General features: G+C 34.7%; 2 protein-coding genes across 12 annotated transcripts; one reads left to right on the top strand and one right to left on the bottom strand.

Moving 5' to 3' along the window:
* The first annotated feature begins 504 nt into the window (after positions 1-504).
* On the top strand, positions 505-60,174 carry LOC143239762 (uncharacterized). Of its 9 annotated transcripts, none has more exons than XM_076481232.1 (6): positions 678-723; positions 22,893-22,991; positions 27,018-27,090; positions 35,500-35,766; positions 42,193-42,327; positions 46,997-60,174. In XM_076481232.1, exons 3-6 carry the CDS (start codon positions 27,060-27,062, stop codon positions 49,375-49,377), a joined length of 2,814 nt encoding a protein of 937 aa, XP_076337347.1. In that variant the 5' UTR covers positions 678-723; positions 22,893-22,991; positions 27,018-27,059; the 3' UTR covers positions 49,378-60,174. The 9 variants fall into 9 exon arrangements, with proteins under 9 accessions (XP_076337350.1, XP_076337347.1, XP_076337352.1 ...); XM_076481233.1 differs by lacking the exon at positions 678-723 and adding an exon at positions 22,099-22,127; XM_076481238.1 differs by lacking the exon at positions 678-723 and adding an exon at positions 22,100-22,212 and having other exon boundaries at positions 35,500-35,736.
* A 14,392-nt stretch (positions 60,175-74,566) lies between these two features.
* Positions 74,567-143,830, bottom strand: LOC143239761 (calpain-A-like). Of its 3 annotated transcripts, none has more exons than XM_076481228.1 (13): positions 143,628-143,830; positions 132,851-133,157; positions 131,235-131,378; positions 117,425-117,556; positions 107,677-107,870; positions 101,867-102,035; positions 101,422-101,502; positions 94,263-94,354; positions 91,887-92,064; positions 91,585-91,702; positions 87,677-87,801; positions 83,732-83,940; positions 74,567-77,580 (listed from the first exon to the last, which is right to left on the bottom strand). In XM_076481228.1, exons 2-13 carry the CDS (start codon positions 133,121-133,123, stop codon positions 77,568-77,570), a joined length of 1,728 nt encoding a protein of 575 aa, XP_076337343.1. In that variant the 5' UTR covers positions 133,124-133,157; positions 143,628-143,830; the 3' UTR covers positions 74,567-77,567. The 3 variants fall into 3 exon arrangements, with proteins under 3 accessions (XP_076337343.1, XP_076337344.1, XP_076337345.1); XM_076481229.1 differs by lacking the exon at positions 143,628-143,830 and adding an exon at positions 141,189-141,394; XM_076481230.1 differs by lacking the exon at positions 74,567-77,580 and having other exon boundaries at positions 83,728-83,940.
* Between the last annotated feature and the right edge of the window lie 349 nt (positions 143,831-144,179).

The following is a 144,179-nucleotide window of genomic DNA, read 5'->3' as shown; positions in this document are numbered from 1 at the left end:
CGGTAACATAAAGACCTGGCGTCAATAACTTCTCATTTAGTTTTTCTTACCACGAATGCTTGAGCGTTTCTGGTTTTTGAGAGGTAGTTAATATAACAGAGAAAGTGTACTGCATGTGTCACTTCATTATTAAATGTCTACTGTGTCTGTTTCATTACATACCTCGCCATCTATTGGTAGCCATCTGCATTTTACAAAACATAAATATGATATTTTGTCCACTTGAATAAACCCTTCAGTGCCACAACGGAACGTCTTCGTAACTACAATGCGAATAATTTGGTTACCATAGCCGTGTTGAATATCAGAACAAGGGCTAGTCACTTGTAAAGTTTATAGTTTTTGAGAGATATTTAATATAACAGAGAAAGCAGATAATAACTGAGTTTTTAAAAGTTTCACGTGCTTATAAATTGTACTCTCTCCGCATGCATATTTTTGTTTTAATATATTAAGGCCGAATTATTTTCAGTTGTAAGGGATTATTAAATTTGTCTTTGTAAGAAATTATTATTTACAAAATTGAAAAACATAATTTTGCGTAAAGCTATACGAGCACTGAAAGACTAGAGAGGGGGCAGCTAGTCAACATCACCCAGCGCCAACTATTTGACTAATCCTTTACTAACGGATACCGGCATTGACTAAGACATTATAACACCTCCATCGCTGAAAGGTCGAGAATGTTCGGTGACGGAGATTCGAGCCTGTGACTCTCAGCATGTAAGTTAAGCGCCTTACTTACAAACAAAAGATAAGGTTTACTTGAATCGGTTATTGATGTATATCGCTGATACTGCGTGTTTCCTTTTGTTTTACATGACTCGCCATCTATTGGTAGGCCTCTATAAATTAGAACATATCAATACGATACCTTATTAACTCAGATAAACGAATCAGTGGCACAGTGGTATGGCTGCGAGAACTATAATGCGAGAAGCCTAATTACGATAGCCGTGGTGAACAGAACACAAATAGCTTATTGAGTAACTTTGTGCTTAATTACAAACACACACTTGAATAACATTGCTATATGCACTGGTAATCAAACACACTTGTACACTCTTGAAAAATGTTATGTTAAATAGGCACTTTTTTTTTTTAGAAAGAATTTATTGCGCGATATTGTGTTTCAGTTTTCATAGGATGTTAGTGATACGAACCACCGCTTACAAGTTGTAGAAATGTTCGTACGAGTGCAAATCGTCTGGTCACAGATCGCAGGTCAGTAAGATAAGATATAAGTTGAGTAGTTAAAGCGTTTACTACGCTTTTAAATATTGTGCGCTCCTTGCAGAAAGCATCCAGATAATAAAGTGTTAAGAGGATATATTTCTGCTTATTATGAATATTAGTAAATATTAGTAAAATTAGTAAAAATGTAAAATATAAAACTGTCGCCATTTACTGATTATAGTGACACCATATTGTTTTTCTTATTGTATCAATTAACGTTTTTGTTTCTTTTTCACTATTATTACAAACATGTTTTTCAATATAAAACAACATTAAGTTGAAATTTCAAAACAATGCATAGCTTATATAAGAATTAATGTTATTTCAAATCATGTTAGGTAACCGTCACCTATATAATATACATAAGTATATCAGTACTTATGATAGGGGGCCTGGCATGACCAAGCGCGTAAGGCGTGCGACTCGTAATCCGAGGGTCGCGGGTTCGCGCCGGCGTCGCGCTAAACATGCTCGTCCTCCCAGCTGTGGGGGCGTATAATGTGACGGTCAATCCCCACTTTTCGTTGGTAAAAGAGTAGCCCAAGAGTTGGCGGTGGGTGGTGATGACTAGCTGCCTTCCCTCTAGTCTTAAACTAGTAAATTAGGGACGGCTAGCACAGATAGCCCTCGAGTAGCTTTGTGCGAAATTTCAAAACAAACAAACAAACTTATGATAGGTTAGGTTATTTTGAATTTCGCGTAAAGCTACACGAGGGCTATCTGCGCTAGCCGTCCCTAATTTAGCAGTGTAATAATAGAGGGAAGGCAGCTAGTTCTCACCACCTACCGCCAATTCTTGGGCTACTCTTTTACCAACGAACAGTGGGATTGACCGTCACTTTATAACGTCCCCACAGCTGAAAGGGCGAGCGTGTTTAGCGCGACGGGAATTCGAGCCCGCGATCCTTGGATTGCGAGTTGAGTGCCTTAACCACCCGGCCATGCCGGGTCACACTTAAGAGAGAAGTGGGCGGGATGTTGAATATAATTAATACAAATCAAAATCTCAAACTACCGTAAACAGCATGTAAACGAAACTTTATTACAAGTACTTAACACACACAGCTGAGCAGCAAACAAACCAAATCCAGAGTTACAAGCCACCAAAGCAATTGAGAAAGTCGGTAGAGTAAAAAGAAATTTGTCAATCTGACTATGTGACTGATTGACTAACGTTATTGGAAATGCATAGCTCTCTCCTGCCTTTACCATGTGCAAATCTAAATGCTCCTTATTAAATTACAAGTAGTAACAATAAGCATTTTACAACTCTATTAACAAATCAAAAGTGCACTAGCAGCCAAATTTTATGATTATCAGTACATTCGGTGAGTTGCTAAGTAACAACCTACACTCGTATCACGTACGAGAGCATAACTGCTTATGCGCACGCGCTATATGAATAGTTTACAGCTGTGTCAGTTACCTAAAAAAACGGGAACTATATAGATTTTTTAGATCTAGGTTTTAACTATGACCTAACCTTTGAAAGTAAAGTTTTCAGTTCTATACATCTTACTCGAGGGTCCTGTATTGAAAAAAACAACAAACAACCAAAAGCAATTCTATCATAGCAGTCGGTGTTTAAGACATTAGTTTCCTAAGTGAAGGTGAACGCTACCACTGCCGAAGTCCGACACACGTTGCTCGAGCGATCTGGACTGAACACAAGAATGATAAATTGTATAAGTGATTTTTGCCTTGTTTTCAAGCTAAATGTGATCTTTTGGCATGCATCTAAGGTTATATTTGAAACAATGCAATTTTTAAAATATGCCATTCAAGGTGAACAAAGAAATGGAGAGAGTGTATTTTTGTTTTGAATTTCGCGCAAGCTACACAAGGGCTATTTACGTTAGCCGTCTCTAATTTAGCAGTGTAAGATTAGAGGGAAGGCAGTTAGTCATCACCACCCACTGCAAGCTCTTTGGCTACTCTTTTACCAACGAATAGTGGGATTGATAGTACCTTTTTAACGCCCCCATGGCTGAAAAGGCGAGAATGTTTGGTGCGACGGGTAGTCGAAAACCTTAACCCATCTGGCCATGCCGGGCCAATATGGACAGAGAAAACGAGATGTGTTTATATTGATAACCTATGTACCAGCGAAGAGAGTATCACTGTAAGAATAGAAATTATTTAGAAATAATGCTGAATATGCGAACAAGCCTTAGCTGTTAATTCATTCAGAGAAAATTCTGCCATCCTGACTAGATGGAAGAAAAACTGTCGTAGAAATACCAGCGACACCTCTAAGAAAAACTCTCGAGACTTAGTAACAAAAATACAACAATAAAAAACGATGGGACGATTGTAAAATTTTCACCACCCCCCAGTGACACAGTGGTATCTCTGCTGACTTACACTGTTATAAATCGGGTTTCGATACTTGTGGTGGGCAGAGCACAGATGGCCTTTTGTGTAGCTTTGTGCATAATAACAAACAAACAAGTGTATTTTGTAACTAAATAATAAGGTAATAAGGCACTAACGGGCAGAATAACATTACAACACTTTGTGGTTTTTGATGCAATCTCAAAGTGGGTGTGGCTTTCATTCCTCCCATACGAGTTTTATTTTGAAATTTGATCCAATTACAGATATGTCAGTCATTACGATTTTGGTGTATACATTACGACTATACGCTCATACAGACAAATATTACGACTTGTTGCAACTCCCAAATTATTATATATTATATAGGCCTATACAATAAAGTGATAAATTGTTCCTCCAGGGCTTGAAAGGGGTTAAAGAAAATTTCTAGTGAGATAGAAATACATTTTGTAATAAATAAAAGACATAGTCCAAATGGCTACTTGCGATAATCATGTTTGTGCTTGAAATAATAAAATATTTGTATCTCTAACGTCTACCAATATTTTGAGTGTGGTGCTTCTCCATACTTGGGACGTGGGGAAATCCATAGTTACGTCATCAGTGCTTGTCAGCCAATCAGTGCTCACGTAGATGGGTATTTCTCGTTTTCTAAGCGGCATAGAAACACCAAGGCGATCGTTCACAAGTTGGAAAAAAAGAGACCTCGTTCACCAGATTGTTTTGTTTCTGGCAAATCTAAAACGATTAAAACTGTGAAAGGGCTCTGTCTACAATCATTATGCTCAGTAATTTGAAATAGTTGGCATCTCTGCAATTATAGACTTGAATTGAGTTTGGTCAGTAGCTAATTATTTCTAAATATTCAACAAATTTCACAAAGAGGTTTTTTTGTTAAACAATTCTTTCAGTCCATCCCTCATCAGTCAGATGGCTACAATGTCTTCCATAAGCAAAGTGTGATTATTGCAGCTTCCATTTTCAACTTCCAGCATTGTGTTATCATGCATTTCGTTAGGGCCGCATAATTTGATTACACAGATATATCGGTACTTGGTTGTTGAAACAAAGTTTATAACAGAACAATTTAGCTGTACTACTTTAATTTAGTTTAAACAATCACTAAGTTACAAAAATCACACAAGTTAGGAAATGGATAGAACGATGACCACAACCGCTTTGAGATTACATCGTGTCTAAAACCACCAAGTCTTGTAATGTTAACCCATCCATTTCTACCCCGCTTCACTTTAAACCACCAAGTGTTGTAATGTTAACCCATTCATTTCTACCCTGCTTCACTTTAAACCACCAAGCGTTGTAATGTTAACCCATCCATTTCTACCCTGCTTCCCTTTAAACCACCAAGTGTTGTAATGTTAACCCATCCATTTCTACCCTGCTTTACTTTAAACCACCAAGTGTTGTAATATTAACCCATCCATTTCTACCCTGCTTCACTTTAAACCACCAAGTGTTGTAATGTTAACCCATCCATTTCTACCCTGCTTTACTTTAAACCACCAAGTGTTGTAATGTTAACCCATCCATTTCTACCCTGCTTTACTTTAAACCACCAAGTATTGTAATGTTAACCCATCCATTTCTACCCTGCTTTACTTTAAACCACCAAGTATTGTAATGTTAACCAATCCATTTCTACCCTGCTTTACTTTAAACCACCAAGTGTTGTAATGTTAACTAATCCATTTCTACCCTGTTTTACTTTAAACCACCAAGGTGTTGTAATGTTAACCCATCCATTTCTACCCTGCTTTACTTTAAACCACCAAGTATTGTAATGTTAACCCATCCATTTCTACCCTGCTTTACTTTAAACCACCAAGTATTGTAATGTTAACCAATCCATTTCTACCCTGCTTTACTTTAAACCACCAAGTGTTGTAATGTTAACCCATCCATTTCTACCCTGCTTTACTTTAAACCACCAAGTGTTGTAATGTTAACCCATCCATTTCTACCCTGCTTTACTTTAAACCACCAAGTGTTGTAATGTTAACCCATCCATTTCTACCCTGCTTCACTTTAAACCACCAAGTATTGTAATGTTGACCCATTCATTTCTACCCTGCTTCACTTTAAACCACCAAGCGTTGTAATGTTAACCCATCCATTTCTACCCTGCTTCACTTTAAACCACCAAGTGTTGTAATGTTAACCCATCCATTTCTACCCTGCTTTACTTTAAACCACCAAGTGTTGTAATATTAACCCATCCATTTCTACCCTGCTTTACTTTAAACCACCAAGTGTTGTAATGTTGACCCATCCATTTCTACCCTGCTTTACTTTAAACCACCAAGTGTTGTAATGTTGACCCATCCATTTCTACCCTGCTTTACTTTCTGGTGGTACCACTCTTTTTTTTCCCAATTTTTCTATTTAAACATTATTTTACACTTGTACATACATATATATTTAGAGAAAGACAGCATAGGACTGAAATATGTAGACCTATTCAAAGCTATTATTAAAGTACATGCTCTGTAAATGCGAAGTTTTCTATGCATATACAAATGTCCATAATATGGAACATTGATCGATACACAGTACACAGTCTAACAGAGAAACCCGATTTTAAAAGATATTTCTCGTACTTTTATTAACCAAAAATGTGCGTCATCAAAAAGGACAAAGAATCTCTGACCGGGCTAAAGTATCAAAGAAACTAAACGTTAGCTAAACAGCAAAATCTAGATAAACCCATCTTTTTAAACTGATATTATTCTATTAACATCAGCAGTTTTTCTTCAACAACGTTTTTCTCCAAGACAGGTGAAATTAAAGACAGTTTTTTAATCTTAGTATTTGAGAAGAAATATATATAACTCAACATTATACCAATCTCCTACATTACGATACATATACCTCTTGAAAAGACTCAACATTATACCAATCTCCTACATTACGATACATATACCTCTTGAAAAGACTCAACATTATACCAATCTCCTACATTACGATACATATACCTCTTGAAAAGACTCAACATTATACCAATCTCCTACATTACGATACATATACCTCTTGAAAAGACTCAACATTATACCAATCTCCTACATTACGATACATATACCTCTTGAAAAGCAAATACCTTCACAAATAAAAGAGTTGGAGTTCATACGAGTCCTGAGGAAGGCACAGCAAAAATAGCAAATTGTGTTATTTTCTATTTAGCAAGAAAACAAGTAAGACAGGACCGTCAGAACAGTAGATGGACACGATCAAAACACTTTACTATAGTTTCTTCACTTCTTGTCACTGGAATTACCTTTTAAGCACACATAACTCAGCCAAACAAAATGCAGGGTAGCTACATATTAACGAAACATGTTATATTATTGACTATAGTAATATAAAACGATTTTGATTGAATACACAAGCCAGCAAACCACATGGTGACATAACAGTAACAACTAATATAAAGTTGTGATGGAACGGAATGTATCAGAACTATTTTTTACACTGCTTGGAGTTTTGCAAGCAACGTGATTCCACCGAGAATTGATCGATTCTAAGAAGGGTTTGCAACAGTCCTTTCCGTCATAAAATATTCTTACTCTCAGATTATAAAGATATGTTATTATAAGCAAAATGTGGTGTCTTGTAACAGATGAATATCAGTTAACACAGCGGTGAGTGTCATAACCTTCCACAACATTTGGGTACGTGACATAATCAAGAATATTGTCTGGATATGACGCTAACACAGGTATAGTTTCACTAAGATGAAGTTTCCAGTCATATCTCTGGATCAGTCATCGCGTACTTCAAGCAATTGATAAATGAAATGGGTATTTAAGCTATTCTAGACGAAGAAATCTCGGATAAGTCACGAGACACAGCACCTGTGGACGTTTGTGCGATCCAGATGTTCAAACGGAAGCTTGGAAACTGTCGCCCTCGTACAATAATATGGAAAGCCGCAAGGAGGAGAGGTGGGCTTTAGACATGAAATCTTTATCACAACATTTTTTTTTCTCGCAGAAAAAATATGCACGATTATTGTCAAGCTGCATTGTTATCAGATACAGCATGACCAGACGTGGTGACATGGACTGTAACAACGTAACTGTAACAGCCATAAAATCGTTTTAATATATCTTACTCAATCTTCTGTACATGCTTTATATATATTGAAAACTACGAGCGAATCCCAAAGTTTTTAATTATATATATATAATAAAATATTACGGTTCTCAAACTGAATAATGCTAGATGTCCATCTTGAATTACTGTAACTTTATTGCACATTACTTAGAGTTTAAGGTGCTTCATGGCGTCAAAGAGCCGATCACAAAGCTAATTATTTGGACAAATCTTTTCAGGATAAGGTCTCTCGTTGTGTATGACGATGAAACAGCTAGGTAGTACTACAGAAAGTGATGGCAAGATTACATGTGTTAGTAAAAATACGGGTCTTGTATTCCAGATCCTACAGAAAGTGATGCCAAGATTACATGTGTTAGTAAAAATACGGGTCTTGTATTCTAGATCCTACAGAAAGGGATGCCAAGATTACATGTGTTAGTAAAAATACGAGTCTTGTATTCCAGATCCTACAGAAAGGGATGCCAAGATTACATGTGTTAGTAAAAATACGGGTCTTGTATTCCAGATCCTACAGAAAGGGATGCCAAGATTAGATGTGTTAGTAAAAATACGGGTCTTGTATTCCAGATCCTACAGAAAGTGATGCCAAGATTAGATGTGTTAGTAAAAATACGGGTCTTGTATTCCGGATCCTACAGAAAGTGATGCCAAGATTAGATGTGTTAGTAAAAATACGGGTCTTGTATTCCGGATCCTACAGAAAGTGATGCCAAGATTAGATGTGTTAGTAAAAATACGGGTCTTGTATTCCAGATCCTACAGAAAGTGATGCCAAGATTACATGTGTTAGTAAAAATACGGGTCTTGTATTCTAGATCCTACAGAAAGGGATGCCAAGATTACATGTGTTAGTAAAAATACGGGTCTTGTATTCCAGATCCTACAGAAAGGGATGCCAAGATTACATGTGTTAGTAAAAATACGGGTCTTGTATTCCAGATCCTACAGAAAGGGATGCCAAGATTACATGTGTTAGTAAAAATACGGGTCTTGTATTCCAGATCCTACAGAAAGTGATGCCAAGATTACATGTGTTAGTAAAAAAACGGGTCTTGTATTCCAGATCCTACAGAAAGTGATGCCAAGATTACATGTGTTAGTAAAGAATACGGGTCTTGTATTCCAGATCCTACAGAAAGGGATGCCAAGATTACATGTGTTAGTAAAAATACGGGTCTTGTATTCCAGATCCTACAGAAAGTGATGCCAAGATTACATGTGTTAGTAAAAATACGGGTCTTGTATTCTAGATCCTACAGAAAGTGATGCCAAGATTACATGTGTTAGTAAAATACGGGTCTTGTATTCTAGATCCTACAGAAAGGAATGCCAAGATTACATGTGTTAGTAAAATTGGTCTTGTATTCTAGATCCTACAGAAAGTGATGCCAAGATTACATGTGTTAGTAAAAATACGGGTCTTGTATTCCAGATCCTACAGAAAGTGATGCCAAGATTACATGTGTTAGTAAAAATACGGGTCTTGTATTCTAGATCCTACAGAAAGTGATGCCAAGATTACATGTGTTAGTAAAATACGGGTCTTGTATTCTAGATCCTACAGAAAGGGATGCCAAGATTACATGTGTTAGTAAAATACGGGTCTTGTATTCCAGATCCTACAGAAAGTGATGCCAAGATTACATGTGTTAGTAAAAATACGGGTCTTGTATTCTAGATCCTACAGAAAGTGATCCCAAGATTACATGTGTTAGTAAAAATACGGGTCTTGTATTCTAGATCCTACAGAAAGGAATGCCAAGATTACATGTGTTAGTAAAATTCGGGTCTTGTATTCTAGATCCTACAGAAAGTGATGCCAAGATTACATGTGTTAGTAAAATACGGGTCTTGTATTCCAGATCCTACAGAAAGTGATGCCAAGATTACATGTGTTAGTAAAAATACGGGTCTTGTATTCTAGATCCTACAGAAAGTGATGCCAAGATTACATGTGTTAGTAAAAATACGAGTCTTGTATTCCAGATCCTACAGAAAGGGATGCCAAGATTACATGTGTTAGTAAAAATACGGGTCTTGTATTCCAGATCCTACAGAAAGGGATGCCAAGATTACATGTGTTAGTAAAAATACGGGTCTTGTATTCCAGATCCTACAGAAAGGGATGCCAAGATTACATGTGTTAGTAAAATACGGGTCTTGTATTCCAGATCCTACAGAAAGTGATGCCAAGATTACATGTGTTAGTAAAAAACGGGTCTTGTATTCCAGATCCTACAGAAAGTGATGCCAAGATTACATGTGTTAGTAAAAATACGGGTCTTGTATTCCAGATCCTACAGAAAGTGATGCCAAGATTACATGTGTTAGTAAAAATACGGGTCTTGTATTCTAGATCCTACAGAAAGTGATGCCAAGATTACATGTGTTAGTAAAAATACGGGTCTTGTATTCTAGATCCTACAGAAAGGAATGCCAAGATTACATGTGTTAGTAAAATTCGGGTCTTGTATTCTAGATCCTACAGAAAGTGATGCCAAGATTACATGTGTTAGTAAAATACGGGTCTTGTATTCCAGATCCTACAGAAAGTGATGCCAAGATTAGATGTGTTAGTAAAATACGGGTCTTGTATTCCGGATCCTACAGAAAGTGATGCCAAGATTAGATGTGTTAGTAAAAATACGGGTCTTGTATTCCAGATCCTACAGAAAGTGATGCCAAGATTACATGTGTTAGTAAAATACGGGTCTTGTATTCTAGATCCTACAGAAAGGGATGCCAAGATTACATGTGTTAGTAAAAATACGGGTCTTGTATTCCAGATCCTACAGAAAGGGATGCCAAGATTACATGTGTTAGTAAAAATACGGGTCTTGTATTCCAGATCCTACAGAAAGGGATGCCAAGATTACATGTGTTAGTAAAATACGGGTCTTGTATTCCAGATCCTACAGAAAGTGATGCCAAGATTACATGTGTTAGTAAAAAAACGGGTCTTGTATTCCAGATCCTACAGAAAGTGATGCCAAGATTACATGTGTTAGTAAAAAATACGGGTCTTGTATTCCAGATCCTACAGAAAGGGATGCCAAGATTACATGTGTTAGTAAAAATACGGGTCTTGTATTCCAGATCCTACAGAAAGGGATGCCAAGATTACATGTGTTAGTAAAAATACGGGTCTTGTATTCCAGATCCTACAGAAAGGGATGCCAAGATTACATGTGTTAGTAAAAATACGGGTCTTGTATTCCAGATCCTACAGAAAGTGATGCCAAGATTACATGTGTTAGTAAAAATACGGGTCTTGTATTCTAGATCCTACAGAAAGTGATGCCAAGATTACATGTGTTAGTAAAAATACGGGTCTTGTATTCTAGATCCTACAGAAAGGAATGCCAAGATTACATGTGTTAGTAAAAATTCGGGTCTTGTATTCTAGATCCTACAGAAAGTGATGCCAAGATTACATGTGTTAGTAAAAATACGGGTCTTGTATTCCAGATCCTACAGAAAGTGATGCCAAGATTACATGTGTTAGTAAAATACGGGTCTTGTATTCTAGATCCTACAGAAAGTGATGCCAAGATTACATGTGTTAGTAAAATACGGGTCTTGTATTCTAGATCCTACAGAAAGGGATGCCAAGATTACATGTGTTAGTAAAAAATACGGGTCTTGTATTCCAGATCCTACAGAAAGTGATGCCAAGATTACATGTGTTAGTAAAAATACGGGTCTTGTATTCTAGATCCTACAGAAAGTGATGCCAAGATTACATGTGTTAGTAAAAAATACGGGTCTTGTATTCTAGATCCTACAGAAAGGAATGCCAAGATTACATGTGTTAGTAAAATTCGGGTCTTGTATTCTAGATCCTACAGAAAGTGATGCCAAGATTACATGTGTTAGTAAAAATACGGGTCTTGTATTCCAGATCCTACAGAAAGTGATGCCAAGATTACATGTGTTAGTAAAATACGGGTCTTGTATTCTAGATCCTACAGAAAGTGATGCCAAGATTACATGTGTTAGTAAAAATACGAGTCTTGTATTCCAGATCCTACAGAAAGGGATGCCAAGATTACATGTGTTAGTAAAATACGGGTCTTGTATTCCAGATCCTACAGAAAGGGATGCCAAGATTACATGTGTTAGTAAAAAATACGGGTCTTGTATTCCAGATCCTACAGAAAGGGATGCCAAGATTACATGTGTTAGTAAAAATACGGGTCTTGTATTCCAGATCCTACAGAAAGTGATGCCAAGATTACATGTGTTAGTAAAAAAACGGGTCTTGTATTCCAGATCCTACAGAAAGTGATGCCAAGATTACATGTGTTAGTAAAAAAATACGGGTCTTGTATTCCAGATCCTACAGAAAGTGATGCCAAGATTACATGTGTTAGTAAAATACGGGTCTTGTATTCTAGATCCTACAGAAAGTGATGCCAAGATTACATGTGTTAGTAAAAATACGGGTCTTGTATTCTAGATCCTACAGAAAGGAATGCCAAGATTACATGTGTTAGTAAAAATTCGGGTCTTGTATTCTAGATCCTACAGAAAGTGATGCCAAGATTACATGTGTTAGTAAAAATACGGGTCTTGTATTCCAGATCCTACAGAAAGTGATGCCAAGATTACATGTGTTAGTAAAAATACGGGTCTTGTATTCTAGATCCTACAGAAAGTGATGCCAAGATTACATGTGTTAGTAAAAATACGGGTCTTGTATTCTAGATCCTACAGAAAGGGATGCCAAGATTACATGTGTTAGTAAAAATACGGGTCTTGTATTCCAGATCCTACAGAAAGTGATGCCAAGATTACATGTGTTAGTAAAAATACGAGTCTTGTATTCTAGATCCTACAGAAAGTGATGCCAAGATTACATGTGTTAGTAAAAATACGGGTCTTGTATTCTAGATCCTACAGAAAGGAATGCCAAGATTACATGTGTTAGTAAAAATTCGGGTCTTGTATTCTAGATCCTACAGAAAGTGATGCCAAGATTACATGTGTTAGTAAAAATACGGGTCTTGTATTCCAGATCCTACAGAAAGTGATGCCAAGATTACATGTGTTAGTAAAAATACGGGTCTTGTATTCTAGATCCTACAGAAAGTGATGCCAAGATTACATGTGTTAGTAAAAATACGGGTCTTGTATTCTAGATCCTACAGAAAGGGATGCCAAGATTACATGTGTTAGTAAAAATACGGGTCTTGTATTCCAGATCCTACAGAAAGGGATGCCAAGATTAGATGTGTTAGTAAAAATACGGGTCTTGTATTCCAGATCCTACAGAAAGTGATGCCAAGATTACATGTGTTAGTAAAAATACGGGTCTTGTATTCCAGATCCTGCTGGTGTTGTCCGTATTTTTAGTGACTTTTTTTCTAAGTAGAGTATTACACCCACTAACATTAAATGGCAGGATACACCTATAGATCAGTCTGTGCATCTCAAAACAGCTGGTATGGGTATTAACACTTTTATTGATAAGGAGAAAACAACATTTTAATCTTCTTAGGTCATCTTCAGATTAACAGAGTGAGAATTTGCAACTGACCGTTGCCGGGTACATTTCTTAGAGACGAGAGCATAAACGGGTACGGGATTGTAGGGGGCGTTGTAGTTGGATGTTAGGTTATTAATTGGTATAGATATAAAGGTGTTCCTTTACATTGGTTTAATTTTGGTTTTAGTTGTTGTATAAGCAGGGCTTCTTTGATTTTGCGTTTCCTTATATTTGTTTCCCGATTTAGTATCTGGATGTTTTCTATGGTTATGTTGTGTTTATTTCATTTGCAGTGTTCAAAAATGTCTGAAGGTCTTTTTCTGTGTTCTTTGAATCTAGTTTCCATTTTTCTCTTTGTTTCTCCAATATAGAAGTTGTGGCAGTTGTTGCATTGTATTTTATAAATAATGTTGGTGTTGTGTTTGTCAGTGTAGTTTTTACGTAGTATGAATTTTGTTTTGTACCTTGGTTTTGAATAAATTTGGTGTTTACTGGAATGTTGTGTTTTGTTATAAGTTTTTTTTCCAAGATGTTGGATATTTTTCACTGATGTCGGGAACATACGGTATGCAGCAGTGTAAGATTTTGTTGTTTCTTAGGATTTATTATTGCTTGTTTGTGGTTCATTGTATTGTTAGTCTAGGTGTGTGTGTATTTTGTTTCAATAGTTTTTGGAGAAATCTTATTGATGTTTATGAAGTGTTGTTCTATTTTGTTGATTTCATCGTTAATTTTATCAGGTGAACATAGTTTTCTGGCTGTGTTTATTTGGTTTCTTAATGTGTTGAGTTTTTGTTTTGTTTCATGTGCTGAGTCCCAGGGAATGTGTAGTCCAGTATGGGTTATTTTTTCTGTGGATTTCTCTTTTGAATTGTGTATCGGTTCTTGTGATCTTGAGGTTAAGAAATGCTATTTGGTTATTTTTCCTGTTCACAGGTGAACTTAATGTTGGGATGTATCGAGTGTACGTGGTTGAAAAAAACTAAGTGTGTGTTCTGTAGATGTGAATCCAGCAATTGTATCATCAACATACCTGTATCAGTGTAGTGGTGGGTGTGAGGCTGAATTTATAACTTGAGATTCAATCTGTGTCATAAAAGTATTGGTTAGAACTGGTGACACGGGATTCCCCATACTTAGGCCATTTATTTGTAGGTAGTTTTGGTTATTGAACATATAGTTAATTTTGGTGGTACTGAATTCTATAAGGGTTGCTAATTGGTTGCTGGGATGTGTATCAATGGGTTGGGGTCTTGAATGTAAAGTTCTGAAGCTATTTTGCAGGCTTCAGTTGTTGGAACTTCTGTGAAGAGGGAGATTACATCAAAACTGGCCATTAAAGCTTTATGATTTGGTTGATTAAGAATATATTTAAAATTAAAAGAGTCTTTGAAAAAGGACCCGGCTGATGTTACATATTTAGAAAATGCTCACGCTATATATTTACTGAGGTTGTAGGTAAATGATTCATAGGTCGACATTATGGATCGTAGTGGACAATCGGGTTTGTGAGGTTTGGACGTTCCTTATAGTTGTGGTGTGCATGTGTCAGTCTTTCGTAGGTAAGAATAAAAATTTTCTGAGATTGTGTTGGCTTTTTTCTCATTTGTAGTTGTGTTTTGTTCAATTGGTTTCATGTGTTTTTGTTGGATTTGTGTTTATTAGTTTAAATTTGTTTGTATCTGATAAGATGTTGTTCATTTTTTGAATATATTCATTTGTGTTCATTATAACTATAGCATTGCTTTTATTTGCTTTTAGAATTTTGATGTAGTTGTCTTGTTTTAAGTTGTTTATAGAATTAATATCTTTTTATGTGAGGTTGTTTTTTACTTTTCTTTTCTGTGAAATTATGTTGATGGTTTTGTGTGAAAATTCTTTAAGATACCGTTTTGAGGTGTTTTAGGGAAATAGATGTTTTCAGTTTTACCTGGAAAGATAGACTGGTGGTTGTCGGTGGAATTGTTGTCGAAGTTGTTTTGTTTCTGGTGATTGTTTTCCGTTGTTTTGTTGGTGCTTTTAGTTTGTGTGGAGTGGATCACCAGGCTTCTAGCTAGGTTTTCCAAGTAGGCTTTCATTTCGATGGATGGAATATTTCTAGGTGTTACTACTATAGCTCAGTCTATTTATATTGCACGTGTAACTATGTAATATATCACGCAGATATTAAGAAATTCTCAAGTGCTTCATCTGCTGGTTGGAATAATGTTTTATCCACATTAGTTAAATCTTTGTGAGCCAATTATTGGACCCTTATTAATAAATGTCTTAAGGTTCTTCAAATTACTATGACTGTACCTATATAGAAGGGGTCGTGGTCCTGATTTTGTGTAAAAGTTTGGGAATATATTCATCTTGTCTACATGTGCTGTTATTGTTGAGCGTATTCTATACAACAGAATTATTGTGCTTCTCCAGAACAATAATGTCTTACGTTATTCACAATTTGGTTTTAGTAATCATAAATCTACTGATAAGCATTTATTGCAAAGCTTATTAAGGGTTATACCCCAAAATCTGTTTTGTTTTAAGTCATAGACATTGCCAAGGCATTTGACGACGTAAATCATACAGTTTTACTTTATAAATGTGCTCATTAGAGTTCACGAGGTAATATTTATAATATTAAAAAAACGTACCTAGTAAAAAGAATATGTTACACCACAGTTTAAAGGAATAAACTCCATTTTCTGTAGTCTTCATTGTGAGATTCCCCCTTGCTCAGTACTTGGTCCCCTCTTATCTATTATTTGTGTAAACTATTTCATTTTGGTATGTCCAAATGATGCTCACCATGTGTGTGTATGTCAACGAAATGACTCTTACTCTAAAGATGGATACTCTCGCTGACTGTTTGAAAATAGCGAATAATGAGTTGCTTTTTATTAGTTTGTTTGTTCTGAATTTCACACAAAGCTACTTGAGGGCTATCTGTGCTAGCCGTCCCTAATTTAGCAGTGTAAGACTAGAGGGAAGGCAGCTGGTCGTCACCACCTATCGCCAACTCTTGGGCTACTCTTTTACGAACGATTAGTGGGATTGACCGTCACATTGTAACGCCCCATGGCTGAAAGGGCGGAAATATTTGGCGCAATGCGAATGCGAACCCGCGATTTTTCATAGGTATAATGCTTTTTTTTTCACAGAGGTTCTTTAACCCAAACTTGCTTGAATTAGCTAATCTATTTGATTTATCAGAATCATCGCGAATTAGAGACTGTACACAATATTGCAAGAACTAGTTTTTTAGTCCCATGAAGATCTTCTGTGTATGTTGTGCAGTTACTGTTCATGAAACAAGGTGTGAAAACATACATAACACTTCTATAACAACATCTCAAAAAATAAAAAAGTATAAAGCGTAATATATCTATCTGGCTGGCTGTTCATATACCTTCTAACTCTATGTTAATCTATCTATCCGTGATAGACCATCTATCCATTTGTTTATCTATCTACTTCTATTTATATACTATTTAAATTTTGTTGGCAGATTTGAACGCAGATTTTACTTGTCAGATGTTATTAAACAAACAAAAAACGAGTGATGCTACTCACCTCTTCAAGAATAAATCCAAATTTGTTAGTTCGATGATGGAAAGAAGTTTGAAGAATCGAGATCCAGCATATCGTGTTTAGAGAAAAAGAGAAAATTAGAACTTAATCAGTAAACAAGTTATACGTTTTTACAATACACATAATTTAACGGCAACTTGAATTTTCTGTATTTACGTGCACTATTTTCGGTTCATAAGAAATAATATATCAGGCGACTCGTTGAAACCGAAGAAATAAAAACAGTACATAAACAATATAAGGAGAAAGATCTGTTCCTTTGTTGCTGAGCAGAAAGCTACAGAATGGGCTACTTGCGCTCTGCCCACCATAGGTATCAAACATGATTTTTAGGATTAAAAGCCGTCAGGCTTATCACTGAGCTACTGAAAGTCTCAAAAAGAAAGAAACAATAAGTCCTTAGCTTTTAGAATAAGATAACTTATCTGTAAATGCATACACGAGGGCTGTTCAAAAATACGCGGACTGACGTCATAAAACAAAATGTACTTTATTTAGAAGTTACAGGTCTGGGACTCCTTCAAAGTGCTCTCCTCCCCAACGCACACACTTATCGCAACGGTGTTTCCACTTGTTGAAACAGTCCTGGTACGCTTCTTTTGTAATGTCCTCCAGCTCCTTCGTCGCATTTGCCTTAATCTCGGGAATCGTCTCAAATCTTCTTCCTTTCAAGGGTCTTTTGAGTTTGGGGAACAAGAAAAAATCGTAAGGAGCAAGGTCAGGTGAGTAGGGGTGGGGAAGAACAGTGATCGAGTGTTTGGCCAAAACTCACGAGTTCTGAGGGCTGAATTTCGCAGCAACGCGGTGCATCTTCAATTTTCGGTCAAAATCTCGTAACAAGATCCAACTGATATCCCACACTCTTCAGCAAGCTCCTGACAGTCAGACGTCGATTTGCCCGCACCAGGGTGTTGATTTTGTCGACGTGTGGGTCGTCAGTTGACGTGGAAGGACGTCCAGGACGCTCATCATCTTCAATGGACTGTCGACCATCCTTAAAACGTTCATGTTACTTGAAACATGCCGTACGCTTCATAGCAACATCACCGTAAGCCGTGTTAAGCATAGCAAAAGTTTCAGTCGCAGATTTTCCAAGTTTAACACAAAATTTCACAGCAAGTCGTTGCTCCTTCAGGTCATTCATTCTGAAATCCGCCAAACGAAAAAATCGCACTTCACTTAAAACCGCGTAGCTAATACACAAATGAAGATATCTGCAATCGGGAAATGGCGTCGTAATCAGCTGATCTGTGCGAACCTAGCGACACCAAGCGGATTCCCCTGGAACCAACTAGAGCCGCGCAATTCAAACAGTCCGCGTATTTTTTGAACAGCCCTCGTATAGACAACACAAAATACATGTAAATTTTAATATCTAAACAAAACTCAACACAACAGCATCTTATTATCTTAGGTGATTTTCTTAGTAAGGAAATTAAACTAGCGCTGACGTTTATTGTGTCCATTGTAAAGTTAAGCAGTCTATAAAAGCACTCTAAAAACACAATTATTGTTATCCGTTTTGTAAGAAATATTTCAGATCTCATGCTACCTTTCGAACTTTCTATTACATTTACAACTGGCATGATTTTTCTCCCTTCCTAACACCAAGTTCGAACTATGATTATATGTATTGAAAACATGTATTTTGCTCTATGTGGCTTTAAACAGCACGTTTAAGGAAATCAAAAGCTCTTTTTGAGCCTCCTGGGGAGACTTGATGAATATATGGTCGAATGATATTTGCTACAATTCTAGTTTCTTTATGTGTCTTTCCCATGATAACAGCCATTAATTTCCAGCTACAGTTAGAGGTTAGTGAACTCTTTTCAGCTCTAAACCTAATCATTTGTAAAACTTTGTTTTATATTATGAGGTTTACCTAGCTTCAACACAATGACCTTTTTTTAGCTGAGAAATTATCTTTCGTAACAAAACCATTCACGTTATTGATAAGAACTTTGTTCCTGGTTGGCCTTCCCTGTGGAATTTCAATTTTTTTTTCAGTTTTAAACGCTCGTCTGAGCATTTTTTCCAAAGTTTCAAGTATAGTAACCTTTGGGTGAATATCGTTTAAAAATGTCGTTGTGTGAGAAGCAGAGTTTTTGCATGAATTATTATGATAAATAACACCGTACGCATGCCGTCGGCGCGTGATCTATTGATCAGTAGTTCCTGTGACGTTACATCACTATAAGTACATTCCTCTAGAAATATGACTATTCGCGAAAGTATTCTACTGTCGAATATATGGGTAATATTAGGCATAAACTAAATACGTACAAACGCTAAATGCGTCGTCCCTAGCACCATGGCTGACACCCACAATGACAAGCTACTGTATTAAAATATGCACATCATTCTCAGTGGTTTAGGAATTGTCTGCAAATTAGAGGTGCGTGGCTAGATATGCTGATATTATCATAATTCAACTTACAATTAGTATGTAAGTCAAATGTGTAAAAGTGAGGGTGCTATAGCGCCTTCAAGCACCCTCGATTTTGATGAGTCTGATCTCATAAACAAGACGAGCTTTTTGTATTTTTAGATAAGCGCAGATAGTCTATTGTACATCTTTGTTCTTACCAACAAAGTAAAATATTTGTTAAATTATAAATTAACTTATTGAGACCATATGCGACGTTTCTGTTGCCATATATTAAATAAGCTTTATGGACAACATTTACTTAAACGTTTATACGACTTTATACGTAAACGAGGTTTTGTTGAAGTACAATTAAGTAATTACATTTTTTTACATGTACATTTTTGTTGTTAGTTGCAGAAATTACTATTTACGGCAAATTTTACTTATCTCACATTTGACGGATAAACAAATTTTCAAAACATAATTGTGGTATACATTAAAGAAAGTTGAGATAACTAAACAACTTTAGTTAGGCTTCCGTACGGAACATTTATGGTGTACGGTGAAAAATACATCTCAATCGGCCGTTCTTCCCTTAGTGACGTTCATCTAAGTTACCATAGTAACCAAAGACAAAACATCGCATGCGTGTGGAGCCACTGAGTCGAATACACTCGACATTTACGTTACATTTAATAAAATAGCGAAAATTATTAAACAAGAACCTACCTGACCGATGCATTACGTCAAAATATATTATTTAAAACCAGAAGTCTGAAACCTTTTCTAGTTTTAAGTAAAGAAATTACAAGTTCGTATACCAAAGTAATTTCAGGGTGTGGTATGATTCATACAACCATATCATGATCGATATCCACGCGCTCTTCATTCTATGCGCACATGAGTGACGCGCATGCACAATGGCTCAATAAAACCAAGCAAAACTATTTTCTTTTTATTATTGTTTTTCATGTAATTCTGTCAACTAAAGAAAATTATAGATTCACGCGGTTGCATATATTAGAAAATACTTTAATCCTTGATCAAATGAAAAGCCCAAGAAATCCTGTTGTAGTTTGATTAGGTAATTAAGTATTGATTTTGCAATGGGTGCGACCTGATAGTTGAATCTGTGGTTAAGTTCACTGGATAAAAAAAAGCTACATTTAACTGTATGACAAATGTAAGAGTTTTTAATTAAATAAACTTGTTTGAACTTGTATAAGCGTTTGAATGCTTATAGATATAAATGTAGGGAGCATTGTTCTATATTGCCTATTAATATTGAACGAATGGGTTTGGAAAACACTGTTCATTAGTAAAGTTAAAAATGACTTTGTGTGTGTATGAAAATAAACACAAGAAACTCTACAACACTGATTGAATTTATGTACGAGTAAATGCTTAAAAACTCGGTATCTAATATTTTGGCACGTTTATAGCGCACCGTAAATAAAATTTCTTGGGTGGGCGTGAGGATGATGACAAATATTGTTCATCTTAGACATTAGGGAAATTGTCTTTTTTTTTTCTAAAATAATCACTTACAGTTTCATGTGTCTGTTTGGGGTCATTGATCGTTTTAAAGAAAATTTTGAAAAACTTGTACATTGTTATTATCAATTACTTCTGAAGACTATAAGCCATTCCTTTTTGAACCATGCCATATAATTTCTGCACTAAATCATAAAATCAGTTAATTGTTTCATCATATAGCTGACATACCACTCATACTATCTTGCCTCCTGAATGAGTGCCTGTTGAAGTCATGATTCAAGATAGATAATTCTTCGGACATGCTGTAAGAGGAAGATGCAGATTGATAAAGACAGACAGATTTAACTATTCAATTCAGAATAGAAATTTCTGAAAGTTATAGTTTCATATAGATAATTTTCTACTCTCGAAGCAAAATTTCCAGCGATTGATTTTACGTAAAAGGGTAAATGGAATGACTTTCCCATGAACTTGCACTCTAAACTTCATGCTAAAGAAATGACTGTCACACATTTTGTGATATCGCAGATTCGAACCTGGGGTATTTAACTCCAAATCCCAATGCTCTATTGTGGGGAAAGCCTCTCTCCATTATTTAAGTGTTTGGATATTTGTTTCGAAAATAAATTTTGCAGAGACCCTTCCTAAGAGTGATCAGTTTTTAATGGTATCATATCATCTACAAATTTTTAAACAATGCTAAAGTGTAGTTGTGATATATTATAATCCATCGCGGCTTTACATCGGTTGTGATCGTTTCATGTCTTACTGATTTGAATATTTAAAATCGTTGTAATATATCGCACTAAGCTTTCTTAAAGTGTCTTGTTTTCTTTCGTAAACAAATAAGATATTTTAAATTAAAATCATGTCATATACGATTTTTTATGTTCAAATAACAAATAATTTAAATTACTTCATTCTGAAACAAATACTTGGGATAAGTTATAATTCATTTTAGTTAATTAATAATCTCGTCTGGGTTTAAACAACTTACTTGAACTCGATATTTTGGCGTCTCTTTCTAATTCAATACGTTTTCAGTTTGCATCACTAAAGAAGTAGTGCCTTTATATAATTTGCTAATGGCTCTTTGGACAAAAATCTATTAAGAAGGCCAAAAGAAATATTTGGATAATTAAATGCAATATCAGTTTACAATGCAGAGGAAATAATTACTTTACAAAGTTTACTGATGGTTCCTTAGACAGATTTATTAAGAAAGCCAGACGGAATACTTGGATATGTGGTTTATCAAACTTTTTGTGAAGTATATTATATACTATGGAAGGTTGTGTTAATAATATCTAATAGGAATAAATTGGTCTTTTGAAATTTTTGATTTAGAGGTACGATAGAATCAATTAATATTAATGGTAATCAATAATAATACAAATGGATTGAAATGCTTGTGGTGGTGGTAGTACTAGTAGTAGGTTTGCGACGTAACGCCAGGAGTGGAGAGAAAAGTAGATCTTTGTCAATGCTTCTGTCAGTACTTATTCAGCATTTTGTAATTAATTCTTAAGATAACTATAAATATAATGTATTTCACGTGTAAGCTGACGGGGTATCCGTAAGTCAATTACTTTATATTGGCTTATAATTTTATGAGGGTCATTGTATTTGTAGAATTTTGAATATTGGCTCATCTTAAGTTACAATGTTTAACTTGTATATATATATATATATATTGTATATGTGACCACTGCCCTGGAAGTTCGGTATACTAAAACTACTGCTTAATAATCTTACAAAAAGAAATAATAAAATAAGAAAGACAACTATTTAAATTTCTTGCTTGCTCGTAAACGAGGTACTTAACATTTTAAGTAGGAAAACGTCATTATATTCGTGCATTATGCATAATATTTTAATTAAAGTACCAACATTTTCAGAAATATGAAAATTAATTTTCATGAGAGTTGTTTTCTGTGATGTGTATGAATTGAGGAAAGTAAAACAAATATTTAAGAGAGGGAGTTAAAGTGTTAAAATGTTCAAAGGACAGGTTTGACAATTGTTTCACATTTGGCAAATTGTCACTTGAAAATTAGATTGAAATATCTTTAGATGTTTTCACAACAGAAGAAATGACTTGGGAGGACATGAAAATATTAATTGTGGAATCAATAGAATAAAGGTTACTGATTTTTTGTTCTGTATACTGAAGAAAATAGGATGAGAGGACACAAGTTTTAAGGTTTTGAAAAGACTTTCCAAATTCCAGTTAAGAAAGTTTTATTTCTCTAACAGTGTGATTGTCTGATGGAGGAAGTTGCTGTTGGCAGTAATGGAAGCCAGCAGTTTAAACAAATTTAAGAAGAGATTCAATGGTTTTCTGGAAAGTAAGAGGTGGGTATAAATTTTTAAAGGTGTGTATGAAAGGACATCCATGGACAATTAGATGGTTCTTTGTTCATATTTTATTGAGGTTAGTTATGATGTCAGTAGATTAGAAGCAAATTGTTCTTGTGTATTCTAGAATCTTTCACAGAGATACCATTTTATCTGTATCTCTTATACAAGTTTGTTTTGAGATATTTTAAAATCATTTTGTATTGCTAGTAATTTTTCATATGGCTGATCAAGTGGTAAGTTACAGAAAAGCCCTTCTACTGACTGATATTAGATCATTAGATCAACTGGAGCTCACAAGGATCCAGAGTTTACATTACCTTAGTTCTCAGTGTATATGTCATTAGGAGGGTTAAATGCTTGCTATTATCATATTGGTGCACAAGTAATATTGACATTATTTTACCATGTATTGTTATATTAAGTAGTGAAGGATTGAATTAATAAACATGACCAATTTCTGTTAAGTTCAGTGTCTACTTTTACCTTTCTGGAAACTGTTACACTGCAACTACGACATTGTGATATTTTTCTAATTAATATCCTCTGTGTTCACAGTATCCATGTGGAATTATTATTGTTTATCAAAATGTTGCTGTTGCATCTTGATCAGTATATAATTTGTCTTTTACAGACTTTTATATTTAGTTTTAGAGCTGAGCACTTAGTGAAATTTGACAAATGGTTAATCATCAGGCGTAATTATTGATTACATGCAACTAATCAGTTATACTCACGTGATACTTGGATAGTTTAAATAATCGAAAATAGTAGTAATCATAAACACTAATTTTGATTAATTGTGACATTAACAGATTTAATGTAATATCAGTTAATTTAGTTTATATAATACTAATCAATATAATCAATGTTCATAGGTATTCACTTATATCACCTTAGTCACCCTGCTCTATTTATAAATACATCAATTGTATATTGGCAAAATATTCTGTAATTTGGTCAAAAACATTGGCTATATATTCTGTAACTGATTAAAATATTATCCATTACATTTCTACTTTATGTAAGATAACTTGTCTTTCATTAATGTTTAAATTATTGTTAATATACTTTATGCAGGTTACATAAATATCAAAATAAAATGTTTCTTTTTATGTTCATTACCAATGTTCTCTTTTGACTGCATCATGACTCATTTGAAGTATTCAGAACATAATCATAATTTTCTTTGCTTTTGTTTGTGTAGAAAACTATCACAGTGCCATTTTTGTGGCATAATATTTATGTAGAATCATTGCAGAGTGTAGTGTGAAAATCTTAGTGGTAAAGAAAACACTTCATATAACTTATACATTCATATATCTAAAAAATAATTGGTTACTTCTTAATATTTCTCACATAGCAAGTTGAAGTTAATATAATGTAATATAGTTTGAATATTATTGATACATTCATAACATTTATCTAGTCTTACACCATAAACACAAAAGTTTTCCTGTAAATTCTTAAAAAAAGGGATTTTTCTACCTTCTTTCAGTGTGTGAGTTTTGACTTGAGGATTCATCTCTTTGATCTATTATTTTAATACCTTCCATCTTATAATCACATTTTTATTGTCAGCATAAGTAAATACAAGAGAAGTGTACAGTTTAGTTCCACATTATAGTGTGTCAATCAGAAAAAAAGATGTGGAAAATTACAGACACATAAAAAAAGTAAAAACAAATGAAACTCCCATACAGTTTAATTATTAACTCATTTGGTTTCCATGGTTTCAATAACTGATTTAGGCTTGGCTTAGCTGTTATTGCTACTACTTTCCAAAGTACCGTTTTGACTTTTTACCTGTTTGTGTTATTATCTTTGTCTTTTATTTACCTTGTATTCATTACCTAGATTCAGTATGGCCAAACATGGCCTAATAGTTAAGTGTTCAAGACTGAATTCAAGAGTTTGACTTGCATCCCATTACTGTTGGACTTCTTACGTTTGGGTTATGGGCACATTACAACTTGTAAGAGTCACATCCCACTATCAGAGTTGCCCAAGAGTTTGGCAATGGGTCCTTTTGACTAGCTAATTTCCCTTTAATCTGTCTATTTAAAATAGGAACAGGTAGGTAGTGCAGATATAATTTATATTTCTATAGGTGAATATCCAAAACAAAGAAAGAGTCTACACAAATTAATACAAACCAGAGCTTGATAGAAAAAATGTCTTAAGTAGCCTAGACAATAGTTGTTCCTCTCTGGTTTTTTTCATGAGAAAGTACTTCAGAAAATGTGCATAACAGGCATTAATGTTTGCATACAATGCTGAGAATATTAAAAATAATAATGGTAAATAGGTAATATTGAGGAAACACTGTTATAACCCTCATGTTATTTAATTTATGAAACCTTACATTTACAGTAAATAAACAGTAAAAGAATTAATTAACATTTAATCAAAATGAATACATTATGTGTTATCAAACAAACTTCCTCATAAAATGACTTAGAGGATATCAAGCTGAAAGAGTATATTAAAAATGGCAAAGTTTTACATTTTTTGCGTAACTCACAGGAAAAAAGTGCTAAAGATATAAAATACAGGAAAGTTGATTACAATATATGTGAGTAGATACCTTTAATAACAGAGGAATGCTAGTATACAAAAGACTGGGGTTTAAAAATAAGCTGTATTCCAAAGTGAAATGTTAACACACATGCATTCATATATATATATAACCATAGAATATTAGTTTGTTGTAACTTAAAAACAAGACAAAAGAAAAATAAATTAAATAAAAAACCTCATTTAGTATAGCACTTTATGTTTAATTTTGTTTCAGTTTGTTTTTTAAGTCATAATAGACTAATATAATTAGTCACAGGTTTGGATTTGCTGTTTTTAACGCAGTCCTTACTTGTGGTTTTGCTTATTTAAATTCATTGAAGTGTATTCATTTTTACTAAAATAACCATAAAATATTATACTCTTCTGTTTTTTTTCTCCCTCATTAATTTTGTGAACAGGTTTCATGAGTTTAAAGGTCACTCTTCAGAATGTAATTTAACAGAGAACTTATAACAAAAACACTCAAATATCATTGTTCAACTAAATATAAGTAAACTGAATTAAGTACATATAATTTCTAAATATACAATCATATAATACACTCCTTCTATAAATTAAGTACATATGTTTTAAAAAGTACTCATAAATAAATAAATTTGGAAAGTTTGTCCAATATATTTTCCTTCCTTAATTAAAATCTTTTCTAATTATATTTTTTCTTTTTATTATAGAAATGTAAGTTATTTTGTAATCTTTCATAACACTTCTTACTCAAAATATATTCCTTTATGTAATTCTCAGTAACAGTTTTTGTGGTTTCACAATTCCAACTGACTTTACACAACTAGAATAACTTCTGCTCTCATATATCTATCTATTTAAAGTGGCACCAAAAAGTTATCAAATATTTTCCCAAAATATTTTTTTTATGTTTTATACATCCAAAAAGAGAATATTATAATGATTTGGTAATGATTCATTATGCAAAAATAAATTTGAAAAAAAAAAGATGATGGAAGTGTCAAAAAATACAGTAAAAAATTTATTTGTATTATTTATCAAATTAATATTTATATATATTTGGAAAGTAAGTCATTACTAAAAAAGGTGCAATTTCCAGTTTTGGACTTCTGAAAGAAAGTACTCTTTTAAAAAAAAATATTTTTTAACATTTTTTTATTATTGTTGCTTCTTTAAGTAGATGGATGTAAGAATTATGAATGGTTGTGTAAAATCAGTTGAAATGATCAAATCACATATGTTGTTACTAAGAATTACAAAAAGTTCAATAATCAGGGTAAGAGGTATTAAAATGTGAAATTATGGAGTAAATTACATTTCTATCATACTGAAGGAAAATATATCAGATAAACTTTAATTTTATTAATATACGTAATTTATACAAAGAGTGTATTATATGATTGTGCATTTGGAAAATACATGTACGTAATTCAGTTTATTTATGTTTAGTTTAATAACATTATTTGAATGTTTTCATTACAGATTCTCTGTAGAAATGTATTCTGATGAGTGACCTCTGAAGTCATGAAATTGGTTGAAGAAATTAATAAAGGAGGTAAAAGACAGAAGAGTTCAATATTCTAGTGTTTTGTTATTTGTATCCACAGGTAGAACTTGTTAGTGTTTTCATTGTTTATGTGTGTGTGTATTAAATGTGTATGTGTGACAAATCCGTTTTGTTCCATGGCATCTTAATGATCCACAATAGCCTTGACTAGCTGTATAAAGATGCATAGCTTTTTCTTAAGAACTATTTATTAACCCATAAAGACAAGTTACAAAGGAAGTTCATGAAAACTGAAAATGTGACACTGAGATATTGACTAGTAAGGACAATGATATTACTGGTCACATATTTTCAATGTTAAATTTGGGCACCATTAGATTGTAACATACATGTAAAACCTTTATTCCATTACAAACTTCTTAACTGATTCAGCAAATATTCATATAATGCAGCTTAGCATACACAGATGTCATATGTTTACAATAATTTATGTAACTACTCACTATAAACCAATCAACAATAAACACCTCGTACATCTAATATCACATGAGATTTAGAAAAGATGATCTCACAAAAATGTAAGTAGTGAACATGCAAGTTATTATTAATATAAGATATCTGTGTATAATGATATTTTATTTCATTTAATAATTGTGTGAACAAACACCCACATGTGAAGGAAGAAATAATGATAACTTAATTCCTCATAAGCATATAATTATATATGTATAATTTTTTGTTTGTTTGTACTTGAATTTTGCACAAAGGCATACAAGAGCTTTTTGCACTAGCTGTCCCTAATTTAGCAGTGTAAGACTAGAGGGAAGGCAACTAGTCATCACCACCCACCATCAACTTTTGGGCTACTCTTTTACCAACTAATAGTGGGATTGACCATCACATTATAAAGCCTCCACTGCTGAAAGGGCAAGCACCAGGGGTGTAGATTTTTTATACCCAATGGGGGGGGGAATGATTTTTGCAACCACTTATGTGGACTGTTCAATTTGCAAATTGGTAATCTCTGATTACATGAACCTGAAAGCTGTAAACATGTAGTCACAAAGTAATCTTGTTGCCATGATACTTGCATGTATGCTTAGGCCTACTGACTGATACTTACGAACTATCTCTTAGATCGAAAAGCTTAGAAGCTTAGAAGCATGCCTATATCAAAGATGTACGTTTTGGCTTCTGAAAAAGCCTACATCTAGGCCTAATTATGTAATTCGATTGGTAAGAACACAAGAATCACAAGAACAAACACACAATTTGTAAGCCTGTGATGCAATAAAACAATTCAACAGACCAAACTATAGGAGGGGATGATTGTATGCACCATACCCCTCACCTAAAATAAAGGGGGTGCATCCCCCCCAGGATCTACGCCCCTGGCAAGTACGTTTGGTGTAATGGGGATTATGAGGGCACTCAACTTTGGATTTTGAAATAATTTTGGGTGCAGTGTAGTATTTTCCGCATGATCTTTTATGAGCATGAGCCATGTGGGTGTTTTTGTTTCTTAATTATGAGGTACATTACAGTTACATCCATCTCAAATTTTGTTGAACTACAATTTTAGTTGGAATTTTTCTTTTACCAACTATTGAAGCTTTGTTTTATTAATCAGTCATAAAAATATTTATTTTTATTTATTAGTCTACTTTAGGCAATCATCAAAGAATTTTCTGTAAGTTACTGTTGCTTTCTAAAACTTAAAGGATGTTTTATAAGATTGTGGCACATAAAAATAAACAATTTTGATATTTAGGATGAGTTATGTAAACTGTATTCCAAAACACACTCACCACCTACTGACATTATAACTATTTTTTGATCTCCAGGGTTTCTACTCGCTCTTTACCCATCTAAGCATTGAAAAATTGCTCTAGTGTTTTATACCCCACTTGAATGCCTTAGACAAATACCAATATGCAAAAGTCTTTGCCAACTTCAATGTTCCCTCTATCTAAGTAGTATATACAAGCACTTAATTCAGGTAATGTAATCATTTTTTGTCAAAAAGCATTCAGCATGAAATTATGTCAACAGGATCATTGTGATTTTGAACACAGTTAGCATTTCTATGGTTATATTTTCATTTATATTTATAAATTACTCAGCAGAATAATAATAATAATAAAAACTTACTGATGGATAAGAATTCCAGAATTGTTTCTACTACAGAGATCAACTAGATGTCTTCTACCTCTGCTATTTAGTGTCTGCCAACAGACAGATGAGGGGTTACTCTCAGTAGAAGCTGTCCACTATAAGACCAACTGTGACATTGAAACAGAACCCCCTAGACAAAGGATGTCTCTTTAAGGGGTACTAAGGCAGATTTTCCAAGTGATCCAGGAATGAATGACAAGAATTTAGACTCCCTTTTTCCATCTACTTTTCATGAGTTGGCAGAAACAGAGGATCATTTTGATCAACCATCTTCAATTCCTTTTCTTCAGTTAGTTACATGGGTTTGTGAGATTTTAGGGATCTCCACTATTGCATTTGACTCTACTCCTTCCTTGTTACTGGAAAGGAGCTAATTTGGGAGTACTAGCCCATTGTGTTTTTCAATTCCTTCCTTCAGTTCCCAGGTCTGTTGGTTCCCATAATAGATTCTGTACATACTCTTGAAGATCTTTGGCTAGGGAGTATTGATGACAGTGGTGTCTGTGACTATCAAGTGGGTGGGGGAACTTTGGGAATATGTTAACATCACTTCCTGGGCATCTGGAGTTCTTTCACCAGGAATTAATGGATACTCCAGGTTCTGGCTTCATAGTTGGTCACTCAGATTACATCACTTCCACCATTGTCTGCTCAATTTGTTGCCTTTTCATCTCCAACAGATCCACAGCAAGTGGAGCTTCGTTCCAAGACCATATGAGTTATTAGTCAAAAGAGCAGTAGAGAGGATTGATCCCATTCTTCCAAGATTTTATTCTTGTTTATTCATTGTATCCACTAAAACAAGAGAATGGCATCCAATCATTGATCTATCTTGATTCAATCAGCATTTAGATCCTCCTTGCTTTACAGTGGAATCCCTTCTTGATGTACAATAGCACTTTGCACTAGGTATTTGGATGACAAAGTTCAATGTTAACAATGCTTATCTTCATATTCACATAACAGAATCTTCCTGAAGGGCTGGCTCCTAGATCTTAAAATATTTGTCAATGGTTGCTTTAAGATTAAATACAAGTAGAACACCTGGAAAATTCTAGAGGATTTGACATCAAAGTTTCTTATAAATCTAATGTTTAGAATACATTTATATGGGGCTCAGAACCATCAAAAAAGATAGTTGAAAAGACAGAAGTTAATTACAAAAAGTAAAAGTGATTAATCAGTGTTTTTGTAATGTATTTGAATCTGTGTTAGTTATTGTGCATACTTAGTTACCAGATACAAGAAACTTGATTCTTTATGTTAGTGTAGTGTAACTAGTGACATGTATATACAGTCTATGAGTACTACAGTGTTTAAGCTTTTAGGAATATTAACAGAGGAAGCAGAACATTTATTGTCATTGTGTGGACTGGATGTTATCTTATTTTCACCAGATAATTTTAAAGACTCAATCAACAAAAAAACCAGGTGTATTAAAGCATCTCATGTATGATTTTCTCTATATATAAGTGCAATATAATATGTATGTATGTATATATACACATATATGTACATATAAAACTTAACTAAAAAAAAAGATTTATTATTTATTTTGTATGTCAATTCTAAAAACTTTGAAAATTCTCAAATGATTAGTACACACTGTCATCATGTATAGATCTTTTATAATAACATTTTTAAGACAGATATAATCTTGCCTAAAAACTGAATTTTATATTTTTGACATGTAAAATTAATTTCACCCTATCAGTCTACAAATAAAGCAGAAGCTGTGCACACATGGGTTATCTAAGACATTAACAGTTTTGAACACCTTAAGTAAATAGCATTAGTATTTTCTTCAAGTAATTCAATAGCAAGTATTGGAGAGAATTTATGTCAAGTTTTGGAAGCAAGATGTTCTATGGGAAGCATATAGCATTTGGTTTATTCTTTAAATCTCTGTAAAACAAAGTTTTGTTGCTACAAGTTGACTGTTCAACTCGGGAATATGTATAGCATAATTGAGGAATTATGTGAAAGGTAATAAAACCAAACAGGAGTAGTAAAAAATGTTGAAACAGGCAGTTTGGACTGAAGAAATGTGATACATAAAATGAAGCCTAATAATTTTCTTTTTTATCCTTTTAAAATTAATTAATTAAAACATATATTAACATTTTAATGTAAAATTCTATTTTAATGCCAAGTTTATTGATACTCATGGATAACAATTTAAATTTTGAATGTAACTCTGTAAAAGGTCATGTTATGCACTTTGACATACCTGGAGTGTTAGGATTACAAAAGTATAATATATATGCTCTGATCATTTTGTTCATGAACATTATTTAGACCTTCTGCTACATGATGAGAACAATAATTTTATTAATTAATATGCACAAACCTCACATATAGTATTAGCTAAGCTCATCAAATAGTCAAAATGCCTGAAAAAAGTCAGCATCTTTAGTCAGTTTTAAATACCCGTTAATGTAAAGTCATTTGTTTATTTAAACAATTTACTGGTTATTTGTTTATTGGTACTATTAAAGAAAATGAAATAACAGTAAAAGGATCTACACATAACTCAAAACCCTGAATTACCCCATTTAGAATATCAATCCACTTGGATTCTGTAATGTCATAACAACCTTCTTCCTTCTACTACACAACCATCTTTAAGTCTGTTCAACTAGCCTATCCTCTACTCAAACAGATACACTCTTCTTAAGTAGTCTGTTATGTGGCACCTTATCAGAAGTTTTCTGGAAGTCCAAGTGAATGTATGTGAAACCTACTGCCACCTCTCTTGTCCAAATTAAATATGAAACATTAAGAGAAAATTAATAATTTTGTAAGACACAACATTCTCTTTATAAATCCATGCTAACTATATGATAATATAAAATTATCTAAATGATAAAGTGTGTAAACACATTTTATGTTATTGTCATTTAGAATATTGCATCTATTTAGATTATACTATGTAGCACAAATTTTGTTCCTGGATAGTATGTGTTATTTCTTAATGGTTTATGTTGAAAAAGTACAGAAAATGGCCATTATTCCCTTTAAACTTTGCTTTTGTGATCCAGATAATGAAATTCAGAAATTAACCTATTTTCTATGTAAAAATGGGCAAATTTGCACATTTTCATATACACAAGTTGAATAAAACAACATATGAATCAAGATTTACATGTATTTATACAAAAGTTATACAAAAATGAACAAAAATGTTTAGAAGTGAGTAGTTTTTTGATATTTGCGACTGTAATGTAAATCACTTTCATATATCAGCCCCCAAATATAGTCTCCCATCATGTTTTTATTATGCGATCCTTGGTAGCAACATTCAAAGTCCAGTATATCTTGGTAGAAGCGCTTATCTTGCTCCTCTGAGTATACTTTAATGTTCTCGCTGAATTTATCAAGATGAGCATCAGGGATATGGACTTTCAGGGACATCCTGCAGTCCATTTTGCCATAGTTCTTCACCAGAGCCTCAACCAGTTTCACATAATTTTCAGCTTTGAAATTGCCCAAGAAGCCCCAAATCACTGCAACAAAGCTGTCCCAAGCTTTTTTTTCTTTCCTACTGAGCTTCTTGGGGAATTCTGTGCACTCCAAGATCTTCTTTATTTGTGGTCCAGTGAAGACACCAGCTTTGACCTTTGCCTCAGACTGTATAAGGAAGAAGTCTTGAAGATATTTGAAGGCTGCAGACTTCTTATCAAGAGCTGTGATAAATTGTTTCATATGACCCAATTTTATGTGCAATGGTTGGAACAACACCTTCTGGAGGTCCACTAGTGGCTCACACATGACACTGTGCCTCCCCACAGAAAACTCAGTCTGTTGTGGCCAGTGCTTCCTGTTGTAGTGTGCTGTGGTGTCCCTGCTGTTTCAAAGGCAAAGATAACAGGAAAACTTGGTAAAGCCTCCTTGGAGACCCATCAGGAATGCCACCATTTTGAAGTCTCCGATAACCACCCAGTTTTACTCATGATTCTTCAAGGCTTCTAGCAAGGTCTTGGCGATATTGTGTTCCTCTTTGAGGTGCACCAGATGAGCCAGGGGAAGAGATGGATACTTATTCCCGTTATGGAGCAGCACAGCTTTGAGGCTTCTAGATGAGCTATCAATGAAGAGGCACCACTCGTTTGGGTTACAGGCAATTCTAGTTGCCTTGCATAGACCGGATACATTGTAGCAGAAGCAGATCCCATCTTGATGAGTAAATAAGCTTATAAAATGTTGGTGATGCTTCCTCTGACTTACAACTTGCACACTTTCATCTAATAAATCCCATTCCTTGAGCCTAGATGTCAAAAGCTCTGTATTCGACTTTTTTAGACCAAGATCTCTGGAATGTCCTTGAAAATGGGTAAATTTGAAAATTTCATTACACAGGTCACAAAAGCAAAGTTTGAAGAGAAAAATAAGTCTTTTTTCCATTTACTTTAGGCATAAACAATTGGGAAATAACACTTTCTGTTCAGGAATAAAAAAAATAAAAATTACATAGTGTTATATAGCAAAAGACTGTGTGCATGCATATGTGTGCTTATAATTGGCAAATTCTTAGAATGATAATCACATACCTTGCATGAACCCTTAGGGTTTCTTAGGGAGCGCCATGTTCTGATCAAGCCCCCAGTATCACTCCCCAGAGGCCTGCTATGTGTCTTCTCTGTCTATTAATCAGATACACCAGCTATCTAAAATTAAAAAGATTTCTGCCAGGTATTACTAAACTTAAACAAAAGATTTGATAGGCCATCTGTTCTAGAACTTTTTAATCAGAAACATATGAAGCATTTTTCAACCTCCTTAGTCTGATTAGGTGGCCTATAACAATATCCTAACACTAACTTCATGGCCTTATATATTCAGATCATTTACAGCTACTGTTTATGTCCAACCTCATTTGTTGTGATTCTTCCTTTGAATAATCGTACACTAAGTTGTACCCAAGAATTTCCAAATGATTCTTTATGACACTGATTTTCAAGTCAAGTTTCAGTAATCCTTATAGTATCCAAAATTCTTCATTCCAACTGAAGTCCTCTTCATCCATTTATTTCTTAGATTAGTAATATTTGAATAATAGCATTTAACCCTGTGCCTATAAGATGAAGATTCGAATTAAGCCTTTTTGTAACTCCTTATGATTTCTGAACTATTTTTTTATTCTAATCAGTCAATCTGACCATACCAACATAATTGTAATCGACTATATTAGAAACTGTATTTTTTTCATATACTTCTAAATTAACATTCATTCTGTCATAAACCTTTGTAAGAAAAAAACAAACTCCTCTCTCAATCAGATGCAGACCATCTATTCCATGGAGTTTGCTCCCCTAAAAAACTGTATCCTACAGATTCATTTATCCTAATTCCATCAAAGGGCATAGAGGTTTCAACCTATAATATAACATTTACATAAAACAGAAGTGATTTTAAAGTAATGAGAATAATGAAATTGTAATCTTTCATTTATAGGTATAGTGGTACTGAATTATCAAGTGTACGTGTTGCATATATGATGATACAGTGCCCTCTAACCCAAGTGCTTTCAAAATGTGAACCTTTCTTCTTCAAGTGCAAACTGAATGAAGGAAAATGATTTACCTTTCAAAAGCACTCAGGTTACAGGGTATTATATCTTTGTGTTTAGTTGATTTCTTATACCCATGTCTTCTCTGACATCATTTTGTATTTGCATGTTCATTGAAGTAAGCAAGAATGTAATCAAACAATCATCTTAAGTTGCTTATTACTCTTAATATGTTGGAGTGCAGCTTTTGTCAGAATTTATATATAGTTGTATAGTATAGTTACATAGATTAATGGATAAATTTATAGTAATTAGTTGTATAGTATATAGTTAAAGTGCAGAGAGATCACAAATAAAAATTAAATCAGTAAGCCAAGTACTTTTAGGCTAGGAGAATTATTTGCAAGTAAAAATGAAATGTTTGTCTTCCATAGGTAGGTTAGTTGGTTCCTGATTTAATAATCAGTGATGTCGAGAAAACTCACTTGTAGAGAAAAATATATATGTAAAAACAGCTCGTTGAGAAAGAACCTTTGTGAACCTGACGATGACCTTAGAAGGTCGAAACGTTGTTCGCTCCTCTACATAAAACATTTTCTCAACCCAAACGAGCCATTTTTACATATATAGGTTCCTGATTTGTAATCCAGTGAGTATATTTAATTGTTGTTGCTGAATCGTTTATTTCTGTCTGTCAGATATTCATGTAAGAATATTTAATAGATTACTTAATACTTAGATTGATTTTAGAGTGTTATATCAATATTTTTCAGGCTTAATAATGGATGAGGCAACCTGTTTTGATCGTCAAGGTGATACAATTCGCTATGGTGACAGATATTTCCCAATGGAGAGTGATCCTTGTACACAATGTACCTGCTTAAGAGGAATGCCAGAAATGTGTATTTCTGTTTTCTGTTCTCCACCAAAAGATTGTGAAAAATATCATGCTGAAGATGACAAATGCTGCCAGTTTGTCTGTAATGATGAAAACTTTGCCCATTTTCCAGGTAAAAATAGCAGTTTTCCAGCTTATGATGGTAAGTAAAACTGATTTTTCACTGTATTATGTTAATGAAATGTGTTTACAGTGCATGCTTATATTTCCAGGAACATTGTTTCACCATCCTACATAACAAAGAGTTCCTATATCGCATCACTGTGAAGATTTTTGTGCACAACACAAGCTTTGACCTCTACTCATAGTAATATGTATTGTGCTAGCTTATGATACAATAATCATTTTTATTATAGTTCTCCATCATGAGGATATGGACATGTGATGTAATCCCCATGAGCATTTAAAAAAAAAGGTTCATTTCTTTCCTTGACATTGGTTGTATTTGGACTTGTTTCAAATTGTCTGTTTTTTGTAATTATAGACTTTTCATCTCCTTTTGTTCTTTAATATTGATTTAAACCTTTGTCTCCTTTTCCTAGATTGTGTTATACTACTTTTACTTTTAGCTTCACTTGCTGCTAGTTAACATATTAAAGAAAATGTTCTATAGATCATTGTATTCTACCTTCTTTATATTGTATGTAATTTTTTTCACCTCTTTTTTTCTATTGTTTTGGCTGAGCCTTCCTCTTGCTTTAACAATTTAATCAGCTATGTACACTGCCTGCTTTTGCTTCTGATTCTTTTACTCCAGATGAGAAACAGGTAACCCCACCTTTGTCCTTTGCTGCTTTGATTACTCAGGTATGAGACATTTTTCAGTCTCTCCAATTTGTTTTGATGAGTCTTGAACTATGTTACTGCTTGAGTCTCCTTCTTACTGTCATTTCTTTCCTTTCTTCCCTGACATTAGTGTTCCTGTTGATGCTTTTTGTCTCAGCTGCACACTGAACCTGAGTAGTCATACCCTTTTTCTCCTTTTGACACTTTTGCTATGGCTTTTGATGATGATTCATTTACTTTCCTACAGATCAGTCCCTCAACTTTCTTTTTAGTTGAGTTTCCCCTTTCTTTGTCTCTTACTGTCTTTAGTTTTCATCATGCTCTTTCTCTGCTCCTTTGTTCTCAGAGTGTTTACATCATGACATTTACAGCTTCACTGATTACATTCATTCCTGCATGTTTGCCATTTTGGTTTTAGGCTTTTCTTTTGCAGTATTCCTGTTGACTTGGTTTCTTTGTTTGTGGGATATGCATGGTTGAGATAATTACTTTTGGAGTTTGCCTCTCTGTTTTATCTTGGGGACCTTCATTTAGCAGCCTCCCTCTGTGATGAGGTTTTTGTTTTATTTCTTACACTTTATAAAATTGAACTGAGACTGCTCATCAATAGTTTTCTGATATTACTTTTCTTTCTTAAATGTTTTCCTTCCAGGGTCAAGGGGCTCCAATAGGTTTGTGAGTCTTGCAGTGTTGCTCCCTTTCTTGTTCCTCATTCTCTTTCTTCTTGATATTCTACCCTGCGGAGGATCACAGAAGTGACTTGCTTTGGGAAACAACTCTCAGGTTTATTTTTGTGAGATCTTGGCTTTCCTTCTTTGTTTGCCTGTGAATTCCCTTTGCACATGATCTTTGGATAACACAGGTATTTCATCATGGACTAACCCTAGTTTTTCACACTTATCTTCCTCTTCCTTCTTTTTCATTTGTCTTTTTACTGTCCAAAATCCCATTCACCTTCAGTACCTAGAGGGGGCTCTGTCTTTTCTTCATGTTATGAATGTTCTGGAACATTTTCTTAACCTTTATAAGAGTTTTTATTCATTTATTTTTTCATTTCAGAGAAAACAGGAGATTAATACTTAGTCATAGATCTTTCATTCTTGAACCAATTGAATGGTTTTCTCACTCTGATGTACTTCTTCTCTCTGGGCTTATGCATGATTATAGTTGGTGTTAAAGATACTTTTTTTTTAATCCAAATGTATCCATTAGCCCATCATTTTATTTTGTTAGCCATTTTTTCACACTTCCCTTTGGGTTAGCTACAGACCTATATGTTTTCAATTTGGTAATGAGAGCATTTTCAAGACATCTGTATTTCTTAGGTTTCCATTTGCACTACTGTATGAACAGTTGGCATTTTCTTGCTTCATCCTAAAAAGCTTCAATAACAGGAACTTCCATACTCTTTTAGGATGTATCTTGTTTGGGTTAATTGGTCAAGTTCTTCAAGTACATCTAGACCTACACTCAGTATCTGGTTTACCTTTGAGTCTTTTTCACCTTGTGTATAGGGTGGGCTCAACCATCTCTTAAGTTTTTATACTAAGTAGCTTTCTTGTCTGTTGCTCTTTCTGTTTGAAAGGTTCTATCACTTTTTGGCGATCTTGATATCACTCTAGTTCATTGTTTCCCTCAGTTAGATCCATGTGCATCCTCTTTAGTGTGATATGGCCAGTCAGTAACTCCCTGTCACTTCTAGTATCTCTACCTTCATTTCTTCACTTCTCATTGTTATGGTGGCTTGGTATTCCCACATAACACTGGTCATCCTTTTGTGCTTACTTCATCTGGATGTGTGTGTGTTCACTGATATCTCTCTTCCTGGGTAGGGGCAGTCTTAGACACACACACCTCTTATGGGGTATGACTTCCAGAACAGCAGTTCCTTCATATCAATATTCTGGAACTGGTTGCTCTTTCAAGTTTTTCATCATCTTCATTCTAATTTTTCTGGTCATCTTATGATAATCCATTTGAATGAGGTCACTGTTGTCTTTAATTAATCAATAAGGGGGCATTCAACCTTATGTCCTCTGCCTTCTATCTTTGGATTTTCTTTTTGGGCTGATGACCACTACTTTACATTGTCAACCTGTTATGTCCTAGGAGCTTTGACCCTGGTGGCAAGTTGACTGTCTTGCTGATACCAGATTCTTCCCATGAAGTGGTCTTTCCATTGTTTCAGTTGATTTTTTTTCCACTCTGAGAGACCTTTCATCAATTCTTTTGTGACTCCACTCAACATGAAGGGCCATCTTTTCTTGTTACAAATCCAAGAATCTCCAGCTTTGCAGTAGATGTTTCTATTGAACACATTTCTTTCTTTAAATTTATTCTTCTCTTTAACTTCTTCTAGTGAACAAGTTGCTAGGGAAGTTGACATGAAGAGTTTCCCTGTTGGATTAGTGTAAAATACCTGATATGAAACAGAGTGAACACAACCCTCAATGTGAAGTAGGACTGGGGTTGTGACCTGAAAGTGTATTACAGGTTACTAAACTATGAATGGAGTCATTCCTGGTAGTTGGACTGGTTGGATGAGTTTTGGTTTCTCCTTTGAATGCATGTCTGGAATATTTTCTCCCTGCAATTCCAGTTTGGCAATCTTCGTTTCTACCCACTTGTGCAACACTTTAATACCATTACAAAGATTATATTGACAACATATTTTACTCTACCACCTCTGTTGGGCAAATAATATTCATTGCTTTAGATGGATTCAATCCTTCACCACTGAGTTATACCTCAGTACGTTAAGTCTTCCTCCCCTATTGGGTGGCATGCTGCATCAGATTTCTCTTTATGATGCTATGTTTTCAGAAAGGAGCTCATCTTTGTAATTTCCTTATCAGCACTAGACCATCCACCAATTTAAATGTAAGTTTCTATCTCTGTTGTGCAAAGTGGTGACTAAGCATTTCTTTTATTAACAGTTTCCTAACCTGAAAATGTGTTTCAGATATTTGGCTCTCTACACAACTCTTACCACCCACACTTTGATGCATTTTTTTACATTCCTCAAGGTTGAGCCTTTTCTTTAATTGCTTGCATTCATGGGCTCAAGGATGAGTCACTTTCCTACTTATGGAGTGCTACAGTGTAATGATAATTACATCATGATCTGGAGCAATACTTGTTAATATATGCAAGGGTGGCTTGTGAGATGTATAACAATTTTGTTGTAGCAGCATGAGGTAATAGCTCTTTGTTATTTTTGTATTTAAAAAGCTACAATTTAATATTAAAATTTTGGGTATATATGTTTTTTGTAAAAGCAATAATTGAACATATAATTACAATTTCAGAAGTCAAAGGTTTAAAGTCCAGTGCATATGCTGTATGAATGTCATGTGGAACTGACCTTTAAAGTTGAAATTATTAGTGAAGTACAAGTATTTGAAGGATGATAGTGTGTAATGTTTTGGGAATCTCTAAGTTTTTATATCACATGCAATCAATATATGAAAATAATCTAAATGCTCAACCAAGAACTTTGGTTCTTTTAACTTTGTGAATAATTTGTAGTCTTCTTATTTTTTTAATAGCTCTGCTGTATCTGGAATCAACTTTAATGTTTGTCAACAACATCAGACATTAACATTAAGTACTGGTGATACATGCATTAGAATATTTTGTTCTTATTGTGAAAATGTTTTGTATACAGTTAGATATTAATTAAAACTTGTAATTTTATTTAGAATCATTCAGTAAATTTTGTTACCTTTTCTGAAATAATATCATAGTATTGAAACTATATGTGTATAGGTACATTTTAAAGTTTCATATGAGTTAAGAAATGAGATTAAAAATAAAGTTTGTCTCTTCAAGTTATTTAAAATTATTTTCTAAAGAACTAATGAAATTTATTACCAGTAATTGAAAAGTAACATTCTGTGAGAGCTAAAACTGGAAATCCTAATAAAGCTGTTCTTATAAGAACCAAGTACTTTGACCGATAAACACTAAGAAATTATATCTTGCTTTTTGGTAAATTCATCTATTCATGTTTTGATGATGATACATCTAATTCTGGCTCTAGAATTTTGGTGGAATTTAGACAGTTTAACCCTGTTTTAATATGACTAAGTTTATATCAAGGTTTGCTTTAATCAGTTTCTGCATACATGAGAATTGTTGACCAGAATACCAATTTCCAGAGCACTTCAATACATCAAATGGAAATGCATTATTAGCTCAATATGGAATTTCTGTTAGTGTGCATTTTAACAGAAAAAGTGTGAACATTAAATTGATAGAATTAATATTCCATTTTTAATTACACCCACAAAATCACCACACTTTCAAATATGGTTTAATTTTATCATTTTCATTATTAGGGGCCAAGAGATTTTCCAGTGCCTGGTTTATATCTAGACATGCAACAAAAAGCATATTATTTGTGTTTTTATACTTACTGCATATCTGAAACTTCAAAAATTACTAATGTAAAAGAGAATATCATATGTTTATTGTGTTACAAAATTTCAAATTTGTATGTAGTTGATATTACACTTTTTAAGGCTCAAACATAGGTTATAAATTGTGTCAAAGGGCAAAAATATTTTTAAGGATAAAATTTAACTCCTTTCATAGTTTTGTGAAGCAAGTTATAGAAACTTACTTTGAAATACGTTTTGGACAATACGGTCAGGAAAATTGGTGCAGGGCTGTGAAAAACTCCATTAGCTCTGTGCTCAGGACTAAAGAAAATTAAGTAAGGGCCACTGTGAATTTCATATGCATTAGTCCAGGACTAGTGTATTTCTGCTTAAATAAAATATGTACATTAGTGTAAAACTCAAGTGTGTATTTAATTAATAAAATTCTCAAAAATATTACTTTTTGTTATTTTTCTTTTAAATATTTAAAAATTCACTCTTACTGAAATATTTGTCGTTTTGGTAGCCTGTTTATCAGTGATAGGCTAATTCATCTGACATGATTTATGAACACATGCATTACTTGTTTAATGAGTTGTAAATAGATAAATTCAAATGTCCAATTATTTAGTTTTGTATTTATGACACTTGACAAGAGAATAATCATTATTGATATAAGATGAAACAACTGCATTATGGCAAAATAAATTGGATTGTTCATTATTGTTAATTCTTTAGCAATTTTCTTAGGTACAACTGAAGAGAGCACAGTGTTCCAAATGACAGATTTCAGTATTGTTTGATTTTGTAATATATGTAGAATGGATAACCTGCACAAACATCTTATGTTTTTTTGTATGTTTTATATGAAATCATATTATTTTTAATACATCACGGTACCAATTAATAACTTACATGTAGGTGCTGTTAACCTGCCGATACATCTTATGTCTGTATCACTTATATTGTAGCAAACTATATATTTATATTTTGTAATACTGTGAAAGAAATGCATTATAATGAATATAGGTATGTATATATTTGAAATATGTAATAATGTAGTCATTATAGTGAAGAGAAAAATTCCATGCATACTGGACTGGGGTTAGTACATAAAAGTTTTAACATCCCTGAAGTGGCTATTTCTTTTTGATTATTTATGAGTTGGTGACGTTTGTTCCTGATCCAACACCTAAAAATATATCTTAGTTTTTTATCAGAATTGTTTCTTTAGGTTTTAATGTGTTCAAAGGATTTGTGAAGTACAGACTAAAGTAACAAAAAGATATCCTTATGTTTCATACAGTTAATGTTTTTACTTTTTATATTACTTTCTTTTACCATTATCAAAAACAAATACTTTATGTTAGGTAAATGTATATTTTTGTTCATTAATACAGGCTCTACATCTCTGACAGCTACTAATCTAGGTCTACGTTTAGTTGCAAGTGCTGTCACTTCCTTGTTGATTCTGGCTCTCTTACTGTTTATGATCAATCGGCTCCGTCGTCGTCGTCTTTTACTGATGATCAGACGTGAGTGTTGAAGATTAAGAAATGTTTTTAACTACATTTTTAAATACCTGATTACAGGTGAACAAAAAGTAATGTTATACCTGCAGTGAAAATGTTTTATACACCGTTTTAGAAATAGTGGGTAATTAGATCAAAACTTCTTTTAAAACAAGGATTATGTAGTCCTGAAAATGGAGATTCCAATACATACTTATCTCTTGTTAAAATAATAGCTTTTCTCAGTTTTGTGCTGCCTTTGATTTGAGGAATGTTTATTTTCCAGTACCTTTGAAACTCCCACCTAAACTCTCATTTTCAACATGTTATTGCTTCTCTGTATGAAGCATGTGACAACCACTCACCTATAAGAGTGTAATACACTCTCCTAGCACATCTGATCAATTTTATACTGATTATACAATCATCACAACTCAATTTGGCATTAACATTTACAAACTGCATCAGTGATCAACATTTCAGTTTGTGACAACTGTTTTTATTTTGCATTTACTTCTTTTTAGAAGCCTTTTGATTATCTTTTCTTCATTCATTACCACATCATGAACTTGCAAGGTCATGTTGTTATTATTTTGTCTGGTTCAGATTCACAGATTTTTGATCATGCTAGACATATTACTACTGTAATATTATGCTCCTCTCTTTTTGTTAAGGAGGTATTAACCATAATACTCTGTAATTAGAGTCATACATCCAGTTTGGTTTGTCTTCTAACTTAGAAGCAAATATTTCTTTTTTTTGGAGTCCTATTCAAGGTCGCTTGTTCTCCATCATTGACCTTCTTTCTTCTTTGTAGGTTGACTTCACCTGGTGGCTGAACAAAGCCAACACCTTATTAGGTGTTCATTTTCCTCCTCCTAGTCTGGACCTTTACCTATTTACAGGTGAGTTCTTGATTCTCAAGAGATTTTAGATTGGATATCCAAGGTCGTTTCAACCCTTCATATCAATCTCTTGAAATTGCTTATGGTATGTTTAACTTCAGATCATTTTCTTTTGATAGCCCATGAACATTGCATAAAGATCTATGTCACCATCTCTACTGTTGTTTTTCATATCAATTGTCAAGGGGCATCAGGTCTCATTCTCTCTATTTTAACACTAAACATTCTTTTGTGGGTTCATTTATTCAAGCATCCTGAATATTTGTAGCCAACTGTCTTTCCCAACCAAACAAGATTTTTTCCCAATAAGGTGGTTCCTTGATCCTTGGTTATTCAAGTATCTGTAAAAATTGATAGTGACTATCATCCCTTTAGTTCAATTGCTGTAGAACATGTTTGACCCAGTTTGCTCACTTATAGCACCTGTTTACAGCAGATTGTTGGGTTATTGTTGTGAAAACTGAATCTTTGTTTTTACTTCACTTCTTCATTGCTTCCCATTTCTTCCTTAATATTTTGTTGCCATTGTTTCTTGGATCCAGTTTTGGATGTCTTACAGAAGGATGCAACAGGACAGGCTTTTGCCACTCACCTCAATGCAAAATGTACACTATTCAGGTCATTGGTTTCACATCTGGCAGCTTTGGATGGGGTTTCTGTTCAGCCAGAACTGGTTCAATTGTTTTATGTATGCAACCTTTCTATTTATCTTCTCTCACATGTTCTTTTCTTTATTCATGCCATTCCATCCCAAGTCCTTGATTGTGCACTTTCCATCATTGATCTCTGCATCGTGACTTCTGCCCTTTCCATCCATCAGTTTCCCACCTATTTGAGTTTTTCACTTGGCTTTTCAACTGATTCTTATCACTGTAGACCATTTCTGACTACAGGATTGCACTGTCAGATACTTTCTAATTTTTCCATTCTTATTGTGCCTTCTACTTGCCTTTCATTTTTGTCCTATTTCATTCTTTCTACCTTCTTCATTTCCCTTGTTCTACCATTCTTCTTGATTGGACCCTGAATGTTTTTCTCCATGATCTTACTTTCCCATCCTTAACCTCTTGTTCTTTGCACTATCTTTTGTTTTAGATCTTTTTCTTGCTCCTTTTTACTTGCAGCCATTAGTGGTCAGATATATGAGCTTCAGATGCTTCCCATATTCTCCTTTATCTAGACTTTGCCTTTATCCCCTAAACATCTGTGGTGTATGAAGGAGCCAGCAAGTTCACCCTGCCTCTCTTCCATCTATTTCTCAATTTTATTCCTGTTCCACTTCTGATCACTTTCTCTCTCCAGTTTGCTGTTACATGACCTGTGATGCTCCTCTTAATTGTTCCCATTCCTCTCTTTCTCTCTCCAGTTTGCTGTTACATGACCTGTGATGCTCCTTTTCATTGTTCTCATTCCTCTCTTTTATCTCTTGAAATTTCTCTTCTTCTAAAGATATTTCTCCCATTATCCTCCCAAGGTAGCTGAAAGAATTCATATGTAGGTAAGATAGAAAGTACTTTACCAGTCAAAGCCAGGAAGGGGTGTGGAAAAGCATGACAGGAGACAACCAATATCTGAATGAGGAAGGGACAGCCAGATGGTAAAGGTAATGCATGACAAAATTATGTATGGTAGTCCACGTGCCAGCCTGCATAATCTCTTTCATATGTCATATGATTCTGCTGAGTAGTGAGAAGTGCCTGCCAGTGTATACTTAGGCTTAAATCCCCACCATGCAGCTAACAGGTCTGAAATGCTCACTGAGTTGAGGTGTGTTCCACAAGACCAGAAGAAATTGCCTCAAGGTATATTACTTACTATTCTCTTCATTGTAGGACAATGGTAAGTTTTCAGGTATACAGTGCTTAAACAAGGTTTTCATTCTACTAGGTGGACACAGCAGATAGCTCGATGTGAATATAAGAAAATGTACACACACATTAAACTAAACTCGTCCTGATCTAGATTGTACCTAGTCATGGTTCATCATGAATAAAGCAGTATTTGGATAGCTGCCCATCCTTTCTGACCTAATTGAATAAACCTGAATTGGCCTGCCTTTAAAAATAGTGTTTCATGGTCACTGATTTCACAGTTTTAAGATGTTATGTTCTTCCAGACTCTCCAGATCATCTTTACCTCTCTACTTCTTTTAGTTGAGTACAGGAGTTCTTGCAACTCATCAGTTCCTAGCTACCAGGGTGGTGAACCAAGAAGGCTTACTTGTGAGAGTGACCATTTCCACTCAGTGGAGAGTAGGGCAGTGGTGTTACGTGAGTGTAAATGATGTGAGTCCTTTTCCTGCTACAGAACAGATGAAAAATTGCCAACACCACCTGGTTTTGGACTGTAGATGTTCCATGAATGCAGTTCACCCTTCTCGCTGGATTTCTCCTTTTTACTCCTACCTGAATGTCAGTTCACAAGTGGTTTGGTATTGAACTGGCTGAGGACCAGTCAACATAAGCCCTCACTCATGTGTTGGTAGGGAACTCCTTCTACCACAGACTGGATGAAAATTTTCTGATGCTGTCTAGTTTTGGACTGAGAATGAATCATCACATTTGTTTTCCCTTATTTTATCATTACCTGGATGCCAGGTTCTTGAGTAGTCTGATGTTAGATGTGTACAGGGTCTACATACATGACCACTGCCTACGATGAAAGAACAGAAGCTATTTTTCCCTTCTGCTTTCTGTATGGAGAAGAAGATGGTTGGGGTTTTCCATCTGCTGCAAAACAGATGAAAGTATCAATACTACACCACAATGTAGAGTCTGGCATGCCCTAGCTATGCTGTACTGTAAACCATGTACAATTTCCATATGGTGTTTCTGAACTTGCTTCTTTTCCACCCAACTTGATGACTCATCTCTCCATTTCTGGTACAAAAGTGTTGCAGTTTCTCATAGGTGTGTGTTTATACTTTTATTTATAAGGTTTAACAAATACTCATGACTTCAGATGTTTTCCAAAGAGAACTCATCTAGGTTATTTTTGCATGGGTCCCTCCATTACTGCAGTGTAGAATTATAGCTATTATAAGAGAAGAGGTAATGTATCATCACAAAAGTTAACATTTACCAACATTGAAAATCTATTTCCAATAGATACCCCTGCTTATAGGTCACACCCATCCTCCCCACATCTGGCATAGTGATGATTGTATAATGTAATTAAATAGGTTCAATATTTAGATTTTATAATTTGAAATTGTGATATTTTATGGCATTACCACCTCATTAACTCTTGGCAGTGAGCGTACTGCTTTTAAGCATTGTATAAATGTCAGTGTAAAATTGATTAAATTATAAAATGCTTAATTTGTTGTTGTTAGTAACATTCTAATACAGCAGTGAAATGTTACAAGTCTAACATTGTTTCATTTTTTTCCAAAATTAAAAGAGAAAGGTAAATTACGAAGGTTAACTAATTTGCTTTTGCTTATATTTTACGGCTGTAATTCTTTTCTAGAGTCAATGTTACAACAATCCCTGTGACAATCTGAAGAGCAAGTCTGTTATGCTTATAACTTAGTTTTTATTACGCTTTTATGTCATGTATCTCAAGCATAGAATACTTGTATTTAGTTGTAATAATAATATTGAACATTTCTATTTAAGAAGAGCCATAATAATCTCATTCTCAACAATGAATATGTTTTCATTATTATGGCCTTGTTTTGAGATTCTTTTGAAATTAAACTTTGTGTTTTAACTTCCCCCAACTTTTTTGTTATATTAAACAATAGTTTGTGTATATATTAATTTACCTTTTTTTTAATTCTGTAGGCCTAAATGGTGGAAGTGGAGGCACTAGTGATTCTCAAGTTTCCAGAAGGTTTTCTCTTGAAGATGATGCAACTGTAGAATATTTTTTTGGTCAGGACCATATTGATTTTGGAATTTTTGATGATCCTCCACCACCATATGCATTCTGGAAACCCCCAGAGACATACATTTCTCCAGGAGAGGCTCCTCCTTCATATACAGTTTCTGTGGAGATTGGTCAAGCTCCTTATTCTACTATTTCTTTATCAGATGGTAGGTGGAACTCTCAGGAAGATGTAACATTTCCTCCACTGCGCTCCTCTCCTGATGGTAAGGAATCTACAGAAACCCCATTGTCAGAGTGCCAGTCTGTGAACAGATTGTGCATGGCTCGTAGTGAAGATGAACCTCCATATATAGCCAGCAGTCCACCTCCACTTAGTATCTGTAGTGACAGCATAACAACTGAAAATGAAGTTGAAAATGCTTCTTTTGTGGGTTCGAATAACAGTGCTAGCAGACTTAATGCTGAACATGAAGATGCTTCTACATACATGCCAAATAATTCAGTGGTGTCATACATTGAGAATAGCTGTACTCCTTGCAATTTAGCTTTGAATGATGAAGATGTCAATGGTAACATGTTGTATACCCCAACATCTTTAAGTGAAGAACTTCCTAAAGAAATACATTTACATTCATCTGTTTCCAGTGAACCTAGATTACCAAGAGACATTGAGATAACTACTCAAAATTCTGAAAAAAATTGTCATTCTTATAGTGCTATAATTGAGTACTGGAAACACAGACTACTCCGATTGCAGAAAGACAAGAAGAAGGGACTTACTTTACCAGCTAAGGGTATTATGGATAACAATATTTATCCAGATCCAACTACTTGGAGTAGTGATCTCTCATCCAGTTCCAGTCCAACATATGAACAACAAAATCCTAGTCCCTCTAGTAGTAATTCAAGTTCATCAGATATAGACTTTGTTCCTGATATAAATATGTCAGCCAGTACAAATTCATCAAATTTTTTGACTACCAAAAAAGCCCTGTCAGTGTCTGATTCTACACACAACAAAAGTAATTCACTGGATATAACTCTTCAACAAATGCTGAAGTTTTCAGTACACCAGAGGATCAAAAAGAAAATTGGTAAAAATCTAGAAAAGAAAGAATGTCCTGAGGAGGTTTCTTATATAGATATCTCATCTTTTGAAATGTTGAAATTTCCATCAGAAACAAACCTCAGTTCAAACAGTATTGTAAGTGTAAAGGCAAATCCTATTTTTAAACACCAGAAATACATCATAGATGAACATCCAGAGTCATTAAATCCTAACATAAAAGGTAGCTTGTCTTCAATCAGTAGTGGTACTAACAGTCCTGAAATGGTTGTGTCACCAATGCAATCTTTTAGGAATGTGAGTCAAATGATAGTGTGTCCAAAAAGTACAAGTACATCTTTTAAAATGGAGTCATGCCAGCTTCATCATGCAAGAAGTGCAGCACTTCCTGTTGCTAAAAACATAGTACTGGCTTCTCAAGAAAATCACAAGTTAACTTCTTCTGCAGTAGGTTCTGTTACTTGCTCTACTGAAACCACAGCTAATCATTATCCAGTGGAATTTGAAACTTCTTGCCTCACCAATGTTCATAATAATTCTGATGAAGTCAAGGCATGCATTGTTGAACAGTGTGTTTTACCATATTCTTGTCAGGAGATTCACTTGGAGAAAAAACTTTCTCGATCTGGATCAGTGTGCTCAGAAACTGGAGAAAGAAAATTTTTTCGTAACAGTGATAGTGCCAGTGTGGTGCTCCCCCTTTCTGATCATTCTAATGCAAAGAATGAGATACATAGTAGTCTTATTTCTACTGAGAAGCAGGAGCCAGCTAGAACCTCAGGAAGGAGGTCTGTCAGACTAGAAAAGTCAAACAGCCTGGCTGCACCAAATGGTTTACAATTTTGTTCAGCTCTTGACTTTCAAAACTCTACTCCATCTAGCCAGACAGCAGTAAACATATCATCTGAACCAGAACATGGCTTAATCAGAAGATACCCTACAGGCAACTTCCCCTCTAGCCAACGTGAGAAAATAATTAACGAATATGTTAATGTAGAGAGAATGCAAAAATCCACCTATGATGAAAATACATGTTTAGTTGTTACTGAATTGGGCACTATGTGTGTAAACCCAAATTGGAAGCACATTTATGTGGCTGAAGAAAATGGTTGCAGAAGAACAATTTCAAGTAATAGCAGTGGTGAGGAGAGGGAAAAGAGCTCCACTGAAAGTAGTGTAGCACATGGAGCTCGGCCTCGTCACAGTTTCCAAAGAAGTCTGAATGAGGAAAAAGATAAGGAAGATTTAGAAGCCTCTAGTAAACTTTAGTTATGCTGCTAAAAGTATCATGTGTCCTGTACATGTTTATTGCTATAAATACACCTGTGTTTATTAAAATATAACTAATAGGTTCTGACAGACTGTAACCACTTAAAACAGAACATTTTGCTAATAACCAGAGGAAGCTCATGTGGCTGAAGAAAATGGTTGCAGAAGAACGATTTCAAGTAATAGCAGTGATGAGGAGAGGGAAAAGGGCTCCACTGAAAGTAGCGTAGCACATGGAGCTCATCCTCGTCACAGTTTCCAAAGTAGCGTAGCACATGGAGCTCATCCTCGTCACAGTTTCCAAAGTAGCGTAGCACATGGAGCTCATCCTCGTCACAGTTTCCAAAGTAGCGTAGCACATGGAGCTCATCCTCGTCACAGTTTCCAAAGTAGCGTAGCACATGGAGCTCATCCTCGTCACAGTTTCCAAAGTAGTGTAGCACATGGAGCTCATCCTCGTCACAGTTTCTAAAGAAGTCTGAATGAGGAAAAGATAAGGAAGATTTAGAAGCCTCTAGTAAACTTTAGTTATGCTGCTTAAAGTATCATGTGTCCTGTACATGTTTATTGCTATAAATACACCTGTGTTTATTAAAATTTAACTAATAGGTTCTGACTAACTGTAACTACTTATAACAGAACATTTTGCTAATAATCAGAGGAAGCTCATATTTAGCATTATTTGTTTGTAAAGTTATGAAAAGGCTCAGTAACTTATGTAGAAAGAAAGATACAACTAAAGTATGTGTACTATTGTACTTTATCATCTTAAAATGACCTTATGGAATATTTAGGTTATTATTAAAATGTAGAAGAATTTTGTAAAGTCACAAATTTATGAGTAACTATAAGTAGTTCACAAAATAATTAGGTAATAGGAAATGATAGATGTAATTATATACCTGCTGTCTTAATAATACAGTGAACTTTTCATAGTTGGAGGTATTTCATTTAATCCTTTTAAATTATGTTATATATGCAGATTATAAAGCATTACAGGTGTGGAACAGCCCACTACACCTGTGTAAATGTCAAACAATTGAGTTATCATGTATGTTGGTGCCAAACACAAAAATAACACCTCGATAACTTGTCTAACATCCGTTTCTGTTGTGGAAGTAATAGTTGCTAGAACTAAGTAACTGTAGTTTGTATTCTGAATTATGGCATTATATTTTGTTTCAGTAATTAATATATGTATCCATATTCAAGAATTTAATGATGTTTAATGTAGAAAGGTTAACAAAATAAAACACATTATATGGTGATAATTTAATTTCAGGAATCTATAGGTGTTTTTAGGTTCAGAAAGCTTATGAATAGGTCGTCTGTGATTGATGAAGGTTCTTCCTGCTTTAAAGAAAACCAAGTAGGGATGTGGTAATAATGTAAGAGGATTTTCAAAACTTGAAAGAATTAATGACATGTTTGATGAGTACCAGATTGACACAAACCTCTAGACAGGTGTATCTTCTAATAGTACCACTGTGTCATTATACAATGTAGAAGATGTTTGATTGTTGTTTCATAGCATTACTAAGAGTTAACTTAGTAATACACAGTTTAAGATGTATCTCACAATTTCCTCCTAGTGTTATTTAGAGTAATAAAATAGCAATGTGTAATCTAGGAAGATGATTCTGACTGTAACCATGGAGGTTTTAAAGAGTGATAACTTAATGTACAGTGTTAAACAAATGTATCTGAGTACAGTCTCAAAGTTATGAAGGATATTGATAATGTACGTCTGTATTTCACTTCCAAAATATGCACGCATCCTCTCCCATTTACAGCTATTACTTGACTGCCAGGACTTCTTCCTTTGCCCATTTAAGCATTGGTTTGATTTTTTTCATGCTTGTTCCAGTCTACTTAATTCCCCTTAGTGATATGTGTCTCAGGACACCTCCATGTCAGTGCACCCTCATTGCTGGTCCTATATAGAACTTCTCATTCATCATGTTATCACTTTTTCTTGACAAAGTATTCATTAACATATTTCTCCATACTAGTCCTACAATCATTGGAAATACATTGAGTGTTATTAGAGGTATTTGGTTGAATAAAAAAATTACAATTGGCAAGTCAATATACAGTATAAATTCACAGATTCTTTTAGCACAGAGGCAAATCACACCTCCCCTATCCCACCTCTAATATTTAGAATCATACAACACTGGGATATGGAAAATCACCCTTGGTTGAGACTGTCAGTGAGCTTATTCATAGTTAGATACAGACATATATTTGATTCAGTGGTGTTCCTCCAGGATTTCCAAGGCTGAAGTTGTGGGCAATTGTGGAGAGAATTTCAGTTAACCTGCACTTTCACTTATTTTATTAGCTTTTCAGTCCCCTGTGAGACAGTGGTAAATCTTAGACTTGCAATGCTGAAGTCTATGGTTTGATTCCCTATCAGGAATGTAGCAGTTGGTCCAATGTTGGTTTGCTCTAGCAACATTCATCAGAACAGACTTTAATAAAATACATAAAAAAAATGAGGCCACTTTGAGATGAGCTACTTCTGAGCTGTCTTCTTAAGTTGGTACAATGAGCATAATATTTTTGGCCTTTCCCTAGTAGCATTTGAGCCTGCACTTACAAGATATCAGTAAGGTTTGGTCACAAATGTGTAGTTTTCTTGCCATCCACAGACACTGTAATTCATGAGAGAGCTTTACTGCTCAGTTATGAGATGGGACAGCTAGGTGTTAACCACCATGGTTTCCAAAGCTATATGATTTATCCTGTCACCAGCAGGTGGATGAATATTACATCTTGTAGTTACGGGTTCTAAAGTAGAGTTAGTAGTTTACCTGAAATATTGTCCCTTGGTGAGACAGGGTATGTTTATACCCTTGTAACTCTAACATTCATTGTGTTGTTTTCCTAACACAACACCTTGTTGGAAGACTTTCAGAACCTCTCCAGCTTCATTACTGATGAGTTGGAACCATTGTTAGCATGCTCATTGGTTCAGTTATGAGCTTTATATTCATCCATGTTGTCATTAGCATCTCAAATTTTAATGGCATCAACAGGGTTTAAAGTTCTGCCCCATGTCAAGGATTCCAACACATGAACAACATCAGCATTTAGGTGCATGGGTACCCAGAATAAGTTATGTCTGTATTGATGGGTTCCAATGCTTGATTGGAATGCTGCTGGATCATTCTATGCCTTTAGAGTCTGTGGGGGCTTGGCTTCAAGAATTTTTGGACATAGAGTAACTTTATCCTTGTATCCAGAGGTGCTACAGGCTCTTGAGTTGGGATTAGTCATGTAGTTCACATCTTCAACACCATTATTCACCCAACCTGTAGGGTTTCTGTCTTCTGCAGATCATCTGATTTTGAAATTTATATCTATGGCTATCAGTCTGGTTGGTATCGGGGCAAAGAAAGTGTTGTACTAATTCTTCTGGGGTTTTGTTTACATTGGTTATTGGGTCTAAAACAGGAGATGAATGTCTGGTAATTGCTTTTTCTCATCTATATCAATACATAGATTATTCAAGGTTTACAAGTGACTTATTCCTAAATATGAGTTCTGTTTAGTTGGCTGCTATTTGCATATTGCCATAGTGGAGGTATCTCTCCACTTTCAGCATTTTTTGTGCACAAGGTCAGGTACTGCAGTTCATGGTTCTTACCTTCCTACTAGCTTTAGTGTCATGTGGGTTCTACCAGTTCAAATGAGATTTTTCTTGTGAACCCATTCCCTAGCCCTGTGCATGCACACCATTCAGTGAATAACTGATTACTGCTGGCACCACCTCATCAAGTTTCAGAAACTAACATCTGGATTCTACTTTCAGAACAACTAATGTAAGCTTCATTCTCACAGTTGAGGCATCTTTTCTTGCTCCAACCCAATATCTTGGCAGTCTGGGTAGTTTTTTTCCACCATATCTTATGATGGCTCAGCCAACTCTCATCAGGCTCCACATTATGGAATAAGAAGTCCATGCTTATTCCCCCCCAGCACATCAGCACAGGTGGTTCTTTTATTTTTAGGAATGCAGGCATCATTCAGATCCCTCATGCCTTTGAGAACAAATGAATAAGAGATCCTTTCATTGTGTTTTATGTAATCAAGGGATTATAAACATCAATTCACTGTATTCTCTGGTTTTCTTATTCAGGATCTTTTTTTAATCTTAAGGGATGGTTAAGTCAGGACAGTGCCAAGATATGGCATCTTCTGCCATCACCTCATCCAGAGGTCATATCTTTACAAATCATTTGCTTCAGAGATGGGGTGTGTATCTCAACAATCCAGAATTCTATGTTCTATACACAGACAATGATGCTTACCTACACAGTATTTTGGTCCTTCTTGGCCTTATGGTTTGGGTTCATTAAAGAGAACATCTTTAGGCTTCACTCTAACAATTTCACAGTAATGTCTTGCTTTTCGTGTCAAAGGACACTTGGGTCAGGGCTACTTATTTTCAAACCTTTAATTTTCTTTATCAGGACCACTCTTACCATATCACCCTCATAGGTGATAACTATAGTAGTAGATCAATTATCTTGACCCAACCAGGTTGTCCCAGTAGAACAGATGCTATATTGCAAGGTTTTCTATTGGACTGGCTCTCTGAAACACTAATGATTGGTGGGTTGACCTCTCATTGAAAGGACCCAACATATATTTTATCTTTTGTTGTATGTTGGATAAGTTGACTGTTATAGACTATTTTTTTTCTCATTTTTTTAACCACAGTTTGAAAATTTTCTTTAAATGCTTTTGCATTTCTTGAGTTGGTGAAGGTATGTAACCATCATCATCTCTGAAGACAATAACAAATCTATCTTTTCTTTTGTTACTATACTGTGCATATAAGTAGGTAGTGAACATTTCTTCACCTTCTGTTGCTTTGTTTGAAACAATAACTCATATGCACTTTATAATCTGTTGCTGTAAAGAATGTCTCTTTTATTTTTAACAGCATATATGGACTCTAGGAAGTCCTTATTTCAGCCTGAAAATTATGATCCATTGTTGTGAGACAGCATTTGGTGTAGTGCATGCACTTGTCACATGCTACCTGTCAAGCTAATGACTTTAACTATTACCAGACTTTTATATGAGTATGAATCAGTTGCCATGATGAAGCTGTAATGGGGAAGTGTTAATTCAAGTAAAACCAGTTATGCTTTATGGAGTGGTAGGTTGTATTTTATTTCTCTCTTTAATAGTAATATTCAGGGTTAGACTAGTGTCAATTGCATCAACATCATAAAAGGCTATGAGACCTTTTTTTATTCTTTTTATTAGCTATATTTTTGTGCACCAGCAACACCAAGCATGAGGCTTGTATACCAGATTGAATTTTACTCCTCATCAGGATCTCTACCAACTTACTCTGAGATTGAAATTCTTTTAGGCAGTATTAGAGTAAATTAATCTATGGGGCCTTGGGCATCAGTTGAAAGGGTTTGACCTCCCAAGTCCAAAACTTTAATTAGATCTCAACTTGGTCAAGATATAACAGAGTTAAAAGTTTGTACTTAAAAAAACAACAAACTCAGAGTCATTCTTTGATCCACTATTCTGCAGCTGAAAATCAATCACTAACCATTTGAAGAATTTCAGACTTATGGTCTAACACATATGTAATGTGTTACTAATAATCTGTTTTTATTACTGCCATTTACACTAACAGACTTACAGATACACTGGTTCTAAATCAACAAGATAGCCTTTAGATATTATAATACAATAACATGTCCTGCAGTATAACGTTCAGTACCTCTTGGCTATAAAATGCTTTAACTGTTAAGCTAATATTGTCAGCATATAGTTTGAGCATTACTGCAGTTTCACAACACTGTTCAGTGTAACCTAAACATGTCTGTTTATAGTCAGCTTGTTATATATTAAGTAGTGTGTTATTTTCGTTAAATGTTGATGAACATTATCGTAAGTCAAAATTTGCCTACACATAAAAAAAAGGCCTATATTCACAAATGGAGTTGCAATATGAAAATAGATTCTGTTACAGCATTTTAAATCATATCTTTGAAAATAGGTGTTGGTTCTGATTTTCCATTGACATAATTGGGATTATATGAAAAGAAAAAAAACTGATGCCTTAATTTTAATATATAACATACATGAGAATCTCTTCATGTACGATGAGAAATCATCATATTACTTGATAAGATATCTGGTTATTATTTTTTATAGCTTATAGAAACATAAACGTTAATTCAGATGTTAGATCAACGTGTCTGAGAGTATATGAAAAGAAAAAACTGAAACATTGTTTTGAATTTATAATATACATGGAAAAGATTATGAAGAAGTTATGTTATAGAAAATCAAGTCAGACCATTTCCTTAAAGGGTTTTGAATATGAAAGAAGAGCTTCTTCAGGACTCTCCTCCTAAACAATTGAGAGATCATCATATCACTTTGATGTTTTGATTAATGTTATTTTTTTATTTGTTTTCTTTTGTTGAAAATTGTTGTGGTATTTAAATGTAAGTATTGTTCTGAATAGCATTTTTACATTGATTTAAGGTTGTTTATGATGCATTTCAAGGTGGCCATAAACTTAGAAAAGTTGGAGATCTTATAGAAGTCAAGATTTTGGGGAAAATTAAAACCTATTTCAGAAGTAAATTATGAATTGCTCCCTCCCCTTTATAATCTCAGAACCTGCAAATGTGCAAGCCATGCTGCTTGGCTATGTAAGTTATTTTAATATAATCTTGATCAATCATTAGACATTTTGTTTTGTAATGTTAAGTGCCTAATTCATTACAGTTGATGGTAAGTTAATAAAATGTAAGGCTGTTATTTATTTGACTGTCATAAAGTTATAATGTGCATATTTAATGTAAGGCTGTTATTTATTTGACTGTCATAAAGTTGTAATGTGCATATTTGAAGACTTTTTTTTTCTGAAGCTGTTAAATTGTTCATGATGTTAGAAGAACATGTAGGCTTAAGAAGTCTTGATAGAAATGAAATAAAAATAAAACCTATAACCTGAAAGTTTTCAAAATGTGGACCTTTCCTCAAACAATTTGCTCCTGGAGAAGAAAAGTCCACCTTTTGGAAGTGCTTGGGTCATAGGGTTTTTATTTCATCTCTTAAATTGTTATTATCCATTAAAGTAACTACATCACAAATTACACTGATGTTGATTAGATATACTTATTAGCAGAAATTGAAATATCATGAATATGTGCTGCTCTGGAAATTTTGAAATTTGCTTTTGGGGAAAGAATATGGCCACCCTGTATTGTTACAGAAAATAATAAGAAAAGTTGTATACTAGATAAGTCAATCAAATTAGATTGGAAATCATAGAATTCTATTATTGCAAGAAAGCCAAAAATTTTTACTAAATACAACAGTTGAATTTTTAATCTCTTGTTTGTTCTTGGTATATGTATTAATAGGCCTTGTCTTGAGGTAGTGGGGGACATTTTAATTGGCTAAAACATATGAATTTCTTGCACTCTTTTACCATTAGGGCTGTGAAAAGTGATTTGAAGTGCTAAGGTGAATGATGTAATCCATCAATGTATTTTGAGCTTTAATGGCCAAGCACAAGAAGCACACAAGTTTTTAAATTACATGCAGAGGTATTTATAAACCATTTGGAACCATTTTGGCAGATAATATTAAGCAAACGTAGGACAATGTTATAAGCTGCTTTCAGAGTGTTCCTATCACTCATTCTACTGCCGACTATCTTGATGCTTTGACCTTTCTTATTGAATAGTAGATGAAATTATTCATATCTCAGTTGAAAGTTAAACATAAAAATGGTAATAACAGAGCATAAGAGGTTGGCAGCTGCTTAATCAGTGATGCTGAGAATATGGCTTTAGTGATATATGTTGGATGGACCTAAGTACTAGCTGGTATGGAGACTTGTCACTTAACAAACAGAAACTTGTCTTGAAGGTGACTCAAAAATATATGTCCAAAACCTCACTCTTTGGGAGTTTCCAATTTATTTTTAATATTCAACAAATTGTAGTGTAAAGGCACCCCTGTACATGTGAGGGACATGTTAAAAGTAATTGTTTTATGTTTTCAAAAAACAATGAAAAAAAGTGTTAAGAGCCCCAAACTCCATTCACTTTTCAAAAACGTAGTAAAGTGTTTGAAGCTAATATATGGTATGGAAATTCTTTTTGTAGTAAATATTAACAAGAATATCATACATAATGTTTTGTACATATTTGTTAACACTTAAAGCATTAGAAAGAAGAAACTAATGTCTCGTTAGATGGAAGGAAATGACATTTTGATAGACAGTTATAATTTGCTTGGATAATAGAATTTTAAAAATTTTTAGAGGCCATATGGATGGCTTGTAGAAAGATTTTAAACAAATCACTATTTTTATGAGAAAAATAGTATGTATACAAGCAAGAGTGTTTACTAATATACTTGTTATATTAGTATTAGGCTTATTATATTTGTAAACATTACAGTATTAATCTAGTTTCTTCAAAAGTCAGAAGTGTGTGTAATAATAGTATTCTAATCAAACTATTTGTCACAACAGTTATATAAACTATAACAATCAATAATGTTGTTTACGTAAATACCAAACTAAACTTAAGATAAATTATTCAACAGTACTATGTCTAGCTTATCTTGATAATAATAGAGGGCATTAAGACTGTATTAAAGTAGAATATCCAGTATCTAATTTATCACAGTGGGATTGTTTAGTAAAAGCGAATGCAGTATAAAACATGTTTGACATTGAGGGTACCCATGTGATGATTCAGCACATGCTAATTATTATATGATTTAGTTTTGTGGTATATTGCTTCACACTGTTAAGTATTTCTAGTCAGTTTGTTGTATAGGGATGTTTCATTAATTTAAAAGTCACTTTTTAAACTATTTAAATTTATTTACTAGTAATTTACTGGAAATTATAAACAGATGATCTCTTTCTTAGCCAGAGAAACTTACATAGTTTATTAATTAGGCAGGAGTCCAACCAATCCTGAAAAAAATGTAAATGAAATATAGGGATGAGTAGGGCATAATATGCTAAACAATTTGATGTAGTTGGAAAGTATAGTATCTGTCTGTCTGAACAGATGTACAGTGCCAAAATCCAGTTGTTTTATGTATCGTCATTCAAGCCATGCAAAAAAAGTAAGCAACTCATTAACATTGCTTATTACCTTTCTGCCATCACTGTTCCTCACACCCCTCTTTTCATGATTAGGAACTTCTGTTTGGACATCCTTGCAAATACATGGTCAGTTCATAAATGTTGCTCTTTGCTTTGAGCATTTATTTGCGTCATCATCTTTGTCGGAGGTAAACCTTTTTTGACCTGTTTTATGGCTTACTTTTATAATCACAGGTATTCCACTTTATCACATCTGTACCTGCTACACTAATAAGTTCTCAAGAGTTTGAGATCTTGCATATGCAGGTCAACTTTTAAAACTGGCACTTCTAACATTTGTATGGAGGTTGGAACAACTGCTATGAATATTTTTTAACAATTAGTGCCTGCCCATTAAATGTGCAATAGAACAACTGATGGCCACAAGTCAATTTTCAGTAAAATTTTGTTTCAGTTAACCCTTCAAAAGATACTGTAAGTACTTTTCCAGGACTACCCTACATACATCAGTTCTTTATTAAATAGATTGTTTTCTAAACAACATGCAGGAAATACAATGAAATCCTGGATTTAAGTCTAAGTATTGTTTAGAAAACATATTCTGATTAAGTTAGAGAATATTTTTTTGATTCAAATAACTAAATTAGAGATCCCACAAAGAAATACATAAAGCTTTATGAAATAAAAACAATAGTTAGGATCAGAAATTGCATTATCTAAAGTGCTACCATCATTTAATATCATCTTGTTTAAGACTTTCTGGTAACAATCTATAACTGTGTGTGACATAATATTTTAATTTTTTGACAAAACCAAATCTCGTTTTTGTTGCAGTTTCTGCAATATAAAGATATTGTAAGTATGAAAGAAAATATTAGGAAAGTGTATATCCTTTAGTTCTTTTTCAAGTAATTCTCAGAAAACTAGAAATATATGTATGTTTGAAACTTAAAAAATATTTAATCTTCAGTGTTTTAGAGAGTGGATGTTAATTATTTTTCCTAAAAAAAGACAAAAATTTAAGAGTTTTCATAATTGTTATTAGAAAAGTAACATGATTTAAAATATGAAAGAAAGAATTCTAAATGCATTATCAGTTTGCATATTAATTTCTTTATGCGAAAAATCACAATAGAATGCTAGAACTTTGATCTCTTGTTGTTTATATAAATGAATAATTTTACTGAAGTTTCATTATGGAAAGCCTTTATAATGATTTAGTTAGTTAAGTCAAGTTGGAATTTCAGCTTTTGTCATAGTATTTGTGTTCAAGTAGTTTACAGATAGATACAAAAGAAATTAAATTTGTGTATTGGAAGTCATTTGTGTACATTACTTACTATCCTTGGAAAATATATAAACATATAATTAAAAACAGTACGGAAAAATGTATGTACATGTGTACGTGTTCTGTGTAGTTGCAAGCTATGAACTTAGTACAAGTTTGATCAGTTAGATTTCAACTTAAAAGACATGTCTGTGTAGCTTGAACCTGTAACTGTACCTTCACCCATAATTTATTAATATGCATGTATGTATATTTTATAAGTTTCTTTGTTTCTCTGTTCTTTGCTTATCAATAGGCAGTGCTTTATTGGTTCTTTGTTTTAACAGTAATGGTTGCAATGTAAGTTTTTAATATGTAGTAAAGACCTAACCTGTCAAACTGATATGTTGTTTTAATATCTCTAAGAATTTGAACATGGTATTGGTTAAAATATTCGTCTTGAAGTGAATAAATCTTAAAGGAAGTGATATGTGCTAAATAATTTAATAAACAGAAATAATATGTAACACATAGGCCCGGCATGGCCAAGCGTATTAAGGCGTGCGACTCGTAATCTGAGGGACGAGGGTTCGCATCCCCGTCGCGCCAAACATGCTCGCCCTTTCAGCTGTGGGGGCGTTATAATGTGATAGTCAATCCCACTATTTGTTGGTAAAAGAGTAGCCCAAGAGTTGGTGGTGGGTGGTGATGACTAGCTGCCTTCCCTCTAGCCATACACTGCTAAATTAGGGACGGCTAGCACAGATAGCCCTCGAGTAGCTTTGTGCAAAATTCAAAAGAAAAAATTTAACACAGAGTGGAAAGTTTAAAATGTAACCTTTGTGTGCATCAAGATAAAAACCCTTTGCATATTTTAATAAATTTTAGGCCAACTAAATATTACCTCTTCTGAAGTATAATCCCACTATATAATGAAGCCTAAAAGTTGAGAGAAAATATGAAAAAAGTTAAATTACATTTTCAAGTGTCACAATTGTAAAAATGTTTTTAATATTCAAAGAAAGAAGTGTAAACAATTATTTTTAGAAAATTTAGTATATTTCATAAACCATGAAAAACTTAAAAACAAGAGCACACACGCACATATATACATCTTTAAATAATTACTTGTACACATTTTACAGATCAGCATGGATGACAATAACTGAGAGTAAGTGGGCAGCGCCCCATGTTACATATGGATGAAAACTTGCAAACATGTAATAACACACACTTGTTTGCTTTTAGCATCTTGAATATTTATCGTGTCATAATTCCCAAGATAGGAACCACTAATGTATGTGCGGTTATATATTATTCATAGTGTATTTTCTGTATTAATTAATTCTGAAATAGAGACAAAAGTGACAAATGAATTAACAAGTGAGATAATATATGTATATCAACTTTTATGGTAAATTATGGAAGCATTCACATCACTATGTTTCATTATGAAGTTTATGTAACAGAATGAGCAGGCAGAGTACAAATGTATGTTCAACATGCGCAATATGATTGTTTTTGAAATTTAAACAGCCTTCAGCTTTGTGTAATCTTCCTATTCAGATAAATCTTCAGTACTGATATTTAGTTATCTGTATCATTGTCACCAGCAGAATTAAATACGTGTTAATCATACAGTGTTGAAAGAACTGGGAATTATCTTGATCATAATGGAAGTCTAGGTGCCATAAAACATTATAATTTGGACATGACATCCTATCATTCTTGTTCTTTAACAATTCTAGTAATACCAGTCTTATGAGTGACCAACAGATGTAGCGTCACAGAAAATCTGTAACAAGTCAACTTTTAGTGCCACATACAGTGATTAGAATTTGGTTTTTAGCAGATATTTGTTATCTTTTGTCTACCAGTATCAGAAAAGTTTTACTGAATGTAAAGTCAGTTTAAATGAATGAATACTAGTTGCTGAATTATGAGGAAATCTTTTGAAAGTATGGGGCAGCCAGGTAATGTAAGATATATGTAATTACACAGTATGCTGTAAGCTTTTTTTTTTTTCTCCTGTAATTTATTTGATTAACATGAAATTGACAGCATTTTTCTGTACAAGTCTTTCCTGCTCTTCGTACATGTTGGTTGGAATGCAGTACGCAGACAACTTGTACCAGTGGCATTCTGGTATGGGTGAAGAGCTACTCCAGTTGGCAAGTTAATAAAATTTGAGCACCAAAAAGTAATCCAATACAATTGGGGAATCAGGTTATTTCAAACACCAACAAGAATTTAAAAAAATAAAATATATATAGAGCGAAATTAAATAATTTGTATCTAAAAAAATTAAATGAATAAACAAAATCATTTGAAAGGACTGTTAAAAACAGCAAATCACAACCTATGATTAATTATATTATAGCCATAAACCGAAACAATAATATGAATTTAAAAAAAAATTAAATATGCTGTACATTTTTTTAAAAAGGGATTCTATGGTACAAACTACATCATGGGATTATAAAATGAATCTAAGGTTTTAGAGGTGACTGTGGAAGTAGAATCCACATTGTGGTGGGGATACACCATCTATCAGTCTTAACATTCAATTTGCTAGACTCATATAAGAAAATTAAAAATTAGGAGAGCAAATGTGGGTTCTACTTTCACAGTGCTCTAGCTCACAACGTCCCACATCTAAAACACCCTTCACTGCCTGCAGACAGTTGTGGGAAGGTGACTGCTCTCCCAAGTTAGAATAATAAAAAGATGAAAAATAATAAATGAGTAAATAAAAAATGAAAACAAGGAATTACCATTTGGGGGTAAATAAGATAAAACTTACTTCTTGAAGTTAGCATTTCTATCTGCAGTATGGCAGAGGTACTAATTAACATGACATCAGTAAAGTGATAGTTTACTGCAACTGTCATGCTTTTATATGTGACTTAAGGTGTACATCTGCATAATGTAGTGTCAAGTTCTTAAATGACCTTATTTTTAACTAAAAGTTTTTCACTAATTTTTAATAGAATTTCTCTAATATACCCACACACATGCAGTATGTGGTTTACTGAATGCAAAACCCTTCAGTAATAAGACATTTTGTATTGGTTTGCTCTTTTTCAGTACATTAGTTACAGTTGGAAATTTCGAAAATCATACTGTAAACATGATTGGAGTTTTAACTTTTACCAAAGAGTAAGGAAGTAATTTACACCATATTCAAAATCATGTGCTGAAAACGAACTTTACTCTCTCTTGAGATCAATCATTTTCAATTTTAGGTTATTTAGTTCTTGGCATTGATTATACTAAATTATTTTTCAGTATTGATTCTGGTTTTTGAAATACAACAATATTATAAATAAACAAACTTTTACCTAATTATATTCAGTTTGGTGTACCAAACCAAATGCATAACCATTTAGCAAAAACAAAAACATTTTGTAGTTATTTATTGTATTACATACCATTTTGCACAGTCATTCTTAATTTATTAGTATGTTTCATATAAAGTTCCCAGTTAGTTCAGCTGAAGGTGAAAAAGCCTTCACTGAGATGACTTTGACAGACAACAGATTGAACTGCTTGTTAATTGTGATGCCTAAATAGAACCTAACTACCAATAATATGTTGATTCAAGTGATATTTAAATAGACTGGTGGAAGCTAAGAAGAGTATTTTTTTATTTTAAAATTTACTACAGAGGGTGTGATGGCCTAGACTGGATGGACCACTTTTGTCCTAATACGTATATGTATGTACAGGTAGGTACTATATGTTTATTGTTCCTTTAGTTAATATGTAATTTTTCAAAATATTTTTTTCTCTCATTTCTGTTTTCAGTGCAAAGATTCACAATATCTCCTTCCATCAATTACACATCTACTCTGATTCACTAAGCAGTCATTAAGCATGTTTTCATGGTAGAAAGGTAGCAGTGACATAGCAATATATTCTAGAATATCATAAATTATTATGTAATCAATTTATGATCAAACATGAGTGGACTAATGTCACATGAGTGATGTGCATGTTGTAAGCAGCCTTTCTTTGTTTATATTTATTAGTTTTATGGGGACCAGATTATTTTTTGCAGTAGGTATCTGTGACTTGTTGGCAATAAATGTCAAAAATAAACAGACAGTACACAATCCACATATTTCAAAACAAGTCAAACATTTGTACAAAAATTAGTTTTGCTGTTGGTTATCAAAGTTGTATCTAAAGCTTTAAATAATTCTATTCCCTTGTCAAAAATCCACATAGGCTGGTTCAATTATTTTAGGACCACTTTTTATCAAAATGAATTATTTTTCTCATCATTGTTTTTACTTTATAACCTGTGATAAACTCCTTTAACTTACCCCATGTATTACCACAGTTGTATCCAGAATGTTAAATAATTTTCTCCTTGTCATAAAATTCACACAGGTAGATTCAATTACTGTAGAACACCCTTTGACAAGACAAATTATTCTCCTTATTTCTGTCAAACTTTGAAATTCACTTTAAAATATTACCCTTCACAGCCAAACTAATAATCACTCAGTGTAATAACTTCACTTTCACTAACTTAATATTTTCTGATTTAACTTGCTCTCACTAGGTTACATATGTACACACATTACACAGCTGAGGCCTAGAACTTTCTCCATGAGTTACTATGGTGTAACAATAGTCACTGAAAAATACAGAAGGTTTCAGTAATTCCATCAATTTACAACAATTGAATTACATTCAAAATGTATAACTCTTACTGAATTATATAACAATATGTCATAACTATTGTTTTTAATATAATTAACTTTTAACATTCTTGTTGTGAAAACTAAAGCATTATACAAGATCACTAAGTGAACTAAATAACTTTTGCACAAAACAGTCTTCTATATCCAACAATATTATTGTATTTGGTTATCATTATGAAACTTAAAACTTGTATACAATATTTAAGCAAACTTTAGACTGATTTAGCTTTTGCGACTTGTAAGACTACTCAGACTTTAAAATTTATAGTTTATTTCAGTACCTTGTTTTACTTTTAGAGGTTTGACTTGTCTCAAAACTGAGAATTTATTCTCATTTAATATTTTGATGTTATTTTGATTAGCTCACAGTGGGAAGCTCACACTGAACTGGTGAGAGAGAGCCACTATAGACATACTTTGCTTGATATCTGTGTATGAGAGAATACCAATAAGTATGTAAAGAGCAAATACGTAACCATGAATACTGTTTAGTTTTGTGAATTCAGAATGGATTTGTAACTGGACTCTATCATACTCTGTTTAGTGCACTTAGCTTTGTAAACAATTTAAATGGTATTTCACACAGGTCAGAGGGTGTACAAGCTAGAGAAAAAGTTATGAGCTGAGGTTCTTCCAGCAAGAAGGTGGGCATGTATCAGAGAAGTCCTCTCATTGATCTTGGACTTTTGGCAATAGTGCAAGTATCCTAGGTTGCAACCACAATGGGGAACAAATACTGTATTGAGCACTCCAAAGGACTGATGTCCGCAGGTTATGAGAATATCTGTGTCAAGGAAATACTAAGCAAAACCATGAAGCAAAATTTGAGGGTAATAGATATTTGGATCCAGACAGAGGTAGTCACCATTAGTGGTGGGAGTTCAGGTGGTCTCTTTGGAAAATTTGTAAGAAGGGAAGGAAGCAAATTGTGGCAGCTGTCATAGTGACTACCAGCATGAACTGCCTCTCTTGTGTCAATGCCTACCATTGGATTCAACCTCTGCCATGAGCAGAGCCAGAGTCAACACCTCTCAGTGTTGCAGCACAGATATGCTAGTATCCATTGAATTGGCAGTGTTATCCAGGCCCTTCCATAATATCTGTGTTGCAACAGACAGCTGATGTCTCAATCTGGACTTCATTCAGAAATGGAGAACCAAAGTGTTTGTGAGCTGTATGAACAGTTTTAAGCAAATTGCTCATATTTTGTCAGGCATCACCACTCTGGCCAAAAAAGACACTTTATTCTAACAAATGACAGCATACTAGATGTGAATGGAAAGGCATATCTCTGATTACCTTTTGATCACACAAACAACTGGATGAAGATAGTTGTAGAAGACCTTGGTTCTGGTATTGGCATTCTTAGGATGGATGTATTGCAGAAACTTTTAATTTTGCCTGTGCAACAAGTGATCTGAGTTTGTGTGAGAAGACTGTCAAGGATGGTTTGGAAGTTATGGTGTTTGACATACTGCTGGGCACAGGATTTAAACTTGTCACCAAATATGCTCACCATTTTAGCAGTGGGGGTGTGTGTTATAATGTGATGGTCAATTCCATTATTCAGCAGTTAAAGAGTAGTCAAAGAGTTGGTAATGTTTATTAGCTTCCTTCTCTCTAACCTATTACTTTAAAATTTGGAACAGTTAATGCAGAAAGCCCATAAGTAGCTTCCATGAAATTCAATAAACCAATCAACCCAGGAACAGCAGGTTGCTTGTGTATGTACCTTGTGAATGTAATCATAGTATCTCCATTTATTTTAGATTTTTTTACTACTGAGTCATGCTATTTCGTCTTTTTAATGTTCCAACCACACCTTAGAGGCTAATGGGATTGTAATATGAGAAATGCTTAGTTTGTGTGGCTAATATCTTGCTATTTGGCTAAATACTTGAATTTGCTGTAGTGAACCAGTCCTTGGTTGTGCAATGGATAAGAACTACATACAAGTTGATTTTCTCAGTCTCCTAGTGGGTAGAAATAGCATCTCTTGACTTATAAAGATCACAATGGTTCAAAATGAAAGGGTTCAAGTCTCCAAAGATTCATTTCATATTATTAACATTTTGGGTCCAATTTGTCTTCTGTTACTGCACTGGTGTTTGCACTCACTAAAGCCAGTGTATATTTTAGGTAAACTTGTATGTATTTCAAGCATGTTTCAGTAGAAGCTGCAGTGCTAACATATCTGTGATAGCATTTTGAGTTTCTTTTATTTACAGATTGTGATGATAATGGAGTTTGGGAAGTACTGTCAAAGGATATGCCTCAACAAATCATTTCATACATTAGCCATATGTTCACTACTTATGCAGAACAAAATAAGAATTGTTTACAATTATAGTGTTTTGTGAAGCCCTACCAATATTAATGTATGATGAATAATGTGTTGCTGAAGTGACTTATGACTTCAAAAATGAATTAAGAACAAAAGCATGTTGGATGCCAATGTTACAGGTGTATGACGTAGTCATGTGGCATCATCTAGAAGTGCCACATGGAAATGTAGGTCGATTATCTTGCCACATGAGATTCGGTACATTTGTTAATGTCTTGATCTAGGATACCATATTGAAGCAAAAGCCACTGCAACTGTCATGACATAAATCCTTGTTGTAAGTGATTCCACTAGTAACTGAATACCAAAACTCATATCTCAGGGAACTATGAATTAGTATGGACATTCCCTGTTAGGCATGAAGGTTGTGTATGATAGTACAGGTTGAAGAACATTGTAGAAGCACTTAGTCTTTGGAACTCGCACAAGAAGAAACAGGTATGCAATGGCACATACCATTTTATCACACACCTAGGTATGTTCTCAGCTTGTCTTGCACCTTATGGTTCTCTAGCAAATTCTCCATATTTTGTATGATACAAGGACTAGAAGCCAACAATGTCATAAACAATGTATCACACACTAGTCATCGTTTTTCCAGCCATACGTAAGTTTTGATGTTCAACACTGATGCCAACATTGCATCACATGTTCAACTAAAGAGAAAAATCAATTTAAAAGGGGTAAACCTCAGCAAGTATTGTGGAATATCTTCTCTAGAGAATAATCTTGGATATTCAAGGTACATCAATAAATCAATAAATATGGAATGGTCAGTATTTATTACATAAATAAGTGAGCCAAAGCAAACTCAGTGATGTTCTACCACCATCCATCACATCTATGTTTGTAGAAAAAGGGATAACCTGTTTTGGCAGCCCTGAGGATATTCACATGTATCAGGGAACTAATCTCATCAGCCATTCATTCCATGAGTTCTAACCTTCAAGGCAAGGGGTTGTGAGTTAAGCCACTATGAATACTGAACCCTTTACAAATGAAGCCTGTAGTACTTGGTGATATTTCCATATATACAGCACTGGCAAAAGTGTTAGAAAAAGTGAATATTTTATCATTCTTTTCATTTTATGGGGATAATTCTTCTGTATCATTACAGAATAGAAAATTTCAATACCATGATAATGTTTCACTAATCCCTGAATCAATCAGGGCGAGATTACTTATCACTTAGAATTTCCATATACTTGTACCAAGGGCATGCCATGAGGGCTCTGTTTGAATGAACATGCTGGTCAAATTTAGGGTATGAAATAACTGTCATGATACCCCATGCATGTCTTAACAATACAGAAAGAAGCTAGCAAGGAACTAGCATACAGTAATAGTATTTGTTAGAAGAAATCAATTTAATAGCATTCTACAAATAAATCTCGATAAAAACAGTGTTTAACACTATATATTACGTTTTGTCATGCCACGTCCAAAAATGTATAGAGAATTGTTAGTAGAGCAGAGGGTTCAAATGAAAGCTTTAGATGATACTGGTTGAGCTCTCCGACAAACAGCTGCAGACTTGAAATGCTCCCCAAATACTGTCAAGTACACCACAGATCGTAAGACTGAGACAGATAAATTTAAAAATAGGAAAGGAAGATGCAGAACACCTAAATTCAATGATAATGATGTTAAGTATCTTTGTTCATGCAGCCTTTGGGACAGAAGGAAGACTGTCACTGAACTCAAGCATAAGATAACCATGTACCAAATGACAGAAAAGTGTCCAGATCTCCAGTATCAAGAATACTCGACAAAAATAGATATTTGGTAATGTAGCAGTTAAAAATTTTAATCTCCAAATATTCTCAACCTACTGAAATTTGTTGAAAAGTACTAAAACTTGAATTTTGATAATTGGAAAAGGGTGTTATGGATGGATGAGTCTAAGTTTGACATATTTGGTTCAAAGCGCAAATTGTACATCTGTCGGAAGAAGGATAATTTTTTTTTTTTACATCAATGTATAGCACCTACCATGACGCATGACGGAGGCATTGTAATAGTTTGGGGATATTTATCTTCTAAGCCGACAGAAGATATTTGCAAAGTAAATGGAATAATGGACCAGTGTAAGTACCATTAGATACTGATATATAATGGATAATCCAGTGGTTTACATTTTATTTATGTAGGACTCTACTACCAAGAAGGTAATGACCCCAAACACTGGTCCAACCTATGCAAAAATTATTTAAACAAGAAAAAAATTCCTAGAGTCATTCAAATGATGCAATAGTCCTTGCTGAGCCTTGATCTCAACCCAATTTAGCAGCTCTGAGATTTGATAGATCAAAAACTTCACAACTCAAATGTTACTTTAAAAAAAAAAAAACACTTTATGGGAGTGTATCAGAGACATCTGGAGTAAAATCCCAAATGACATTTTGGAACAATGCCTGAAAGACAGTAGTCATTAAAGCAAAATGGAGGCATAAAATATTAACTGTTTGTTGAACTCAAGCACTTTTACCGAGTTTCTGTTGTACTTAATATGAAGATTAATATAGTTTTGATGTTTCACCTGTGATTTACCTTCCATTGTTCTTTGAAAGTAGCCTAAAATCAAAATTTTGACTTTAGTCTAGAACGTTTGCATAGTATTGCATTTTGTACAATCGAATTTTTGAGAGGCAAAAGGAGTTGAAATTTCACTCAAGCTTATTCTCTGTATACATATTATTTCCTGCAAGTATTTGTTTTATATTCCATAGGTACCGTTACAAATCAATTAGGCCCGGCATGGCCTAGCGCGTAAGGCGTGCGACTCGTAATTCGCGGGTTCGCGCCCGCGTCGCGCTAAACATGCTCGCCCTCCCAGCCGTGGGGGTGTATAATGTGACGGTCAATCCCACTATTCGTTGGTAAAGAGTAGCCCAAGAGTTGGCGGTGGGTGGTGATGACTAGCTGCCTTCCCTCTAGTCTTACACTGCTAAATTAGGGACGGCTAGCACAGATAGCCCTCGAGTAGCTTTGTGCGAAATTTCCAAACAAACAAACAAATCAATTATAATATTAGTTTTGTGATAAAATATAGCGGATGACTTTACTACTGCCATCAGAGAGAACATGCTCAACACGTTAAATGCATGAAATCACGATAGTCTTTTACGTTTTAATTTTATGCAGAGGGTAATTTTAAATCTTTTTTTTAATGACATCTATGTTTTAAAGATTAGGGTATGTAGGACGTATTTTAAATGTTAGGTTTAGAATCCACAAGTGTGTTGTCTGAACAAAGACCCTAGTTTAAATGTTAGGCTTAGAATCCACAAGTGTGTTGTCTGAACAAAGGCCCTAGTTTAAATGTTAGGTTTAGAATCAACAAGTTTGTTACCTTAAGACCTCAGGTACCTGTTCAAAAATCTGTAGAGTAAGACTCAAGTAAATAATGTCAATGACACCTCTTTGTTCATTTTTAAGCAAAAAATATATTTGGTAGTTCTATAATTTATTATGTAAAATGTTCTATTAAAGTCCGTGTCCACAAATGCTCGTAGTACATTAATAACTAATCAGAATACACTTGTTATTAATAAGATATTCGATAACCTCAAACAGTAATGCAAGTTGTACATTAATGTTGCATACTTTTATTAAGTTAATTGCTGAACTGATGAGGCAATTTGGCCCATTCTTTCATCAAATCTACTGCAATTTCATTAACACTGCCTGAATATGGATAATGTGTAATGAAGCGTCTTTTTAAAGTTTGTGAGTACGGAAGGCACTTAATTTGCTTAATACCTTCTTTGGGAAGTCGCAAGCCAGCCAAGCATGGTGGGGTTGCACATTATCATGCATGAGAAGAAAACCTATATCAACTGCACCTACATACGTTTACAGTAATGGTTGTAAAATGACATCTATGTATCATATAGCATTAATTGTGCCATGTGTATATAAATACTAACTTTTGTCCACATCATTGTGCATTTACCATTATGTGCACTTCTCTTCTCCATGATATTGAGATTTTATTTATCGCTCGGTCTCAAGTAAATGTGTACTCTAAATATGTGTTTGGAAAGAAAGTTGTCTTTCATTCATATTTTTACAAATTCACGTGTTTTTAGACAAGACTGAAACTGGACTGTTCCATGCCAATGGATTGGAGAAACACATCAATCGTTTGGTATAAAGACAAACATTACGAAATCTGTTCCAGACCACTTATTTGCTGAAATCTTAGCTAGTTATTGTTCTGAGTTGAATTTAGTTGTTTGTTTTGAATTTTGTCCAAAGATACACGAAGGCTATCTGTGCTAGCCATCTCTAATTTAACAGTTTAAGACTAGAGGAAAGTCAGCGAGTCACCATCACTCACCACCAAGTCTTCGGCTACTCTTTTACCAACTAATAGTGGGATTAAACGTCACATTATAACGCTTCCACGGCTGAATGGGCAAGCATGTTTGATGTGACTGAGGTTCGAAACTGCGACCCTCAGATTGCCATTCAAGTATTAACCTCCTGGCCATAGTGGGCACAACAATAAAACATTAAATTTATGTTGTGTCATATCAAGCATTGTTTGTTTGTGGTTAAGCACAAAGCTACACAGAGAGTTACCTGAGCTTTGCCCACAAAGAGTATCGAAACCTGCTGTGCCACTGGGTAGCTCCAAGAGTTGAGAATCTGAAGTCCACTGGTTGCATCAAGTCAGTATTATCAAATATTGGGCATCTTTGAAGATGTTGACAATGGTTTTTTGTGATAAGGTTTCTGACCACCTTTCTTAGTTATCTGAAATTGTGTTTTAAGTAAAACAAAGCATTGTTTTCAATTCACTATCAATTCGTGTCCACTCTCTTGCCTCAATTCAAATTTAGTCAGGCCTGACAACTCTGTAATACGTATTTTCCGAACCTCTAGTTAAAACAAGTACTATTTTAACCCCGTCGGATATCAGTACACCTGAGGATATTACAAATCCCTCTACAAAGTTGATTTATCAGACAATTTTATGTTACTAATTAACCAACAAGACAGAGTACATTACATGTAAACTGCTTATAGAATAATACGTCTATTAAATATTCGAATTGACCTACATCCGTAAAAAATGAAATTAAATCGTTAAATTGTTTTTCTTAGTATAAATTGTCTTTGATATCTAGGAATTTCCGCAGTTAATGATTTATGCAAATGTTTAGACCATTCTGAAATTTGTTTTCTCTGTAAGTTGTAGATCAAAACACACCCTTGTGCAAATTAATTGAAACAAATGGTCATTTTACAATATTTTCAGCATGGCGGCCGGTGTAGGCTCGCTGGACCCGCTGATTTCCTTTAATAGCCATTTTTTCACACAGACGGCGTCATTAGCTGTGTTTTGCAGTACGGTCGATCTGTTTTTGGGATATCTGACGAAATTTTGAGGAATATTACGTCATTCAAAATTGCGTTGGAGACCAGTCAAAAAACATCTTCTTATCAACTCAATGAAGAAAAAATGGTATCAATGGGGTCTGAAATACAAGAAATGGACGAAAGAACAATGGAGGAAGGTGTTATTTAGTAACGAGACTCATTTCTTCGTACAGGGTCAAAGAAGTCTGCATGTTTGCAGATCTCCAGGTGAGAAATTTCGAGAATCTCACATCATTAAGTTCGTAAAACATCCCTTGAAGAAGATGTTTTGGGGCTGTTTCAGCTACTATGTCGTTGGAGGCTTACATATCGTAGAAGATATCACGCGAGGACCACAGTACATCGAAGTTTTGCAGAGAAGAGTCGTTCCAGAATTGAAAAAGAGATTTCTAGATGGATCTGGCATTTTTCAGCAAGATCTGGCTCCGTGCCACACATCAAAACTTGTGAAGAATTTTATCACTACAACGCGAATAAAGGTGCTGGACTGGCCTGGAAACTCTCTGGACTTAAATCCTATTGAAAATCTTTGGGCGATTTGTAAAGAAAGACTTCGGGGAAAAGACTGTACTACGAAAGATAAGCTAATTGAGGTGTGGTACCACGATCCAAAAATTAGTAAAGATTGCAGTCAACTGGTGGACTTGATGCCAAAGTGGATTAATGATCTTCTGGAAAGTAAAGGTGGTCATATCATGTATTAATTTGTGACTAATTTTTGGATTTCCAGAAATAAAACGCAAAGAAATTGAAAATATCGTAATTTCCGTCTTGTTTTAATTAATTTGCACAAGGGTGTAGTATGATAGTGATGAAAACCGTCTGTTTTAGAGGAATTCCTGTTTGCTTATATTTTCGTTTTATTTTATTTTACAGTGTTGGAAAAGTTCATAATAGTACTTGTTTTCTTGTCATAAATGTTACAGAAAATAATAAAACCAATACTTTAAATCGTTTATTTTTAATCAATCAAACCACATGAACACTAGAAATAAACTTTATTATTAGCAAAGTAAAGACCGTTTGCTTAAATCAAAGAAGTAATACATTTGAAAACGAATTGAAGGATAAATATTGTTGTAAATTAGTTTGCAAAGGACAAAAGTCCTCTGGTACTACAGCACAATCAGACATTTTAAACATCTGTATTAGATAAAATGAATTTAAAAATACCGTACTCCAAATTCCCTGGTGGATTAATGACAGGCCTATGGATTTACAATAGTAAAATACGGTTTTCGATTTGATGCGGTGGACAGAAGCAAGATAGGCCATTATATTGTTTTGCACTAGAACAAAAAACATATTTTTACCAAATGTTTATTTTGTTCTAACCGATTTCAAAATTCATAGTTTTTTTAAAGTTTAAAACATATATGTGACCGAGTTATACAGGGTTGCCCGTAAGTCCTTACCCATCCATATGTTATTATGTTATATTCAATTATGCATGTACAGTGGAGCCCCTTACTAACGATTTCCCTGTCATACGACCGGAAAATTTTTGACGGTACCCTGTTTGCATTAAATTGACCCCTCGTGGACGACTTCCCCTCAAACGCGACTAACGACCTACCAAATTGAACAATTTTGATTATTTTACCTCTCACTAACGACTAAGTGACATTATTATGTGGCATATTCTGTGAAGTTACATAGCGGTCTGCCTTCTCATTTATGGCATATTACAAATGAGTTTAATTATTCCGTAGTTAAACAGTATTACGTAATCTATTTCAACAATAAATCTATTTCCAGTGCGTCGAATCGAAAAGAAGATTAATTTTCATTGGTAAATTAATCTTATTCTCAATGCGCTCAGTGCGCTTATTCTATAGTACATAATGAATTAGGAACACTAAATCGGATTATTTAACAGACAGGATTAGTGTGCATAATATGAAGATTCCTCATAACACAGACTCATGTTTCACCAGAATGTCGAAGAGAAAGTTGCTTAACTCAGAAGAGAGAGTTTCCGTCATTAAACGACACAACAAAGGGGAAACTGCAAAAAAAATCGCCACGGATCTTGGAGTTGGTAAAACCCAAATTCAGACAATCATTAAAGAAAGAAAAAGAAAGAAAACAATCCAGAAAAAAGCAGAACAAAGAAGATGCCTATACGACGAGTTGGAAACAGGTGTGGCGAAAATCCAGAATCTACCGGGAAAAAAGCAGAACAAGAGAAGATGCCTATACGACGAGTTGGATGAGAAGGTGTGGCAGTGGTTTGTGAATACAAGATCCAGGAAATTACCGGGAAACTAATTCAAGAAAAGCATTAACATTGGCGTATCAGCTTGGCAATGAAGGCTTCTCTGCTAGCAATGGATGGTTAGATAGATTCGTAAAAAGGCATAACATCAAAGCAGCTATTCACTGTGGCGAAAGTGCTGAAGTTTCTCAAGAAGCAGTTGAAGATTGGACTAATCGTCTCCCATCCATCTGTGAAGGCTATTCCCCTAATGACATATTTAACGCTGATGAGACTGGGATACAATACAGATCACTTCCAACGAAATCAATGGTCAAGAAGGGAGAAACGACATCCGGTGTAAAAGTTTCGAAAGAAAGAGTTACAGTAATGCTTTGCTGTAGCATGTTGGGAGAGAAAGTTCGGCCACTTGTTATTGGTCATAGTGCTAAGCCGCGTTGCTTTCGTAATTCTGATATGAATTCATTGGGTGTAGATTATTATCACAACCGAAAAGCCTGGATGACAATTCCCATATTTATCGAATGGGCAAAAAATTTTAACAACAAAATGAAACTTCAGAAACGCAATGTTCTGCTTTTTTATCGACAACTGCACTGCCCATGTTGCAATCCCTCTATCTAATGTAAAAATCGTTTTACTTCCTCCTAATGCAACTTCTAAGCTACAGCCTTGTGACGCCGGAGTTATACAGACCGTCAAACTGCTGTATCGCAAAACATTCTTGAGACAACTTTTGTTTCACATGGATAACGACCAGACGACTACAGGTCCCGAGTTGTGCAAAAAAATCATTCTTCTGAACGCAATTGTGTGGTTACGCGTCGCTTGGCTTCGAGTTAAGACTTCCACAATTCAAAAGTGTTTGTTGAAATGCGGCTTTAACTTCTGTTTAGGCGAAGTGTCAAACGAAAGTGAAGACAATGTTTCAGAAAACCAATCTGACCCCGACTTCAGGCCTGTCTTGAATGGTGTAACTCTTGGCGAATATGTCAACTTCGACAACAAAACTCCAGTTTGTGATGATTCAGTTTCTGACAATATTATCGCGTGTCCTGAAGAAATCGAGAGTGATAATGGTGAAGAATGTGACGACACAACTGTAGAGTCTTTCGAGACAATTGACTGTGCCACTGCAATGTCATATGCAGAAAACCTTTTACAGTTTGGTCTCAAACACGGCAAAATGGACATTGTAGATTGCATGGTAGCAGTGAGCAAAGACATTGAAACTGTACAATTTTCGAAGAAAAAACAAACAAAAATTAGTGATTTCTTTATGAAAATGTAGTTTCTTATCGTATTTTAAGTCTGTATTTGATCATTTTTGTGCGTGTGTAGCATTTCTTCTACAGTGATTTCTTTATAAAAAATGTATTTTATCATCGCATTTTAAGTCTGCATGAGCATTAGTGATTTAAGAAAATGTCTTTTATGATCGTATTTTAAGTCTGCATGAACATTAGTGATTTCTTTAGTTTACGATCGTATATCCAGTCAGTATTTGAACACTTTTGCGTGTAACATTTTACAGTGATTTTTTTAAGAAATGTATTTTAGGATTGTATTTTAAACCTGCATTTGAACATTTTTTGTGTACAGAATGGTGAATAGACTTGTGTTTAAACATTTAATAGCCTCATAAAATCAAGGTAAAGTAGTGAGAACTAGTGAAAATATATTTTGCATTACATATTACCGCATTTTTTATTTCGTTTTTAAATACTCCATACCTTTAAAATGAACAGAGACCGATTGCCTATTATAAAAACGTACATAATTTAAATCTTGGTTACGAACTGGGTATCCACCCCTCGCTAACGACTCCCCCTCATTAACGACCTTTTTGTCGAGGCATTTTTGAAGTCGTTAGTGAGGGGCTCCACTGTATTAAATTTTTTTTTTTTCAGAGAAATATGGCCGATGTAAGCCCATTTACACAAGAATACTGGTGGCACCTACTGGGTAGGGACTTAGGGCCACTCTGTATAATAGAACAACATATGTGGTTTACTAAGCTAAACATTTGCACATGCACTTCTTTGTGTATGAGAGAGTTATAGAAGTAATTTGGCAAGAAAGGGCAAGACGTATTTTTGTTTTGTTAGGTGGATTTTGCGTTAAGATACACGACAGCAATTTGCGATGATTGACCTTAATAACTGGCTAGACAACAATCATCAGCGTCTAAATTGTGCCAAATCTTCATTCTTATAACGCACCCACAGTTCAAAGGAGGAAAACGCGAATATATTTGGCAGATATAAAAACACGAAACTTTTAACATTATCAAATTGACACTGCTGCCCGTTAACCATTGTGTTTAATTGTAAATACTTATTTTTTTCGATTAAACAAATAACGAATTTTTCGCGCACACAATAACTTAATTGTCTTAGATTCATTAGTAGTAAATTTGTTAATCTATCGACGTGAATAAAAATATGCCTATGGGCAACATTTTCCACGCCATGAATATTTCAGTTGCTTGAAGAAGTTGAATTGCAATATTTTGAAGATTTGTAAAGAAATTTTATCGTATAACTGTTACTGTCTTTTTTTATTTTAGTGCAAAGCCAAACAATGAGCTACCAACCTGTCCACGGTGAAGAATCATTACCAGAATTTAGCGTTTAAAGTTTCTAAACTTACCTCTGACCAACCTAAAGACAAGAGTCATTCATAAAACTGTCCTTATTGTGTATCGAAATATTGCTTTGAAATACATAGTAGTTTAATTAATATTGGAAACATACTTTTATACATCTTTGTTAACAATGTGATATTGGATGCTTCAACTTTAAAATAATAATGTCATAAAACAATACTCAAATCACACAAAAGTAAAAAGTCAGCTTCTTGTAAGGGGCTGACAACCCATTATCTATATATTGTCAATCTCAAACGTGAATTCCAAACATCCAAACTTTAAATAAATCAGTATTTTCATTTCTTACAATTTCACAGCACAATAATAGAAGAATACAAAACAAAGATAACAATAATATATGAAGTGTTTAAAAAAGCGTTGAAACACTTATAAGGCACAATATACGATTTCAATAGTAAACAGATTCATGCTTGGTAAAGTCACACTTTCCTCTTGTTGCACCTAAAGCTTTTCTGTCTTGCAATCACGGAAGCTTCCTGTAATTGAATGCAAATATTTGTGTTACAGGCTATTAAAAATTAAAGAATCTATATAAATGGTACGTTTGTGTTTGTCTGTTCGCAACTTTTCTCGATCAAATGCTACAAACCTCAAATCGTTAGTGTAATGGATTTACCTTTGTGTATTTATTTTAGCGCCTGTCCATGTTTGTTTCGCAATACTTTTTCATGTGACGCATATTATTACGCAAGTCCCGCCTGTTCTTGAAACTTGTGGAGAATTCTTGAGTGAGGACCAACAATATACATAACACTAATGATTGTGGAAAGCAAAGTTTGGTGAAGGCTCTAGAGTCTCGCGTGATTTGTATGTATGAAAATCAGCCAGCAGAGAGATAGTGAAGGAAGTTATTACTGGACATCTAGTGTTAATGTACTATGAGCCTATAAAGTTATAATTGTGATTAACGTATATTAATGGGAAAACTACAGAACTTGACCAGGAACATTATAGATTTCGAACATTATAAACCGTTCATCTTCAGTGTATTACTTCATACGTTATTGTTTCCACGAAAACATTAAATATCTTTGCTACGAGAAGTGAGCTTCTAACCGGTGTGAGAATAGCCAAGAAAGACAGCGTTAGCTCAGGCGAGGGTAATAATATTAACTCAGAATTAATTTGTTCGTCGTGGACCTCAAACATCGATACAATATTCAATTCCAAACTGGATATAAGAATCAGTATTGTTTGTAAGTTTGTAAAACTGTTGTATGTACACGATCATTAGTAATAACCGTTATTGTAAATTGTATTGGTTTTATGTTTGTTTATTAAAATATATTTGTGTTAAAAAACAAACAAACTTGTGTGTATCAATCTTGTTGGCAAATAAATTTATTACATATTAACATTTAATTAATTATTAAGCTCAAATTCAAAATTCTGGTTATTTGAAATAGTAATATGTAATGTACACAATGTAGTAAATCGGAGATTCTTCTAAAATAAAATTATAATACTTAATATTGGAAAGGCCTTTGTCCGAGGATTCTGGATTGCAAACTGGCTTTTCCATTCGGAATCACCTTATGTGTTTTTCGCTTAGTCGAACTATTTAATTCAACGAATATGCTACATGATGTTCTCTTCACATCACGACTAGCTTCGATTTGGACTTAAGTTGTTGTTTTTCACACAAACAACACTTAATCAGTGTATAATATTCTTAAATCAATGAGTTCTTCCCTAGGCCCGACATGGCCAAGCGTGTTAAGGCGTGCGACTCGTAATCTGAGGGTCGCAGGTTCGCATCCTCATCGCGTCAAACATGTTCGCCCTTTCAGCCGTGGGGGGCCTTATAATGTGACGGTCAATCCCACTATTCGTTGGTAAAAAGAGTAGTTCAAGAGTTAGTGGTGATGACTAGTTGCCTTGTCTTACACTGCTAAAATAGGGACGTCTAGCAGAGAAAGCCTTCGGGTAGCTTTGTGCGAAATTAAAAAAAAACAAACTAAATATAATTTATATGAGCTTTCTCGACTTATTTAGGTCTAAAATACGCATGCGTAGTTCCTTGTAAACCATACACTTATCAATTTGGGAACACGCTTTCAGACGTTTCTGCATATCAGTTAAGTTTGCCTTCATTAAAGCTTTACGATTACTTTGCTATAATTTAGCTTTGGTTCATTTCACAGATTATTCCACTTTTAGCTACTTTGTTTTCTTTACTACAGGTTCTGATGTAGTTTATTTCAACTCTCAAAACTGTCCCACACTTCTCACAGTTGTTTCCTACTCTGTTCACTGTTATATATATCATTATTTATTATTTTATTTTCTTGTAGTTTCATAAAATAAAGTTATGTTCACGTGAGTTTTCTGGTCTGACCACGTTACCTTTTTTTCCAAACAGACCAGAATTTATCGATCTAACACAAAATGTCTAACTGGAAAGCGTAACTCAAATGACATGCGCTTCATTATTGAATATGAAGAAAATCAAGCAAAAGGCAGGAAACGTTTTGCAGGTCGCGCCTAGTGTTTTATTTTGTAGTGAAGTACCTTAAACAGTCCTTCATATACAGTATTTCATTCAACAATGTGAACAACTAACCCCTAACTTTGTGAAGGTGAAAAAAGTTTTTAATATACTAATTTTCGCTTTTCGGAAGACAACAGTGTGAGGTTTGAATATCGCGCAAAGCTACATGAGGCCTGTCTGCGCTAGCCGTCCCTAATTTAGCAGTGTAAGTCTGGAGGGAAGGCAGCTAGTCATCACCACCCACCGCCAACTCTTGAGCTACTCTTTTACCAACGAATAGTGGGATTGACCTTCACATTATAATGCCCCCACAGCTGAAAGGGCGAGAATGTTTGGTGCGACGGGGATTCGAACCCACGACCCTCAGATTATGAGGCGAGCGCCTTAACCCACCTGGCCATGCCGGGCCTTAAATGTATGTAATATAAAAACTATAGATATATGAATATAGGTAAAAACATTATTCAATTCTCAGGAGAATAATATTTTCCACATAAGTTGTACCAGGTGACAATGTCATAATTCGTATTTGAACCGTTATGTGGAGCTCAGTTTGGATTGTTCATTTGAAATTAACCAACTGTAAATACTAATCCTTGTTAAAGACATAAACTGAAACGTTAGATTGAAAGTTTTATTTATCTGGAGTTTATAATTGTATTTATTTTAATTATGATTTCAAGTCTCCAATGTGCACTTAATCATCTGAACATAAGTAACACGTTTTTTTTTTACTATCGACCAACTTTTCTTAGGTGCAAGAAATATAAACATGCAATAAAAACAGAAGTTAATGCGTGCAATTTGAAAAGTTGTTTTCTTTAAATATTACGTTATACCTACAGCTGGGATGCAACGATTAGTAAATCTACCTGTTTATGTCAAATATTATCCTAGAACAAATCTAAGGTTAAAGTTCTTATTGGTAGGTCAACAAGATGTAACTGATTCCATGTGTAGAGAAAAAGTTAGATATCGGGTTTCAATTTATTTTAACAATGTTTACTTATGGAAGGGCAAGGTAAATAACTTTGTTAGTGAATACGTGAAACAGCTGAAAACATTAAAACTGAGGAAACTAAAATATATAACTATCGCTTGATCAAGACGTTTGACAGACTCATTTCTCGTCAACAAATAAACATGACTTTTAGTTAAGACTCTCGTCTGTCATTTACTCAGAATAAATATGAGCAAAAACAATCATTCGTACAAACGTAGTGAAAGACAGCCTAAAAATAAAGTAACTGTTTTGAAGGATATCACTTATTGAAATGATAAAAATTTACTAAGTAAGGAACCGAACTTTGCATCATCACATAATCTCACTGCCAGAAATAGATTTGATATACTTTCACGGATGTGATATGTCTAGGGTTAATGAAAATGTCTCTAACGGTCATGTTATTACTATTGAGATAACGGAACAAATGAAGGAAACAATATTACCAGGACCACAAACAATATTCAAAATAACATTAACATTTTCAGATTTTTTTAGGTTTTATGCCATATCTTTTGATTATTCTAGATAATACCAAAAACAGGTGTAAGAAATTAAAGTATTCGTAACATCTTAGGCAGATTTAGTAATAATATTGTTAAGCCTGTCTTCACAAGGAATATATACAACGCTCTCAAGGAACTGCAAAATAATGTAGGTGAAAAAAGCAAAAGATTTCTAGGAGTGATTAGTTTGTTTTGAATTCCGCTCAAAGCTATACGAGGGCTATCTGCGCTAGTCGTCCCTAATTTAGCAGTGTAAGACTAGAGTGAAGGCAGCTAGTCATTACCACCCATCTCCAACTCTTGGGATACTCTTTTGCCAACGAAGAGTAGGATTGACCATCATTTTATAGCGTTCCCACGGCTAAAAGGGCGATCATGTTTGGTGTGATAGGAACTCGAACCCGCGATCCTCGGATTACGAGTCGAATCCTTATACTCTGTGGTTTGAAGCAAGCGAAACAAACCATAACTCTTTTATATATTAAGAGTACCCCTCTTCTTGAATTACATGGCTTCAACCCAGCCAAACAAACCTTCTCTCAACTATAAACTGTATCCCAGTCTTTCAACAGTCTTTAAGCAAATAAGACAAATCTTTACTCTCTCATCTATATGTATATATCATTCCAATCCTTAAACTGTGTGGTTTCAAACACAGAAATAAAATTCTACATCTGTCACCTGAGTGGTTGCAAGAACGGGAAACAAAGCCTATCCTTCTCACCTAGAAATGTTATCCAAGTCTTTAAACAACGTGGATTGAAGCATTCAAAACAAATCCTAGCTCTCTTACCAGTTAAAGTTACGTCAGTGTTTAAAATGCGTGAGTTCAATTCATTACTTTCTCACCTAAACACATTATTCAAGTCTTTAAAATTTAATGGGTTGAAGGATGGAAATCACATGCTAACTTTCTTGTCTATAAGCATTATCGTTCTCCTTGATCTATGTGGTTTCAAACAAGGAAAATAAATTCTAACACTGCCACCTATAAAATTATAATTTTAAATATCTATCTTTATTATATCTGAAGAAAAAATATAATGCATAATTAATGGTAAGTTATTCTGTAGCCAAACACTTTTTAATCTGCGATTTGCTAAAAATGGTAGATGGAAGATGCAAACAGAAAGCTAGAAGGAGAATATAAATGGCCATCTGTTGTCTTCCTCAGCATACCACTTTTATTAATTTGTCGATTTTGGTTACTATTGATCCAGTAAATCTGATGGGTCTTCATATATGTTTTATCTTCATTATTCATGGTCTACTAACCTGTATCAGGGTGCAGTTTGGAATTTGGAGTGAAGCAAATGCCACCGTGAAACCAAGATATTGTATTGCCATGGATTTAACTTGCATTGTGTATTAGTTATTTTGTTTGTTTTTTTTTACTTACGATTTTCTAGTGTTAACATAATACTGATATAAGAAAAGGCTGTTTTGTAAATGTTATGAGTGATAATTTTATAATAATTGACAATACAATAATCTTTGGCAGCACTGTGCATCTGTATTGTTTAATTTTAATTTTATCCACTTTAAACATATGTGAGATATTTGTTAATATCATAGTTTAAAATGGTTAATTTTTGAGTGAAATTACAAAATGTTGTCTGAAAGAAGTACCCTCTTATCCCCAGTCACACTTCCTGTGTTTATTTCTTTAGTAATGATTACATAATGTTTACAGACGTTCAGTTGTTTGTTTAAAGAAACCTAAGAAGCTTAATAACCTGTCACACACAGACAGAGAGAGAGAGACAGAAAGTGAATTGAATACCCTATATTAGAACGTGACAACCACGACAGATATAAAGTTATTGTGCAGTAGAATGTATCAGAACAACATTTCGTCATTGTTTAATGTTTTTTACATAGTGTGATGCCACTGAAAATAAATCACTTATGGAAAGGGTATGTAACAGTCTTTTCCAATGCAAAACATTCAGAGAACAAAGACATATTTATGTCATAGAGTTGGATTTTCCATGATGAAGGCAAAAATATTCCGTGTATTTAATGGCATTAGAAAAGAAAATAATATGGATCAACTTGAGACATCATGACTATACAGAAAGAGACTTGCAATATATTGTACTCCATGCAGTGGTCAGTAAATTGCAATTATTAAAGGCTGAGAATCCACTAACAAACGTTGGTGATAAAAGTCGTTCACGTACTTTAGGTGACACTAAGCAATATAATTAAGCAGGATTTCTGTCTGAAAACGAGGCTAACAAGGTACTGGTTGCTCCTGTTATACCTCTTATTCACCTATCCCATACGTCAAGCAATTAGAAAATGGAATAGGCATTCATGCTATTTTATATTCTGTGCAATAGGATTGTTGAAACAGGTGCTGGGAAACCATAATTCTCACACACTAGTTGGGTTATGGAAATAATTCAGGGAAGAATGATATGTTTCGGACATGAAAGCCTTGAGACACAAGTTTTCAATGGAAGCTATCCTGCAGGTCTATTATCAAAACGCACAGACTTAAAATAGAGCATGGCTCTATGCTCTGTTATGGACTATAATGTCGTGCAGATGTTCTAAATCATTTTAATATTTTGTACTCAACCTCTGCATATACACGTCAATCTCAGATTTTTTGTACTTACCTTAATTGAAATGGTCCCTCAGAATAGACACGAATCAGAAAATTACTCGCACAGTTGGGTTCAAATGTGGCTGGAATGATGACGTAGTAACCTTGATACAGCTCAAAACGTTTGAAAACTTCCCTATAGTTGATATAAGGACCTGAGGTTCCAATGTCGTAGTTCATCATGAAGTGTTCTGCAGGAAGTCTCTTCGATGGATCGCTGGTCTATTTAAAACTAGATATTTATGTGCCATAGAGAACAATCAAAATACAATTAAAACAGTACCAGAGGCGTAGCCAGGAGGGAGAGGGGTTGGATGACAACCAACATTATCTAGAACGTTTATTATCTTCTGATTAATAATAACGATCCCTTGACTTTCATGTAAATCACTTTAAATCTTTTAGCTGAAAAATAGGTTCACAGTTTTGGAGAACCCCTCTCCACTCGGTAATGCTGGCTACTTCTCCACAGTATAAGTATAACTATATATTCAACGTTTCATCATTTCAGTTGATAGTGTACTTGTATCTTCCATTTGAAATATCTTTAATAATTGGCAATATTTGTGGCGCTAATATTCAGGTACTTAGCGGTGACTTGAACAATCAGCGCTAATATTCAGGTACTTAGCGGTGACTTGAACAATCAGCGCTAATATTCAGGTACTTAACGGTGACTTGAACAATCAGCGCTAATATTCAGGTACTTAGCGGTGACTTGAACAATCAGCGCTAATATTCAGGTACTTAGCGGTGACTTGAACAATCAGCGCTAATATTCAGGTACTTAGCGGTCACTTGAACAATCAGCGCTAATATTCAGGTACTTAACGGTGACTTGAACAATCAGCGCTAATATTCAGGTACTTAGCGGTCACTTGAACAATCAGCGCTAATATTCAGGTACTTAGCGGTGACTTGAACAATCAGCGCTAATATTCAGGTACTTAGCGGTGACTTGAACAATCAGCGCTAATATTCAGGTACTTAGCGGTGACTTGAACAATCAGCGCTAATATTCAGGTACTTAGCGGTGACTTGAACAATCAGCGCTAATATTCAGGTACTTAGCGGTGACTTGAACAATCAGCGCTAATATTCAGGTACTTAGCGGTGACTTGAACAATCAGCGCTAATATTCAGGTACTTAGCGGTCACTTGAACAATCAGCGCTAATATTCAGGTACTTAGCGGTGACTTGAACAATCAGCGCTAATATTCAGGTACTTAGCGGTGACTTGAACAATCAGCGCTAATATTCAGGTACTTAGCGGTCACTTGAACAATCAGCGCTAATATTCAGGTACTTAACGGTGACTTGAACAATCAGCGCTAATATTCAGGTACTTAGCGGTGACTTGAACAATCAGCGCTAATATTCAGGTACTTAGCGGTCACTTGAACAATCAGCGCTAATATTCAGGTACTTAACGGTGACTTGAACAATCAGCGCTAATATTCAGGTACTTAGCGGTGACTTGAACAATCAGCGCTAATATTCAGGTACTTAGCGGTGACTTGAACAATCAGCGCTAATATTCAGGTACTTAGCGGTGACTTGAACAATCAGCGCTAATATTCAGGTACTTAGCGGTGACTTGAACAATCAGCGCTAATATTCAGGTACTTAGCGGTCACTTGAACAATCAGCGCTAATATTCAGGTACTTAGCGGTGACTTGAACAATCGGCGCTAATATTCAGGTACTTAGCGGTCACTTGAACAATCAGCGCTAATATTCAGGTACTTAACGGTGACTTGAACAATCAGCGCTAATATTCAGGTACTTAGCGGTCACTTGAACAATCAGCGCTAATATTCAGGTACTTAGCGGTCACTTGAACAATCAGCGCTAATATTCAGGTACTTAGCGGTCACTTGAACAATCAGCGCTAATATTCAGGTACTTAGCGGTGACTTGGACAATCAGCGCTAATATTCAGGTACTTAGCGGTGACTTGAACAATCAGCGCTAATATTCAGGTACTTAGCGGTGACTTGAACAATCAGCGCTAATATTCGGGTACTTAGCGGTGACTTGAACAATCAGCGCTAATATTCAGGTACTTAGCGGTCACTTGAACAATCAGCGCTAATATTCAGGGACTTAGCGGTGACTTGAACAATCAGCGCTAATATTCAGGTACTTAGCGGTGACTTGAACAATCAGCGCTAATATTCAGGTACTTAGCGGTGACTTGAACAATCAGCGCTAATATTCAGGTACTTAGCGGTGACTTGAACAATCAGCGCTAATATTCAGGTACTTAGCGGTCACTTGAACAATCAGCGCTAATATTCAGGTACTTAACGGTGACTTGAACAATCAGCGCTAATATTCAGGTACTTAGCGGTGACTTGAACAATCAGCGCTAATATTCAGGTACTTAGCGGTGACTTGAACAATCAGCGCTAATATTCAGGTACTTAGCGGTGACTTGAACAATCAGCGCTAATATTCAGGTACTTAGCGGTGACTTGAACAATCAGCGCTAATATTCAGGTACTTAGCGGTGACTTGAACAATCAGCGCTAATATTCAGGTACTTAGCGGTGACTTGAACAATCAGCGCTAATATTCAGGTACTTAGCGGTGACTTGAACAATCAGCGCTAATATTCAGGTACTTAGCGGTGACTTGAACAATCAGCGCTAATATTCAGGTACTTAGCGGTGACTTGAACAATCAGCGCTAATATTCAGGTACTTAGCGGTGACTTGAACAATCAGCGCTAATATTCAGGTACTTAGCGGTGACTTGAACAATCAGCGCTAATATTCAGGTACTTAGCGGTGACTTGAACAATCAGCGCTAATATCAGGTCAGCGGTGACTTGAACAATCAGCGCTAATATTCAGCGGTGACTTGAACAATCAGCGCTAATATTCAGGTACTTAGCGGTGACTTGAACAATCAGCGCTAATATTCACTTAGCGGGAACAATCAGCGCTAATATTCAGGTACTTAGCGGTGACTTGAACAATCAGCGCTAATATTCAGGTACTTAGCGGTGACTTGAACAATCAGCGCTAATATTCAGGTACTTAGCGGTGACTTGAACAATCAGCGCTAATATTCAGGTACTTAGCGGTGACTTGAACAATCAGCGCTAATATTCAGGTACTTAGCGGTGACTTGAACAATCAGCGCTAATATTCAGGTACTTAGCGGTGACTTGAACAATCAGCGCTAATATTCAGGTACTTAGCGGTGACTTGAACAATCAGCGCTAATATTCAGGTACTTAGCGGGTGAACAATCAGCGCTAATATTCAGGTACTTAACAATCAGCGCTAATATTCAGGTACTTAGCGGTGACTTAATACAATCAGCGCTAATATTCAGGTACTTAGCGGTGACTTGAACAATCAGCGCTAATATTCAGGAACAATCACTTAGCGGTGACTTGAACAATCAGCGCTAATATTCAGGTACTTAGCGGTGACTTGAACAATCAGCGCTAATATTCAGGTACTTAGCGGTGACTTGAACAATCAGCGCTAATATTCAGGTACTTAGCGGTGACTTGAACAATCAGCGCTAATATTCAGGTACTTAGCGGTGACTTGAACAATCAGCGCTAATATTCAGGTACTTAGCGGTGACTTGAACAATCAGCGCTAATATTCAGGTACTTAGCGGTGACTTGAACAATCAGCGCTAATATTCAGGTACTTAGCGGTGACTTGAACAATCAGCGCTAATATTCAGGTACTTAGCGGTCACTTGAACAATCAGTTATGCCTCATAGCATTATTTTTCACAAAAATCTACTTACTGAACTGTTAAGAAAATAAAGAAAGGAAAGAGTGCTTTCTGATATTTCTACCCATTCCATAATATTTTACGATATGACAAGAAGTCTGGAGATAAATCTTTCCCTTTCAAACACCATACTTTTTACTGAACCTGACTTTCATATAATTTTACTTACAGTTTTAAATTTGTTTTCCTTACCTGGTAAACAACGAAACCAATCTGTAACATTTTGGATCCACTAGAAATTTTAGATCGATGGTTTTTTTGCATCAGACTGATCACAACACTACATCTTTTACTCGATCCGAAGAAAATGGATTGGTCTGAAGGAAAGAAACAAAACTTTAGGTTTAGAATAAACATGTATGTAATATTTACAAATAAGTACGTAAAACAGTATTGCAACAGCCTCATGTGGGAAGTGTAAACCAGCACCACAAAACAGTAAAGAAAATGTACTAATAACAAATTTGCGATTTCATAAGACAAAACATGAAAAGTATACCAAATATAAATATAAAGAGTATGCTTTTGTCGGGAATATGAGTATGATAGCACCAAAGTCTCTTTAGTAAGTTACACCCCAAGAATGCAATCGAGAAACCACAAAATCCTGAAACAAGCTGTGTTTCAGAATGACTGGTATGGGTATTAACACATTTACTGATAAGGAAAGAACAACGTTTCGACCTTCCTAGGTCATCTTCAGGTTAAGAAGCTACACTTTTAATATCCGCGCACAGTTGTGGATACGACGGTTACCAATTAACAATACTGATCAAATAATAAAAATGGTTGTTAATCACCATCATTTGTGTTGTTAAGAGTTTACAATACAGTTTTTTTACAACAAACCTTCATATATACTGATCATGAGATTGCTGTATAAATGAAGGTTGAGTACTTAATAAAAGCTCTATTAGTGTGAATATAGCTGTTAACAATTTAAAATGATTGGAAATGGGAAGGATCTTTTATTGTTTTATTGGTATAATTTAGGGGTAACCATCATACCTACAAATAACCGAGAACATTGAATGCGCGATTGGATTCTGGACATTGTGCTTAAAATGCCTGGTTCTATCCCTTAATTAGTTATCGGTTGTAAGCACCTTGGCGTTTTACAAGCGTTCTTGGTGAATAACTGATGTGATGTACTTACCATTATATAGTTACTTTAATATCGGTCTTTATTTCAGTTGGGTCCAGCATGGCTAGGTGTTTGTTTGTTTTGGATTTCGCACAAAGCTACACGGGAGCTATCTGCGCTAGCCGTCCCTAATTTAGCAGTGTAAGACTAGAGGGAAGGCAGCTAGTCATCACTACCTACCTCCAACTCTTGGGCTTCTCTTTTACCAACGAACAGTGCGATTGACCGTAACTTTATAACGGTTGAAAGGGTGAGCATGTTTGGTGTGACGAAGATTCGATACCGCGACCCTCAGATTATGTGTCGAGTAAGTTAATCACCTGGCCATTGCAGAGCCCCAGACGTATGTACGACGTATAAAAAGAGAGGAAAATATACAGACAGAAATATACCTAAATGGGACTCTTTTTTTTTAAAAAACTATTAACATTTGTTTTTGGAACATCTATTTTAGTACTATTCTTTTGACAACATTGTACTACTTGTTTCAGAACCGGTTGTGAATTTGTTGCTGCTTTTGAAAGAGTTGTGGGAATTTAGGTGTTAGGGAAACATATGGGTCAATTAACGGCATATCGCTAAGATACGTGATAAATCTACCTGTACCTAGGGAACACCCGCCTCAGGGGCAAAATATTCTGAGTAAGTGTCTTCCACATTCACTCTACACCTATCATCTAAAAAGTTGAGTAACCAGCAATAACATCTGTCAGTAATTCCATTGGTATCATTTTATACTGAAGTCCGTTATGCCATACAGCATCGAATGGTTTCTATACATTGAGAAAGAAGTTGACAGTGCATTTACCTTGATTAAAGCTATATTTTAATATTTCAGTTAGTCAAACTAGATAAATCGTAATTTACTGAATTGTGACCACACAACACAGTTTGATTTTTCTGCTAGACGCGCGATACGAGCGCAGAAAGTCAATTAACAAAGCATAATCTGGGAAGATGATGATCTCAATCGCTGATCCGTATCCAATATGGCGTACACCCTTGTGCAAATTAATTGAAACAAATGGTTATTTTACAATATTTTCAGCATAGCGGTCGATGTAGGCTCGCTGGACCCGCTGATTTCGTTTAATAGTCATTTTTTCACACAGACGGTGTCATTAGCTGTGTTTTTCAGTACGGTCTATCTATTTTTGGGATATATGACGACATTTTGAGAAATATTACGTCATTCGAAATTGCTTTAGACTTCTCTCAAAAATAAAGCTGTTTGTTTTACTGCTAATCAGTCGTCTTTCAGCTGTCATACACAATGAACGTGACTCCCTAGAAAGCTTACAAAAATTGTGACACTGCAGAGCACACCGGCATGATTTACAGGGGAAACGTGGACGTTGTTGGTGTTAGCCTATCCATAGGTCAGCCGTGTGATCAAGGCCAAGGTGAGTACCGAATCTATCAGTCCGAGACGTAAAGGAGGATGTGGCCGAAAACGGAAAACAACGCCAAGAGACGACGCGTACGTGGTTAGGATGCGTGTGAAAAATCCACGGAAGACAAGTGACACCATAAAAAGAGATTTGGAGGTCAAAGGAATAAAAGTCAGCTTTTCAACGGTTCGTCGTAGGCTTCTTGATGTCGGTCGAAGGGCAAGGAGACCAGTCAAAAAACAACTTTTTACCAACTCAATGAAGAAAAAATGGTATCAATGGGGTCTGAAATACAAGAACTGGACGAAAGAACAATGGAGGAAGGTGTTATTTAGTAATGAGACTCATTTCTTCGTACAGGGTCAAAGAAGTCTGCATGTTTGCAGATCTCCAGGTGAGAAACTTCGAAAATCTCACATCAGTCAGTTCGTAAAACATCCCTTGAAGAAGATTTTTTGGGGCTTTTTCAGCTACTATGGCGTCGGAGGCTTACATATCGTAAAAGATATGATGCGAGGGCCACAGTACATCGAAGCTTTGCAGAGAAGAGTCGTTCCAGAATTGAAAAAAGAGATTTCCAGATGGATCTGTCATTTTTCAGCAAGATCTGGCTCCGTGCCACACATCGAAACTTGTGAAGAATTTTATGACCACAATGCGAATAAAGGTGCTGGACTGGCCTGGAAACTCTCCGGACTTAAATCCTATTGAAAATCTTTGGGCAATTTGTAAAGAAAGACTTCGGGGAAAAGACTGTACTACGAAAGATAAGCTAATTAAGGTGTGGTACCACGATACAAAAATAGTAAAGATTACAGTCAACTTGTGAACTTGATGCCAAAGTGGATTAATAATCTTCTGAAAAGTAAAGGTGGTCATATCATGTATAAATTTGTGAGTAATTTTTTGGATTCCCAGAAATAAAACGCAAAGAAATTGAAAAAATCCTAATTTTCCGTCTTGTTTCAATTAATTTTCAAAAGGGTGTATGTTGCTTTTAAAAATAGCACTGATACTTTTGTTGCAAATTGTTTAATTTCTATGAGGAAACAGACCAAAAATAACAATGAACATGTGCAAGATCACCATGATTCTGGCTATGAATCTGAGTTATCTCAAACTTATTTGGAGAGTGATATGGCTTAAGAAAAGCAAGCGTCTATAGAATTAAAGTAAACAACGGCAACAACAACTGACTTGAAGTGTATTTTTACAGCTTACTTAACACATAAAGCTACAATTATTTTCTAGTTTAGGGAGTTTTGTATTACTGCATTTATATTTGTACGTTAATTCTATAAACCTGTCTAACAAATTAAGAAAACTACTTTAGTTTCAAGTGTAATTTAGTTAAGTGAAGCATGACAAAACTATTTATCTAAAACTAGTATATTTGTTTCCAACAAGTATGTTTGACTGTGTGTGTTTTCTTATAACAAAGCCACATCGAGCTATCTGCTGAGCCCACCGAGGGGAATCGAACCTCTGATTTTAGCGCTGTAAGTCCGTACACTTACCGCTGCACTAGCGGGTGAGCATTTTTTTATTTACTAAAATTCACTTACTGTTATTAGGTTTTTCAATACATAGCAAGTACTGGGGATTCAAAACAAACTTAGAAAGGTCATTACGGGATCCTCCTGCTGTCTTCCCTTCTTCCCATTCGCCCAAGATAGCCTTTACCTGTGAGAATAAAGAAGAGCATACATTCTTAAGAGCGTGGGTTGTAATTTTTAAAGTGAGGCAAAAGTCGAAGACGAATAAAATGTAAAGACAAAAAAAAGACACGATAACAGCATTAAACAACATTATTCTATGTTATGGTGAATACAAACTATGTGCTACAACCGTGAAGAACATCAGTTACTTGACCAGGCTTGTCTGCAATTCCATCACCGTCGAAATCTGGGCCTAATGTGCAAATGGAGACCTCTTCAAATTCCTTCAAAAAGTCATCGTATGACATCCAAAATTCGCCATCCCCTCTCTGTCGCCATTCTAACCTGTCCTTAGTGGCTTTATCGACTTTTTTCCATGAAATGTCTCTACAAACATGCAGAAAATCATTATTTGCTTGGATTAGGCTTAAAGAAACTAGACACTGAACTGAAACAGGGGACGTAAAACTCAATTTAAAAATTTCGAACTTTTAAGCTAATGATGACCGAAATACAATTTCTAACAATAAAATATTATTTTATTTCATATTTTATTTTTATCCTAAGTTTGTGACTTAACCATACTCAGGTTGGTGATAAATATAGAGTATATAGAGTCCAGAAAATTTCGAAGTTACTAAACGTGTGCTAGAACAATAACTGTGGATTATGACTTCTTTTGTTTGAGAACAAAATGTCAGTAACTTTTTGTTTCTCGTTCTTTTCACTAACGTTTCCTCTTTTCTCTTCTTCTTCGAGCACATAAGCTGTTGTTATTTCATATCTTGAAAATGGTGATCTAGGTGTTAGTGAAATTTATTCACTTTTTCCTTACTCAAACATTTTGTAGTGGCCATCTTGAGTACTTGTTCTGTTACTGCTTTTATACGAATACTTCTGGTTTTTGTTTGTGTTTCTGGTTCAATATATACCGTAAATAGCAGTCGACTTTCGTCAAAACGTATTAACTTTGAGGTGTATTTTTTAAAGAAATATCTAGCAAAATCAGGCTCAGATTTTGAATCTTTGGACTCTTAATGTGAAGATATATCACCAGAATTCAGAGACTGTAGCTTTAAGTTTTGCATTCAAGGTTAAGAATCTAATTGTCAAGCATCTATTTATAATTTTCTTCATATTTCTAAAGATTATTTGTTAACATTTAATAAAGTTGCGTATTATGTGGCCCGGCATGGCCAAGCGTGTTAAGGCGTGCGACTCGTAATCTGAGGGTCGCGGGTTCGCATCCCCGTCGCGCCAAACGTGCTCGCCCTTTCAGACAGGGGGGGCGTTATAATGTGACGGTCAATCCCACTATTCGTTGGTAAAGAGTAGCCCAAGAGTTGGCGGTGGGTGATGATGACTAGCTGCCTTCCCTCTAGTCTTACACTGCTAAAATAGGTACGGCAAGCGCAGATAGCCCCCGAGTAGCTTTGTGCGGAATTCAAAAAACAAACAAACAAACAATCGTATTATGTGAGACTTAAAACTTGTAAACTATGCTCAATTTACAGGACACTCAAAAGTCCTAACCTGGTTATTTGGATGAGGGCTGTTCATATAAATAATCTGTTAATTTAAATAATTATTCCTAAAGTTTTGAAGAATTACAGATTATTTTTCTTATTTTTACTAGGAATTCTAAAGCCGTTTGTTTATATTCAAATTTAAGTTTGAAGAGTCTTTTTAAAACTCATAAATCGAAACATTTCTAAAATGGGAGGCACAATAACAAAAGGTGATGCACCTCTACTGGTGCTGTTATTAATTTATAGTTTATATAATACATACGTTTGTTGACAATTCACACAGAGCTATACGAGTTGGAAGTTTTATTTTTATTACACATATATTCTATACGTTTTGCTAGCTTTGTTAATGTCGTTGCATGGTATTTACTAGTAACTGATTGTGGGAAAACATGACACCAACCACTTAAAGAAAACGTTTGTTCCTGGTATTGAAGTTAGAAAAGGACCTAGAGTTAGTTACCCGGATCTACTTTTCGTTTTGCTTTCTTTTTACTTCTTATGGTAAGCCTAATGTAAACATTCTAACAAGGATTGTAATGGAATATGTTTTTTACTTAAATGTGAAAACAAATTTTGATCCTAGTATCATTTTGTTAAAACAGTTGTAACATTTTTATTGAATGGTTTTCAGCACTTCCATTTTAAAACTTGTTTTAGCCGAGTCTTTTATGTTTGGTGTACAGAAAGGTTTGTTTGTTTGCTTTTTGAATTTCGCACAAAGCTACTCGAGGGCTATCTGTGCTAGCCGTCCCTAATTTAGCAGTGTAAAACTAAAGGGAAGGCAGCTAGTCATCACCACCCACCGCCAACTCTTGGGCTACCTTTTACCAACGAATAGTGGAATTGACCGTACATTATAACGACCCCACGGTTGAAAGGGCGAGCATGTTTGGCGCGAAGGGATGTACAGAAAGGACCAAACATTGTAAAAGATAGAACACTGAAGTTTTTAATATTATATATCTAAAAAATACACCTTTTACATACAAAAAAATACAAACGATTGATAGTGGAGCTTGTGGTAATAAGACGTGAACTGCAGATTGTCCTTACTTGTCATTCCATTTCCCTGTCCACTCAATGCTGTTTCCCCAAGGATTCCTGATTCTCACCAACAAAGCATCCTCTCCAGAGCTTAATAGGATCTGCCCAAACAAAAACATTTTTGTTAAAGCACAAAGAAAACTCTAACTTTATTTTTGTCTTTGATAAAAGAAGCAGTAAATGACAGATCCTTGCTGGGAAGCCTGTTAGACGTAGAAATAACAAACAGCATAAGTACGTTTTAAAATGTCTGTGAATGATAATAACAGTGGATTTTGGGATACTTTTCAAAGATGAAAATTCATTGTATTCGTCGAAGCCATAAATTTCTTCGACACTAGCTTAAAAATTTTGGTTTGATTTGTTTTAATATCGTGGGCTATCTGCGCTAGCATTCCCTAATTTAGTAGTGTAAGACTAGAGGGAAGGCAGTTAGTCATCACCACCCACCGCCAACTCTTGGGCTACTCTTTTACCAATGAATAGTGAGATTGACCGTCACATTTTAACCCCACGACTGAAAGGGCGAGCATGTTTGGTGCGACGGGGATTCAAACCCGCGACCCTCGGATTACGAGTCGAGTGCCGGGCCCAGCTTATAAATGAGAGGTTCTAACTGTAAAAATATTATATCTGATAAACAGTATATCGCTAAATAAATGGCAAATATGTATCTATCTGTATAACTAATATATCGCTCTAGCCTTAAAATATACACACTTAGCAAATAAACTCAATAATACAAATCTCGCCAGGTTATAATAAGTTACACGTTTTCGTCAGTTCCCATACACGTATTACTCTTCATATTTGACGTAAATCGTCAACTGTGTTACGAGTTTTTACATAGTTTTAGCCAAAAATGTATTCGTCCCACATCAAAGTTGATGCCAGATTCTAGCCACCATCTTGGCCAAAATGTTTGCATACTGTTCTGTGTTTATGCTATTCTCTACATGCATGGAATAATTACTGAGTAAATGCCTGAGTAATTGTGGAGAAGTTAGTACATGATCATACAAAAATGTACGTGTTGTTATTCTGGTCTGTATAAGTTATTTTGAACATTTGTTTGTCAAAAACATATAGACATCTCTTTTGTATGAAAAGGTGTAGTCTTGGCATAGTCGTTTTTGAAACAGATTAACGCTTTGTTCAGACAATTTCTCTGTATTTGGTGTAGATTCACGGCTTGTCAAGACCTATACATTATAGGGCGTCAAATTATTTGACTGTTGTTACATGTTAAGATTGAGTTAAATTATAATTTCGATTTAGAATTTAATTAAGTGTCGCTATGTATCAAATTATGATATTTGCCAACAAGATTGATACAAACAATTTTCTTTCTCAATACAAACATATTTTAATATACAAACGATAATATAAGTTATAATGCTGGTTATTACAAATAGTTACTACAAGTAATGATTTATATACAAAAGTTTTACAAATTTACAAACAACATTGAGTCTTCCATCTGGTCTGGAACCGGAAACTTATTGAGGGTTCACGATGAACGAATTAATTCTGAATTAACATAGGTACAATACACTTGAAAGGCAGCTAGCTAGCCTTTCGCTGATCACACGTGAGATGGCCCTGCATGGCCAAGCGTGTTAAGGCGTGAGACTCGTAATCTGAGGGTCGCGGGTTCGTATCTCCGTCACATCAAACGTGCTCGCCCTTTCAGCCGTGGGGGCCTTATAATGTGACGGTCAACTCCCGCTATTCGTTGGTAAAAGAGTAGCCCAAGAGTTGGCGGTGGGTGGTGATGACTAGCTGCCTTCCCTCTAGTCTTACACTGCTAAATTAGGGACGACTAGTACAGATAGCCCTCGAGTAGCTTTGTGCGAAATTAAAAACAACAACAAACAAAACAAAACACACGTGAGTTTTTCACCGTTTAAATTATATATTGTCTTCGTAAAAATACTATCATCCGATGTTAATTCGCTGAAGTTAAACAGTTTGTAATATTCGAAATCTGTAAACGTTCCTGGTCAAATACCTGTAGTTTTTCTATTAATAAGCGTTAATTATAGTTATAGCTTCCGAGGTTTATAGTATACCAAGTGTAGCAAACTGAGAATATATATACTGTCCCTTGGAGCCTCGCACTGGTTAATTTTATTAACCAAAGCAGATGTATAGAAATTTCAGCTGGCACCACTATACTGACGATCACTAGCATATACATGCACACATGATACATTGTTTAGTCTTACACTTGAGAATCTACACTTAGTGAATAGGTGGAAAATTTACAAAGCACATTTAACAGTATAAGTTACATACATTTCTAAATATATATGTAACTGAAACAAACATCGATATTAAAATAAATATGTAACAGTAAAGTGATCACATTGTTCAGAAATGGTATGAACCCAACGGACATTCCCAGAACAGTAGAGGTTCCCAAGTATTCAGAATCCTGAGACGTCGACAGACAACAGAAAACATTGTTTTATGGAAGTCTACTGGTAGATACCGAAAAACCATAGCCTGAAATGGCCATGTTTTGATCAGGTTAATAGGCCAAATTCTAAAGAAATTTTTCAACACCTTACAACAAAAATGGCATGAATAAATGCATTCCAGGGTAACTAAAAGAAGAGTGAATAGAAGATTGACCAAACAAGGTTATTTTGCTCTTAAATATGGCTATCTGAAAACCAATATTAACCATAATTCACTTCCATTACTTTGCTGCATGGGCAAGACAATATGCTAATTTAGAGTTAGAACACTAACAACATGCCATCCTTTCAGATGAGTCCTGTGTCCAGTTTGTTAGGCTGATGGTAGGATTCGTGTTTGTTGTTAATTGCCTCCTTAGGCATCACATGGAGACGTTATTTCTCCCATAGTTTAGGGCGAGGTTTGACAATAGCTTTGTGATCCAGGATGGCAATGTCATTACCTATAGTGTAATATTATACAGCATTATCTCAACCACAAGGACGTTACAAGATTGCTATGTCCAGCAAGATCTTCATGTTGCAATCTTACTGTAAACTGTTGAACATAACTGAGCCAAGAAATTGCTAGCCATGACCCTAAACCAGTTTATTCCGGCTAAGTTGCACTGCCTTCCAGTGACGAGGCATACTCCTTACACATCGTGTGTTGGTGACCCGACCACTCCAAAATTACTTCTTACAATAATGCTTCATGCTCTATATCATAGCAAAATCACACAAAACATTTAATAGAGGTGAAAACCTAAGGTCTATAACCATTAATTATAAACCTTTGGTAATTTACATTGTTAGTTTCCTTAATATTAATTTTATTATAAAATTGAAAAAAATTTACTCACTAATTTAACTAATTTTGCAAATATTAACCAAATAATTGGTCATGTAACAACTTCAAGTTCGCATCTACTCAGTTTATAACGATGTTATTATAATCTCAAATTTTATAAATATTTTGTTTCTGTACAAACTGACTTTACTCTATACGTTTTATACTACTTTGAGATACTGTACAATATGCAGATAATTTAGCCAAATCTTGAAGGAAGCTTGGTTTGTTTTGTTTGAATTTCACACAAAACTACACGAGGACTCTTTGCGCTAGCCGTCCCTAATTTAGCAGTGTAATACTGGAGGAAAGGAAGCTAATCATCACTACCCACCGCCAAGTCTTGAACTACTCTTTTACCAACGAATAGTGGGGTTGGCCATCACATTATAACGTCCCCATGAAAGGGCGAGCATGTTTGGAATGACGGGGATTCGAACCTGTAGAAAGCTGCAGGTATTTAAAAAATAACCTTTAAGCAAAGAAACTCTGAGAGAACTCTCAAAAACAAGATTATCTGGTGTATCCCAACTGATGAATATTTCAATAAACAAACACCCTAAAAATTGTTTGACCTACTTCCATGAATATTCATGAAATCTGTGCTTCTACTATAACTGTGGGCTACGTTACATTTTTATTAAACTGTGTGGAATTTTGAGAAGTTGTTGACTTATTTACTTCTTCGCCAGTGTAAAAAAAAACAAAGGTATCACATATGGAGTAGTGCTTCTCAGTAATGTGATATGCAGCCACGTCATATATATTTTACCTGCTCTTAGTAACATTGGAATTTTAAAAATATTTCTTCTAACTAGTTACTAGACAGTTTATTATGTCAGAGAGGTTTACTGTTTTTCTATCGTATCGTCTCCTTCCAAACATTCCTTATTTCTTGGCAAATTGAGTTGAAATTTGGTAGAGTTATTACTTTATCCAATACGCTCGGACAGCTTTTTCATTTTTTTATTTAGACCTTTAAAAGTATTTTATAGATCAATGTGTATTTTGGGTTCTTTTGTGGCCGTATTTATAGCAATCAACGACAGTAACATCCTTTACTGTCCAAAGAGATGATAAAAATGATGTCTGTGTTACATCTAGTAAATGTTATGTGAGAGCATGTTTTCTTGTGAGCTCGATGACTTTGTAGTAAGAGTGGTGTACTTTTATGTTATCTTTCCTTTTAATTAAAAAGTAACATTTTCCAAACTATGTTGTTTTAATAGTTCCCGTGTTGGATGCAAAGAATGCACTAAAGGTAGTTATTAACTTCACTTTCTTAAAGTGATAAACTAAGCTAAGTGAAGATTAAAAGCCAGATTATCTGATTCTTTTACAATAATAACAAATATATTTTCAATTAGTGAGATGAGTTATTCTTTCCCATGAATCAAACAAAAGTTGCCAAGGGAAATGTCTTTGATCCAATAAGAACCTATCACTGCTTTCTTGTATCAAGAACGTGAGAGTTATTGCACATTTAAGAGTGTTTGAAATTAGGTGTGTGCAGTTATTTGATTATTTATGCGTCTGTATAACATTTTTAAATTTCACTTAGACTCTGAACCATTACGAGTCTTAAGTGTTCTTAATTTCAGAAGAGCTAACAATTTGTTATAAGCGAACTTGATTTAACTTTCATTTTAATTTTATCATAGTTGTATAAAAGTAACTGATGTGAATAATCACTGTATTGTGTTACCTTAAATTTAATGTTTAGTGAACTGTGTGTTTTGAGGAAGGTTTAAAGTTCATGAGTTAGTTTGCATATTGAGGTAACACTTGAACTTTTGTTTTAAATGTATATTTAATTTTAAAACAATGTGAGTAGATTTATTATTCACTCAACATTTAACTTGGTGTTTAAATTTTATTCTTAATCAATAGTCAAATTTAAGGTATAAACAGAAAAAACACATTGAACCGATAAAAGATCATTCAACAGCCTTCAGCACCATACACACAGTCATTAATCACTTGCGTTTATTGTATTACAATGCATTGTTCATAATGTTTGTTTGTTTTTAGAATTTCGCACGAAGATACTCGAGGGCTATCTGTGCTATCCATCCCTAATTTAGCAGTGTAAGACTAAAGGGAAGGCAGCCAGTCGTCACCACTTACCGCCAACTCTTAGGTTACTCTCTTACCAGCGAATAAAAGGACTGACCGTCATATTATAACGCCCTCACGTTTGAAAGCGCGATCATATTTGGGGTGACGGAGATTCGATCCCACCACCCTCGGATTACGAGTTGAGTGTTTTAACCACCTGGCCATGCCGGGCCATCAAAGGATTTGACCTCAACCTAAGGAATTAATGAATAACATTCAGTGTACATGTTATTTTTATTAATAACAATAAAAAATGTTTTAATATTGTTGTTAAAACATGCAGCGGATGGAGAACTTGTCATGTAAGAGATAACAGTGAAAAATAATAGAGTGGTTCTAACAGTTTTACCTTGTGTTTTGTATTAACATAGTGCAAAAATATTTCAAGTTGCATTGTTATATTTAAATATTAATGGGTAGGATTTGTTTGTAGAGCACAAAGCTACATAATAGACCATCTGTGCTGGGCCCACCATAGGTATCGAAACCCAACTTTTAACATTGTAAGTCTTAATACTTACCATCAACTCACTGCAAGGTATTAATGAGAAAGTGAAATCATCAGTTGTACATGAAATTAATGGTGTACCTGGTGTTTGTTTGGTCATACTTCAGTGATATATCCTGTACACTCACCATGGTGAGTGAAACAATGAAGAAATTATTGACAGGTGGTAGCACTGCATAAAATCAACATCAGTGGGAATTTTATGGTATGGTCGAGAACACTTCGTTATAGGATTGTCTAATCTTCACATTTTCTCAGTTGTTTGTCAGCCTATATTAAGAATCCTGCCAAGCCTATGTGGCCAACATTCTTAGGGCCTTCTTTCACTGTTAATCTAACACTTATATAAAAAGAGAATTTGACTTTATTTCATACTTGTGTTTACTATTACAATAAATGATCAGGTAGTGAAATGTAGTTTTAGTTCTTTAATCACAACATTATCATTATTTTAACCTAATCCTTTTGCTGTAATTAGTGGGACCGTAAGTAGTGTTGACTGGCTGCCTTCCCTCTAGCCTGTCACATAATAATTATGAGTTTGTTATCTCATATATCCTTCTTAAATATTTGAATACAATTAACAATAGAAATAATTTTCTTAATCTCCATTAACTAATAGCATATTAAACTGTTGACGAATCCCTGTATAAAGATACACTACCATATATTAAACTGTTGACGAATCCCTGTATAAAGATACACTACCATATATTAAACACCATATATTAAACTGTTGACGAATCCCTGTATAAAGATACACTACCATATATTAAACTGTTGACGAATCCCTGTATAAAGATACACTACCATATATTAAACTGTTGACGGATCCCTGTATAAAGATACACTACCATATATTAAACTGTTGACGGATCCCTGTATAAAGATACACTACCATATTGTTTAATTTCATATTAGAAACTTTCATTATGGCTGCTTTAGTTGTCAAAAACTCATAAACAAGTACTAAATACTATGGATGTTTTATCATTAAAAAAGACATGCAGAATATCGATTTTTTTTACAATCCATGAAAGTATGAATAGTAATAAAAATATAAACCTAAATTTACCATATATTGCAGATAAATGTCTTTTAAAATATACAAAAAGCTTTTTTGTTTTTGCAAACATTCCAACAAATGGCTATGAAATCACAAAATAAAAACAACTAGCAGCAAGTTATAATTTTTGTTATTCTAAAAATCAAACTCAAGAATCTCCAAACCTTGGCAACACCTGAAACAGTGTACGCATGACCAGGGACTAGCCCATTTGGATCTGCTGTTGTTGCTTCTCTCCAGTCACCCTATAAAACAGATAAGAAACAACAGCGTTGATTATAAACAGAATTGTAGAATATTTGGTAAATTATATTTCCTAGGTCATCAGTCTTTCATTTTGAAAACGTCCGCAGAAGAACTGCTATAAGTTGTTTTAACATCGAAAATTAAAATAAGACATTTTACTTATCTTCTGTAAACTTTCTGTGTTTAAAATTTGTAGCAATATTGTCACGTAGTATTTCTGAATTCAGACTTTCTATCGTAAGTCCAAACTGTATCGTGATACTAATGATTAAAGTCACGATTTTGTAACACATTTTAATTTAGTTGCCTTAAGTAAAAAAGGTAAACAAGGCCTTATTCAAAGTGGTTTGACAGATTACATACTTTTCTGGAACACGTAATGAATGCCCCATTACTTGAGGCTTTCAACAGAAAATGGTAGAGGTCAGGAGGTGCATCTGCCAGATCATATCGTTCAGCTAGCCCACTAGTCAAATCTACAAGAGCATCCATGGCTTGTCCTCCTTCCAGAGCCTCATAAGAGCCATGTAGCCTGAAACAAAAACTCTTGAAAGTAGCCATATACAATGCAAAAACTCAGGGTAAAGCCAGTTCAACTACGTTCTTTCATCATGAAAACATTTGTTGTTGTTTTTTAGAATAAAACATAGGATTTATTATTTTCATGAATAAAAGCCAAGTTGTTATTCATTCTATCAAGACACACGGAAGTTTGTTATGCGGCCAAAACAGTCTGCAGGACACATTGCGTGTTATTAATAGGAATAACATCTCAGCAATTTATCCACTTTTGTGTTCTCAAAATGTGGAAATTCAAACTATAATATATTTCCAGTGGAAATACCAAATTTAAAGGCAATCCATTGAGATATACACGAAACATAAAATATCCAATTCTGATATAATTATTTCTTATTTTTCTCTTGTATCGAAAGCATGAAAACTTTATTTGAACGAGAAACATATTTAACTTTTATCGAATTTTTTTAAATTTGGTAATCTGGTATATTTTACAACCTAAAATTATATGTCAAGTTTGGTCTGAGTGTTAAAGTGTAGGAGAGTAGCGCGTGAAAGTTTGGTTTGGTTTTCTAATGTTTTGTATAGTTTCTAAAACAAAGAAACTATGATTACTTGCCTCTTATATTGCATTTATATTAATATTCTCGAAGAAGAATGTTTATTACACACGTTTCAGTAAGCTGGTTAAATATGTGATTTTACATTCATATATAATAACTGGTTTTCGTCGGCTTATGATGACGAGAGCTTTATATACTAAAAAGAGATTTGTCAGAAATTGGTATTAATGGTTAGCTCTTCAAAATACATTGTGAAGTTTTGTTCCAAAGAGCTTCAATACGTGTGCCCGAAGTTGTACTTCCATATACTAAATATATATTCTAGTCTCTGATGACAAGTGAGTTTCGTATACGAAAATTACGGTATTTTGATGATTTTTATACATTTGATAAAGCGTAAGTGAAAAATAATTCATATAAATATGTTCGAACTATCCCGTTCAGCGGTGTATTGAGAAATTGACTTTGTGAACTTAAAATTGACCTTTATCATGAGTGTAAATGTCTCATTGTATATAGTCTGCATTCACCGTTTCAAAAATATTATATTTTCTATGACGACCGTCTACGGATAGAGCAGTACTGAAGTTTGACTGAAATATTACTGAACTCGAACAGAACGTTGAATGTCATGCCCATTTAGTGGCTTTCAATGGCAAGGAATAATAGCTGTAAAGTTTTGCAAGTTTTGTTTGTATGGTATAATTTAAAGTTAATAATGTATAGAAAATGATCACTTTTGCTATTTTAGGTATTAGTAACTAATTGCTTAAAGATTAATTTGTGACGACCCCTTCTTCCTCACAATTGATAACATATTGATATAATGGTGTTACCATCGTTCGCTCGATAGGTGACCGCGCGATCATCTTTTCCACAAGTTCAAAGCTGTTTGGATCTTCGCATTAGTTTCAATGTTTCATAAACTTTTAATGGAAACATTCATTTCTCCCCAGTGGCACAGCGGTATCTCTGCAGACTGACACAATTAGAAATCGGGTTTAAATACTGTTACTTATTATAATTTATCTCAGGCGGATCTCCGATTTACAATATCACTAACACTACGTATTAAGATTTTAAAATTTCGGAAATTTTAATAATAATTTAGACGTTAATTAAATGTTAATATGAATTAAATTTGTGATATTTGCTAACACGATGATACAAACAGTTTTCTTTCTTAACACAAGTTTATTTTAATATACAAATAACAATACAAGTTATAATAATGGTTATTACAAATAATGTTTTACATGTAAATATCTTACAAACTCACAAAAACAATATTCAGTCTTCTTTCTGGTCTAGGACTAAATATTTATCAATGATCCAGAATCATGACGAGCAAATTACTTATGAGTTAATAATCTTACACTACACTTGATAGGAAAGCAAGTTAGTTCTGTCTTTAGTTGGCCTCATGTGGTTTATAAGTTCTCTTTTGTTTTTTTTAACCGAGGAAGATGTCTAATGTCCTCGTAGAAGTATTAACATCGGATGTTAATTCTTTGAAGTTGAACGGTTTATAAAGTTCGAAATCTATAAACGTTCCTGATCAAATTCTGTAGTTTTCTGATTAATAAACGTTTATCACAGTTAAGGCTTCTGAAGTGTATATTATAATGACTGTAGTTGACCAACAATATTCTTCTGTCTCTGTGTGTTTTGCGATGGTTAGCTTTTATACTCATTAGAAGAGATTCTCGAATATTCACTTCGCAAAATAATTAAAGATACGCTAGTGGTTTCGTAAAACTGTTAATTCTTACTCTCAGAATCTTCTACAAATTTAGAGAACAGGTGGGACTTGCGTAATACACGTTTAACACTATACGTTACATGTATTAAACGGAAACAAACGTAGATATTAAATCTGTTACAATACCCATTGTGTAGCTTTGTATTTAATTCCAAACAAAAACAAAAAATGGCATTCGTTTAGTATTTTTAATTGTGATATGATTAAATCGAGTTATGTGATTTGTATATTTTTAATCTTATAAACAATTGTGAAATTTGTAACATGTGCACGTGAAATTATTTTTTCAAAATGGGTGAAACCAACATGGTGTTCCCCAAGATATTTTAAACAACGAGTATGTTCTATGTGTAGTTGTTATGACACTGATTGGCAGTGTAATAGATCTTGATGGAATGATTATACAAACAAAAATTTGTTAAACAAATCAAAATTGACGGGCCCGGCCTGGCCAGGTGATTAAGGCACTCGACTCGCAATCTGAAGGTGGCGGGTTCGAATACCTGTCGCACCAAACATGCTCGCTCTTTCAACCGTGGGGGCGTTATTATGTGACGGTCAATCCCACTATTCGTTGGTAAAAGAGTAGCCCAAGAGTTGGCAATGGATAGTGATGACTAGCTGCCTTCCCTCTAGTATTACACTGCTAAATTAGGGATGGTTAGTGCAAATAGCCCTCGTGTAGCTTTGCGCGAAATACAAAACAAACAATCTCCAACTGTAATATCGCAACAAGAGAAATGCCTGTAACTTTGCTGTCTTATGTAATAAAACTCCTCTAACATTTTTATAATATACCAAAAACATAAAGTTTGAGCACAGTTTCAAAAAACAATACTAAAATCCTCAAACAGCTTTTGAACAATGTCGTAACTGTTCATAGATTAATCAAAACACAATAGATTGTTGTATATGGTTATAAGTACAATTGCACCAAAGAATAAGTTACGAGGACAAAAAACAACTTTGAACATCAGAATACAAAATTACAAACGATAATCAGTTGTTTTTTAACAATACTACCAATAAAAGAACACAGAATGTTATATTCGGAATAAAATAATTCAAATAGTAAATAAATGTTAAACAGATGACAGCAGCGCATAAAAACGTCATCAACAGAGATTTTGGTATGGTAGAAACACATCTTTATAGAATTATCTTCTTTTGACATTCCCTCGATAGTTTGTTAGTCGCTTAACAAAATTCTTAGAAAGCCTCTGTGTCTTTATATATAAAAAATAACATTTGACTTTATTTTCTGTTTTTAGTTGATGTTGTAATGACTGCTACTAGTACATAAATATAGTTTTCGTTGATTTTGTATTAACTTTGATCATAACGCTATCTTTATTTTCTGCTGTTAGTTTAGCCTAATCCTTTAGGCGTAACTAGTGTTATATATCCCTCCATTGTATTGTGAGTTTGTATATTTTTAAATGCGGTTGATATTAATTACAGTATAAAATATTACACTCTACTCCCTGAAAGCACTTGAAATAAACCTAAATATGTAAGTAAGTGACGGTTGATTGTGATTTTGTGTTCTACTTTTCGAAGGTATTTTGGTTACCTTGCCACAATTGCACTCCATACCATATACGACGTTCTTTTGTTGTTTGACTCGTTTGGAAACAGTATTAGCCTAGTTGGTATTGTGTGAAACGTCATGTATTTGGCATATATCTAAGAATTATAGAAGAACAGCCTGGGTATACAAGTTAGTACAGCTCTTGGAACGTTTTTTGTTATCGTGATTCGAAAAATTTGTTCCTTTTGTTGAGAGATTTGAACCGCTTTTGACCACGTTTTGACAAATATCCATTTTATATAAACACTTTTTTATGTAACTAAATTAATAAAGTAGGGATCACAAACTTGTAAGACTGGTCTCTAACAAGACCGTATGTGAGAACGAATGACAAGTTTCCAGGACCCTGGAGGATGAAAAACCTTGTTTGATGGCTAACAGGTCACAAGTTTGAAATGCTTTGGAGGGTAAAATAGTTTATTTGAGTAAATATCGCAAGTTTTCAGGAATCTAATGTCTGAAAATACCTTGATGTAATAAGGATAACTAACTTCAAGGGCTCTAAAGGCTGTTAAAATGTGTTCGAGTATGAATCACAAATTTTCAGAGTTATGACGTCTGACGATACCTTGTTTGATTGTTGATCGTGACAGAAGAAGAAACAAGAATACAATCATTATTTGTAAATTTGGATGAGGAACTTTTAGTTTGGTTTGAATTTCGCGCAAAGCTACACGAAGTCTATCTGCGCTAGCCGTCCCTAATTTAGTAGTGTAAAACTAGAGGGAAGGCATCTAGTCATCACCACCCACCGCTAACTCTTGGGCTACGCTTTTACCAACGAATAGTGGGATTGACCATCGCATCATAACGCCCCCACGGCTGAAAGGGCGAGCCTGCTTGGTGTGACAGGGATTCGAACCCGCGACCTTCAGATTACAAGTAGAGCTCCCTAACCACCTGGCCATGCCAGGCTGAGGAAATTTTATACAATTTTTATGACTAAGGCTCTAGAAATGGGAGCTGTTAACACTTTTTTTTTTACTTCTAGAGCAAGGTGAGTCAACAACTGCATAAATCTTTCAGTGGCTCAGCTATGAGTCTGAAGGCTTATAACTTTAAAAAACAGGTTTTGACACCTATAATGAGCACAGTGCTGATAGCTTATGGTGTAGTTTTGATACTAACAACAACAATACATAAATACAGTAAAATTATTTATCACCGCAGCTTGGCAAAATGTTTTAGTCTCTACTTCTAAAATTCACAGAATATATCGAAAATAAAGTTTAGTCAGCCTTATAAACACTACCGTCCCTAAACGACATTCTTTGTAATAACCCAGGAGAAGATGATGTGAGTGTCAAAACATGTCACATGGAAAGTATTTTTAAGGGGAAACCGTTTGCGGTTTTGATAAACCCTTAGGCCCGGCATGGCCAAGCGTCTTAAGGCGTGCGACTCGTAATCTGAGGGTCGCGGGTTCGCATCCCCGTCGCGCCAAACATGTTCGCCCTTTCAGCCGTGAGGGCGTTATAATGTGACGGTCAATACCACTATTCGTTGGTAAAAGAGTAGCCCAAGAGTTGGCGGTGGGTGGTGATGACTAGCTGCCTTCCCTCTAGTCTTACATTGCTAAATTAGGGACGGCTAGCACAGATAGCCCTCGAGTAGCTTTGTGCGAAATTCAAAAAAACAAACAAACAATGAACCCTTAATTGTATAAATACGAATATTTATTTGATTTTAAACACTACACAAATAAAGTATCAATCATTCAAACTTAAATAATTCTTACTTTGCGTAAGCCTTTTCTAGTAGAGCTACCCAAAATTCCCGGCTATCTGTACAGCGAGAGTAGAGCAGGTGGCCATCAATGGTAGGAAGAAAGTCATCTATGTAAACGGTGATCCAACGACCGAACCTCCAAAACCGAAAGTAAACAATTCCTCTATATCCTCGACCATAAAGTGGTTGATTCGGTGGAATAATCTGTGGAGAAATACATATGTCTTATATACATATAAATTCCCTGATTTAATAGTTTATGAAGAATTGTTTGAATATTCTGTGCAGTTGCTTGATTTAATGTTTTATACAGAGATGATGATTTTGGGTTTCTTTGTTGTTTGGTTTTTAATAAAAAGTTTTGCGCAAGAGGTTATTTGAGCTGATAAACTAGAGGGAAAGCCAGCTGGTCGATATTACTCACCCACCGTTAGTTGTTATGTCACTCGTGTCTGATGGAATAGTGGAATTTAACTGCCACTCTTATAACACATATCTGCCTATGAAAAATCGGTAAACCTATGATCTTACAAAGCTAAAATTCGATTCTCCCGGTTAACACAGCAGTGTAGAACAAAACTACGTTGGGCTGAAACGAACAAACAAATTATAGCGCCCCCACAGCCCAAAATAACGGATCACATTTTAGAGGTGACAGGATTTGAATAATGAATCCTTGAGTTCACATTTCAGGCATGATAAACTTATTTTGCAAATATCCATTCCATAGTGGCTCTATAGTACTTCGAATATGTATTCACATTAACGTAATTCACGCATAACATACTTTATTGGTTGAGCTCTATAGTATTTATTGAAAACATTTCAAAAGCATGAACTAGCATACAGTAATGGAAATAAGTAAGGAAACATTCAAGAGGTACTTATATGAGAGTCGCCGACAGTGAATGATGGACAGTACAAATCGAATTTATTACTGCACAAAATGTTGTAGTAGAAAATACGAAAAAGCGAATATGATGTTATGCACCATTAGTATTTTTTAACGTAAGGCCTTTTGTCTAAACAGTGCATTATACCTTGTTTTTTTTATGTCATAAAGAGTGAAATGCTGTTAAATTGTTCAAATCTGAGAGTAAACTGTCACACGTGTCTGTATTCTGATACAGTACTTTTTATAACATCTCCCTTTGGTACAGCTGTAAGTCTACTGATTTACAACGCTAAAATCAGATTTTTGATTCCCCTTGGTGGACACAGATAATCCGAGGTGGCTTTACTATAAGAAAACATATACACGATTTCTCGTAAAAAAAATACAGTAAAACCTGTCTAAGGTGCAATTGCACGGGACCAAGTAAAATTTCCGGCTTAAGTAGGTTTTCGACTTAGACATGGTGAACACGCATTTCCTTAATTATATATAATGTTTGAGCAGAACGTTATACTTGCTTGACTCAAGGAAGGAAGACATTTGTGAATAAAGTTATTATACTGTTTATGATATATTTATTGGAATAAGAACAAATATAGACATTCAAAATATACATAGGTACACAAAATCTTAATCAAATTGAAGAACGTGTCCAATTTTAACTGTTTCGTTTTTTAATGAGCTTTCTCGTGTGGTTAAAAGAGGATGCCAATTGTACGGCATTTTCATGAAGTTCATTTTCCCCTTCATTTTTGCATACAATTTGATAGTGCTAATATAAATATAATTTAACACTTGCGATGAAGTAAGAATTTCTATTTCCTCACTGTCATTTCCATTTTGTTCATCATCTCTCACACTGTTACCATCTTGCGATTCTATTATATATTTTAAATCAATTTCATCAGTTTCTGTCAAAACATTCTTGTCAAATGTTTCTGTATCAGTCTTCTCAATCAGAGTTTGGATTTCACTAGAATCGTCATAACAAACAAGTTCTCCACAATCTCTTCCATTATCAAGAATAAATCCACAATTTCGAAAGCACTTTATTAGACATTTATCTTCTACGCATTTGATTGAATGACTTAAAAATGCAACTGTATCTAACATGTCAGTTTTCATGGTCATTTCAGATGCTCTCTTACAGTAGTCCATGTTTGCAATAATATGCTTAAGCATCAATTTTCTGCATTTCAGTTTTATACACTGCTATATTCATTGTCTATTAGCTGTAGAACAGATGTTGTACATGGAGGTAGAAAGACTAAACGAGCTTTTGGGTGACAAGTTGTATTATCTAGGAAAAGTAGAATATTCCTATTTTCTTGTTCCATTCTTTTGTTTAAGTTGTTCAAAAATTCCTCGAATATCACACGTGTCATCCACGCTTTATTATTCGCTTTCCATTCCACAGGAAGTTGATTCTTACTTAAATTTCTGAAGTAGCGTGGATTTTCACTTTTACCTACTATCCATGGTAAATGTACCTAAATTTTAAAATTAGGGAAGATAGGTATTTACTTTTTTCGTGAGAATTATTAAAAGAGTACAGTTTTGCATTTAAAAGACAAATACATTTCTACAAATTATTAATCTTATTTAACTGCAAAAATAATGACGGCAGAAAAAAGAACAGAACATATTTAACCAATACTTACTGTAACAAAATGTCCGAAAATTTATTAATATTTAAACAAATTATTAATTAAATAAGAAATTAATATTTAATCAGAAACATTTTTCCGTCTTACTCAGGTTCTAGTCCTACTTCTTGATAGATTAGGTAGGTGTAAGATAGTTTTCTGTCCGTGTTATGCAGGTTCCGCCATATAGAGGGCCTTTTATAAGAAAAATTGTAAGATGATGATACAAAATTTAGATATTTCCAGCTTGTACTGGTTTCCGCCCTATGCACTTTCCGGCTCAGACAGGTTTTACTGTAGTTGTAATTTTCTGCATTATTTTTTGTACCATTTTTGCTCAGTGTCTATGCAATAATTTCCAAAACTCTATAGGAAAAAGCTGAGTAATGTGTTTTGTATGTGTTTTTGTTCAGTTTATAGAGTAACACCACGCAAAAATTTTGTATGTTAATATCCCTAATTTGTTGCGGCCTGGCATGGCCAAGCGCGTAAGGCGTGCGACTCGTAATCCGAGGGTCGCGGGTTCGCGCCCGCGTCGCGCTAAACATACTCGCCCTCCCAGCCGTAGGAGCGTTATAATTTGACGGTCAATCCAACTTTTCGTTGGTAAAAGAGTAGCCCAAGAGTTGGTGGGGGTGGTGATGACTAGCTGCCTTCCCTCTAGTGTTACACTGCTAAATTAGGGACGGCTAGCACAGATAGCCCTCGAGTAGCTTTGTGCGAAATTCCAAAACAAACAAACAAACCCTAATTTGTTGCATTCGATAAGCAACAGTTCTTCTGTTTTACCACGAACACTAGACTGCTAAGAATGAAATATGGGTAATATAGCTTGCGGGGCTAGTTAACCCACATATAACAGGCCTTATCACGGTTAGGGGTCTGCTGACGTCACAGCGCGATGATGTAAGTGTTGAATTGCAGCGTGCCAAACCAGAGGGCCTAGTCTGTCTGAGACTTGATGGACACTGGGTGTTCAGCCTTCTCTCACCTATTTACTCGGCGCGCCCGGGGCCTGTGGGATACTTACGGTCCGTTTTCACACAGGTGATGAGTACTAGCGAAAACGACTGCCGAAAGTGTATGAAAATGGCCGAAAGAAATTGCATCATCCCAGCTATTACAGAGCCCAGACTTCAGCAATATCCTAACTCGGCTATCCAGGGCACGTTCAAGGTAGATTATTCGGCACCCTGAATGTGAATGTGGGTTTTCCTCGGGGTACTCCCGTTTCCCCTCACAGAACAATTTTAGGTATTTCAATACCCATGTCCTGAAAAGAGGTCCGTTATCTTGTATCATCTCTGAAATTCATGTAACACCCACAATAATCTGTATCCCTACTCTCGAGCTCGTGAAGCCATTACCCCTTTCACATTATAGCTCGTTCATCCTTTTCTCTTCCGACTCTTCTGACCGGCATTGCAGCTACCTCCCAATTGCCCCAAGTCTACCATCAGAAATCTACCAAGTCATTAAACTACCAAGTTTTTATCTTACTCTTCCTGACGACTTTAACCTTCCCTCACGTGCGGGGCTGAAGAGAAACAGAAGTTTCTGAGCGCCCCAGGTTTGCCTTTGGGGTCTCCCCAAAGGTCTTTAAAACCTAAACACCTACACAGTTTAAATAATAAATAAATAATCCAGAATGTACGGGCAAACAAACCGGCTGTTTAGCTGACAGAATGGCACACGCAGGGTCGTTTTTGAGAATTTAATTATTGGAATGAGATGTTCCAGGAGCCTAATTTTGTTATGAAGATATATATAAACATTCAACTATTCAGCTGAAAAGATGGTTGTAATGTCGTTGGTTCCCCGTCACGATAAGTCGCGCAATTCTGTTAGGAAGGTAAGGCGGCTTTATCAATGTTTTTATTTATATTCACATAAGTTTTTTTCCAATTTTCCATCATCCTATGTAACGTTAACAACATATACCCAATGGAAAGAAACTAGTCTGTTTTCATTGTAATTATATACCCATATATACGAAATCGACTCAGAGCAAGTAATAAGTGGTCTGTAGACTTGCTACACAGGTGTAATTAACCGAATTATACGAAATTGTGATTGTTCGCATTTGTAGCAGTTTCACAATAGAATTTCTGTCCTTTTGGCCCAAACTTGCTGTTCGTTTCGGAACATATTTCACATACCAGTACATTGTGTGTTCAAAACCCATTTCTTTTGAAATAACGAATGTTATTCCTGTGATATAATAAAACACTGAACAATAAAAACACATTAGTTAATCTACGCTCATCATTTTCATTCCTACTCAGTATTTTGAGTTTTACCCAATGAGGAACGAGATTCTCCTAATTGATAAGAGGTCAGATGACAGAGAAACACGGGCAGTAAAAAAACAAACAAACAAACAAACTTGATTGGAATCGTCTGTGATGCAGAATTAATATCCGCTTAACACTCAAGTGATGGTCACTAATCACAATCCAATAGAACGTTTACAAACGAAATTTACTGTAGCTCTACCAGTGTTGTTACTGGGACTGTTTAGATATTCGCGCATGCGCACTGGTACATTACATCATGATCTAAAAATAGCACAAATCCACAACCCTGCAAAAGCCAATATGTGCAAATGTGTATAAACTTAATTTCGACTTAATTTTTTTATAAAAAGGACAAGCGCACTGTATCGACAAAATACGATTTAGTACGGTCTGAAAAAGTACACCCATAAATCAATATTCCTTAAATATGTATGCTATTCACTACTTTAATAACACTGGTCAACAAAATTTTTGTTGCATTTATATCAAACAATTGGTATTACATAATTTCTTGCCCTGATTTCAGATCTGACGTTAGTTTTTTCCTCAGTGCTCTACTTTTTTTGCAATCAAGGTATTTGAAAATCTCAAAATTTCGTCATCATCACATTGACGTCGTAGTCTATCATGAAAAATATGTGATAAAATATGTTATAAAACTCTTTAATATAGCTGGGCAATAAAAAAGAAAATGCAAGATAGTATAAACGTATTCAAGTTATTTATATTAATTCAATTTATTTATATAAAACTGATTAGTAGATAAGACATTTGCTACTATGAGGAGGGAAAGCTCAATTGCAGTCTACTCAGGCATGAATTTCCGCTTGTAGCTCTTGCGTTTGTGGACTGTCTCAGGGCATTCTCGTTTAATGCTCCAGCAGTAATCTGCCATCATATGTTTGTCCCATCTCCCTTGGTAACGCTCTTCCATGGTCTTGAGGTCCTGATGGAACCGCTCGCCTTGCTCGTCACTTATAGCTCCTGGGTTCTCAGGGAATCTATCAAGATGACTGTACAGGTAATGGAGTTTGACACTCATGTTACATCCAAGGTCGCGAAAAGCTGACAACATATTCGTTACAAGGGTTTCATAGTTGTCAGCTTTTTTTATTACCGAGAAAGTTTGCCATCACCGCCACAAATGAAAGCCATGCAGTCCTTTCCTTGTCGTTCATCTTTCTGGCAAATTCTTGATCACGCACAAGTGCACGAATCTGTGGTCCATCAAAACACCTGTCTTGATCTTCTCGAAGGACAAACCAGGGAGCACAGAAAATATGTGTTGGAAGCATTCACCGTCAGTATTCAACGCCTTCATAAACTTTATATGCAAAACGGCTCGTTTGGGTTGAGAAAATATTTTACACAAACTGTTTCATCAAGCCCAGCATGATATGGAGAGGAGGAAATATGATCTTTTCCTCAAATGACAGACAATTGGATCGTTGACAATATTTGGCATACCTGCCTTCAGAGTCTCACGTATGGGCCACTCCTTCTGGTTCCAGTGCTTTTCTCGAGCTCGGCTGTCCCACATGCAAAGATAGCAGGGTACTTTGTAAATCCTCTTTGTTGACCTAGGAGGAAAGTAACCATTTTGAGGTCCACACAAATTGTCCAGTTGTGCTCGTGGTATTTTAGTAGGTCAGTCACAGTCTTAATGACATTATATTCCTCTCGTAAATACACAGAGTGTCCAATTGGAACAGCTGCATAGACATTGTCATTATGAAGTAGAACGCACTTCAAACTTTGCTTAAAACAATCTAGAAATAATCGCCAGTCATTTGGATGGTATACTGGCATCCCTAATTCCTGGAGAAGACCTGAGATATTATGACAATAAACAAACATATTCTCCTCTGTAAAATATGGCACAAAAGCCTGCTCCCGATTTCGGAAGTATGACACTTTAGTTGTATGGCTCAGCTGATTCTTTTCTTGCATCCTGGAAGCTAACACTTCAGCTGCATTTTTTGGAGAGACCCAAATCACGCACAAGGTCATTCAACTCTGGCTGGCTAAACTGTTGAGGAGTTAATGACTGTGGGGTCTCATAAGAAGGATCGCCAGATTCTGAAAGTATTTCTTGAGTTTCATCAGCAGTCTCTTGCTCTTGGTCACTACCCACATCTTCAGATGGAAGAAATCCTTTAAAAACTGGGATTGGGAGCTCATCAGAGTGCAGAGTAGGTCGGATTGCTGAGGGGATACTAGGATATGAGATTTTGTGTCTGTTTTTCTTGCCAATGCCCTTTGTATTGACCAGACAAAACAGCAGTCAGTTGTGTGGTCCATCGGTTCTCGCCAGGTCATGGGAATTCCGAAAGGTAAACCCTTACGTTTCCCTTTGTCCAGTCACGCAGCATTTCCTCGCAGTTATGACACACAATATGTGGGGCCCATTTCTTGTCTTGGTCACCAAGAGCAAGTCCAAAGTACGCTTTATAAGCACGCCTCAGAAATGATGTTATATTACGCCTTTGACGAATAAGCGTGAAGCATCCACAAATATAACAGAAAGCGTCCGGCTTGTTCTCACATTGACGTCTCCTTGTAGCCATGATCAGATCTGAAACAAAATCTAAACAATTTTAATATCTCTGTTGATAACATAAACGTGTAAGTAATTAACACGTTTCCTGCGATGGGACCCACCGGTGTCCCACTATTGTCTTACCTTTAACTAAGTTGCAGGCAAGAGACAAGTGTAACGACAACCTCACGTTATCATAGCTCATGCAGCACTGAAGCTGACAGATGTACAAGAGCATCGCAGCAGTTGCCGGTTTGCCAATATAGGCAACGCAGGAAACGTGTTAATTTGACCACAAATGGCTAGAATGAAAAACTTAAAATTGCATTAAAACTAGAGCATGTAGAGCTGAACCGTTTTCATATTTGAATTTAGCAGGTCACAAAGGGTAAGAATAAGTAAAAAAATCTTATGCAACTGAGATTTCGAAAAAATTTGTTGACCTGTGTAATTTATGTGAATGATGTGGCATGTTATTAATAGTTAGTTTACGTCAAGTGTTTGTGTGGTTTAAACTCAAAGTTGTTTAATGGGCTATCTATACTATGTTCACCATATGGATCGAACCTCCTCATTTTTTAAAAATAATTTTGCGGTTATAACTTACCGCTGAGCTACAAGACAAATAGCTTGTGTCAAGTGATCAAGTAAAACGAGAATTTTGAAAACCATTTGATTTATATATTAATTAATTTTATTTGAACACCACTTTAACAAATTATATAAAATATGCAGAATAAAATAGATTTGTAGTCTTGGCACTAAGAAGTAGTTTAAATAGTGAGCATCAGGAAAAGGAGAGTGCAGAACAGAAACACCTGACCTCAATGAACAAATCAAGATTCCAGATGTTCTAGGAAAAAGAATATGAAGTTAAATATTCAAGATGTTGACCTTGGTCACCCACAGACCAGGAGTAAAAAGATTACATTAGGGTGAGAAAGGACAATATAGTAAAATGAGGAAGGTTGATGACAAGTTGTTGTTGTTGTTTGAAGTTAAACACAAAGCTACACAATGGGCACTCTGTGCCATGCTAACCACGGGTATCGAAGACCGATTTATTGCACTGTAAGTCCGCAGACATGCCACTGTGCCACTGGAGGAGGTATTTGGAAAGAAAATCAGCTTATTCAAAATACAAGGTGTTTATAAACTATGGGAAATTTTATTTAAAGAAGAGCCCGTGTCTGACTCCCATGCGCTGTTGCAAAGAAATGGTCTCAATGTGATAGAAAAACGTTAATTAAAATGAATGAAGTCGTAATTTTAAGTGTTTATTTTGGCAATAGATCTCATTCTGATAAATGAAGTTCAAGTGTTTTCGCAATTATACTCATTTTTAGATGAAGGTGAAACTTGAGTTTGTGTTTAACAGTTAGAACCTGCCAGATTTACTCTCTTATAACTAGGATAATATTACATATTTCTCGAGATATATTAAAGTAATATTTGTATGTTTAATTAGCGATCTTGTAAACAAGACGTAGCCACGCATATTTTAAACTAGTCACTACCATAGGTTGGTTACACACTACAGTTTATATTCATCTGTTCAAATAGCAATTAGCCTATGCCTAAAAGCTGGAATAGCGTAGTTATCTGTGCTTATAGATACAATAGCGAAATTTATCTCCACCTCAGATTCATTAGAAATTCGACCTCTACATGAACAACTTGAGATTGTGGATAGTGTGTTAGGTGATATTTTACTTGACTAAACGCATGATACAACATTAGTTTCTTAGGCTTTGTCTAAACGTACCTCCAACCTACTAAGGAAGTAGAAAGGCCAATTGCAATACTGACCTCTAAATTTGGAGTACTAAATTAATTTATGAGGGTGAATCCGAAAATGGCTATTGTTTTGTTAAATTCTCACAGCTACATGTCCGATACCTATTACAACTGGTCTTCATCTGATTGATTTTCTCTGAAATGTTTTCTTTTCGACTTCCCAACAAAGCAACTGATTATCACATTGCTCACATTCCAAATTGGTTATATGTTCTAATTATCATTCTCAATATAAAGTTACAAATAGACATAAAACCGATAGTTCACACTCATAAAGCAATAAGAGAACAAATGTTTAACTTATTATATATATATGTATATAAATTCGCAATATTGTGTATATGCGTATCTCTGTTTACTTGATTTTTGAACACCTTCCACGTACGTTGATAAAACACCTTAAAATTTTGCATAAGAAATAAAAGAGGTTTGGTTGTCTTTCAAGATTGGCTAGATGGGTTTACTTGAAAATTAGCAAAAGGGTACATTAATGTTCAAAACAATAAATATTAATTTTTGCGAACTTATTGTTTCCCGTTAATTTTCACACACAGGTAAATAGCTAAAATCTTAATATTTCTTACCTTTTTCATCAAGTCTGGTCGTTGCGCTAAAGCTGCACATGAAGACAGAAACCAACAATCCCCTAGAATTCCTTGAACGATGTCGTTCCTGCTGACACCATCAACAAGCATTTGGGGGTCGTCTATTAGTTCCTGAGGTAATATTATTGCTTTAGTCTATATAGAGTAAAGCAGAGTCGTACATACATAAAAATATACAACATAAAGATGGGAAAAGACGAGTAATTATCACATTTAAGCGACTGCTATAATTATTGAAAGTGTGCTCTTCATCAGTATGTTATCAAAAATATCAAAGCAGAATCTAAATTTTCAAAAGGCGATGCAACACGACAATTTGCCACAACTAATATTTACGAACTCGTTACATTAAAATTGTTTTGGAGCCTTTTAACATCATTATGGTTTGTACTGCCATATCTACTCGTGCTTCATCTGATAATAACTGTACATTTTGATAGTAGTTCTTTAGTGTAATTTCTATTGCAAAAGGCTCCGTCGTAAAGGTATTTTGTCCACAGTACACCACTTCACTTTATGCGGTTTCTCGGCACGCATTGTAACAGATCAATTATACTGAAAGACATAGACATTACATCTAGTGACTTGACTGATGTCTTTATATGAAATTACAAGAATATCTATTTTAATCTCCAAATGCTTGACGTTTGTGATGATTAAAATAAATATATCGTGGAAGCATCCTGTGTCATTTTCCACACTGAGATCCTTTCAGGTTATGTTGCATATTGTTGTCCGGTTCCATGGATGGGTTTGTCATTGACCTTTGTGTTCGTGGATTCTCACTTGTTAATAGATCCCTTATTTTGCTTACTGTTTTGTAGTAGGACTTTATATTTCAGGATAGCACTTGTGACCAAAATGGATTCATATTTCTTGGTTTTCCTACCATTAACAAATACTTATGGTTTGAGTGTAAGAATATTTAAATTAGAAGAGGCTGTTACATACCCTTCCCACAACTGATCAGTTTCAGTTGTCATCATAATATCTATAAAATGCCAAACAATGTTGAGATGTAGTTCCGATACATGCCATTCCGCTACGACTTTATATTGGCCGTAGCTGTCACGCGATTTGCTGATTTGCATATTCAAAACTATTTTAATATATCATACTCAATCTTCTATAAAAACTGCTTTCACCTACAATTGGACATAATGTTACTTATAAGTTCCAGATAAAAATATAAAAACATAAAATATTTATTTGATTTTCATTAAGGGTTCTTTATTCTTTGCCAAAAAACAGTTCATCCTTGAGGTCTGGTTTCTTCACTGTAAACATCCTAACAAACTATCTTTAAACGTTCACTCAGGATTCTGAATTTCTATTGTGAGAGAAAACATGATACTTATTTGTATACATGTTAAATATTAGAAGCTCTATAGTTTTTGTTTTAGCATGTCTAAACAATGACGATTAATACCACATTGTTAAATGGACCAGAAACAGGTCAGTTTTAAATGACAATGCATCAGTTATGTGTACAAAGCTAATCTCAGTTGTATGAGGTTTTCGTATATGTTAAAGATGAGGTTCGTGTCTCCCCTCCTCCAAATGCAAGCATGGCAACTATAGATGTCACGTTTAGCACCTATAAATTTAGTTAATGGTGAGTTCTCAATAGTTTGATAGTATTTATACCACCATGGACAGACTAATGTCTGAATATTAACCTTTTCGAGGAATGCGTTTTGTACAGTGAGATTGTTAAATGGGTTTGTGCTAAAGGAAACAGCTTGGAAGAAATACCTTTCAGCAATCTCCTAGAAAGGAGAATTCTCTCATAAAAAACTACTTAGGAAAGTAACAGGCTTTAAAACCATATCCAAAACCGATATTAAATAACACTCTCATCAATATATTGAAGGTTATGGTTATGAACGAGTAGTTTTTCTGACCAGAAGAATTCACTATATATCTGTCAAGAAATTAAAGTTAACAACTGGTCAGAAGCGAAGACTTTACAATTTCTAAGACTTGTCTCGAAATCAACAGCTGCTTTCTCAAAAAAGATGTCCAGTGTAACTGTAATCATAGCAACCATCTCTACCATATACATTTTCAATTTTCTCCAAGTGGCTTTAGTAAACTTTTGTGATTTCAAGTTGCTTTGGGAGTAGTAGTAGTAGGTTAATCTCAAGATGACCTAATAAGGTCAAAACGTTGTTCTGAACTTTATAAATGTTTTAACATCCATACCAGCTGCCTTGAGAACACAGATGACAAATCAATTGAATAAGAGGAACTTTCTAATGCATCAAAACATTCATATGTTCATATTAAAACAAAGTATCATCATGAATTACCACATTATTTCATCTAAAACCAGCAAAGAGTATTGAAATATTTTTTGAAAGATCGTTTAGGCAGAGTATTCATGATGAAACTTTGACGTTTCCGTCCATTCTACAGAGTTTCATTATAAAAATGTTGTAATGACAAAACTGGAGAAAAACAATGAAAATCAAAGACGCGATAAACATCTGGAAATATGCAAAGATGAAATCATCCATTTCTCTTTCTGAATATAAAATGCCATTTATTATAAAATATGAAAAAGAATAAACTATTTCGTCTACATCAATTACCACCATACCATCTGCAAATGCAGAACATTCCTGCACTAGTTCTGCAATGTTTCCACCAAATTCAGTTACAGAATTTATATGTAAGTTTAGCAACATCCTTCAATCAAGAAACTATGATTGAAGAAAATCATTAAGATTATATGTAAGTTTAGCAACATCCTTCAATCAAGAAACTATGATTGAAGAGAATCATCAAGATTATATGTAAGTTTAGCAGCATCCTTCAATCAAGAAACTATGACTGAAGAGAATCATTAAGATTATATGTAAGTTTAGCAATATCCTTCAATCAAGAAACTATGATTGAAGAGAATCATTAAGATTATATGTAAGTTTAGCAACATCCTTTAATCAAGAAACTATGATTGAAGAAAATCATTAAGATTATATGTAAGTTTAGCAACATCCTTTAATCAAGAAACTATGATTGAAGAGAATCATTAAGATTATATGTAAGTTTAGCAACATCCTTTAATCAAGAAACTATGATTGAAGAGAATCATTAAGATTATATGTAAGTTTAGCAACATCCTTCAATCAAGAAACTATGGTTGAAGAGAATCATCAAGATTATATGTAAGTTTTGCAATATCCTTCAATCAAGAAACTATGATTGAAGAGAATCATCAAGATTTATTACGCTCAATTAAAATTAATTTCCAGAGTAACTAGGTAGGAGAGTGAAGAACAAGAGATTTATCTTATTGCCTGTTGAAAATGGCAATCATTCACAACACTAAATAGCCACCCAGCTGAGAACCGTAACAACTATCAAAGGCCCAGCATGGCCAGCTGATTAAGGCACACCACTCGTAACCTGAGGGTCGCGAGTTCGAATCCCTCTAACTCCAAACATGCTTACCCTTTCAGCCGTGGGGGTATTACAATGTTACAGTTAATCCCACTATTAATTGATAAAAGGGTAGCTCAAGAGTTGGCGGTGGGATGTAACGACTAGCTTCCTTCCCTCTAGTCTTATATTGCAAAATTAGGGACGGCTAGCGCAGATGGTCCTCGAGTAGTTTTGCGCGAAATTCCAAACAAGCAAACAAACTAAACATGGCATTACGGCCTAGCCTAAAATAAGCAAAAACAGTTTACAGACCTAAGAAGTAATGCTCTAAGATTGGGCTAAAGGAATGAAAAGAACTAATCAGGCACCATATAACAGATATGTCCTGGATGTATGGGATGAAGTTTCCCAGAAAATATTTCATCAGTCTAACTGAGGGAATATGTTTATTATTCAAAGAAACCAGTCTATGAGTCAATGGATTTATTGGTGGGAAAACGTACAGTACGTCAATCAATGCTAGTTATAAAGGAACAATAGTTTGACTTGACTTTGTAATTAAGAAACGGAAATCACGTCTATTGATATTCATAAAAGATAATGCGTTGTAAACAGCAAGTTAACATAAAGTACCAACAAAAGGAAAGATGGTAATTACTCTTAGTGTAGGAAGCTCATAATCTGTTGATAATTGCAACTGAAGAAGAGTGCTTATTGCGAACTGACTTCAGGTGGAGACTTGAGTGTGAGATGAGGCAAACATCAAATAGTTTCCTGCATGATAATTACTATACCAAGACTGAACGTCCAGTGACAACAAGAAGGGCCATCATTGTCAGAGCTGTTCATAATGCCACTATAAATAACGTGCGATACATAGTGCTGCTTTGTTTCTAAGTGCTACTTAGTAAGTCGATATTACATTTGAGAATTTCTTGTAGTGTTGCTCCATTTTTCGTCTATGCAAAACGCCACTGGTTACATTTTTAGTAGAAAATATAAATTTTAATTGTATATCTATCTATTGTATATAACTATACTTTGTACAATTGTATAGTTTTGTGTGTGTATATATATATATTTACAAATTTATTACAAACTTTACAAAATCTGAAAAATTATATATAATATTATATACAATGTAAATGTTATAAAATTACAATATTTTATTATTAATTATGTAATACTGATACAAAAATTTAATGAATTTAATAAGAATCTTTAAAGAAGATTAGTAAAATATTCTGTGATAAATATAAGAATGTATTAAATAATTATAAAAAATTAAAGTTAAAGAAAATTTTCTGAAAGCTTTTTATAAATGTTTTCAGTTTGGAATCAGTTCATTTAAACAACATGGCACTACTTTATGCGGATGAACACCTTATCGCATATAAAGACTTATTTACAGTCTGAAAACTGGTAGTTGGAGTTAATTAATGGGTGGGACCTGGAAGCTATACTAGTTAGTTTAGATAACTGGTTGGGATCCTTCATAATACAATTCATCTACTGGGCTATTAATTAGTGCCTTACCAACATAATGGGGGCTGGAATGCTAACTTCAGAAGATAAGTTTATTTAACAAGCTTAAATTTTGAGAGCCTCGCCTAATGATTGTAAAAGGCAGCCATCGCAACACGAGGAGAGACAATTTAATATTGTTGGTTTGTTGCAGTTAGTATATTATAAACCTCGGAAGCTATAACTGTGATAAACGCTTATAAACCAAAAACTATAGTTATTTGATCAAAATTTTTTACATATTTTGAAGATTATAAAGCGTTTAATTTCAGTGAATTAATTTCGGACGTTAGTATTTCTAAGAGGATATTAGTTTTCTTTGTTGGATAAAAGCCAGCTTAAATGAGGTATGATGCTAGCTATTAACTGAAGTGTAACAACATTAACTCAGAATTAATCCGCTCATCGTGAGCCATCAATAAAACATTCACTTCCAGACCAGATAAAAGACCTAATATTGTTTGTAAGTTTGTAAAACTTTTGTATATAAATTATTTTTTGTAATAATTGTTATTATAAATTGTATTGTTGTTTATATATTAAATTATATTTGTGTTAAGAAAGAAAATTGTGTGTATTAATCATAAATTTCATACATATCGATATTCATTTGATTCTAACTTAAAATTAAAATGTCCAGCTATTTGAAATCATAATACGTAAGGTACATAATATTATAAACTGGAGGCTCATCTGGGATATACTATATGTTCAGTTTAGTTTACATTTACTGTTTACATGGTGAGTTTAACTTAATATTAAGTTAGATGGTTTATTAATTTATTGTTATGCAAATATTTAGTTTAGAAGTTCTGTTAAATGTTTTATTACATTTCTAGACAATTCTAACAGAAACGTTCCTTTGAAAATGCAAGAGATTCATATGAAGAATTGTTTGTTTGGAACTGAGCACGAAGCTAAACAATGGGCTATTTGTGCTATGCTCACCACGGGAGTCCGAAGTCATATCTCTGTGCCACTAGGGGGATCATATGAAACATTTAGTTTATATTTCATATTGGATAATTAGTTAGGAGGATTTCGGAAATATATATTATTATAAATAACGATTTAAAATATACATACATATATATTGTCATTAATAAGTTAATAAACAATATATATTTATTTTACGATACAATAGTATTATATAATTTTGGATATTGTATTTCGTATAATTTGTTTGTTTGTTGAGAATTAAGCACAAAGTTACACAATGGGCTATCTGTGCTCTGCCCACCACGGGTATCGAAACCCGGTTTTTAGAGTGTAAGTCCACAGACATACCACTGTGCCACTGGGGGGCGTTTCGTATAATATATTGTTCATAATTATATTGTCCCTACATTTTGCGTGCGAGAAACAACCAAACGTTTTACATACTGCAGGTGATGTCGTGACTTTGTGTCAGAATTGAATTTGTTTTTACCATAATGAGACGTTATTTCCCTTTCTTCTGTTTTTCATTCTGCAAAATCATCATTTAGCGGGAGGTTGTTTCACTATGTAAATTAAATTTGGTAAAAAAAGACGATGTTTTTTTACTTAAAGTGCAAGTGGATCCCAGTCCCAAAGTGTTTTATTGCAACATATTTTTGTTTTACCCAAAAATAAATCTTTGAAAAATTTAATTTAGACAAATAAAACAATTTTCGACAGGAAAACCCTAACATACACAATTAACGAGAAGATTTGCAGTGAATATTCATGGTAAACTGTGTTTCATTCACTAGTTTACCTTTGTAATATTTATTTTTACCTATCCTATCTGGGTGTAACTATACATTGGATTGATCCAGAATATCCAAAGAGGGACTATGCAGTGTTTACTTGCCGCCTTCTTTCTAACCACTACACCTATGACTTGATAGCCAAGGAGCTGGAGGCAGTTCATAACAAATATTACATGCAAAGTAAGATTACCAAACCTACTGCTGACGATGAGTCCATGTTGCCAAGATTGTACCAAACCCACTGCTGACGAGGGTTCAAGTTACTAAAGAGTTGTTTGAGTTCCAAGCCATTTCCATCGTAACCTATACAGACAAAAGTTTACACCATTGATAGATCATAAATCAGTAAATTGGATGGTGAATTTTTGCAACCCAGAAAGGTAGCTAGCAGGAGACTCCAGACATTTCAAGAGTAAATTTAACCACGAACAGAGCCATGAGAATGTTAATACATTACGCTGAAAACCAGATATTGATGAAGAATTTGAGCATTTTGCAAAGAAGGAGGAGTGTGATAGCAAAGATGACCAATCTTAAGTTCAACAGAGTAAAGTTCAAGATGGACATCCACAACTATAGTTGGTACTTCCACAGTTTCTACATTCTGAAGCACTCTGTCATCTTTGCAACTTCCCAAAGGTTGATCATTTATGTTTCGAGAAAACACCAAAGAATATAATAGAATGTTTTTTATTATGTTGGGTGACGGAAGTATTTAGAAAATTGATGTAACTCATGTAAACAATGGTATGCACAAAAAAGGTTCACGAAAGAAACAGCAAGGACACAACAACAGTATTGTGTAGGAGCATTACTTGAGAGAGTTGTTACCAATGTACTAGGTCTTCTGCCACAGAATAACAGTAAGAATAAATACATCGTAACTGTGATGGACTACTGTAAATACTAGTATATAGTACGACCCTGCATGTAATGTGTAGTCGATATTTTTGGCCTCGCATACTAGAAAAGTAAATATGGCTATGTGTAGTATGGAGAGCAATTCTAAAGCTGGTTGTGTGGTGAATGGTGAGTGGTGTATTGTTATGGCAATTAGTAATTGTACATGCACATATGAAAGAATACTATATGATCTGAACTTATGATCACCTTTAATTTGTGTATACGTGTTTTTAAGCAATTTCCTGTATATAAAACATAGAATAGTGATTATGATTGAATGTTACTGTAAATGTATTGTGACATTGGGCAAAAGAATTATCTTATAATGCTATGTAAACATCTCCCCAAAATAAAAAAAAAATCCCTATTATATTTTGACTCATCATTATTAGCAAATATCAGCATATATTTCAGGTCTTTTGTTGACAAAATGACTCGAAGCTCAAAAAATAAATTTCAGAAGATCATACATTTGTCAAAGATGACCTCCATCAGCAAGTACTTATTTCTTTAAACCAAGTATTTCTGCTGTTTCACTGTAGAATAACAGATACTATATGTTTGACATCATGTATATTCCTCTTGTTTCTTCTTCCAGAGCTCTGACAGTAACGAATCATTATTATATTAGAATATAAGACATGTTGAGACAAAATTTAGACTGAAAGTCTCTAATTAAACGTACTGTCCTCTTGTATAGTATGCACTTCTTATTTGTTCCAAAAACTTTGGAAAATGTGCACACTATACTTAGGTATTTATTATATTTCACCAATGGACCAGAAGCATGTGTGGTTTCCGACCAGAAAGTAGAAACTCTAGCAAAGAAAATAATCTATGATCAGTTTGAAGATTGGATGTCCTATGTCCTTCATTAATATCAAAGACAAAACAGTCGGACTTTTTTTTTTGTTGAAATATTTCAGACTCTTTGAATAATAAAAAAAGAGACAACGGTAATAACTCTTCATCCGTTTTCCAATAGCATGATAAAAACATAGATTTTTAATTCAAATAGTAATTTACATGGATGAACATCAGAAAATGTGGAATGAAGATATTCCATTGTTAATTATGAAACTACAGACAACACACCATTGTCACCAGCGTTTGTGAGAAAACTTAAAGTGACGTCTGGTGTTCTGGATTAAGAGTTGCTCAACAGTCTTACATAGAACTAGTTGGAGTACCAGTTAACTTAATGGCTGAACAAAAAATGTTTGTAAGAAAATATATGAAACTGTCCTTCTGTATCTTTCTTAATATAATAAGCGCTAAAAGTGCAATAAAAATAACATACATAAAGATATCAATACTGAAAAGAAACATTATTTTCAATAATTCTAACAATAATGATTACATAGTAAATTCTAATGCTGAAAGATTTACAATATCGGCAGTTTTTTTCAAAATTAAATATGAAATTAGATGGGACCCAACTGCTCATTATCTTCTTTATGTCACCCTTTATCATTGTATCAGAATTGGTGTTGGTTGATCAAAAAATGTGGAAACATGTAATGAACAGATACACACACGCGCGAGTAAACCGACGTTTATTTACTTAGATATGCAGAGAGACTAAGAAATTTCATTAATAAATTATATGACTTTACGTGGGAGAGGATGAAATCAGCAACTAATAAAAATTAAAAGTTACTGCTGAAAAATTCTGATACCACCGAGGCGACCATATAACACTATATAGCATAACTTGTACTTTTCCTTGTTCCTGGACAGAAAGTGTTATTTCCCAATTGCTTATGCCTGAAGTAAATGGAAAAGACCTATTTTTCTCTTCAAACTTTGCTTTTGTGACCTGGATAATGAAATTTTCAAATTTTACCCATTTTCTAGAACATTCCAGGTAGACTCAGTGCTGAGTAGCTGATAGAGAATTTTCTCAAACTTACAAAAATTTTCAAGAACTTTCTAGAATGTTGTAGAACTTACGAAAATTTTCAAAAACCTTTTATAATTTCTTATAGTAATATATATATACAGGAGCTCACCACTCTCTACTTCAGTTTAGTTCTAGCTGCTTAAGTGAACATATAGACCTATCCAAGGAGGCTTTACCAAGTTTCTCTGTTATCTTTGCCTTTGGGACAGCAGGGACACTGCAGTGTACTACAACAGGAAGGACTGGCCACAACGGACCGAGTTCTCTGTGAGGAAGCACAATGTCAAGTGTGAGCCACTAGTGGACCTCCATAAGGTGTTGTTCCCACCATTGCACACAAAAATTGGGGCATATGAAACAATTTGTCATAGTTCTTGATAAGGAGTCTGCAGCCTTCAAGTACCTTCGAGACTTCTTCCCTTTGCTGTCTGAAGTAAAGGTCAAAGCTGGTGTCTTCGTTTGACCACAAATAAAGAAGATCCTGGAGTGTACAGAATTCCCCAAGAAGCTCAGTAGGAAGGAAAAAAAGTTTGGAGCAGCTTTGTTGCAGTGGTTCGGGGCTTCTTGGGCAATCACAAGGCCGAAAATTATGTGGAACTGGTTAAGGGCCTAGTGAAGAACTACGGAAAAATGGGCTGAAGGATGTCCCTGAAAGTCCATATCCTTGACGCTCATCTTGAAAAATTCAAGGAGAACATGGGCTCGAGTATACTCAAAGGAGCAAGCTTCCACCAAGATATACTGGACTTTGAACTCCGCTACCAAGGAGCGTATAACGAAAACATTATGGGTGACTATATTTGAGGACTGATACGTGAAAGTGATTTACATTACAGTCGCAAATCTCGAAAAACTACTCACTTTTAAACATTTTTGTTCATTTTTGAAAAACTTAAGTATAAATAAATGAGAATTTTTATTCATATGTTGTTTTATTCAGACCTTATGTAAATGAAAATATGCTAATGTGCCCGTTTTCTACATAGAAAACAGGTTAATTTCTAAATTTCATTATCCAGGTCACAAAAGCAAAATTGAAGAGAATAATGGTCATTTTCTGTACTTTTACAACATAAGCATTTACGAAATAGCACATACTATCCAGGAACAAAATTTGTGTTACATTGTGTAGTCCATTCTTCGAGAAAGAACAAACTCCAAAGTCAATCAAGTGTTGTACATATGTTGTACTGTTTAAAATAGATGATGCGGTTTACAAGATCCAAAAGAGCACGTTGTTCAAACAAAAAGGTATCCTATTTGGAAATATATTGGTGAGAGAATGACCAACTGGATAATTTTGGAGAATAACTTACTTGTAGAATACTAATTCGCTGAAAATCCCACGGTTTTTGCGTAAAACACTTCCAGAGTTTTCAAGAGTAGTCACCAGTGGATTTACTCAACCACCTACTCAGAGAGAACTATCCACACGATAGGACAACAGGTGGACAAAACGTTATACCTGTATACCATAGCTCTCAGAAAACAAAACTACAAAAATCTGACAAAAGCATAATTTAGTATTTTATGTGTGTGTCAGGATTGTGTAATGTATATAGAATCGAGAAAGTGGCAGTATTATAAGTTACATTTTAATATTTTAATTTTACTTTGCTAAATTCCGCATGATACAATATCTAAAACGTTTATGGAAGTTAAGAACTTGGAAGATTAATGTAATATGTAGAGATAAAGAGTAGGATATGAATACAATACTCAATTAACACAGTTCAGTGCCAGGCGGTCAGTTCTGTGATTCGGTTGGTAAGCCTAACAGTTAGCTTACTGGCATGTTTGTTATTGGTCACTTACTTAAGAATTCTGCAAGTGAGTTTATTTGTGAGTTAAGTATATATTAGTTTCAAAATTTCTGTTCAAACATTGTTTGTAAAGTTAATCACATAACTGAACATTGGCCATCGTAAACATAACTGAAGAAATAAATTAACTCATTAACGTTATGGGGACTAATTATATTATTTCCAGCACATAATCGAAAAGAGTTTGCCCAATGGTAGCGCACATTCCAACCCAATAGAAATGGTAACGTTCAGACACAATGCATAACCTTGGCCTTCAGATTGATGTCAGCTCAGGATCTAGAAAGTTGTGTAACCTCGGTATGTATACTCTTCAAAACAAGAAACGCAAAAGGGATATTTTTGTTATTTTAAAGAGAAATATATGTAATAACGTTACAAGCTCAGAGTATGTGATGTTACACGTGTTAAGGCACTGATTGTCAGACCAAAATGACAATAAAAGTTGTGCACTTTGAAAACGGAGGAAAACATCGGATTTTTCGCCAAAACGCATGCGTGCCCAATAAATTTGTTTAAGAGACCTGCATGTTCTGCAAGTGCAACATGTGCAAAATCCCTATAAAAGTGATGGGTTCTCGGTTTCCATAGCTCAGTGTTAAGCCACCGACACGCAATACAGTTACGCCAAGACTGACTGAAGCACAACGCAACAACGCCATTGGTCGTTTGGAAGCAGGCGAATCTCGATCAGATGTTGCCAGAGCTGTGAATGTCCACCCGAGCACCATCACAAGGCTATGGAATCGTCACCAACAACATGGATCAACTCGTGACCGTCCATGATCTGGCAGACCTCGTGTGACCACGCCCGCACAAGATCGCAACATCCGGTTACGTCACCTTTGGGATAGGACCAACACTGCGACGTCTACTGCCTCAACCATACCAGGGCTGTTTAGGATTTCCGATCAGACCGTACGCAACCGTCTACGAGATGCAGGAATTCGACCTCAACGTCCAGTCAGAGGCGTCATCCTCACCCAGCAACATTGTCAAGCACGGCTGCAGTGGACTCGGGCACATTGGGTATGGCCTCATCGACGATGGAGGCATGTTTGGTTCAGCGATGAATCACGTTTTATGCTTCGTAGGCAGGATGAAAGGACCCGTGTTTACCGTCGCCGAGGTGAACGTTTTGCAGCAAACTATGTGCAGGATGTTGACAGATTTGGTGGTGGCAGCGTCATGATGTGGGCTGCCATCGCCTACAATGCCAAAACAGACCTTTTGCATATTCGAGGGAATCTTACGGCTCAACGATACGTCGACGAGATTCTTAGGCCCCATGTGCAACCCATCATGGTGAACGTCAACGACGTTTTTCAACATGACAACGCCCGTGCTCACACAGCCCGACTCTCCACTGTCTTCTTGAGACACCACAACATCAACGTTCTTTCCTGGTCCTCCAGATCACCAGATTTAAACCCCATCGAACATCTTTGGGACGAGTTGGACCGACGTCTGCGACGGCGACAACCTCAACCGCAGACTCTACCTCAGCTTGCAGCAGATTTGCAGGCTGAGTGGACAGCCATTCCACAGGATGTGATTCGTCATCTCCTCGCTTCAATGGGCAGGAGATGCCAAGCAGTTATTGATGCTGACGGGGGGCATACTCGTTATTGACGTTGAGTGACGTTAAACTTCAACTAATGAGCGTGGACTTCGCCTTTGCAGACTTTGGATGTTCAGCAGTGAATGTGCAAAGTTTCACACATGCCATACAGAACTACCCGGAATAAACTTGTTAACAATATGTCTCAAATTTTGCCTTTTGCGTTTCTTTTTTTGAAGAGTATATATAACCTTAGTCGTGGTAAATTTAATTTTATATGAACATTATAGATCCTAATATAATTTCCAACTGTTACGAAAAACGCTACAATTATTAATTATTAAACGCTAGGTAAATGTAAAAAAATTATGGAACACTAAGTCATATTTTGGACAAAATTTCAAAACCATCACATAAGAAATAGAGAGTTACATTAGCGATGATAAATAGTAAATATTTTGTTGAAATATCGTGTAAACAAACAGAGCCTAAATGAAATTTATTAAAATGTGTTTCAGTTTACATATCAAATCGAAACTGAAGAATAGTTAAACATTCCAAACTGATACAAAGGTTATGAAAAATTAAAAATAAATTACAAGTGGAAAAGGATAATAAAACTATGGAGCATTGGAAAATTTGGAACCTATGTTAAAACCTGTGTATTCTTATCAGTGATGTCGAGAAAACCCACTTGTAGAGAAATATATATGTTTGGGTTGAGAAAATATTTTACATAGAAGAGCGAACAACGTTTCGACCTTCTTCGGTCATCGTCAGGTTCACGAAACGTTGTTCGCTCTTCTATGTAAGATATTTTCTCAACCCAAACGAGCCGTTTCTGCATATATATGTGTATTCTTATGTTTTTTTCTTAAAGCCTCCTTAATTTACCTTTCCATTTTAAACACGGTAAAATATGAATCAACGATGTTTAGGATAATGATAATCTTACGTGAGGCCTCATCCAAGTGATTTTATCTTCCACTGATTTTCGAGTGAAGTAAAGAGAAGATCCGGCAGAAGGAAACTTAGGATCCTTGAAAAGTTTCCCAAAACCGAGTTCAGAAACTATTCTTTTTAATTCTTTTTCTTCTCCCTGTAGAATAAAAAACAAAACAATAAAGTTAACATTATTTTCAAGTTTACATTTTACATGAAAAAATTTTCTTATATCAAAATTAACATTAATTATCAACTAGTTAAGTTTATGAGTTTTCACTCTCTCTGCCTTAAGTTCCTTACTTGTACTTTTACAACTTTATTGTTGTTGGGTTTTTTTTTTCATAATTCCTTCTGGCAAGACTTAAAAGAGAAAATTTTATACTAAAAATATTCTCTGCCGATATTGTCTGAATGATTCCTGAGTAATATTTATTAAAGACATAAATTAAGTAGAGATAGGTAACATTTGCCAAGACTATAAACTCTATAAAGAAAGTTGCTATGTTTGTTAATGTGCTATATATCATTATTTTTTTATCTAACCATAGTGTATATACACACACTAGATTAAATTGTTTTTTGTTCTATTTTAGTGGTGAATAGTTTGCTTGTTTGTTTGTGATTAAGGACAAAGCTATACAATGAGCTATCTGTGCTCTGCCCACCACAGGTATTAGAACCCGGATTCTAGCGTTGTAAGCCCGCTGATTTAACTTAGAATAGTATATGTCCTTTTTTTACTGTTCCCTGAGTTTATAAGAAAGGAAAAGTCGAAACATGAAAAGTTGTGGATCATGCCAACCCACCTTGGGCTTTCCAGTTCATATCTTAGTTGAGCTTTAGGACTTTTCATGACTGAATAAATCAAAACGAAGCTTCTGCTTGAATATTTTTTTTCAAGAAAAATCTATGACATGATGTGGAAAAGCTCTTTTTTATGGGTCAGTTGGCATGGAATGACCTTTACATGAAATCAGTTTTTAACAGATATAACAACATGATTATAGATAAAACATTAATAAAGTATGTCTGTTGTAATTATGTTTCACTGGCAAGAGAGAGAGAAAAGAAGTTAAATCGTAAGCGCTCTCTCTTCAGTCCAACAGGTTCCCCTTCGTGTGGTTTAAACTAGAGCCACGTTAAAATAAAAAAATGTGTCAAACCAGAGGCTAAAATCAAAATAACCTATTAAAAATACCACTCCAGGTTTAAGATCTTGCAGTTTTTCTGAGAAAAATTGATAAACCAAAGAGAATTTTACTTTTAATATAAAACATGCAAAAATGTAAGTCCAGTTTTCAACACGTAATCTCTGTTCACTTGTTCTCAAATATTGAGATGAGCCAAACCTCAGGCCATCACCTTATTTATTGACAGAAAATATAGCTTTCTATCTCTAGACGTCATGTGTTATCTTTCCTGCAGGAAAATTGGCTAATTGCTAATTAACTGACAAGAAGCAAATTTAAGAGTTGTTTACTTGAACAACTTTCCATGTCCAAATTCAGCTAAAAGAAAATACATAAGTTTTGAAAAATAATACATATTAACTAAGGGAGGAAAAATGTCGTACCACCCTGTGCCCCAGACATAAAAAATGCATTGAAAATATAAAAAAAAACTCACCAAAGGAATTCTTGATCCACTTCCATCAACACTATTAATGATTGTCAGATCAAATGATTCACCCTTGGTTCGTTCTGCAGATCGAAGCCGTTCTTGATTGTATTCTCGCACAGCCACGAGAGGGACGTGACTATTCACAATAAATTCTGGAAGAGCTTTCTTTATTCCATTGGTAGAATTAAACCAATTTCTTGTCTTTAGAGGATCTTTCAGGTTATTCTTCCGATATAGAGGAGGCTGGGATGGACTCAAAACGCCAATTCCATTGCCCATCTTACAAGAAGTGACTTATCGGTACAGTTAACATCTGTTGAAGCATAACAACTTAATTAATAGGTACTTTTGGATACAATAAACATAGTTCAAAAGTTACTCATTTACCAACAAATAGTGGGATAGACCGTAACATTATAACACCCCACGGCTAAAAGGGTGAGCATGTTTGGTGCGACGGTCAATTCGTCGTAGTCCGTATTAAAAAATAAACAATTATTATAGTTTCAAATTTACTACGGAAGTCTTTTAGTAAACGTTATAGACAAGTTGCACACAGATTTTTATCAGTTTTTTTTAAATAAAATATCCCTACTAAAGATTCGTCTAAGAATTTATTGAGTCAGTCTGTATGAACTGGTTGTCCAAGAGTTGACAGTGGGTGGTAATGACTAGCTACCTCCCTTCTAGTCTTACACTGCTAAATTACGGAGGGCTAGCCCAGATAGCCCTCGTGTAACTTTGCCCGAAATTCAAAACAAACCATAACTGCAACAAATCCGTTTATCAGTCAGGAAAGAGTAAGTGGACGTCGCGCTGTTGACTGTATGCCCTCTTTCTGGTGAGTAGTTATAAATTAGGAATTTTAGGAGTCTCTAACTTGACAACTTAACCCACTTGTCGCATGAGGTAAAAACACATATGAACCTCTGAGAATTAGATGTACCTTTTATTTTTCAAATATTAATTTATGTTATCGCTATAAAAATCCGGTAAACAATTACCCACTAGTTTTTTGAAGGAGAACTTTTAATGTTTAGATAATTATAAAAATTATTAAATAAAATCAGTTAATAGTAACTTAGAATTATGTTACGAGATAACAAGTTAGTTACTGTTAAGTGAATAAACGAAGGGATTGCGAATTTTCATCAGTAATTACGATATCAACTTTATTAAAATTCGGATGTCCTCTTTACATTTCTTTTTCCAGGTTGATTAACGGTGAGTTTACTGACTTATACCGCTAAAATTCTGGGTTAGATTCCCCACGCTAAACAGATCACAAACACCTCATTTTGTATTCTTTGATGGATTGTTTCGGCAGAGTATTCATTATGGAACTTTGTAGAATGGACGGCAACTGCCTGTTGTGGACCTGCCTGAAGACGAAAGGCGGAAGACTTTCGAAACGTCGTCCTCTACACCTGTGTCTTCACAACAGGCAGTTGCCGTCCATTCTACAAAGTTTCAACCAATTGTGTTGTTTTGCGTGGAAACAAGCAAATAAAATGTTCTCTCCGTGTTCAAAAACTTAGAAGAACACGTGTGACGTTTCCACAGATGGGCTACTAAACGATATTGGAAATATACAATGATAAATCCCTGTTTTGATATTTTCTACCCGTAAGTAATGTACGTTGATATTTGTTTAATGTTAGACAATTTACAAACAAAGTTATTACGATAAGTACCTACTGTATATTTTATTGAGGATACGTTTATTTTCTTTATACAAAGAATTACCTTTAAAGAAACAGAGCGAGACGAATGTCTAGTAATGATGTTCGTTCTTATTTACGAAACTGACCTTGAATCTTTGTTGAAAAAAAGGCATAATTCTGAAACGCCATGTTTTACAGCAGCTACAGTTCTGTTGTCATGTGCAAACCATAACAAATTATAAATCAATAAGTTTTTTTTATTCACATCAAGATTAACATTACTACATTTGTAGCGTATAACACTCGTTCACTTACCATGCACTGGATTCACTAATGTCGCTATAGCAACTAGAAAGTATCTCAAAGCCGCGTCAACAACAATCTATAACTCAGTCTTATCTTATTTTTTGCTCACGAAAGGAAATGTAAAAATGAATCAGATAATTGGACTGTAATAATGTATGAAACAACATATGTCTCCCTTAAATAAAAGTAAAAACAAAATATGACTCTCTTAAATAACATACAGTACTTTGGAATATCGAGTTCATTATAAGATTCATAACAATTTAAAGCGATTCATTAGAACTTTAAAATATCTTAAGAATGAACAACTTTCCGTAACGTACCTCAGACTTCAAGATATATGATAAAGAACTAACGGTACGAACATGTGTTAAATTTAGATAAAGTTTCAAGAACTAGAATGTAAAATAGATAAAAGAACAGTTTATGAAAATATTTCGGGTGAAATAAAGTATTACTAAACGTTTAAAAAAAATCTCAGTGCAAAACTTATAAAATCAGTAGCTTAGTTCCTACAAAGTCTATTCTATCAATTACAGTTTTTATTATAAAAACAACAACAAACATGGACATTGAACAAGTGTTTTGCATTCCATATGACATGTATTTTAAACTCGTGAGGCTTGTAGTGGAACAACATATCTCAATACAAATAGCTTCTGCGAGTTAGCCTTAATTAAAATGGATCAATATTCTGCGGTTCGCGTCTCACACTCTGGGGCCGTTGGTGTGTTATGGGCAAAACAGTCAAATCCCATCATTCGATTACAGTTGCTTACAAGTTGACGATAGGTGGTGTCGACAAGCTGCAATCCCTCTAATTTATCATTTAAAAATAGGAACGAGTAATGCAAATAGCCTTCGGGTAGTTTTGCGCTAAGTTTAACAAGCATCGGCTGAAAATACTACAAAACCTTAAACTTTATACCAAATATGACGAAATGTTAATGAAGGTTAACAGTTATTGGGACCTTAGTGACAAGAGTCCACTTCCTTCCTACGGTCATCATACACATTTGCATTTTTTTAATGTTTGATTACATATTTATCATTTTTATGACAGTACAACGCCACGTCATCTCTGTAGTCCATAAGAAAGATTGTTTATGCTGAAATCATTTCTCAAATAAGAAGAATATATTGGCTGCAAACACAAACTAAAACTGTAAATTTTGTAAGCACACGTGTACTTACTGTGTTTACACACGTGTTCTTACTGTGTTTTCATTATTATCGTTACAATTTTATATTATTACTATTATAGATCCTCTGGAATCATTCTACGTTAATTATAATGTTTCCACCTTCAGAGTTTAAAAAAAAATCTCAAATAAGCTCCACACCTGAGCTCCAGATGAATCTGGCAGAAACTGGACACTAAAATCAACACTCTTCATCACTATTACCTCAAGTTCAAGAAGCCAGCACCAATTCACCTCCATCCCTAAAGAGTGATAGGTTACAAATCCTATGAGATTTCAGGCAAAATAATGATTCAGTTTAATAAGTAAAGGCCCAGCATGGCTAGATGGTTAAGACGCTCGATCTGAGGGTCACCGTGGGAGCATTATAAAGTGACGGTCAATCCCACTATTCTTTGGTAAAATTAGCTGTGGGTAGTGATGACTAGCTGCCTTCCCTCAAGTATTACACTGCAAAATTAGAAACGGCTAACGCATATAGCCCTCGTGTAGCTTTGCGCAAAATTCAAAACAAACCAAACAAAACTGTATAGAATGTATAGAGTATTATAATCCCTCCGATCTGCTATCGGAATCATCCAGAAGAAATACTCGCCACTAGTACACAAGTGTTTATTCACACAAAACGTATTTACAATACAATAATAAACACAAGAAACAAGCTATATTCCAAAGCTGTTATCAGCTTGGGTCCTTCTCTCCTAAACATCAAGCTAAAATCTAAAAGATTAAAAATAGAAGTGAAGTCTGTTACGTATTATAATTTATTCCGGATGAGTCACCGATTTATTATGTTACGTAGTTAAGTATTACTATTTCGAATAAACAGATTTAATCTGAGCTTAGTAGTTAATTAAATATTTGTGTTTATTAAATGTTTATTATCTGCCAACAAGATTTATACACACGATTTCCTTTTTTGACATAAATGTATTTTAATATACGAACAAAAAGACAATATAATTTATAATAACGGTTAGTACTGATAGTTATCAGAAAATGATGGTTTGTATACAAGGGTTTTACAAACTTACAGACAACACTGAGTCTTATATCCGGTCTAGAACTGAATATTTTATCGACGATCTAGGTCCATTATGAACAAGTAACTTCTGAGTTGATATTATTACAAATCTCGTGTAATCTAGCTAGCTTGACTGGCCTCACAACGTTACAAGCTGCCTTTTCCCGAAGATGATATTTAATGTCCTCGTAGAAGTGCTAACGTCCGAAGTAATTCGCCCCCCCAGTAGCTAAGCGGTATGTCTGCGGACTTACAACGCTAAAATTCGGGTTTCGATACCCGGGGTGGGCAGAGCACAGATAGCCCATTGTGTAGCTTTGTGCTTAATTCAGAACAACAACAACCAAAGTAATTCACTGAAGTTGAACAGTTTCAAATAATGACATAATAAACTTTTAATGTACTTATCGTTGCGCTGGACAGTTGTAAAACGCTAGAAATATAGCAGATTAGAATAAACATAGACTTCTGCTGTAAAAGAGCTTGCATTAATTCTTTATACACTGTGGTTTAGTGATAAGATTAGAAATGAGGGGTCGCCACAATCTCTGTAATAGCCAACAGAAGAATGGGTAGTTATGAAACTGAATATCAAAATGATTACCATTTGCCCCCCGCTAGTACAGCGGTATATCTCCCGATTTACAATGCTCAAAGCAGGGGTTCGATTCCCCTCGGTGGGCTCAGCAGATAGCCCTATGTGGCTTTACTATAAAAACAAACACACGCTTTCAAATCTTAATAAAACTCGGTCACTGGAGTTTTTGCGTGTACAAGATGGTTTCTATCACATTTATAATTTGGCCCGGCACGGCCAGGTGGTTAAGACACGCGGCTCGTAATCCGAGGGTCGGCAGTTTGTATCCCCACCACACCAAACATGTTCGCCCTTTCTGCCTTTGGGCCTTATAATGGTCCGATCAATCCCACTATTCGTTGGTAAAAGAGTAGCCCAAGAGTTGGCGGTGGGTGTGATGACTACATGCCTTCCCTCTAATCTTATATCGCTAAATTGGGGACGGCTAACACTGATAGACTTTGTGCAGTTTTGCGCGATATTTAATGGCCTGGCATGGCCAAGCGTGTTAAGGCGTGCGACTCGTAATCTGAGGGTCGCGGGTTCGCATACCAGTCGCACCAAACATTCTCGCCCTCCCAGCCGTGGGGGCGTTATAATGTGATGGTCAATCCCACTATTCGTTGGTAAAATAGTAGCCCAAGAGTTGGCGGGAGGTGGTGATGACTAGCTGCCTTCCATCTAGTCTTACACTGCTAAATTAGGGACGGCTAGTGCAGATAGCCCTCGAGTAGCTTTGCGCGGTCCCCCGCTAGTACAGCGGTATGTCTCCGGATTTACAACGCTAAAATCAGGGGTTCGATTCCCCTCGGTGGGCTGAGCAGATAGCCCGATGTGGCTTTGCTATAAGAAAAACACACACAGCTTTGTGCGAAATTCAAAAAGAAAGGTTACCATTTTTACTAATTAATTTGAATATTCACAGAAATCATTTTTAAGTATGTTATTCTGAATCAGCAACAGTACGTGTAACATCATAAAGCTCTAAGCTGATTTTTACAAAATATTCCATGGTAGAGGCATAACCACATCTCTATCAGTTCTCATTTAACTGTATTACAAAATCAACAAGGCAAATGATACGAATTTTTAAAATTACACCTCAGTTTTTGTCACAAAAAATTCCATGAGCAACTTCTGCCACTTTTGCTTAAACCTCATTAGATGAGTGGCAGTTATACAACCGAGTAGTGATGTATGGCCTCACCTGAGTGGGATGTTAGGAGACTGATTTGTGTCGCTTACATTAGAGACGAGCGTAGCATTACTTACGTTTTGAAAATGATCATATGATAAAAATAGTTTATATCCTGACTTACCTTGCATAAATTACGAGTGAATTTCTATATAAGTAGAATGAATTTTACTGTCAATACTTTGTTATTACATGTATATAAATTAAAATAAATCAAAGACTGAAACAATCTACGTTTAAATTAATATAACAGCGATTTCCCCTCCATAGTGAGGGGTCGACACTTCTTCGTAATCCTGCAGGATACCTTCACTGTATATAGATACAAGCAACATTAATGTGTATGTGCTGAGTGCGGAATGTACGTCATTGTCTTCACGAGGTTGGCGAGATGGCGTACTTGTGTATCATTCCTTACAAAGGAAAGATTAAGTTTGTTTGGAATTTCGCGCAAAGCTACACGAGGGCTATCTGCGCTAGCCGTGTAAGAGTAGAGGGAAAGCAGTTAGTCATCAGAACCCACCGCCAACTCTTAGGCTACTCTTTTACTAACGAATAGTGGGATTGATCGTAACGTTACAACGCCCCCACGGCTAAAAGAGCAAGAATGTTTGGTGTGACGGGGATTCGAACCCACGACCCTCGGGTCTTAACCACCTAGCCACGCCGGCCCGCAAAAGAAAGGTGGCAGTCGCAATAACTGAAATGGTTTCCATGCTGAAATCGATACCCAATTTCTTATTCTTTTAAACTCGAATTTGAGCAGATCAAAGTGTTTAATCAAGTTTCACTGAAATTGACTTGTTCAGTTCCTCGCAACAATTTTTGTCATCAAGACACCAGACAGACAGACAATTCTGCTTTATGATCGTTTTTTGAAGTTAAGTAACAATTGCTGGTTAAAAATAATGTATTTTTATTATCTTATTTTACAATGGCTTTTTTAATATATTGATTGTATAAAATTCCAAATGTTTAATTATTTTAATTTTAATTATTTTCATTTCAACGAGGTGTACAAACCTCTTTCCACTCTTACTTTGTAATTTCATAATTTTTAGTATCTCATCATTAATTGCATTAATTAGCAAAATTTGATTTGACCTACATATTCTTTATATATGTAGATTGTCCCAGTAGGTCAAACTAACAACTGTTTTTGTTAAAAAAAAAGAAAGCTATTTATCTAAGACTATTTTTTAGTAAAATCAAGATTAAGGTCTTAACTTTATATATATAGTAGAGTTATTCGTCTTATTGGTGTCTTCATATCACAAGCTGTATGTAAATCAGCTGAATCGATTTCGGAGAATTAATGCCGGGCATCACACGAATCATTTGGACTTACGGTTTGTGTGTCACGGTCATTTCAGTTTTCTCGTAGTGCCGACTTCCCGAACTGTGACTGTTCATTTTCGCTAGAACTGCAATGCAGATAACCTACACCAGCACGTTGCCCTGTCGTGCTCACGAAGCAAACGAAAATAATTCTTAACCCATTTTCCTAAATTGTATTCATCTGGCAAATGTAGGGAACTAAGGACTTATTAATACAAATGGAAGGAAAAAAAAGTTTTATATTAAGTTTAACACATATATATATATACACAGAGAATATTTGTTTGCTTTGTGTTTTTAAGCATAAGGCTATATAATGGGCTATTTGCGATGAGCCAGTTACAGGTATCGAACCCCATGTTATAGCATATAAGCTCGCAAGCTTACGGTTGAGTTCCTGGGGAGAAGATGCACAGGGGGCTACCCAAAAAGTTATAAATTAAAATTTGTCACAGAAACAAGTTCAGTGTTATCATTCTTTTAAATTCACTAAAGCATACAGTACGAGAATATATTTGTATTTGTTATATAAAGTGCAACAACAGCAAATGCAGAGCAAGGACCACATGGACCAAAACGGTTATAATATATTCCACAAGACACAAAAGTAAAAGGTAGAAATTAAAGACTTTTAAAAGTACTAAAGTTGTATGGAATTATCATGTCCTTATCTTTCAAAGAAATGAATCTATAATTTTTCCCTCTATATGTAGTTAGGTTATATATATTTCGTTTCAAATGTATAATTAATAGAGATACGTGTAGAGACAATAGACACTGTGTACAATAACAATTATAATAGTGTCAGTAATGACTCACAATTTGATGTAAATATACCAAACATACGTCTTTGTGTCATTTTCACCGTATAAAACCATTGTCAGGTTTTGCAGGCCAGATACTTTAAAGTAGATGTCTTTGACTTGTTGGCGAAAAATTTCAACTATAAACAAACGGCAAAACAATCCACTTGTTCTAAAAATAATATATAAAAACAAATCAAAGCTGTATACAAATGTACGTTACACCGTTAGTTACCATAAGTCTGTCCAGAACTTTAAATAATTGTCTGTTTTCCGTCAAGTCCACGATGGCTGGTTCAGTTTAGAACACGTTGATAAGACGATTTCTTCTTTACTCTGTCTGTGGTAATTTAACTTTAAAAATTTCCACTGTTCCCTCTTTATCTATGAACACACGATCACACATTCTAGAACTAGAATTCAGTAACGGTTTCCAGACATGTACTTATGTCCCGACTGCAGTCTAGAACATTCCACGCAGTGTTAGATATACTGATGCAATGGTCTCCATTGAACCAATGAGAAGCTCAGACATTTCTAGCAACATGAGGCAATAATCTCACTATCGTAAACAATCACTAATTCATAACAATTGAACTGCACAACTTATAACTCGTAAACAAACGTACCATAAAATGTAACTTCTACAATTAACTAAATATGACACATGCGTTATACGTTATATCTAAATCATAACACTCGCATTAAACTTTAACCGAAACATTCGAGTATAGCTAACAGCCATTGTTTGAAATTTTGTTTATTTTGAATTTCGCGCAAAGCTACTCTAAGGCTATCTGCACTAACCTTCCCTAATTTAGTAGTGTAAGTCTAGAGGGAAGGCAGCTAGTCATCACCACCCACCGCCAACTCTTGGGCTACTCCTTTACCATCGAATAGTGGGATTAACCGTCACATTATAAAGTCCCCACGGCTGAAAGAACGAGAATGTTTGGTGTGACAGAGATTCGAACCCGCGACATTCGGATTACGAGTCGAGTGCCTTAACCACCTGGCCGTGCCGGGCCAGCGAATAGCCATGCATGCTACTTTTCTGTAGTTCAAATACAAAGCACAAATTGTGCATATATATATATATATATAACACACGTGTATGTAAAGTTCTGTTGCTGACTGTTTTGCACTTGAACATAAAGAATTTTGTTTAAATTGTTACTAAATTGGAAGCCGTATCATTAAGAAAATATGAACTAGTCCAATCAAGTTATATTAATTATGTGTGGGAATATGTTTCGTTGCTGACCTGTTGAGTACAAATTACTATTAAGATTTTCACGTGTTATTTTGCTGTCGATGCTTCGAGTGTGTGTGTGTGTTTTCTTATAACAAAGCCACATCAGGCTATCTGCTGAGTACATCAATGGAGATCGAACTCCTGAATTTAGCGTTGTAAATCCGTAGACTTACTGCTGTACGAGCGGGGGACGATGCTTAGAAATCACTATCTAGACGTGATACAGATATTGACGAGTTTTTCATACTTGGTATGATTAATGATTAACTAATGCCAATATGGTTTACATCTTCCGTTACCATAAATGCTTATATATTACTCTAAACGTGGTCAGACATAATATAAATATTGTTGACTTTTTTTACTTTTTACATAGTTGTAGCTTAACGTTAATAACGATTCTTATCATTTAGTTTGTTCGTTTCTAAAAGTACTAGTTCATTAGTGATAATGTTTAGAACAACTCTCAGTTAGAGACTGACACGCTAAATAGTATGGTTCATTTCACAGTTGAATTGCTGTAGTCCCAGAAGTCTGCTATACTAAGGACTCTTAAAAATTATGTTGATTTTCTAACTAAAACAGGGTGAAATGTTTCAACTTATTACCACGAAAACCTTATACAGGTTCACAATATTAAATAGTTTTACACATTTCACCTTGTCATGATTTCCGCATTAATCGCCACTAAGTGTGTTTAGAAAACACATATTGTAAATGTTATTTATATTGCAAATTACTATGGATAAAAACTGTTATCTTATTTATGGATCACATAATCGCGTCGATATATCCGAATCTTATAAAAATTACACAAAATGTTCTTCAACTATCCACCATTTCTTTTTATATTGATTAAGCTGAAGTTAGTGAAATCTTATATCCTGCCATTTTGATATAACTAGAGACAGAAAATTCAAACTCCTTCATCAGCACTTGGTAAGTTAAATAAACAAATCGTTACATGTCCTGTCCAGTTCATGTTAATAAAACTACAATTAATATAACATTAAAACATTATACATTTCCTTATTCATATGTTTTTATAATTGTGCTCCTGTAAATATAATTAATTTTTTGCCGTTTATTTGACATGTGGCTTGTCACTGAAATGTTAGTGCCTTTTAGAAAATAGATTAATAACTTAAAAAAAACATTCAAACTTTATTCATAGTACACAAAAACTGCGAGATTTGTACGTATAAAGACAAAACTGGGTTAATATTGTGAACAAATGTCCAAAAGGTAGCGTTGTTTGAAACCTGTATAAAAAAGCACTCTATCTTCTCTAAATCTCAAAACATTTTGTATCAGTAGGATCAAAATAACATTTCATACTTTTTAATATAAGTAATTAACTCAGAAAACACATTTTTCTTTATTAAAGAATGGAAGAAACAGTATTTAATAATTGCTTACCTCATAAAATTTGTGTGGAAGAAACAGCGTACATATTTAAAAACTTTTAAACAATTCATGATGCTCCAATAGCCTCCATTATTACCTGAAGTCCTAACGTACTGTAACGATTACTGATATGGTAATCGTAGTTTGTTGGGAAAACTACCGCGTCTGTTCGTCTAGTCGTATAACCTGCTTTGACGAAGAACGTATCATCAACTAGCCTGACTGGGATTAAGTAAGTAGCTTACGTGTTTTCTTTGCCGTTGCCAAGGTGATATGAATCAATATGTTGAGAATTTTCGTGTGGTGAACGTTAAAACACCATGGTACTATGAATATCCTATGTATGAACTAAGATATATTTGAAATATAAATGTCAAATCAGAAGATGTAAGAGTACTACTCGCTAAATACAAGACTGGTCATGTCGTACTATGCGAGTAATCTGAATATTTTATTGAGTTTTAAGAGTTTTTTTAACTGTTAAATTTCGCGCAAATATACACGAGGGCTGCCTGTGAGGGACTGTTCTGTAGCCATAGGGTCCTTTGATCCTAATTACGATAC

This window comes from Tachypleus tridentatus, chromosome 13 (assembly GCF_004210375.1).
Source record: "Tachypleus tridentatus isolate NWPU-2018 chromosome 13, ASM421037v1, whole genome shotgun sequence".
Taxonomy (NCBI): Eukaryota; Metazoa; Arthropoda; class Merostomata; order Xiphosura; family Limulidae; genus Tachypleus; species Tachypleus tridentatus.
The sequence above is the reverse complement of the archived record's forward strand: the minus strand, read 5'-3'. Positions and strand labels throughout refer to the sequence as shown.

Coding starts and splice junctions, on each gene's coding strand:
- LOC143239762 (XM_076481232.1), top strand. CDS start 27,060: ATGAAATTGGTTGAAGAAATTAATAAAGGAG. Junction 27,091..35,499: donor TGAAGAAATTAATAAAGGAG/GTAAAAGACAGA, acceptor AATATTTTTCAG/GCTTAATAATGGATGAGGCA. Junction 42,328..46,996: donor TCTTTTACTGATGATCAGAC/GTGAGTGTTGAA, acceptor TTAATTCTGTAG/GCCTAAATGGTGGAAGTGGA.
- LOC143239761 (XM_076481228.1), bottom strand. CDS start 133,123: ATGGGCAATGGAATTGGCGTTTTGAGTCCATCCCAGCCTCCTCTATAT. Junction 131,379..132,850: donor GTGGATCAAGAATTCCTTTG/GTGAGTTTTTTT, acceptor TTTATTCTACAG/GGAGAAGAAAAAGAATTAAA. Junction 83,941..87,676: donor TTGGTTTCGTTGTTTACCAG/GTAAGGAAAACA, acceptor AGTTTTAAATAG/ACCAGCGATCCATCGAAGAG.